We start from the raw sequence: 144,179 nt of genomic DNA, 5'->3' as shown, positions 1-144,179 counted from the left end.
ATACCCAAATTGCCCCTGCATTATCCATTTATGTTTACTTTAAAATTTTATAATGACAAATTTCCATTTTTTTTTGTTTTTTTACCTTTACTCATAGAAACATACAAACAACAAAGTATGATTTCTTGATTTTATTTTTTTGAAGAGGAAAATTTGTATTTTATAATAACAACGACCATATTCTCATTTTATTTACAGCACATACACACATTTCATACAATTGTTATGACAAATACAAAATTACATAAACACTCCATGCATGAGAAATACATAATTACATACACGGGTGATTGAATTTTTCCCCTTTTCAAAAAAGAACAATGAAACAACGTACTTTGGTGTTTTTATGTTTCTATGAATGCATGTAAAAAAAAGTAAAAAAAAATGAAAACAATTATTAAAAGCAATTGCTAAAGATTTAATTAAAATGCATGAATAGAAAATACATATTGTATAATAAATTCTCAAAAACCCGATGTTAATAAAATAACACCAGGTGGACTGGATCACCCTTGTTATTGATAAATCAAGGTTTAAAAAAAATACATTATCGATGATTTAAAATGATAATTGAAAAATCAAAGATTTATAAAATATTTTGAATAAATAAGTTTATAATTTTCAAACTTAATTGATTGTGAGGTTTGTTTAAAAGGTTTGTTAGTCTAACATTTTTTTCTTTTTCATGTTTTCAAAATTAAAGATCTCCATACTTAAGATATAAAAATGTAGGGTTTTGTGACATTTCAAAATTATTTAACAAGTTAACTATTAATATACATGAATCATTCAAAATTTATTATAACAACTTCATGTTTTATTTGAACTCCCAAAACTTCATTGATAGTACTATAGTAGTTTAAGTTCTAACATTTCCATGGATCATTCATACATCTTAAATTGCTAGGATTTTTTTTTTGGCCCATAATAACATATGTGCATAATGATGCTGCAAATTACTACATTTATGCTCACTCAGAGCCTGGTTTCATATTTGATGAAAAAACCACGAGGTTGGGCTTATTTTACATTCGACAGTTAAGCAACAACAATAGGTAATCATAGATTCCTCTTTATATTTATTTCCTAATGTTCTATTAATTCTTTATCCTTATAATAATCAAATCTATGCTGCTGGCAGAAGGTTACTTACTTGGGATAGAGTATTATTTATAAATTCTTATTGTTATTATTATTTAATTTATTATCTTTTGATTCAAAAGTAGGATGATATTATGGGTATATGTTGAAATTATGCTATAGAAAAATTATGCTATAGAAATGATCCTTTAACAAATTGTTACATAAATGGTCCCTGTAACAGATTTTATTACAAAAATGGCCCTTGTGGCAGTAAATAGTTTCAAACTGGTCCATGTGGCAGATAAAACATGACATAAATGGTCCTTGTTGGTAATAAATTTTGTAATCTAGTAAAAAAAACTTTATTATAAACGAAAGTGTATGATTTTCTAAAGTCCATTGCTATAATATCTACATATAGTGATGTAACTAAATCTGAACTATGTACATATGTTTCAACATAGGGGCAATATGGTCTTTTTTGGAATAAATGAAGTGGAGAAGGGTAAAATGGTAAATATTACCAGAAGCAATAGTCTCTAGTTCTTTCTTGCAAAAGAGGGGTAAAATGGGCAAAAAAATCATTTGCTTGATTATTCAGCCTTTCAGATACAACCCTTGCAAGAAAAACAATGTTGAATACATTTATGACATTGAGGAATGTTTTTTTATTGATCCTAGTTTTATTATTCAGGCTTTCTATAACAACTTTGCAGATTCCAATGCAAACATGTTACACGTGCTCATCCACCTGTTATCAATGGATTATTAATAATTTTGAACAAAAAAAGATACTTTTTCTTATTAATAATATGATTAATAATGAAAATATTATAGGAAAGAATATAAACTTGCACCTAACTTCACCTTTTCACCTTTATAATAGGAAAATTTTTAATTTTAGCTCCCATTTGGAGGTCTCACTAAATATGTTTTCGTGAAAAGCATATTCAAATAAGTTGCAAAAAGGATTATCTATTTCAAAACAGATTAACCAGGTGTGCTTTATCTGATTTGGAAACTTATTTCACATTATGATCGTAAAACATAAAAAATCGACAACTGTCATAATTATTTTTATGTCCCTGTTCTTATCCATTATAGATTCTAATTATGAAGCAAATAAATGAGAAGATGAGTACCTGATTGAGTATGCAGTCCACAAAAAAGATCGATGAGTATACTTGGAGAAACAGGAAGCAAACACCAGTGATATTTGCCCAATTTGAGAAGTGCATAATAACCTCTAAATTCTATTCTGTAGGCACCTCAATTCCTTTCTTCCTATGATCATCACACAATTGAAACAACTCAACAAATGTTTTGTTCATCTGTTCAATGTTGAGATGTGCATCAAATCCCTCTGCAAATCCTTCTCCTTTTGTATATTGGCATAATTCATTCATTGCTATTATATGAAGCTGAATCTAAAACCACCAACAATTCAACAATTCAAAACAAACCCTAACATAATTATCAAAGTATAGATAGAGTTCATGATTTGAAAAAGGTGAAACTATAATTCACCCTAAATCTAAAAAGCATAATATTGAATAAAGATTAGTTGTTTCAAAAGTACATTTTGAGGCAAGAACAAACCATCTGCTCTTACATGGTAATAGCACCAAGATTGAAGATATGCTGTATCCTTAGATCCATCCTAATTGCCCTCATTTTATCCCATAAAAAGATGTATAAACCAAGAAATTGATCATCATAAGATTGATCCAACAAGTTTAAAAGATAGTCCATTGTCTTTTGTAGGATTGCCATTGGTCTTATCAGTGTAGCTTCTCTCTCAGCTGTCCTAGTGTACTTGAAACAAGTAAAGAAATATAAAAATTACTTGATACATATTACGATCAAGAAATACAAAATAAAATAGAATTCCAAACATTCCCTTACCTCCATAACCGCAAGGGATTCAGTTGTCTGATTTCTATCTCCATCCAAACGTTCATATTGATCAATATCTCTTTTCCTCTCTCGCTCTGCTCTTTCTTGCTCTATATAAAAAAACAAAAATTAAATTCAAGGCCTCAAGGGACTCAAATGGATTTTACTTTAACAAAAAGATATCTGTACACATATCTGGACAAACTCCATTTATAACAGTATATGATAAATCTTGATCATTAGAATCGGTTTGTATATTGGCATTACTATTACATAAATGCCCTCCTATATCTGAACCTTCCAACATAAAGTTTCTTTTGTCCATACCCATCTGATCAACCTGCTGCCTCTTTTGGTTTTGGTTTTGGTTTTTATTGGTTGACTCAGGTTGACTCAGTTCGTCTCTAAATCAGGCCAATCTTTTCGCTTTAGCTTGCAATTCTATGTAGTAGATAATGTAAGAAATAGAAAAGTTCTTATATACGTGTTTAGCTCAATAAGTTACCTTTCACTGTCATCAACAACAGGATCATTTGATGTTGTAAAAAGGTAATTTGCTCCGTTTTGGAACAGGAATATCAGTTTGGTTGGTTGCAGGTGTTTCAGGTCTATCAAGATCAGTATATTGTGGAGACCAAATATGATTTTCTGGATCAGTGTATGGATTACGCCTTGTAGTTGGTCTTGGAGGAGATACAGAAGGCCTAGAAAGAGAACAAAAAGAATATTATTCATTATTCAATAACCTGAATGATGATAGTAAGTGTAATTGTTATATTGAAAAGAAAAAAAAGTAACTTGCCTCACTACAACAGTTCTTGAGTTCTGCAGGATGTCTTTAAAGGTAGGGATTAAAGGTGGTGATCTTGTTCTTTTCAAATCTTGAACTTGATTTTTGGCAGGAAATTCAGTTCTATAGTTACGTGATGGATGAATAGGTTTTAGTGCAGAACCTTGATGAACTTGGGGTTTTTGAGAAGCAACATTGAACCTTAAGAAGATTAGAGCTATTAGTGACTTCTAAGATACACTTAAAGAGATTACTCATATACATAATGTGAATCAGACAGAAATCTTAAGAAGAAGACTATATCATGTATATGGTGATTTGGAAGGAGGTCGGAAACCAAAGGAGGGTTGTTGTTTTTGGGTACCAGGACCTGAGTTCTTGTCAAATCCCTGAGTCAACATTTTATTAATTTATTCGGAAAGTGTGTCTCCTGTACTGAATCTCTTCACTGTTTGAGTATCAGAATGATGAACATGACCTACACAAATGTATGTCGGTCTCTGTTTAGTAACAAATTTCATATAAATCACAACTCAAAGGTATGTTTGTGAAGGGTGTAATAAGGGTTTTCAATGCCTATCTCAAATGAGAACCTTTTTTTTCATTGAATTGTCGTTTTTCAAGTTTCTTGAGGGTGTTCTGTTTTTCTATAAAACTAACTTGTGTGCATTCCAAATGGACAACCAGGGTTGAGTTGAAGAGAACAAAATTTGCTTAAAGCAAACAATATGATAATTAAACCGTAGATGCGGATAGAGATTATAAATTTAAAACTTATTTTATTCCAGAAATATAGCAGATATACATGGTATAATTGAAAAAATTTTGAAAGTTACATTTGAAAAATGCAGAAAAATAAGGAACACGGTTATATTCAAAATGAAGGGCAATGTTGGAATTTCAGTTAGAAGATTTGAGCGGGAAAAATGAAGGTGGAGGAGCTAACAGAATGCCACGTGGCGTTTTTGTACTTTTTTTATTAGAAGAGAGGATTAACTTGAGTTAATGCAATTTAACTTAAACTGCTTTATGTGGCAATTAGAAAACTTTAATAAGCTCGTACTTCGCACTTGATTTTAGAGTGAATATTGCACTTGCATAAATCCAAAAAGGAATAAGAATCATAGATAATGAATACTAATGCCAAATTTATATATATATATATATATATATATATATATATATATATATAGGATTAAGGATATGGAAACGAATACAAACTCCTATAGTTATGCGTTAAACAAATATCCAATTTAGCCATCTTCAAAACAATTAACAAAAAGTAGATGACCCAAGGATCGATAAATTGCTTAAGAAAATCATACGGACATGTTAAAGAAAAAAGTGACCCTCTTAAACTTAACGATCCGCAGTTCTAATTTGCTAATGTATCTCTTTTGACTACCACAACCAGTTTTGCCACCGCAACGGATGTTTGTCTGCCGCAGTTAAAGACATTGTTCTGAACCGCAACTATCTCTACCGCAGTGAAGACTTCTTGGTTACATCAACTGACTTAGCGTTTTTCCATTACATTGTAAAATGAACCTTGCATGCTCACTTAGAGTCAGTAGTTTATTATTATTTATTCAAGATGTAACCTTATGGAACTCTATAAATAGAGTCTTCGTCTTCATGTATTTTACACACCTCTTTACTACTTCTTCTTATCACATCTCTTAACGAAGTTTCTAAACTTTAACTCTAAAATACAAAGATCATTTTCTCATATCTCATATCTTTATCTTACTTATTTTCTTCAAAGATCCTCTTCACTTTAAACTGATCACAGATACTAACTTGTGTTTGAATGCAAGCCTCGTTATGAATCAGTTTTGTGTTTACTTGACATAACTTGTTGTCATTTACATTTCCTTTACTTTTCAGCACTTTATATTTCCGCAACTAACTATCTAACAACTCTAACTTACTATTATTGAGCTTACATGATCCTTTGAGATTAACTTATTTTGCAACCATTATCTTGTACTAACGTTTGTTCAAATGTTTCTCCCAAAGTTTTTCTCTCAACAATTGGTATCATAGCCAAATTGGTTGCTTTTTAAACAAAACTCTTATTTTGAAAAGCCTTCTATACCACTAAAGCTCATTCTTTAAAAACAAACAATCAAACAAAGGAAATATGGCTCAAGTTTTATCATTGAGCATTTCCAACAGTGTTGGAGGCTCGAACAGAGCACCAATACTTGTTGCAAATGAATACCACCATGTCCCTGTTCTTACTCTTGTTCAAGCGGATGGTGCTCAAGCACGACTGGGTGGAGGTCAAGCTGCAATGAATCGACCAACCGAAGATGATTTTGATAAAATGGAAATTGATAGTATAGCCTTTTATGAAATATCTTGTGGTGTAGCTCCAGACAACTTTGACATCATCATTAACTACAAATCTGCTAAGGAGATTTGGGACATGCTTAAAAATCTCTATTAAGGTTCTGAGCAAGCTCAGGATAAGAAACTCACCACCGCTCACAATGAGTTTAACAACTTTAAAGCTCTTCCTGGTGAAAGTCTTGACGACTCGTTTAAACGATTTAATCTCATCATCACAAAGTTATCAAATGCTGGTACAGTTCGAAGCAATCATGAAACAAATCTACAGTTTTTTAATGGCTTCGGAAAACATTGGTCTACCACAAAGATGATTATGCAAGGAGATAGAAAGATTCATACTTTGTCCTTATTCTAGTTGTATGGAGAACTCCAGGCATGCACAAGCATCAACTGTGTTGAAAGATTGTGTTGATCTCGGTGGTCCGCTTGCCCTGATAACTCAAACCCCACGAATCAAAACCTCACAGTACTCATATCCTACCTAATCATCCTACCCAATTTCATATGACAACCCACCGTAGTCATATGAAGCAGATGTTGAAATGGATGATGAAAAAGAATTCCAAAATGTCATTTCCATGGTTAGTCAACAATTCAATCGACTACCACCAACCTCATTTCGCAAAAATCAGCAGTTTACCAAGCCACCATTCAACCGCAACTTCAATCCGCAATCTAACCACTCACGATGTCCTCAAAACCCTCATATCCACCGCAACCGTAGAACGCACGTCATTCCAAAGAGGCACCGCAGTCCAATAAACCATCATAATCTGGTACCTCAACTGAAGAGAAAAATGACGTCATCATCTGTCACAAATGTCATAAAGAGAATTACTTTGCTAAAAAATTGCAAAGCAAATGTGGTTAAGGATAAGGCATTCTATCTTAGAATGGCCTAAGAAATGGAAGATAAAGAAAAGGAAAGGGAATATGTTGCTCATGTGAAATAGGATCATCAAGTGTGGTCATCCGGAGATGAGGATGAAGACTCTGACAACATCAAAGGAAAAAGGGAAGATAGGCATGCTTGCAGTTGCTGAAGAGGAAGGATCAACAAAGCTGGAAAGAAATTACCACTACATGGTCAAAGATGGCACCCTCAACATCGTCGAACAGGTAAAAATCATGATCCATTCTAATATTTTCAGTATGAATGATTGTGAACCATACTTAGAAAGACTTAATGACACATGTGTTGTCATCCTTTCAAACTACAACAAAGCACTAGATGAAAAGAATATAGCGTCCCAAGAGCAATATCATGTGAGAGGAATATTTGAGGATAAGAGACTTAAGGTTGCTATACTAGAAAAGGATTTGTTGTTAGAAAAGGATGCTAGGATGTTCATTGAAACTCAGTTAGATATTGCTTTAAATCAAAGGGATTTAGCCCAGTAAGAAATTGTACATTTCAATCAATTAATAGAAAAGTTTTTTAATGAATCTGAAGCAATTGAAAACTTAGTTAACAATGGAACTGTGGACAACACCTATAATTAGGGATGGTCTAGTGGGTACTCAACCAATGAGGACTCAACTCCCCGATTCAATTCTGATCGACCATATGTTCCACTAGATCATGAGTTTCATTATCCAGTTAATGATAAAATGTTTCCTGAAGACATAAGATGCCACTTTGGTTGACTTCATGAACTGAGTAACAATGATGTCATCGACGAAATTCTTCCTGAATCCTCAGGTTATCAAAGTGATCAAATACCCATCATAGGCACAATTTGTCTCGATTCTCAGTCCTCTTTGGATGTAGATGAAGAAATTATTATGGAAGGACCAGAAGTAGTTGTAAATTTTCCATCCTTTCCTTCCATAAAATGTCCCAATAATGAACCATCTTTGTCATACTCTGCGGTTATCCAGTCATCAACATCGCAGACCACAGTCAAAAGCACGGTGACCATTCAGTCCATCCTTCACGAATTACCAATTGAAAATTTTGAATATGGTCAATGTTCACAAAGTCCTGAACTCTCTAGTTTAGATGAATTAACTCCTCGTTTTTCAAAAGAGTCAAAGGTTTTCAAGAAACCACAGTTAAGCATTTATGAGTGCGGTTCTCCAAAAACACAAGCAAAATTGTCTTTCAAAGAAGAACTCGGATCCTGAGGTAAAAAGCAGGGGAACCATCTCCTGTTATCACTCACTTATCTATCCAGGGGGAAACATATTCGGTTACCACTCGCTTATCAATCCAGGGGGAACCATCTTCGGTTTAGGGGGAACTCCCATCCTCAGCTTCAGGGGAACTTCCTTCAAATGCTGCTCAAAATCCTATAGTCCAAGATACTTCTGCAGGCTGCTCTCAAGTTGAGGGGGAACTGTCTTATCTAACGAAGAATATTTTGAAGTTGAAGATGTTCCCTCCACCGCATCCGATGATCACCAACAACCTCATCTTCACATCTAGACGAAGGATCACCCACCAGGTCAAATCATTGGAAACCCATCTGCAAGTATACAAACTCGATCCTCTAGTGATTTAACAGACCACTACCACTATGCAGCTTTCATATCCCCAGTCAAGCCTCGAACCATTAAAGAAGCTCTCATGGAACCCGACCTGATCACCACAACGTAAGATGAATTAGCTGACTTCAAGAGAAACAAAGTGTGGAAACTAGGACCGAAGCCAAAAGGCCACATAATCATCGGTACTAGATGGGTATATAAAAAAAAGCTTGATGAGTCTGGTGTGGTAGTAAGAAACAAAGAAAGGCTAAGAGGTACAATCATCTTGAAGGCGTTGACTACGATGAAACATATGTCCCCATAGCCAAAATGGAAGCAATACGCATTTTCTTAGCATATACGGCACACAAGAATCTCAAAGTACATCAAATGGATCTAAAAAGTGCCTTTCTGAACAAAGAACTAAAGGAAGAAGTTTATTTGCAACAAGCTCTAAGCTTCGAGAGTCAAGAATTTCCAAATCATTGCTACAAGCGAGAAAAAGCAGTATACGGTCTTAAAAAGGCTCCAAGGGCATGGTATGAGACTCTTTCTGAGTTTCTTGTCACGTCTGGATACAACAGAGGTGTGATTGATCCCACTTTGTTTAGAAGAGAAAATGGCAATCACTAGATGCTCATCCAAATATATGTAGATGATATCATTTTTGAATCCACATATCAGGGTATGGTGAATGACTTTGCAAAGCTCATGACAAGTAAATTTCAAATGAGCATGAATAGAGAGATTAACTTCTTTTTAGGACTTCAAGTGAAAAATGTCATTCAAGGGATATTCATTCATCAAGAAAAATATATCTCTGAGTTGCTGAAGAAATTCTCAATGGACAATTGTTCCTCAGCCAAGGTCCTGATGGCCTTCGGATACAAGATTTCAGTTGATCCTATCGTAGAATCAGTTGACCACAAAACTTATCGTGGAATGATTGGGTTACAGATATACCTCACCGCAAGTAGACTGGATATTGTCTTTGCAACAGGCTTATGTCCTAGGTAACAATCCGATCTTAAAGTATCTCACTTCACTGCAATCAAGCAAATTCTCATATATTTAAAGGGAAGTAAAGCGTTAGGCCTCTGGTACCCTGCGAGAAATGACTTCAGCCTTCAATTCGTCACCAATGCGGATCATGTCGGATGCAGATTAGATCGAAAAAGTACTTTCGGTGGTTGTCATTTTCTAGGAGGAAGACTAGTCAGCTGGTCTTCAAGGAAGCAGGATTCTGTCTCGTTGTCTACCGCAGAAGATGAGTATGTGGCCGCAACCAGTTGATGTTCCCAAGTTCTATGAATGAAGACTCAACTCATGGATTACGGATACAGAATGTTAAGGGTACCAATTTACTACGATTCAGAGAGTGATATAGTGATTTCTCATAACCATATTCACCACTCGAAGACAAAGCACATTGAATTATGGTACCACTTCATCAATGATCACATCCTTAAAGGTAACATCGAGCTAATTTTTATTCCCACTGACGAGGAAATAGCAGATGTTTTTACCAAGGAACTTGATCCTACAAAACTAAATAGCTTTCTGGAAATGCTAGGAGTGATGAACCCAGACCCACAATTCTTTTTGAGTTGATGGATACCACAGACCACATTTGGTCTCCAAATGTGAAGACAATTGCTCCTTTTCTTTTCAAATAAAATTCTTGAAGCATTCTCTTCACCGTGGTTCTAAAATAATATATTCATCATATACCTTTTCAGTATACTACAATCATATATGATACATATATTCTTCGGGTCCATTATTTCTTTTATTTCTAACTTCTTGTCAAGTGTTCCTTCAGCTTACGACACCGCAGTCATCTGAACTCACCGACAGTTACAATAAATGATTCCACAATCACTTCATCAAAAATTGATACCTTTGTGTGCTATTTAGTGATCTTCATTAAATAAAAATATTCTTTACAACATTCATTTTGTAGCATACAATGTTTCAGTCTCTTTCAAATTCACTTTTCTTAGTCAGACCTATTTTAGGCTAATAAAAAAATAAATCGTTTTTCCATAAAACACAATCTTTTAAGAAATCTCTTTCCCCAACCAGTCATGTCTCATAGTCGTTTATTGTCAAATCAGTTTCAACTTCCTACTTTTTCACAATGGATAAAAACCTTCACCACACGATTAACCGGCATGTGATCATGGACCTGACATGCATTTAATGCTCCGATTTTCTAGGAAATTAATTTCTTTTTCCTTTTCTTTATTTGTGGCTGATAATTGTAAAAACCCAAAGGCTTTTAACTTGAACAGCTGTAAATAAATTAATTACAATAAGATTTCAAATCCGAAGCTATAAAAAACCCCCCAATTCCTCCCAAGATTGCTTTATGTTTTCTGAACCCTTAAAGACGATCTTTATCTTCTTCATCTTCATGCTCAAAGTCTTTCCTGCAAGTTCTAATTCTTTTACTACAATCATGGTGAAATCGGGAATTTCCAAGAAACAATCAAAGGCATCTGGGTATGTTCATCCCACCGGCTCTGAAACCACCATAAAAGACCAATCTCCTTCCATTGCATCAAGCAATTTCAGGGCTATTTTCGAAGATCATCTGTCATACAACGATGCAATCAAACTGATGATGAAGTTCCTCCCAAAGCATCCACTCTATGGTGCATTCAACTCTTTCACTGAAATAGTTCCATTGTCGACTTTGTTTAAGTGTGCTTTTTCTACATTTCATACAAGCCACAACCTTCAAGAAGTGCATCTTAACTTGGTGGATGATTCACTGGTTGTTCTAACAAAGAACAAATTTTTGGAAGCAATCAACCTTAGGGTTCATCCCTCGACGAAATCCTACTCACCAAGCCCTAATTACGTGATTTCAACCCTATACCAGATGGGTTGCCAGAAGAAACTGAAAGGGATCGAAGAATTCAAGAAGAATCAACTCCCTACGGTGTGGCAGTTTGTGTGGGACTTTGTGATCAGAAGTCTTTTTGGCAGGACTGATGGTACTGACAATATAGGTATCAAACCGTTAGAGATTGTGTGGAGCATTTACACCGGTAACGCTGTCAACTATAGTTAAATTCTATGGGATGACTTCTTGCAATACATTCGCAAGGAAGCTCCTCGAGAAGATGCAACCGAGCTCACTTGTGCTCGATTCTAGTCATTATGTATCTCGGATCTACACATTGATGCCAAGCTTGATATGGGCGATGACTCAACTCTCTTTGCTACTCGCGATCTGAAAAGGTACACAGCCTCTAAATATCAAAAAAAAAATTGGACCCCTTAGGAGACTACCTATATATATTTTGGAGTCCATTGGACCACAACTCCTGAGATAGCTGACCACATCTTGGCTACGAGTGGTATTGACCCATACCACTCTTCCCTGCCTAAACCAAGTCAGACTACCGCAACCCTTATCACAACGCAAGTCCCTCCTACCGCAGACCAGATTGTCCAACCCAAACATAAAAGAGTCAAGCAAGCAACGAATTCAAGAAAAGCACGTCGAAACATTGTCAAGAATGGAGGCGAACCTTCCAAGAAACGTAAGTCCAAAACCGCAAAATCCTCTGTTGTGGTTCAATCTACCCCTACCAGAACTCAAGACCCCGCAGTGAATGTTGAAGATGAAACTCATGATGAGTTTTCAACTTTAGGAGACGTGTTCAGACAGATGAAAGTGAAGTTAACCCCAAGTCAAAGCCAAATGCACACCATGACTCATACCACAGTCTCTCAAAAGACTCTGGTAGTCATTGGAGCTACCGCAGGATCACCCATTCATACCCCATCCCACTACTCATATACAATAAGTGTATCTGTTTCATCCCACGATGGAGACACACCCCCAGTCAAATCCTAATTAGATCCTATTAGTTCGTGTCACCCTAAGGTCTCTAGGGCATCATACTTACACTTCTTTGAGCTTGAGGAGTTGAACTCCATCCTTGTTCGAGTCACACAAACAATACAAACACAAGTAGCACCGCAAGGCAATTCTTCCGTCTTTTCCAAAAAAAGTCGAGGCCAAACTTGACTTCAAGTCAAGGAGACCGAGCAAGCTCAGGAAACCCTATTCCACCAACATTACACACAAGTGGTATAAGCGTGGGGAGCACAACTGTGCAAGGAAGCACGAACCCGAGGGACACCTCGATGCAAAATCAAGGAATTGACGATGTTGGTTCTAATGATTCATGGTCTCGGTATCGTCCTAGTACTCAGTCCGGAATTAGAAAAATTGAAACGTTTCAAAGAGCATTTCAAGCAAGAAGGGCACAATAGAAACAACAACAACAACAACAACAACAACAACAACAACAACAACAAAAAGATGAAGCACTTCACACAATTGCAAAATACTGGACAGACTCCTTTAGCAACGTAAAAGTTGTTCATGATATTTTGAAAATTCAAGATTGGATGTCTCAAATGGAAGAAACAATGCAACAAGCTCAAAATCTACAAGGTGGTGTTGGTCCATCAAAGCCTCCCCCAACTGCTGAAAATCATGACTACAACGATGATGGAACCGCAGTTGAAATCAATTCAGGTCCAATGTTTGGACTTGATGATATTGATCTAGATAATATTCAGCAACCTCCCAACTCAGAAGAATTCTTAATGGTGTTTGATGATGAAGAATCCAATGGATCACAACACTCCACTTAAAAACCAAAAGCAAAGAAAAACAAGAACAAGAACAAGAACAAGAACAAGAACAAGAAACTGGCTGTATCAAGGAAGGAATTCCTTACCCTCCAATCAAAAGTTGACCAAATTTTGGCCGCAATCAACACCAGCCAACCACTGAACACAGAGACCCCCACACCATAGTCTCTAGCTGAAAGGGTGGAACGACTTGAAACGAGAGAACGACTGGCCGCAGAACGCATAACTCTAAAAGTTGAAATGGAAATTCAAGCTTTGGATGATAGACGCATTGTTGATCACAAGGAGTTTATGGCAGTTGCTGACAACCTCATCAAAGAGATAACTGCATTAAAAGATGAATTCAAGACTTCTCTTGAAAAACAAGCAGACCATTCCAAATAGTTGGTAGAAGAAGCACACAACGCTTATGAATCTATCATTGTGGTTCTCCAATTAACCATCAACAACTTATGACGTTCTCTCTCTGCCAACCCATATGCTAATGAAATTCTCAAACTCATCAAGGAGATTCATCTACTTCTTTTCAACACTGAAATCCCCAAAAAATCTCCAAGTCTCTAATTTAATCAAGTCTCAGTTCAAAGAAACCTTCTCTAAAATTGATTTCCTCAAACAATGGTTTGAGGAGCAACAAACTGTTTCTTCCTCAAAAGGGGGAAGTGAGTCTCCTCTACATTGTCATCCGCATCTTCATCAAGGCCATTCACATCAATCTCCTCCAAGAATTCCACTTCATCATCCAATTCATTAAAGGATTGTGAGTCCACAAGCAACTCTACAACCTTCACCACAACCATCTCCAAGACAAACTCCTCCAAGACAACCAACTCTAGTGCCTCCCCCAAAACAAACTCCAACATAGTAGGATCCGCAACAATATTCTGAAAAAAACACCCCCGCGGTTCAAAAACTTGGAACCTATCATGTCATTGGATCATACAAGCGACTCCCCGGCCACTCTAAAAAGAAAAGGCGATTAGAGGGCTGCGAAGCTCACTGAGCAGATATGGAAAGAGAATGGTTTTGACACAACCATAGATGAGACCTTAATCAATTCATGGGTAAACCCCATCTGAAGACTTCTCAATGATTATTACAGGCCCATCTTAACCTATGTTGAAACCCCATCTGATGGATATTGAGATATTCCAATATCTCTTAACTCCAAATTCTTTTCCGTCTTCGAGTCTTTTGATCTTAGCCTCTCAGATGATCAAAGACTCCCCCTCGATTTTGAACGTTTAAAATAGTTTCATGATAAGCATGGATCTGCCTTCAAAAATATTTGGTCTAATGACAGACCAGAAGTGGTCAAAAGTTACAAGGTGAGGAAGTTCATGAAAACTGACTTTGTTCAGTATACACTCACCCGGAGAGGATCTGATTACATCTGGATGCAGGCTGACTTTCCTTGCATGAACCCCAAAGAAGCTTTCCTGATTTCAAGGGTGTTCCAAGTCAAAGCCGAAAAGCACCCAAAAATGAGGATTGAGTGTGAAAAGCCAATGATTTCCTCAGAGCTTTGGTTTGTGATTTCGGGAAAATTAAAGTTGAAATACACCCCATTTTGGCCAAGAAGTTTAACTTTCCTGCTCTTGATCCCGCACCAAGCTTCACTGAAGGTTATCAAGAAATTTCAATTGGAGAAACAAACTTTCCAGAGTTAGGAGTGAGTTTCAAGATAACCAACAGTGGTCTCAAATACTTCATTCATGTCACCGCATTGCATAGGCTGACCAAGAAGCAACTGGAAACAACTCTTACTTCGATCCAAAGATCTAAGAATATTACTGAAGAGGTGAAGTTTGAAATCACCTGAAGGATGCGGTGGCTAGGTGAAGTAAGGAAATTTTGGTGGCTCATTATCGTTTTCCTGAAGCTCAACAAATAAAGAAAATTTGAAAAAGTCACTTTTGGGGGAAATTGTTAAAGCAAAAAGTGACCCTATTAAACTTAATGATCCGCAATTCCAATTTGCTACCGTATCTCTTTTGGCTACCTCAATCAGTTTTGCCACCGCAACGGGTGTTTGTCTACCACAGTTGAAGACATTGTTTTGAACTGCAACTATCTCTACCGCAGTGAAGACTTCTTGGTTACATCAACTGACTTAGCGTGTTTGCATCACATTGTTCAATGAACCTTGCATGGTCACTTAGAGTCAGTAGTTTATTATTGTTTATTCAAGATGTAACTTTATGGAACTCTATAAATAGAGTCTCCGTCTTCATGTATTTTAAACACCTCTTTATCACTTCTTCTTAACACATCTCTTAACGATCTTTCTAAACTTTAATTCTGAAATACAAAGATCATTTTCTCATATCTCATATCTCTATCTTACTTATTATCTTCAAAGATCCTCTTCACTTTAAACTGATCATAGATACTAACTTGTGTTTGAATGCAAACCTCGTTATGAATCGGTTTGGTGTATACTTGATATAACTTGTTGTCATTTACATTTCGTTTACTTTTCAACATTTTATATTTACGCAACTAACTATCTAACAACTCTAACTTATTATTGTTGAGCTTATATGATCCTTTGAGATTAACTTATTCCGCAACCATTATCTTGTACTAACGTTTGTTCAAGTGTTTCTCCCAAAGTTTTTCTCTCAACAAGCCAAACATTGTTGAATGATTTGTCCCTCCATGGAAAGAAATCAAATAAAAGAAAATACCATTAATTGACTGTTTGGAGTTGGTGGCACTTGAATTCGAGTGTAGAAGGTCTCACTGGTACTTGTATATATATTTACTCCATCAAACACATCTCTATCTTCAGGTAGATGAGTAAAACCATCGATTTTACAGCCAAACCATTAAGAATCGAGGTTATAGAAGTAAATCATTGATTCAATATATGTGAATCGTAATTCAAGGTTGTTAAACTTTATTCGAACCAAAAGGAACAACCTTCACATGCCAGGAAGCGTTATTGAGAAAAAAGACTTGATCGGATAATGCCTTTCACCGGAGAGGAGAGGTGAAAAAAAGGGAGAAAGGACATCTCTACTTGTTGATGTCAGTGGTAGTAGGCGACAACAACGTCGCCAAAATTGGTAACAGTTCAGAAAAAAAGAAATGTGAGGATATGGTTACTGATGGTGGGAGGCGGAAAGATGAGGATAATAAGAAGATCCAGAGAATATTAGTAGGCGACCGTCCAGTTGTTCCGATAGAATTATGGTTGTTACGACGATGTTGGTTACGACGACGTCAGGTTGTTCTAGAGGCGGTAAAGTAAAAACGATGTTGGTTTATCTTCCAGATGTGAGAGAGAGAGAGAGAGAGAGAGAGAGAATGTAAGTAAAATAAGGATAAACTTATTTCTTTATAAAAATAAAAATAAATAATATTCTCATTCAAAATGAGTGGCTAAAATTGCTCTTAGAACATTTTCATTTGAATATATATATATATATATATATATATATATATATATATATATATATATATATATATATATAGGCGCTTGATTTATCCACGGACTTTTCTAATCCATCCACAGAAAAAAAAAAGTTTATGGATAAATATAGCCTCAATTTAATTTCTAGGTATTTAATTAAGATACAAAAATCTATGTTTAGAAACACTAAAAAACATATGACGGCGTTGTTTCTTTAACTTGCGTTCCTTCCCTTAGCAACGTTATTTCAACCAACGCTTTTTCATTATGTGCTGCGGCTTCACCGACTTCTTCTTCAACCCACCCTCAACCGGTAACTTTAAAATTGATGTCTGATTTAATTTTGTTAAAATATTTACCATGACTATTGATTTTGATTTTGTTTTTCCACGAAGCTCTATGTTCATTCACAGTTTACGTAATTTCATGAAAGTGCATGACACATTAATAATTTAATATTCTCTTTGATTTTTATTTAAGGTCATGTTGCAATATTTAATTGATTATCATGACAAACCATGTTGCATCTTCCTGTGAATAGAATCTAAGAATTTTAATTGAGAAAATTAGGATAATCATATATAGGAATAATTATCAATTGAGTTGAGTTAAAATGTTAAATTGATTCTTTTATATGTTAAAACTATTATGTTAAAATGATAAATAGATTCTTGAATAAACAAATGGGTTATATGTTTGATTCGTAGAGGTAATAGTTGGTTGTGATAAAACTGATTAACAGGTAGGAATGGATTCATCAAGTCCTCTGATGCAAAATGAAGAACTCTATTTAGCTAACTCTAAATTTAAATCATATGATGAATTATTAAAGAGTGTACGAAATTTCTATTACAATATAGGATATGGGGTATCTATTCAAGATTCAAGCAAAGACAAATATGTCACGTTGCAATATGATCGAGGCGGTTCCTATCAAGATGGATTGTGTATTGGAGATAAAAGAAAGAAGGACATTGGATATCGTTTGATTAAATGTCTCTTCCAGATTGCAGGTAAAAAGGGAAATGATGGTGTTTGGGTACTTAAGGCAAAAAACTTGACTCACAATCATGAACCGGCTATAGATGTATCTGGTCATCCATCACTCTGTCGATTATCACTGGAGGATGTACAAAGTTTCAAAAACATGACGCTTTCTGGCATACCCCCAAGGCAAATTCTTTCTTCTTTACGTTAGAAAAATCAAAACCTTCCGGCAGTCTCTCAAACCATATACAACTTGAAGGCAAAATCCGCACAACTTGAATAATTGATCAATGGTTAGTGCCTTATTTGAAGAGTTTGAAAAAGAAAGATTTGTTTATGATTATTTACATAATCCACTAGGGCATATAACCCATTTGTTCATTGCACATCCTTTGTCGATTAAACTTGCCAAAGTCTTCTCAAATATCTTTGTAATGGATTGCACATACAAAATAAACAAATATAGCATGCCTCTCCTTGATATCATTGGGGTTTCATGCTTTAATACCTCTTTTTATTCTGGGTTTGTTTTTCTGGAGAGAGAGAGGATGAAGATAGTTATATTTAGGCATTAAGTGTGTTTAAGAAGACCCTTGAAAATTGTGAACCATCTGTGATTATGTCTGATAGAGAGTTGGCATTAATGAATGCAATAAAGATGGTATTTCCGAACACGACAAACCTTTTGTGTATTTGGCATATTGAAAAGAATGTGTTGGCAAATTGTAATAAACATTTCACAAATACAGAAGAGTTTGACATATTTATGTCGAATTGGAATAATGTAGCATATTCAATAGCAACAACAATTTTTTAACAGACTTGGGGCGAATTTGAGTTGCTTTATCAAAAAAGCAAGTTGCAATTGAGTATATAAAAAATACGTGGTTGCTCTGGAAAGAAAAGTTTGTTAGTGCTTGGACAGAAAATAATTTGCATTTTGGCAATCGTTCATCTTTAAGGACCGAAGGTGCTCATTCCAAGCTTAAATCGTATCTACAAGTATCTACGGGTGGGTTTCAAGGTGTTACAGAAAAGATTTGTCTCGCAATCAGACATGAATTCAATGAGATTAAAGTAAAACTCGCAAATGAGAAAATCAAAGTTCTTCTTAAGTGTGACACACCTGTTTTTAGAGAACTTTTGTATCATCTATCTCATTTTGCATTAAAGGAGATACATATACAATATGAAAAAGTAAAAAAAATGTAATGTTTACAAAGATATATGGTTTTACATTATTGCACGACATTAAGTTTTACATTAACCTTTAATAACTATTTTTGTTTTTTAGGTACAATGGTTCCTTGCACTGGCCATTTTATGGCAACCATGGGTCTTCCTTTTGCTCATAAGATACAACATTTGCTGGGAATGAAACTTTCATTAAATCTAATTCATCCATATTGGAGGATTGATACATTGCGCCTGAATTCAGAAGATGATTCACATAATGATGGCGTTAACAAATTTGATGAGTTGCTTACTGAGTTGTCTTCAAGATACCAAATGTGGCCTTTAAGTAAGAAAGAATTTGTTACTTCTATGATTAATAAACTTTTGACTGAATCTGATACGTTGTTTGAGCCCATGATCCGTCGACCGAAGGGTAGACCTCCAAAATCAAAAAAGAAAAAAAGCATGAGACCCTTCAAGATTTGAGCTTGTGGAATCATCTCAAACACCAAAAACTTTGAGTTCTACTTTTGTTTTTCAAATTAACAATGAAGTATCTGCTAATATTAGCTATATAAATAATGAATACAACTTATTTGATTTAAATGCGCATCAACCCTTTCAAGTGATGATATGACATATGAGTAGTTTGAAATTTTGATATGTATTAATTTGAATATTTGATATGTATTAGTTTGAATAGTGGATTGTTATTTGTTAGGCATTATTTTTATGTTATATTTTTTATATTAAATTGTTCATTGTATAGTAGTTTTATAATTAATATGTTTATAAACTTTTAATTAAAAATTAAGTTAGTGATGTGAGCTGTGAACTCTAAATAAGAAACAAATACAAAGAAGACAAAACTGTACAAATGGTCCCTGTGGTTAGCTCAAAATTGCCACTTTGGTCTAAAAAAGTTTGGACTAGCACTAGAGGTCCAAACTTTTCATTTTGTTGCAAGTTTGGTCCAATTTGATTTGCACTTTTTTGTATTGATGATTTTGCCCTTTATTATTTTTCTTTTATTACAACAATTTAAAAAAAAATAAGCAAAAACCAAAAATAAAATACCCCTATCATGTCTCTCTCTCTCTCCCTCTCTCATGTTCTTCATTTCTGCTTCAAAATACTTATTTCCCTCAAATCTGCCATGTACGATGGCCGACAAATCCACCATCATCGAGACCAACAAGATCTATATGTTTTCCGATGACATATACATTCAGAACATTGCCACTTCTCTGACGACACTGATGATCTGACGAGCATAGAGATGAACAAATCTAACGAGATATTTAGGGTTTGTTGAGGTGGTGGCATCGGTGAAGGATCGGGTTCAGACGACACACTGGTTTGAGAAACGTCATAGGGGTTGAGGTTTTGCTGTTTAGGGTTTGAAAAGCATTGTATGGTAGCTCAAACATGAAGATCTATTTTCGTCGTCGTTTTTTTGGATTTGAACAGATCTAGCGACATATCTGACGACGTTCAGGGTTTCAGCCATCCATTTCTCTCCTTCTCCAGCAAGGTGCCATCTTTTTGCAAAAACCCTAGCGCCGCCACCCTCTAGTTTTTCGAAACCCTAGATTTCCAGATCTATTGTCACCCTCGTTTTTTGCTTCGATCCACAGACGTGAAGATCTGGAAATCCTTGGTTTTTTGCTTCGAACAGCAGATGGATTAAAGATGATGTTGCTCCGACGAGTGTTGTGCATTGAATCAGGTTTATGTGTTGGGTCTTGTTTATCAAATTTCTAGTTTTGTATATCAGATCTTCTTGAACAGATGTATGGATGTATTTGATATCATTTGTGCTTAACCATTTATGGGTTTTTAATGTGCTCTTATATGTTAGATTTCTAATTTTTGTGTGTTTGTTCGTCATCGAGAGAGAGAGAGAGAGAGAGAGAGAGATAGAGAAAGGGGGAGAGAGAGAGAGAGAGAGAGAGAGAGAGAGAGTTATGTATGTGTGTGGTGTTCATTGGAGCTAGGTAAATTTTCCGATGACTGAAGGTTCTGGCAATTAAGGTTACAAAGGAAGCTTCAGTGTCGACGGTGGTGGTGGTTGGTGTTGGTGGTGGCGGTGATGTTGGCCGGTGGTGGTGTTGGTCTTTTGCATTGTAAAAGAGAGAGAGAGAGAGAGAGAGAGAGAGAGAGAGAGAAAGATTGGAGTAATATTTTATTTTTATTTTATTTTAATCATAAAAATATTTAAATAAATAAAATAGAAACTGAAAAAGAAAAGAAGTAAGGGTAAAATTGTCATTATAAAAAAGTTCAAAACAAATTGGACCAAATTTGCAACAAAATGAAAAGTTTGGACCTCTGGTGCTAGTCCAAACTTTTTTGGACCAAAGTGGCAATTTTGAGCTAACCATAGGTGCCATTTGTGCAGTTTTGTCTACAAAGAATAAGAACATGATAGAAAAGGTATAATTGTTACTTTTTAATATTTATAAATTAATCATTCTTAATAAATGAAGGTCTTTTTGCCACATGTCAATCTCTTATGAGTTTTGACACTTGTCATTTTATGAAAATTTTGAAATAAATATTATCCACTTGTCAAATTTTGGTTTGTTTCATTTTTTAAAATTAAAGTCATATACTTATATATGTAAAGTATCCTCCTTAATAAATGAATGTTTTTTTTGCCACATATCAATCTCTTATGAGTTTTGACACTTGTCATTTTATGGAATTTTTGAAATAAATATTATCCACTTGTTAAATTTTGGTTTGTTTCATTTTTTAAAATTAAAGTCATATACTTATATATGTAAAGTATTAAATATCATATATAAAATATTGAATTGCAATTAATATGTTTTTCCTTATTTTAAAGTTGTACAATAAAAAATATTTTTTATTTACACTTTAATGTTTAATCTTTTTTAAATCAATCCGTGTAATACACGGGTTTCACACCTAGTAAATGATGATATAGTTGTTGTTCCTGTTTAGAGTTTCTAAAAATAAGGCTATTATCTCTTAACATCTAATCTAAAATTTAATATAAGGGTAAAATTGTCCGTATATTATTTTTTCCTTAAAAAAAAATCAGTGGATGAATCATCCCCATATATATATATATATATATATATATATATATATATATATATATATATATATATATATATATATATATATATATATATATATATATATATATATATATATATATATATATATATATATATATATGTGTGTGTTACTGTGTTTTGTGTGTGTTTGGACTTTAATAGAATGATGAATATGTCAACGATAACAACAGTCAAAGGTTTTCCAAAATGATCTCAAAATAAACAATTTGCGGATCCACGTATTCCTCTCTTGGCACCGTCAATTGACCGTACATGCTACGTGGGAGGCGCTCTGAGGTTCCGCTGCCTCCATTTATTATCGCATTGCCTAACTTTATCCCGTGCCCATCACGTGAACACTACAATGTATAACATAATATGTATTCTATTATAAGGCTATACATGAACCAAACAAACAAAGTTATATTGGACTGTATTTGTTTTAATTCTTTCTTTGTTTAATTAAATATATATTAAAGTATGCTTTTTTAAAAAGGAATAAATTTGTTTATATATATTTTTTAAAACGGTATACGACTACGAGTGCAAAACAACAAACATGTTTGCAAACAACATTCTACCCTCGTCAACAAAAGTTGAGAGATGTTTATGTGGCATCACACCAGAAAACCAAATTCTACAAATACTCTTTTCTGAATCTCTAGTTTTCCTTCAGATAAACCATAACCCATGATTAAACAATACACTGGATTTGGAAAAGAAAAATATGTTGATCGTTTTTTCTTTTTTCTTTATCTTTTTTTAGGGAAATAGTGGGAACTTAGAGCTTGAAGATAAATTTATTGGTAAGGCTGGGAGTGGTGTCACAGATACCGCACTCCCTCCCCCGCCATATAAACCTCACGTCATTTTTTACCACACAAGTGTGGTTTCTTGTCACACCAAGGGAGCGGTGTCACACTTTTATTTATTTATTTTTTTGTTTTTTTAGCTATTTTAATTAAAACTTCTTTTTTAATAAAAAAACATAATTTTTCATTACTTGAAAATTAAAAACTACATTACATTGAAAATTCAAAAAACATTACATTGCATTAAAAAAAAAAAAAAAAACATGACATTAAAATAATCTTAGAAACTTAAAAAAACACAAATAAAATAACTAAAGCAAACTACATAAAGTCGTTCTCCGAGAACTCGTCTTCGGAGTCATCCGGTGGATCCAAATTAAGGTTAATGTTTTGAACCCCGTAAATGTGTTCCACCAAGTCATTGTGAAGATTGTGAAATATTTTGGTGCAACGTACTCTGCTCTCTTGTTCATATACTCTTCACTACCAATTTCTATTGGTTGTGTCTCTGGTATGATTTCTTCCTTGTCAAACGCACATATCGCTCTTCCTTCGTCTTCAATAATCATGCTATGCAATATGAGACATTATACATGATTTCTTGAAGTTTTTCCTCGCCTAAATTTACTACTGGTTTTTTCAGTATGAACCACCATTTCTTCAGAGCTCCAAAAACACGTTCAACATCCTTCCTAGCTCTTTCTTGAGCTCTCTTGAATTTTTTTCGTCTAGAACCATGTCGACACGTAAATGATTTAACAAACACAACATACTCGGGATAGATTCCATCGACCAGATAATAACCATGCCCCAACCGCATTCATGGACCTCATGAACCGCGTGTGCAGGCCGATGTTGGATCGGTCGGTGATAGTATTTATTAATAATATCCTGGTCTATTCCACGACCCAAGAGCAACATAAGGAGCACTTTTAAGAGATGTTGGATACCCTAAGGAGGGAGAGGCTTTACGCGAAGTTCTCCAAGTGCGAGTTCTGGCTACGCGAGGTGCAGTTTTTGGGGCACCTTGTCAACCAGAACGGTATTCTAGTCAATCCGGACAAAGTGGAGGTCATGATGAGATGGGAGGTTTCGAGGTCTCCATCTGAGATTCGGAGCTTCCTTGGGCTAGTTGGATACTATCGAAGATTTATTCATGATTTCTCCAAGATAGTAGTACCCCTGACCTGAGTGACGAAGAAGACTGTCATTTTCCGCTGGGGGCCTGAGCAGCAGGCAGCGTTTAAGACTTTGAGACAGAAGTTATGTGAGGCGCCGATTTTGACCCTGCCTGAGTGTAACATCCTGTGTATTATATAAATAGATAAGGGTTAATGTGAATATTGATCCTAAAGTAAATAATATTTAGCGGAGTGTTGGTGGTGGGGAGCTAATTGATATAATTTTGGATTTTGAGGGTTAAAAGAGTAATTTTTGGACCTAAATTGAAAGGAATTTATAGAGTCAGGGGCTAAAGGGTAACTTTTGGATTTACATTGAAATAATTTTGTGGGAAGGGACCAAAAGTGATTATCTGGCAACATAGTTTGAATGGACACGGGTTTAACCCCGTATCCTTCTTTTCCTTCCCTTAGTTTTCACGGAACCCTAACCCTACACCTTGTGATATCGGCCGCCACCACCATGGATTGCGTCTTCAGCCGCCGTCTGTGGAAGCCTTCTCGGAGCCGCCAACAACTACTTCACCACCGGAGACGCGACCCTAATGCCAGAGACGTCGTGGCAGCCGACTGATCTACCATGATCGGCTGTTGGAGAGGGGATTGTGGATGTGCGAGTCGTGACAGAATGGGGCTCTTGGTAAGGACCTTCACCGCCCATTTATTCCTTTTTCTCCGTTCTTCAGACGGTTTTGGCATCGGGTGTGTCGGCTGTGGCCGCCGCCGCCCGTTGGCCGCCATATTCGTGTATTCCGGCGATATTAGCTGTTGAATGTTGGTTGGAAATTATGTGTTGAGCATTTTCCAGGCTTTTAAGGTGTTTATTGAGCACGGTTTCGTATTATCTAACCGGAAAATGAAGGGAAAGCCCACCACCACCACCGTGAGGTGGTGGCTGCCACCCGTTATTGTTTTCAGCCACCTTCCGCCACCACCATCCCCCATGAGAGGTGGATGTGGGTGTGTTTAGGGGGTGTATGCTCTAGTGTTTTCCATGTTTTCGGTATTTTGGAGGTTGTATGTGTGTTTATGTAGTCGGAAAACCCACCACCACCACCGTGACCCACCACTACCTGAGGTGGTAGTGGATGGTGCCCGACCTAGTGGAACCCAAATTGGCCCAATTGCTTATTATTGGACTAGGCTGGTTTGTTATTGGACTAGAAAACCCTAATTTTGGGTTTGTTGTTTTGGGCCTATTGGGACCCGCATTTGGACCAGTAGACTGAAGATATAACTCATGACGATTCTATTGTATGATGGCTTACTGGAACAATGGACTTAATGGGTTAAGTGAGAAACACTTAACCTTAATCGTCATTTTATGTGAAAACCCTAAATTTGTTAGGCCTTGTGTTGGGCCTTTCTTTTGGGCTTTGGTGATTGGGCCATTATTGGGCTATCCAAGAGCAATCATGTGAACTAGAATATTTTGATGGGATTTAGGGTAAGTCCCATATGAGGGTTTGGGCCCAATTTGGAAAATTGGGCCATAGTTGAGCCATTATAGGACTTTTTGTGGACCCATTTGGTATTGGGCCTTCGTGGGCCCATTAGGCTTGGATTATTTATGGACCGGATTAGTGGACCATAATTGGACCTAATAATGTGAAGGTTGGTCTTAGATCCTAATGGGGTTATTTGTGGGTTTGGCTTAGTGATAGAAGCTGGAGTGTAGCAGCAACATTTATTGGATCTGTTTGCCATCCGAGGTGAGTCTTCTCACTATACTTACCAGTGTTGTAAATTGTGTGTGATCGGAGGGTCTTATTCTTGTTGATGACCGGAGGGTCATATTTACACTATTGACCGGAGGGTCTTAGTATATTATTGATCGGAGGGTCACTATACATTGTAGACCAGAGGGTCTTAGTACATTATGGACCGGAGAGTCTTGTTTGTTTATAATGTGATATGTATTATCGTGCATACTGTCTTTGTGACTTATGATGTTAAAGTAATATGTGTAAATATTGATCTTATGTGCATATGTTGTGTGTTGAGATATCCTACTTATTGTTGTTATGATATGTATATTGTGATTAAGTGAGTTATCGAGTTGAGGGGCCTGAGGGTCCATTTGAGTTGTGGGACCAGAGGGTCCCACTGAGACACATTGACTGGAGGGGTCTTATTGTGAGTATAGCCATGAGGGGCTAATGGGATGTGGGTGGTATTTTGGGGAACTCATTAAGCTTCGTGCTTACCGTGTTATGGGTTATGTGTTTCAGGTACTTCTCAGGATCATGGGAAGGCGTCAGCTTGATTGTACACACGAGATGGAGTTGTGTTACGAGGATCCTGGATTTGATTCAAATAATTATGAACACGTGTTTTCATTTTATTACTTATGTATTTGGAGTTTGTATAAGTTATAAAAATCACCATTTTAAAACCTATATTTGATTATTTCAAAATTTGACGTTATTAACGTTTTTTATAAAACCGGATTTTATTTTAAAACAATAACTTGTTACATCTTATGTCCACATTATAAATTTTGAAACCAAACTCCATGTTATTTTTATTTTGTCCAAAAATTATTTTATGTAACATCCAAAATTTCAAAACAATTAAAACTTTTCAAAATTACCCATTTTATTAACATTATTGCAAAAAGGTTTTCAACACATTATTAAACAGAGTAATTTCCCAGGTTCATATCATAAAACACCAACGCGTGGAACTGTACGATCACGCCCTTGCCTTGCCACAGACTCTTGAGAACCTGAAACATAAAACCACAACTGTAAGCCCGAAAGCTTAGTGAGATACCCCCAGAATACCAACCACATGTACGCCTTCCGGCCCATAACATATCGCCTTCCGGCCCATAACATATTGCCTTCCGGCCCATAAGCATAAAATGCATATATAACATAACAAATAATCATATAGCAGTTCATAGACAACAATCGATCAACAGATCACATATCATAGCATTACTCTAAACAAGATACCGGTCTAGCCGGTCACTAGCATAACATTACCCTATAAATCAGTCAACATACTAAATGCATACATACGCCTTTCCAGGCCATGACCTTCCGGTCCACATAGCAACGCCTTCCGGCCCATAACATGTAATGCCTTCCGGCCTATATCATAACAATGACAACTACCCGGATTTCCATCCGATAAAGAGGGTCGGCCTTGGTGCCATAAACCCTAGCGATGTAGTGAGGATAACTCACCTCGAATCTGCCGACTGAACAGATAGCTCAAGCTGCTCCGATCACTGATACGATCTCCACCTCTGGACAGTCACCAATGCACTGAACTCAAACAATAACAACAATTACCAAAATACCCCTGGAACCACTGGTAAATCCTTGGTCAAAGACAAGGTCAAAGTCAACCCCTGACTGACCCTACTCGCCGAGTCAACCCTATGACTCGCCGAGTCCCCATACTCAGAACTTCACTTAACCCGCGACTTAACTCGCCGATTCCTTAAGACGCCCTTTCTACACGTCGAGTATCCCCGTTTTACTCGACGAGTTCCTCCTGGAAGAATCGCGGGGCCACCCCGACTCAACTCGCCGAGTCTGAAGAACAACTCGACGAGTCCCAGTAAATCTTCAAGCTACTCGCCGAGTCTGTTCATCGGACTCGGCGAGTCCATGCCATGCAACCGCTCAAACTGCTTTCTAATGGCAGAACTGCTCCGACCATTCATAGGCCTGGCATTCCTAGACTGGTCCATCACGTAAGGTCCTCATTTTGGTGTTCATGATACACCCCATGATTCATAACATACATATTGACCTAAGGCATAAGGATTCCAATCGAAAACCTTCATCAATTCCCGAAATGTACAGGCATGGGACATTTTGGACCTCCAAAGGTCCCAATACAGAGTCACAATCGTTTGGGGACTAGGGTAGCATTCAATCTAATCACAAAAGGGTTCCACAAACCCTAATTCCATAAACACATCAACATAGCAGAGTATACTCGAATTCTTACCTGGATGATGTATTCTCTGTGTCCCCAATCCTCAGAATGTGACTCCCTTGCTGCTCCTTTAGCCAATCCCTTCTCTTCCTTGCACAACCACTCTTCTATAATCAACAACGGCCTATAATCCTTGCTCCAGATGCACACAATCGATTTAGGGTTCTCCTCAGAAGGCTAAAATGAACAATGACGGCCAATGAGTCCTTTCTATACGTCCCAAACCTGAACGGTTAGGGTTTTCGCTAAACAGCGTAGACTCGCCGAGTCCATATCTGGACTCGTCGAGTCCAGTCGCGAACCCACGACCAAGTCTGCGATCCTACTCGGCGAGTCTAGGCTCCAACTCGCCGAGTCCCCTCTTAAAACACCCCAGACACATAATTATTACAATACTTGAAATTCCGGGCTGTTACATTTTAACATGTGAAAAAGTAATTTATCAACCACACATAATAATTGCATAACATAAACAACACAAACATGCATAAAATTATATGTGCATAAACATAACCAGTTAATGACATTTTTTCTAAGCCAACAAAAAAAAATGTCAAGTTCATTCCTAAATGGATATTTTAAGGGACCAAAAATCTTTTTGTAATATTTTTGTAGAAGCTTCGACTTGAGTAAACACCTCTTGTTTGCAAAAGATTGAAAAAACTTCTTTAAAACATTATTTCAACAATTGTCACTAAAAGTCCAACAGCCCTTTGCAAACAGCATTAGTGACACTTTTCAGAAACTATCACTAACTTTCAGCATGTTGTTAAACTCGAAAATTGCTCTTTGATCTTCAAAAAATGGCTCCAACTTCATTTCTTGTTCATTTTTATACAAGTAAATTATTTCTAACAACTAATCTATTACTTACAAAAATAAACCAAGAAACTAATCTATTTAATTTATTACATATCATATGAATAAATAAATTATTACAACCGTTTTTATTATAAAAACACCAAACACAACAACACAACAAACATAATGGTCCTTGGCTAGCTTATGCACATCATACATATCAACATATACATTAAACAACCTTTGTTTTTCTAAGACAACTTTAAATAACAAAAGATGCATGAAAAACTTTTGTCACATAAAATAACAATTAAAAGTCGTCATAAAAAATATGTATGAACTTGTTTTTATACAAAACCAGGTTATCGATATTCTCAGAAAACTAATATTTACAAAAGTCAAAAACTCTAACCAAAAAAGGTGGCTCTTGATACCAATTGTTTGGGTTTTATTCAAAAACTAGTTTCAAAAACATAAGACTTTATCATTTTTTGAATAACATAAACAAGTTAAACCCACCAAGGATCATCTTGCAAAGTTTGGAAAGAAAGCAAACACAACCAATAAAGAAGAACTACAAATAACAACATTTGTAGTTCTTTGGATCCTCTTGGGAAGCTTGGAAGTTGATGAGGAATGATGAACTTTAGAGACACCAACAAGAAGCCAACTTGATGTGGATGCTAGTCGTAACTCTTAATCTCTTAAGCTTGAAGTTCATAAACAAAGTATGAACTTCAAGAGAGTATAAAAGCAAGTAATATCTTCATGAATTAAGAAGAAAATGAGAGAGACTAAAATGCCTAGCATGTTATGGTTTTGTGCATGTGTTAAAAAAAGAGAATGAAATCCTTACTCTCATATATATAGCATACACAATGCTCATGGGTCTTTAACCATTAAGCACCCATGCACCTACTAGCTAGATAGTTCCCCGTGCTTCTCAATACATTACATTAAATAAGTATAAGACCATGCTCTTCTTTTGAATATACTAGTCAAAAGACCACTGCTTCTTTTGTCTCTCAATCTTTGAAAATAAGAAAGGCAAAAGAAGAAAAAAGCTTTTATATTTTATAAACCAAGTTTATAAAATATAAACTTTAACTTCTTGGTAAAAGACAATAATTTATCTAGTCCAAAATGTTGTGCATGACATATTAATTCATACCATATGAATTACATATAATGTTACTTTCTAATTAAAATTATTATTTTAAAGAAATAAATAATTTCTAATTTAATTATAAGAGTTTATTGAATATTTATTAACACCAATTTCTAATAAATAATCAGTTGTATCAAGTTGTTTTTAGTGTGACCCTTTAGTATCATATGTTAATTAGCAATATCACTTTAATATGATTCTTGAGCATACTAGATCTTTAAACTATTTCCTAAATTATGTTATATGTTGAATTTTTGTGTAATTTCCTTTTTTTTGCGATAACTTAGTGAACTGCAAGGCGATTCTTGGGACAATAATTGATAAATGTAAGATCGAAGGCTTAGTGAGTTACCCCCAAAATACCCATACACACATAAGCATACAATAACAAACAACATACTATGGGTCCAATCAACCATCGGGTTGCAATACCCCCATGCCCTCAACCATCGGGTTGGAATGCTAACATAATATGGGTCCATTCAACCATCGGGTTGGAATACCCCATGCCCACAACCATCGGGTTGGAATGCCCATATACTACGAGTCCAATCATCCTTGGGATGGAATACTCTCGGCCCACAACCATCGGCTTGGAATGCCCATAGACTACGAGTCCAATCATCCTTGGGATGGAATACTCTCGCCCCACAACCATCGGGTTGGAATGCCCATATACTATGAGTCCAATCATCCTCGGGATGGAATATTCTCAGCCCACAACCATCGGGTTGGATTGCCCATAACCAATAAAACATGTGCACCTATATTAGATAAACAAATATCAGACTATAGAGAAAAAATGCTAGGGTCCTATCATCCTCTGGATGGAATACCTTCAACTACCAATCAATCATGTACACATATAACAAGTAATCTCCTACCTGCATATAGTTAGTCAGACCAAACTACAAGTCACTAAGCATAAGCATCATATCTACCAGGATATCGATGTAACATAACAGCAACTAATCCGAATAATAATTCAAAGGGTCGGTCTTGGTGCCTTAGACCCGTATGTACAGTGAGGAAAACTCACATTGCAATGTTGATCTGAACTGAAGAATCAAATACCTTAATCACTGTCTCACTAAAAATCTAGAACTATCCAAAAGAACGAATAATAAGTCAATAAATGGGAATATCAATCGTGACCAAAAGCCCCACATATAATAATAGTCCATTTTGCATTTTCTCTAATTTCGGCCAAGGCCCAATATCAAATCCATGAACCAAAAAGTCTACATATACAAGGCTCATCATTGGCCCAATTTTCCAAATTGGGCTCAAATCCCTAATTGGGCCTCATTTAAAGATTCACTAACAAAACTGGCCCAAAATACTCTTATCCACAGAGAGTCCAGCATGGCCCATGTCCGACTGGCACAAAGGTGGCCCAATCCCGAAGCCCAAATCGCAAAAGCCTAACAGGGGGCGTACGATGTGCGTACTCCTCTGGTACCCGGGGGGTTCTCCGTCTCGCGTTGACTAAAAAACAAGAGCATTGACTCGGTACGCAGGGTGTACTTCTCTCTGTGCGGGACGTATGCGAGTCTGTACCAAAACTCTCATAAGTGCTTAATGGCTTAAGAAGTTAAGCCCAAACTTCAAATCCATCGACCAAATGTGCCTAAGACTCATAAAGTCTTGAACTTTAAGACTTTGGACGTCCAAAACGTTCTTAATACATGGTCTTCACCCATTAGCACCTTCCTACTCCATACATGGGACACATTCAGCTATTGGGACATCATTTTTATCACTTAGGACCCTTTCTAGGGTCTGGAAGGACAGCTTAACTTGTCCAAAACGCATCATGCACAATATTGGGGTTTTTGGGACAAGAAAAGTGCCAAGAAGCTAAACAAGAAAAGATCTACTCAAAATAATTGCCAAGGGAGAAGCTTTTTACCTCCTGTAGCTTCTAAAGTATAAGAGAACTTCAAATCTTCAAGCTTTCCTTCCTTCTCCAACTATTTAGTGCAACACGTTCTCCTTCAAGTGCTCAAACCACACACACAAGCTCACACTCACACACAAGTCTAGGGTTTAAGACGTCTCTAGATTATAGAGGTTGAAAGTGATGGGAGAAATAAGCCATAAGGATGTTTATATAGCACCCAAACCCTAAATATTAGGGTTTTCCTTCTGACATTGGTACGCCCAGCGTACACAAGTGTATGCCCAGTGTACTAGGGCGTGCTTAGTACGCGCAGCATACTCCTCCTGGTCCCAAATTTGCAATTTAGCCCTTAGGCTTCTCATGGTTTCACCCTTCCATCCCCAAGGACTATAAACGAAAAATATTTGGATGTTACAACTCTTCCCCACTTGAACTAGGTTTCGTCCTCAAAGCCTGCTGCGACGAACAATTCATGATAATGCTCCCGCAACTCGGAATCCGGCTCCCAAGTCTACTCGGATCCTTTCCGATGTTGCCACTGGTCTCCCTACATAGTTCAAGTGCTCTTCGACCCGAGCATCACCCAGAGGTACAACCGCTTCCTCATCCAATATGCGCCTTTGCAGCTGCCAGACGTGAAAAGTGTCGCGAATCTGACTGAGCTTCTTCGGAAGGTCTAACCTATATGTCACCTTGCCGAACTTGACAATAATCCTGATAATCCAAAGTATCGGAAACCTAACTTTCCCTCTTCCTGAATCGAACCCTTTTGTGTTGACAGGATAATGCGTCCTTTAGATCCCGAAATAACATACATAAACAACCGGCTAACAAGCATGAACTCTTATACCTGGCCCAATCATCCTCGGGCTGGAATACTAGGCATGCCTACGACGGATCCAATCATCCCTAGGATGGAATAACCTCGTATCATGCACATCTTTGGCCCAATCAACCCTCGGGTTGGAAGACCAAACATTTCAGGTCCAATCAATCATAGGGTCCGGTCATCCTCAAGATGGAATCCCCTAGATTGGAATACCACTATATAAACTCGGCTCTAAACCCCTAACTTGAGATCCAAGGACCTATGCTTCCATCTCATCCAAGACCCTTTGATTCATCGCAACAGATTACAACTCACTCGAACCTCAACAATACATACATTCCGAAAGCACTCCAACAGGAGTGATAACCCATTTCTATCTCTAGGTCTACAGCCTCTAACTGGAAGGCTCCGGATAACCTATCGACGTCATTTCCGTCCCATCAATTGACCAACACTCCGACCTGAAGATACTTACCTTCCTGTATTTCCCAAAAGGCCTAATCAATGTTTCTCACAATCACCAATCAAGTACCACAATGTTGCAATCATACCACACACGTTTCCCTTCACAGAGCAGGATGCTACCCAGACAAAATCTTACGAAACTATGGTCACACACGACCCGAGAATTGGATAATGGTCAAACTCTTGACCCAATCGAAGGCTATAACCCAACAGAACCATGCTCATTCTTAGGAAGCCCAAACCTTATCCAAAAGGAAAGTTTTCCCAAGGTAAATCAACACACCACCTCCATCAATAACATAAGATGTCCTCATCAACGATCAAAACAAGATCCTCTACTCGATTGAGACTGAATAGATTCTACTAATACAAGACTAGTTGAAGAAGACTTCAAAGGCTATTCTGAAGGTTGCCAAAACCCGAGTCTAACACAATAAGAATTCCACTTTGCCGTCGGGGTAACATATTCCATGTCTGAGGAAATTTAAACGCACTGCACAGGGGAAATTGGTGACGCGTTCCTAGATTCTCAACTATCGTCCCTTGAATCCTTTGGTGAATTCTCGTTTCTGGAGCGGTTCACCGATTAACGCTTGACCATCCATCTTGGAAACAGAATTTGAACAACAATAGACAAAACCTATAATGACGAACGTTCAACCTGAGAATCCCCAATTCTCCCCAATTAGGACACTAACCACTACCCACTGGCGTCAAACCAATACATGACTTAAGCGTCCCAATCGGGTATTATCAAATTCAACCTTGGACTGAATAACCTCCGCAAAACAACCCTCCCGGTACGGAGCAGCCAAACTTCAAAAGAAACCTGAATACCTCTAAATTTTCGAATTACAACTGCTTACCCTGGTCTGGTGATTCTCTATCCTAACTCCTTATCCTTGAATGCATCTTCAGATCTTAACCACCTACAATCCATTGACAATAAATTCTCCCTAACATCTCCTATGTCCTAACAACTCATGTAGAAAGAAAACGAAACCTCATAATACAATCATAAATAAATAGATAAGAGAAAAGACATACCGGTTGACACATTAGGTACTGTCCTAGCCTCCTCAGCATTGAGCTGGAAGGCGCGTCCCCGAGCCCTCGGGGGCTCTGTTCTACTCTGGCTCCCATCCGTAATCCTCAAGGTAGCCGGCGCTGGGCATGCGCTGGCCTGGCAGCTAGTAGGGGACATTGGGCCTTCATGTGGTCCACCTGCTCGTAATGATAACAAAGTCTGACACTAGCCCCTATAGTATGTTCCCTATAATCATTCACGATGTGACCCTCCTTGCCACACTTGTGGCATCTTGAAGAAGATCGGAAAACTCCATCATACACCTTTTGGCACTTCCCACAAGTGAGACTGCTCTGACTCTCCTGCCTGAACTCAGCGGCCCTAAACTGTTTCGGCGTAGGCTGTGACTGCGTTGTGGCCTATCTCTGCTCCATCAGCTGAAGCTCAATCTCCAACTCGTTCCGCATGGTGGCCTACTATAATTCTAGCAAGGTATCACATCTTTAAATGGACACAAACTATCTGATGTCCGTCTTGAGCATGCTCAGATATCGGTTCGTTTGAGCCTACTCCGAAGCAAACTCAGGGCAAACAATCGCCCTCTTAGTAAACATGCGGTTGATCTCCGTCACTGACTCTGAATCCTGTCGCAAATCCATGAAATCTTACGCCAGTCTCTCCCGATCAACCCACAGGACGTAACGGGTACGGAACATATCCCGAAATCGATCCCAAGTAACCACAGCGTGATGCTCATCCGAATATGATCCAGTCATCAACCTCCACCAATCCTTTGCTCCGGACCTCAACAGGTTCAGAGCACACCTGACCTTCTGGTCAGCAGGGCATGAACATGTGAAGAAGCATCCCTCCACGTCAGACAGCCACCTCATGGCTATGAACGGATCCTGAGACCCATCGAAAGTCGAGGGCTTCGTGTTATCGAAATCCCGGTACTGAAAGCCCCGACTGGCGCCTCCCCCTACCGTAGTTACAGTTGCGGTAGCTGCTGCGGTAGCCATCTCAGCAAGGGTTGCATAGTGCTCGTCGAAATACTCAAACATGGCGGTTTAATTGACCCAAATATCTCCGGCAGCTGTACCCAAAACAGAGTAGCAACCTCATCATGCAGGATCTCCTGAATCCTGGCTTCGAGCTCGTCCGACCTCATCTGACCAACAACCATGGGCATTGTCGGTCCCTCCTGACTGGCATCTCCTGATCCTGATTCAGATCCACTCACAAAGTGTCTCGTAACCACCATACTAAAAATACACCAGGAAACTATCAGATAATCCGCATAACAACCGAGAACCAACTCCCAACCAAAACCCTAGGGATTTCTGACTTCCTTGCTACGTGTATGGGTCATGTGCTTTCAGTACTACAGGCCTATACTACCTTCCACACCTACCCATATTTGTCTCAAGTATCATCACAACGGCCTAACAATATACATAAACATGGTGATCGCTAAATCCTCACTGCTAGAGGAAGTCTAACTATCTCATAACTAGTCTACTAAACTCGCATAACTCAACTATCCATGAAACTTCCACCAACCCTGTAGCACTAGTGTATGCTAGCCATACATAACGTTGGACCCTATACACATTCGCATACGCAGTCCTACCCTAATCCCACAACCAGATAATGAATAGGAAATAAAGCCAAACCAAATATTCTCAGGCTATAAGATTTTAATTATGTACAACCTATGATGCATACAGTGAGGAACTATAGTAATGATGTCAATTTCATATAAGGAAAACCCTAGGCTATCAGGCAGTTCTATCATGCAATCACTGAAGATCCCTAACCTAGTACTAGCATGATGTTCTAACATATCTCAATATCAGATAATTTGTATGGTATTTTGGGGTCTACTTACTGGCTCCGGCTGATCGTACACTTCGGATCCTCTTTTGTATTTTGAAAACCATTTGAAAATTATTTTTGAAAACCTTTCCTTAGTTTGAGATTGGACTCACACGAGTGTTCCTCCAATTCACTCAAACCAAGGCTCTGATACTAACTTGTAACATCCATAAAATTCATGAAAATTTAAAACATTTTAAATATCCAAAATGTCATTAATTATTACAAAGTGTTTTCAAAATAGTTTAATATCAAAATTCCCAGAAATCATAATCATAAATCATGGAAATGTATGGTCACGCCTTCGCCTTCTCGCTGTCATCCGTTGTACCTGAAACAATAATTGATAAATGTAAGCTCGAAGGCTTAATGAGTTACCCCCAAAATACCCTTACACACATAACAATACACATACAAAAACAAACAGCATACTATGGGTCCAATCAACCAACAGGTCGCAATACCCCATGCCCTCAACCATCAGGTTGGAATGCCAACATTGGGTCCAGTCAACCATCGAGTTGGAATACCCCAAGCCCACAACCATCGAGTTGGGATGCCTATATACTACGAGTCTAATCATCCCCGGGATAGAGTACTCTCAGCCCACAACCATCGGGTTGGCATGCCCATTTACTACGAGTCCAATTATCCTTGGGATGGAATACTCTCGACCCACAAGCATCGGGTTGGAATGCCCATATACTACGAGTCCAATCATCCTCAGGATGGAATACTCTCGACCCACAACCATCAGGTTGGAATGCCCATAACCAATCAAACATGTGCACCTATATTAGATAATTAAAATCAGTCTATAGAGACAACATACAAGGGTCCTATCATCCTCGGGATGGAGTACCCTCAACTACCAATTAATCATGTGCACATATAACAGGTAATCTCCTACCTGCATACAGTCAGTCAGACCAACCTACAGGTCACTAAGCATAAGCATCCTATCTACCAGGATATCATTCTAACATATCATAACAGCAACTAATCTGAATAATAATTCAAAGGGTCAGCCTTAGTGCCTTAGACCCTTGGGTATAGTGAGGAAAACTCACCTCGCAATGCCGAACTGAACTGAAGAATCAAATTCCCGAATCATTATCTCACCAAAAATCCTGAACTCTCCAAAATAACGAATAATAAGTCAATAAATGGAATATCAATCGTGACCAAGAGCCCCACATATAATAATAGTCCATTTTGCCTTTTCTCTAATTTGGGCCAAAGCCCAATACCAAATCCATGATCCAAAAGTCCACATATACAAGGCCCATCATTGGCCCAATTTTCCAAATTGGGCCCAACTCCCTAATTGGGCCTCATTTAAAGATTCACTAACAAAACTGGCCCAAAATATTCTTATCCAGAGATTCCAGCAAGGCCCAAGTCCGACTGGCCCAAAGGTAGCCCAATCCCGAAGCCCAAATCGCAAAAACCCAACAAGGGGCGTACAATGTGTGTACTCCTTTGGTACCCGGGGAGTTCTCCATCTCGCTTTGACTGAAAAACGAGAGCATTGACTCAGTACGCGGGGCGTACTTCTCTCTACGCGGGACGTACGCGAGTCTGTACCAAAACTCTCATAAGTGCTTAATGGCTTAAGCACTTAAGCCCAAACTTCAGATCCATCAACCAAATGTGCATAAGACTCATACAGTCTTGAACTTTAAGACTTTGGACGTCCAGAAAGTTCTTAATATATGGTCTTAACCCATTAATACCTTCCTACTCCATCCATGGCACACATTCAGCTATTGGGACATCAATTTTATCACTTAGGAACCTTTATAGGGTCTGGAAGGATAGCTTAACATGTCCAAAACGCATCATGCACAATATTGGGGTTTTTGAGACAAGAAATGTGCCAAGAAGCTAAACAAGACAAGTTCTACTTAAAATAATTGCCAAGGTAGAAGCTTTTTACCTCCTGGAGCTTCTAGAGGACAAGAGAACTTCAGATCTTCAAGCTTGCCTTCCTTCTCCAACTATTTAGTGCAACACCTTCTCCTTCAAGTGCTCAAAACTCACACAATCTCACACTCACACACAAGGCTAGGGTTTGGGAAAACTCTAGAGTGTGGAGGCTGAAAGTGACAGGAGAAATGAGCCATAAAAATGTTTATATAGCACCCAAACCCTAAATATTAGCGTTTTCCTTCTGACATGAGTACGCCCAACGTACACAAGTGTACACCCAACATACTAGGGTGCGCCTAGTACGCTCAGCGTACTCTTATGTATGCGCAGCATACTCCTCCTGATCCCAAATTTGCAAGTTAGCCCTTAGGCTTCTCATGGCTTCACCCTTCCATCCCCAGGGACTATAAATGACAAATCTTGGGATGTTACAATGAGTAGGTATGAAAGGTAGTAGAGGCCTATAGTACCCGAAGAATAGGACTCGCACTTGGATCAAGGAAAATCACAGGGTTACTAAAATCTCTAAGTAGTTGATATTTTTTTTAATTTCCATCATTACCTTTGTTTTGGTAATGACTATGAAGATAAATAATATTCTGACCCTAGTGTTCATATCGAATTGAGTCTGACTAATCTACAAAGTAATTTCGACATAGTGTCCAACTTTAGAGTAAAATAAGGACATTTGAAGTGATCAATAGAAGTATCGTGATCACCATTAAGATTAAGCAGCCTATAACTAGAAGTACTACATGTTAGAATGTCATTACATCACATTAAGACATGAAGGAAAGTATCTTCCATGCTGGAATCTGAGTCAAAGAGACCTGAGTCTAGTCGTTGCATCATTCGGTGAAAATTCATTAGAGACATGACCCATCGTTCTGTTATAGTATTCAAAGTAAAGATCTTAATTTTGCTCAAGAATGAGCAAGAGTCTCTAATGCATATCAAATTTAGAATGGAGAGCGGATGCAAGATTAAGCACCGCCAGCAGTCAATAAGTCTAAGAGTGAAAGACTCAATAGAAAAGACATAACAGTTACGATTATTACTTAGGATGGAAAGATAACGTGCAGAGTCATTATACAAGACATGTTTTGTTGATGATTCCAGGACATAATCATCTTTAGGGAGACATAATTGTAACACCCACAGATTCAGGTTAATCAATTAAGATATAATAAGTGTTAAAAGTAATTTTTATACAAGGTTATTTATGATAGGTTTTGAGCACTATCACATCCCTATGGTGCACATACAACCCTAATGCTTTGGATCTAAGTTTTCTCTAGTTATACATACAATTTTCATTTTTCCAAAGCATGAAGTCTAACTAGCATACAACATTGATATTTGAAACATAAAACCGCGTTAGATGATTACATCTTTGTTGTAGCTTGTAGAACTTGGCCTTACAAGAGCTTAGCACCTCAAATGTGATGCCGCTAATGTGTCACAAACACCATAAACAAATGGAGGATAATGAAAGAGAGGCTAGGAGGCACACAAAACAGCTAGGGTTCTTCTTGGAACTGTTAGAGCCCTTTTTAGTGATGTTAGGGGTTACATTTATAGTGTGCAATTCCTAGGGTTTCCCTTGTAAACCCCAATTCAATTCCTTGGGCCTTTAATGGAATAATCTATATGATAATCCCTTTGGACTAACTCTTCATGGACTCCCACATAAAATTAGTCCATCATAATCAACATGGATCATTAGCCCAAACTATATGTATTACTGATTTACTTAATCGGTCCCTGTTAATTTAATCAGTCTCTTTTGATCACTAAATTAATTCCAAATTCATTCTTGATCAATACCAATTAAATAAGATGATTTCTTAATTACTATATTATTCTTATAATATATTGATAAATCACAAATAACCTCTTTCTCAAATATCCATCCTATCAAATTGCTCCGGTGAAGGCAACCCAAAAGGACCATGCTACTATTGGGTCAAGTACATACCAATTATAGTTATGAGCATAGACACCTAATCCAACAATTTAAGATAAATAAACTTAATCAAAGTTATAGTATATGTGACAAGGACTCCTTACTTATAAAGAATGATAAAATTTGACTCTGTATGAAAAAGTTATGCTTCTTCGAAGTTTCGCGATTAAACAGGCACGGGCGTATCGTAAAAAGTAAATTTTGATAAATTACTTTTTAAAATTAGTGATATAAACGAAAGTCAAAGTTTTCGTTAAACTGAGAGCATAGATATAGAGAACATCCAAATCTGACTTCATGAGAGGAAGTTATACTATAAACGAGAGTATAAGATCTCGTTAATATATGTCTGTCAATATAGAGTACATCGAGAATGGTGTCTGCATGTAGGAGTTATGATTTCCGCGGCGAATTCAACAACATAAGCCTATGAAAAATATAAAATTTTGATCGTGTGAGAATTAGATGTTGGGATCTAAAGGAAAGTTGTAGATATAATCAAGAGATTTTTGGTGATATAAAGAACGTCCAAAATGGAGCTCGTATGAAGAAGTTACGTCATTTTGAAAATATAGAAAATCACGTGCGCGAAGTGTGCAGTGTGCATGATGACGTGGCACCACGAAAGAACGCCACGTGGCATGGTCGAGACATCCCCTTTCTTCCAAGACTATTCAAAGTCACTCTATAAGAAACATACATGTGGCACTACCAACGTGGTGACACGTAGCATTGTTCTAGAAGGAAGATGTGGGTGAAGGAATGGACTTCATGTGGCAGGTGACCAGAGGAGCCACCAAGGCGGAAGGGCGCAGCATGTGTCTGCTATATAGCTGCCGATTTTTGCTCTATTTCTTCACCAATTCACTCTAAACTTATCAAAACCTCTCTAGCCTTCAAACTCAGTTTCTCCCAACTTTTTAGAATATTTTAGTAGAGTTTCTAGAGTTCTAGGTGCCTGAATATTATAAGTATTTGGGTCAAGATTAATGTCCGCAGAGTTTTCTGGTTTTCGCTAAAACCACTATAAGTTAAGCTACACTCTGGTACTTTCAGTTTAACTTATATTTATAGGCATAACTCGTTATTATGAACCTACAAATAAGATATATCACTAATTCCAATTCCGTACACTAATTGATCTACTTACAAGGATGATGTCTAGGCTAGATTTAGTGATGTGTTTAAAGTGGGATTTCCAAACAGTATACTTTGTATACTAAACGGACCAAAACTCGGATATGATCCCACCTGGTTGTTCCTTACTTGATAGATCTTGATGTAGACAATGGGGTTAGTGAGGAATCTAGACTATCATTAGTCACCAGGAGTGTTAGACTAAGACTTAGTAATCGTCATACTAGGTCGCATCAAAGGAAGAGCAAAAGGTATTAGGCGAAGCTCTGCCAAAGTCACCAGTCATTCACGTAACTCAAGTGAGTGCATAGTTACTTCCAAACTTACACATAAATACAAGTATCCTAAATGCTTAAATGCTATGTGCGTTGTCTTGATGTGTTTAATATATATGTACAACATGATATAGTTAATACTTGATTAAACTATCTCTCTCTCTCTCTCTCTCTCTCTCTATATATATATATATATATATATATATATATATATATATATAGTATCATACTTAAAATATGATTGGGTAGTGAAGGGTTGTGTGAACCAATAAATTAGAGGTTAAGATAAGTTAGGGTTGTGCGAAATAATAAGTTGTGACCCGTTGTGCTAACCTGTTGTACTTACCCAAAATTACTATTGTACTGTTATGCCTAGTCATTTAGATAACATTAGTTAGAAAAGTGTCATGCAAAATAATAAGTTGTGACCTACTGTGCTACAACCAAAGTGCCATCATATTGTTGTGTTTCCCAATGTACCAATGTACTATTGTTCCTAGATGTTTTAGGAAAAATAGATTAAGACCACTGCTGATAGATAGATTCTTTAGGAGATCCCTCGATATCACTATTTAAAGGATTAGGAAGTGAGAATAATGGGAATGGGTAATTAGTCTATTTTTTTGCTGGGTTGAAAACCCTCTATAAACACTAGGTTTCCTAACTTGAACCACTCAGCTTCTTTGTATCATAAGTAGTGGTAAAAAGTTATCTAGGTAATGACATATGTATCTGCTTAGAGATTTAGGAGTTTATAGGCTTCTAGTATAAATATTGTAAGGCCTATAATATTTTGTTATGCTTATGTTTCTGTATTGACAATGACATCATGAGTTTTATAAATAAAACACGTTTCTTTGGAAATGCTTCGATAATATTATTATCATGCTTTTGGGACAAATTCCTCATAATTTTTCTTTTTAAAAGAATACTATGATTTTTAATAAACATAAATGAATAGGTCTTTTCTGTCCGTGAAATTGGGGATGTCACATATTACCATTCTAAAAACAACATTGCAGCATAGGCCTTACCATGTTGCGATAGTTGCACATCAGAAACTCCTTAGCTCATTTCATTCCAAATTTGGGATAGTTTTCTTCCAATCTTCTAATTCTCATAACTTCTTCATTTTAAACTCGTTTTCTTTTATCTTTATATCCACGCAAAGATGGGGATGAGTTCTATAACTCCATTTAGTTACTTTAGACTAAATACTCACAGGTCTTAATCTATTTAGTCATAAACAGGTTTCAAAAGCATAAAAATTCCATTTTATCCTCTATGTCCTAAATGCATCATCTCTTGCATTTCATCACCAAAACTCACTTATAAAAGTGACTTAGTCTAATTTGACTCATTTTATCAAGTTACATCTTCTCAATTCATGAAATTTCTCTAAATTACCAAATTGGCCTTTTTGGTCAAACATTTACTCAAAATCAAATATCTTTAAATTTTGGGTTCTTACATGTTTGCAGCAACTCCAAGTCCATTGAAAGCCTAACGCATGTAATGATTCTGTTCCATTTCCAATTAAAACATATATCTTGAGTTCTTGACCCATTTTAACCAGACGTTGATCAATATTGTATGATGGCTCTCTATCTAGCGCATGGAACATATATCTTGACCCACTTTAACCAAATGTTGATCAGTATTGTATGATGGCTCTCTATCTAGCACATGGAGCCTTGGGAAAACCATTGAATGTTTTGTCTCTTGCAATCAAGTGTTGGACCAAAATTTAGTATTATTGTCAGAAACAAAAATATGATAGAACATACCCTTAAAGTCCAAGTGAAATATGTCCATATGTAAGTTCAACAAGCTAATTGTCCACCAAACACCTACACACAAAGACGAGGGCCTCGGTCACCCTATACCACCATTACTACCATAAAATTAAGTTATGACCTTTTCCAAGAAGAACATTTTTCAGTTCTAAATCTCCACCACCAGTTTCTTAGGAGGTACCGAGGTAGTAGTTATAAGCTTTGAGATTGCTGATATCGAGACCGCCTTTCTCTTTACAATTTATGGGATTTTCCCAAACCACCCAAGTGATTTTTTTTCCTTGTGAATTTCCTCCTGAAAATAATTTGTTCTAGATACCCTCCATGATGTCTATGACCTTGCTAGGCTTTAAAAAGCGAGAAAAAATAGGATCATAAGTTTTTTAGGACAAAATTCACATAGAATGAGCCTACCCCCGAATGAAAATTTCAATTTTTCCAAATGGAGAGCCTATTTTGTAAGTTGTTAATCACCAAAAACAAATTTGAAATAAGCGACATGTTTTCATCCATCGGGATTCCAAGATAATTTAAAGGCAAAGCACCTTCTTTAAAATACATCCATCAAGACATACCCATCACCTCCTCATTAGAGACACCAAAACCCACGACTCTTCTCTTTTCATGGTTCACTTTAAGGCTAGAAGCTAATGGAAAGACCTCAAAATTCTTATTAAATTTGAAGCATTTCCCCGAGACCACTCACTAAAAAAGATAGCACCATCTGCGTATTGGAGGATGGAGAGGATTGGACCATTGTTAGGGAGATTAAATCCCTATACAGTCCTATTGAAAGTGCTTATTTAAGAGCAATATTTAGGATTTCGGTAGAAAGGATGAACATGAATGGAGAAAGGGGGTCCCCTTGTCTTAACCCCTTCTCAATAGAGAAATCCTTTGTAGGAGAGCCATTTACAAGTACTGAAATCTTTTTGAAAGAGATACAAGAAAGGATCCAAATTCTCCATTTACCACCACAATCCATTTGTTGCATTGTGTTATCCAAAAAAACCCAATTGGGAGTAGCAAACTCCTTTTCGAAGTTGACTTAAAAAATAAGTGAATTCGCCTTACTACTTTTAGCCCATATGATGATCCCGTTGGCTATTAAGCGCCCGTCTAAAATGTTTCTCCCTTTGAGGAAGGTCGTTTTCTCCATTCTAATTACATTCCCGATGACCTTTTTAAGGCTTTCTTCAAGTAGGTTAGAGATGATCTTCATCATACACCCGATCAAGTTGACAGGCCTACAATCCAAGATAGTTAACGGGTCCTTTGTCTTGGGAACAAGAGTAATGAACGAGGCATTAATCCCAAAATTAATCACAAAGTGTTCTTCAAAGTGTTTCACTGCCATATAAATATCCAACCCAATAGCATCCTAATTTTTTTAATAAATGCAAAAGAAAATCCATTCGGACCTTGGCATTTTGCAATACCGCAACATAACTTCATCAAAGGTAAATGAAACTTCCAACATGTTATTTTGGATGGTCGTAATTTTCAAGAAACGGTCAAGTTTACTAAATTTGGCACTGCTTTTAGTTATCCAAGTGTGTTTCCTACCCCCGTTCATCAAGTCAAGTAACCCCAAAGAGTTTATAAAGTTATTAAAAACAAAGGCACCCTTTCTTTCATCGACATTTTGAACCCCTAACACCCGTACATGTTTAATAGAAAGAAAAAATAAAGTATTTTTATGATAAAAAAACGCGAAAGAAAAACTTTGTATGCTTACGTCTAGACATGTTTATCTTTCTTACAAGAGACAGATGACGACATCCTCAAATGTGTGACTTATATACGTTTTGATAATTTATTATTGAATCTAAAAGAATATATTATCACAATAAGTAAAATCACGTAGTTTAATAAGCTTAATTATAGTTTTTTTATTAAACATATTAAAGAAATATAAAAAATAAACTTTACTTTTACTAATTTATACAACTATTAAATGACTTGTGGTCCAACGATATCAGGTGTTCATGAAAATATGTTTATCAGCTAAATGTTGATGTTCAAGTCTTGTTGAAGGCGATAGAGGTAGTATATAGACAGTGTTGTGTTTACCGTTTTAATAATAATAATAATAATAATAATAAATTATATAACTGGGATGAGTTATACAGTAAAAAATTTCAATGATTAAAAGTTGCATATAAACCGTTGTATATTTTGATTTTATAATGAATTAATTTTGTATCGTTTATCTAAAGAACTATCTTTTTGAAGAAAGTTATAATCCTATTTCTAAATAAAGATTTAATCTTATAAATGTAGAAAAGGGAGAAAAGTAAGTGAATCCCAAAATGGGCGACACCAATATAACGTATGTGATCTAATGTATCTTCCTAAAATGGACCGCAAAGTGGTAACATTCAACTTCTGTCCATTTGCTTGTGAGAAAGACAGCCTTGGCATCTTTATGGTCCAATTTTGAAACATTCAACTTCAAGAAAATGATCATTTTCATAAAGAAAAAACAACCTTTGAACCCAATAAAGTGACAATTTAAAAAGGCACGCTTTTAACATCCAACATATTGAAAAATAGCCCTTTGTTGCCTTAAACAAAAGGGCCTCTTTCCTTTCTTAGTGGGAACGATCACAAATCGATCAAAATAGTTTATGAATTACTCATACGTCGTGTTTTCATATCATATTTCTTTTATGAAGTAGTTTGTTTTCTAGTGTAGCTGGTTTTCATTTAAGTTTTTTGGGTCATACGAGTTCTTTGTTTAAAAGATTTAAAGATTGTAAATTTAAGAGTATTTTAAAATGGGAAACATGAGAACATAAAGTCTAGCATCTAACAACACTCATCTTTGTCAAACATTTCTTTTAGATAGTGGGGTTAGAAACACATATTCAAATCCTCCATCTCTCTCTCCAATAAACACATAAATATTGTCAAAGCATAAATAAAGACCCTTCACCCATAATTTGTCAAACTTCTCCCTTCTCCTCTTCCTTCTTCTTCTATTCTGCTTGTTCATTTTCCACTTGTTCTTCTCCATCTTCAGCCATGTCTGAAGACCAAAGAGATCTCTACTACCATGATCCATTCCATGATGATCAAAGAACTAGCGAGACTCTTTTTTCATTCTTTGGCCCTAATTCCACAGTTAGAGACGATTCGTCACCACCAAATCATCAAAGATTTCATGACTACATGGGGTTATCTCACTTCTTCAATGGATCTACTGGTTATAACACATCTACAACAACGTTTGGTTACTCATCTTCTTCATCACAACAAGTTTTTTCTCTTCATGATGACCAAAACCCCGTGCCTATTCCTGGAAATTTGATTGGTGTGAATGAGATGACTCCTGTAACACCCAACTCTTCTTCGGTTCGTTCTTCATCTACTGATGCTGCTGATGAAGAGCACGAGCTCAATGAAGGTAAGAAGGAGAATCAAACTAAAAGCATACCTGAAGATGTAGAAGACTGCCCTAAGAAAGTGTACGTTTGTATGATTCATCGATCACCATCGAGCATATTAGGGTCCATTTGCTATTAATTAGTTCCTTTTTTACTAGATTTCAAGATTACGTTCTAACTCTCTAAACTATCAATAGGTCTAAGCAAAAGAAGAAAGAAGAAAAGAAGCAAAGAGAACCACGGTTTGCCTTTATGACAAAGAGTGATATTGATCATCTTGAAGACGGATATCGATGGAGGAAATATGGACAGAAAGCTGTAAAGAATAGCCCTTATCCCAGGTACATACATATATACGTATATACATATACATATAATATGTTAATATATATATATATATTCAATGCTTTGATCACAAAAGTCTACTTCGTTTCTTGGATTCTGATTATATCATAATAAAATTGACAAGTAAATCTTGAATGGTTTCATTTATATAATTTAAAAGGAAACCCTATATTCCCTGCAACTACCAATTTTGTATTTAATCTCCAAAGTCATTCGTTCAAGTTTGTTTCACATTCTTGTGTAAGATTTTAAAACGCAAGTGGGAAACTGTACTCTTGTTTCCCATTTTATGTGTGCGCAAAAATGAAAATCGCTTTGATCAAGAATTCATGGATGTGTGCAAAAATGAAATCTTTTTAATCAAGAATTCTTGTAAGAAAAAGTTTTGATCTGTGTTACAGAAGCTACTACCGATGCACAACTCAAAAGTGTACAGTAAAGAAGCGGGTGGAAAGATCGTATCAAGATCCATCCACCGTGATCACTACGTATGAAGGGCAACACAACCACCACTTGCCAGCGACACTGAGAGGAAATGTTGGTGGAATGCTGTACCCACCATCTATGATGGTGGCACAAGGTGCGATGATGGCAGGTTCTGGCGGTGGCTCAAGCTTCCCTAACGAGTTTCTGGCACAGATACCTCACGGTTTCTACAATTCTGGTGGTGGTGGCGGCGGAGGGGGCGGTGGAGGAGGTGGAGGTGGATTATTTAACTACAATCAAACCACCCTAACCCCACTTCAGCAGCTTCAGATTCCTGATTATGGGCTTTTACAAGATATGGTCCCATCTATGACTTTTAAACAAGAACCCTAAATTCAATCAATCATGCATCTCACCCCACCCTCACCCTCACCCCGACCCCTACCTCACGCTATACAACCTCTGACCTTTCCCCTTTGACTTTCACTATTTCATTCATGGATTGGGTGTTGTTTTTGCAGTTGAGAGATCACCCACCATGAATCTTAGATCATGTCTCCTTCTGCACACACAGATATACAACACCTACTTATTTAAATTATGTAATTACACTGCTTGGTCCACGCACCTATATTATTTCTTTGTTGATTATATAAAAACTTTTTCACTCTTCTAGACCTCATACTTTATGTTTAAATTCCAATTTAGTTTTCGTTTTGCTCTAAAAGTGAATTGTCGTTATGATGAATAGTATTCCATTAAAGCATTTAATGTAATCAGTTGTTAAACAACATATTTCAAAGTACATATTCATGTTATGATACATTGATTATTATATTAATTTTTTTTCTTTGGAACAGCGATAATTATGTCGCTATATATAATCATACAATATTTAATTAAATTAATAAGACACATGAAGGTCTATATTACAATTTAATCTTTAATTATACATTAGAAATAATTAATGTGTATACTTATAACTTCATACTAATGTCAGTTATACTATTTTGGTCCTAGTTAACGAAAACAATATAACTAATAGTATTATAGAATTAAAAGAATAAAGTTAATGAGTATGAAAGCATTTTTTTTTTCTTTTTTTGTTCAGAAAAATCATCATGTCATGTTTTAATTAATTGCATTAATGTTGAAATATTTATGAGCAAATGATTGGTTTTGGTGCAGATCATTGACAATGATGCTTAAGAAAGAGAATAAGTACCATATATATATATATATATATATATATATATATATATATATATATATATATATATATATATATATATATATATATATATATATATATATATATATATATATATATATATATATATATATATATATATATATATATGATGGCATCTTTTTTAATGAAACTTATGAACTAACTGAAACAAATATATTCATAGCATGCACGATCGCGATTGCCAAAAGAATCAGGTTAAGCCGATACAGTCTTATATATAAGCTTGGCTAATAAGAAACAAACCAATAATACCAAATCCACGAACCAAGTCAAACTGAAAACGACATAGACCTAAATGGTGTACTTTTGCGGGTGAAAACTTTTGTGGAAGTAATAAGGAATAAACATGTTATAAATATGATAATAAACGGAAGTAATAAAGAACAACTAATAACACAAATATATATACTGGTGATTGGTGAAAACTTTTGCGGGAAAAAAGCCATAAGAACTTGATTGATATTATAAAATTGACTATAAGAAGAAGGGATTACAAAATTGACTATAAGAAGAAGGGACTCGTAGATTCGATTATGGTTGGGTAATATTGTATTAAAAAGGTTGCATTAACAACATATATTCCAATGATGGTATTTGGGTAATATTTTAACAAACTCCACTTTGAGACAAATTTGATCTTTAACAAAAGAACTTTCAAACGCTTGATAAGAAATTAGTTGAAAATATCAGTTGTTGAAATAAGTTGAAAATATATACCACAAGTTGAATAAAAGTTGATAAGATATAAGTTGAAAATATATATCTGTAGTGCCAACACTACAGCCATTAAGTGTTAAACTTAAATGTTAATTAAATACCTTGCACGATATTAAATTTATCAAAATACCTTATGGTGTCAAAAACTCCAAAATATAATACCATATCAAATGCACAAAAATACGTTATGGTATCAAATGCTCCAACATGCCATACAATACCAAATGCCTCAAAGTACCTTAGGATGCCAAATGCTACAAAATATCTTAATGTATCAAATGCTTTAATAAATCTGGAAATCTTCAAATTTATTTTCTTCAACAAATGCATAATAGGATTTCGAGATCTCAATACTGCCAAAACTGAAAGCGTATAAAAGTATGTAGTACCTTCCAAACATTATTGATCATTCATCATTCAAAACAAGATCTATAGTCCATGCAACAAAAGAAAAAAAAAATGACCTAAAACTCCAATACAATTCAATCCACAATGATTGTAGATGATACCAAATATATCTATTCTAAAAAACAAATTAGTTTGTCTCTTGCTTTGAAAACCATCTAGTGCATCATCATAATAAGCTAGAGTCATTAATACCTTCATCTTATCTTGCTATAATGATCTAGTAATAGAAGATCATACTTTATCGAATCTGTGTTGTAAAATTGATTATAACATGTTGCAAGTTTAAAGGGAAATCAATTTATAGGGTAGCAGGTCTATGAAATAAAAATTGATTTGGACTATAGAAAATCCAAGGATGATAATTGATTATGTGTAGGCAAGTTTATGATAATAGAAAAACGGTTAAGAAACCTTTGCAGATCAGGGAAAAAGTTAATTAAGAAAAAAGGGTTTTAGAAATTTGGCTTTCAGTACTACTTGCTATAAATAAGGGTTTTAATCATGTACGTTGCGACTATAGTTTAAGGAATACATTTTTTATTAAAGTACATTGCTATTTACAAAAGAAAACCATTTCTAACTCTCATAAAATGAATGCAAAACTAAAGCTTAACCTTTTACTCGGGAAACACTTGTAAATCATTATCATATGCTTCAAAGAATTCAATTTTAATTTATAAATTTAGCTAAAATTGGTACTTGTTTTGACAATGATTCCTATCTCAAAAGCAATGATAATGAATAAGAGAAGAATACAAAACAAACATTATATTTTGGGCAATTTTATGGTCTATTAATTTTTTTTGGAATAGCAGCGTTAAAATTAATAGCTAGCAACAACTAGAAAAAAGTACATTAGGATATTACATAAGAGGGATTTTCCATCCAATTGACTCAGGTCAATCTAAACTTAGGAAATCTAGCGCTAAGTCGAAGAAAAAAAAAAAAAAGACTAAGATTGAACAAAATCTCAAAGAATCATCTTTACAGGTTTAACTTTCGCAAACAATAATTTATTGCGACAAAACCAAACTGCCCAAAACAAAGTAAGACCAAACGTATCCAAATAAGATTTCACATTATGATACAAGTGAGTGGAGTCAATCCAATTTAACCAATCTGGAATAGAAGAGAAAAACAAAAAATCCAATTTCCACCACGTAGCAAGAAGACTCCATAAGTCCAATGTCATACCACACGAGAAGAAAAGGTGATTGACTATTTCAACATCCGAGTTACAAATCGGACACAAGACATTGGCAATGTCAATGCCTCGTGTTTCTAAGTTACTTCTAGTAGGCACCTTACTTAATTGCAGTCTCCAAAACAAGATATTAACTTTAGAATGGGCAAAATGATTTCATCTAGAAGGTTTAGCAGAGGTATCCAAAATCACAGTATCAATCAAAGATCGCGTTAAAACCACAGTAAACCCCCTAGATACATCAATCAACCACATCCAAGAATCCTGCTTGTCCACAAGAATCACGTGAATAACAGAATCTCTCAGAGCATTATTATGGAGCATCTCCTCACCTCCCTTAGGAGGCCTTTGAAAAGCTGAGAGCCAATCGGACAACCTAAGCATGTTAGAAACCAAGCAAGATTTATCCAAATTAAGAGCAAAAATCCTAGGGAATTGAGCTTTTAAAGGGAGAACACCACAACAAATATCCTCCAAAAACAGAGTGGAAGACCCATTATCAATCTTCCTTTTTCATAAAGACAAAAGATTAATGCCTTTTTGAGCAAGCATTCTAGAGACATTAATAATAACCATCCATGGTGAAAAATTAGAACAACTAGAACTTTGCTTATCACTACCCCCATCAACAACATAATATTTTTGATGACTGGAACTCATAAATCATTAGGTTTAGCTCTGAATCTCCAAATCCATTTGAATAGAAGAGAGCAATTAAGAGAAAAAATGCTCGTAATGCCCAAACCACCTAAATCTCTACTTACCATACACTTTTCCAAGCAGCTCAAGTCATCTTTTTGTCTTCCAAATCACCACCATAAAAAAATTGTTTTGAAGCAACTCCAATTTCCTCTGCAACCGACATTCTATATAAAGACATATAATAAGTAGGTAAATTTCCAAGGACTGCTTTGATCAACGTCAACCTACCTCCACTAGAAAGTGTTCTAGCCTTCCAACTAGATAGTTTTTTTTTTAATTTATTAACAACGCCCTTCAATTTACAATACGGGACATATTACAACCCACCGGAACACCGAGATAAGTAAAAGGGAAACCTGAAGCCCCACACTCCAAAATGGAAGCCATTTTATTAATATCCTCCTCAAACACTCCAATCCCCAACAACTTGCTTTTCTGAACATTTAAACCGGAGGAAAAATAGAAACATTGCAACATGCTAAATAAATTACTAACATTACGAAAAGACCACTCCCCCATAAAGATGACATCATCAGCGTACATCAAGTGTGAGGTCATAAAAGAATTATACCCAATAAAATAAACTCTGAATAAACCAATAAATAAAGCCTTGTGAATGACTGCATGTAAACCTTCCATAACAAGAATAAAAAGGAAATGGGACATAGGATCATATTGATGAAGGCCTCTTCAAATATTGAGCTCATCGGTAGGAGAACCATTAACCAGAATTGAAGCACGAGCATTCAAAAGACATCCTTCAATCCATCTTCTCCATTTATAACCAAACCCTAACTCCATCATAACCAAATCTAAAAAATCACACCTCAAAGAATCATAAGTTTTTTCAAAGTCCACTTTGAAAACTAAAAAAGTTTGATTTTGTTTCCAATACCATTCCATAACTTCATTAAGAACCATAGGGCCATCTAGAATGTTCCTACCCTTAAAAAAAAGTCGATTGCTCAGAATTAATGCAACCACCAATAGCCAAACTGAGAAGATTAGCTAACTGTTTGCCAATAATTTTGTATTGACATCCTGTAAGACTAATAGGTCTAAAGTTAGAAACAAACATCGAGGAAGTAACTTTAGAAATCAAAGCAATAATCGATGAGTTGCACCCCCTAGGTAAATAAGAAGTGGTGAAAAAGTCTTCAACAAAACGAACCACATCATCCTCAATGGTTGACCAGAAAACTTTAAAAATGCAAAAGTAAATCCAACGGGATTCGGAGCACAATCACTCCCAGGCAAGACGTTTAATTTTGTCACAAGAAAATTGTACTTCTAAACTATCAGCTTGACTAGAAGACAGTCGACTATCAAAGTTAGCACCATACCAAACCTGAGGACTCTCCACAAGTGAAAAAACGATGTAGAAAATGATCAAAAAATTCAGCTTTGATCAAGTTTGGGTCATCCAACCAGTTCCCAACTTTCATAACGCCATGAATTGCCATTGGCCTTCGTTTTTTCTTTAGAATACTATGAAAAAAGTTAGTATTTTCATCCCCTTCAACAGCCCATTTAACTTTTGCTTTTTGAGCTAAATTATCAGCTTCAAGATTAAATAAGTTGTCACACCCCAAAACCAAGAACGGCGGAAACGTTCTGGGGCGGAGGACGTCATGTATAGTATCAACAACAATGCAAAGTAGTAAACAAGCAACAACATCATCCATTGCATTAATAAAATAATTATTATACAATTGTATTCTATCAAATTTTGATAAACACTAAAGCATAAATCAAAATGAAAGATAAGTCTTGAATAAGCTTCATCTTCCTTTCTCCTTGCATCGGTACCTGTCTATGATGACCTGAGGATACAAGTAATTTTGAAAGCGAGTATCAGCTATAAAGCTGGTGAGATCATAAGTATTAATGTGTCTTAATTTGTGAAAACTTATAATTTCTAAGACTTGACATTGCTTTGAAAGAAAGCTAGTTTAAGTATGAAAATGTTTGTAACTCAACTGAAAATGTTTGAAAATCCCTAGAAATCCCTATGATTCCTATTAGTAACAAAAAGGAGTCTTCTACCAAGACTTAACTGTTATGTGTGTAGTCTTCTACCAAGACCTAACTGTTCTGAATGTAGTCTTCTACCAAGACCTGACTGTTCTGAATGTAGTCTTCTACCAAGACCTGACTGTTCTGAATGTAGTCTTCTACCAAGACCTAACTGTTCTGAATGTAGTCTTCTACCAAGACCTGACTGTTCTGAATATTACCCTTTTGTATTAGGGTAACTATCATTGTTAACTTTAAGCCATCCGTATATGTACTCTTACCTCTGTTGCTAACAGCTGGGTATAGGAATAGTCAATCCCTTAATTGCGTACCTGTAATGGTACCAACCGTTCGACATCCGTGGATGTACTTTTACCTCTGTAGCTAACAGAGATTCTAGGAATGGTCAATCCCTCAATACGTATCCTTTGGTACTAGGATAATAATCCATTCTATCTCGTCGATTATGTGATTTTATCACAAGGTAAAGGTAAGAACACGGATTTAATAACAGAGTCGATACATATAAAATGTAATAGGACTCCTACTGATATATCTATGCACAAGTACTCCTATAAGTATAATAATGTAAATATTATAGTAGAGTACGGTAAAGTTCTACGTGTGCTAGCTAGAATGTGTGTTCTCCCTATCTAGCAAGTATAGTAATTGTAAACGTTCTAGTATAGATGTATATGTTCTCGTCCTAGTATAATTGTACATGTAATGTATAGTAATGTTCTAGAAAGTATTGACTCATGAATGAACTGACTCATTGTATGATATCGCGTTCTAGTAATGGTTCTAGTATCTTCCTGAACTACCCCTATGGTAGCTTACTAGTATTCTAAGTGGTGCGTATGGACGTGGATGTATACCCTTACTACCCAAGGGCATAGGATGAACTGGAAAGACCCTTTATGACTATATATGTACACATGATATATAACAAATCTTTAAACGACCTTCGGACGAATACCCAATGTCCCACCAGACCACATCTCAAGGCGCGAAAAGGAAATAGGGTGGATAGTCTTCCTAAGTCTTTTAAACATTTCTTATATAACTATACATATAGAGGCATGCAATTTATAATAAAATAAAAGCATAAGTAAGTTTTGTAAAACATTTGAAACAGGAATATTATTTTAAGAGAAGATCGACTTGATGTCAATCCATAAAGCAATTTGAAGGAATAAGTATAATAAAACAGTTTTTAAGTATAAAGAAACCTTTGTTTGAAACACAGTTGTAAATAAGTTTGAAGTATGATAAGCCGAGTAAGAAGTACAGTGTAATAAGTAGTTTAAAGCATATAAAATGTTTATAAAAATCATTTGAAGGAAACTATTTGGTAAAACGGCTAATGAGTAGCCAAATCTTTTGAATGCTGTATATTAATCACATGTGATTGATGTATTAAGTAATATAATCTGACTTACTAATCACATGTGATTGACATAAAAAGTAGCATGATTCTACTTGTATCCCCCCCCCCCATAAAACATTTAAAACAGTTTAAAACATTAGTTAAGGGGTATGAACTCACCTGCAGTATGCGACTGGAAATGAACGGGCTGTTATCGTACGGAAGAATCGGACAAGTGCTTGGTGTCAAGTGATGACTTAGACACACACAATGATCCTAATTACATATGAAGACATATGTATATAAATAACTAGTGATTATAACACTAATTATACAAGTAACAACATTTAAGCGCGAGGACAACACTTTTGGTCAAGTGCTAGGAGGCAAATGGGTTGCAATAAAGGAGTGCAATGCCCCTAATGAGAGTTTAAGGTCAAAAGACCATAATCATTAGAGTTTACGGCCCAGGGGAGTAGGCTCCTGGCCGTAAACTCTCAAACAAGCCATGAAATGGAGTTTAGAAGTACTACAACTTTAGAGGGGAATTGTTTCAAGGCTAGGCAAGAGTTTAAGGCACCATATTGACTCCTAAGGGGAGTTTACGGCCCAAAGACCCTTTTCCCTTGGAGTTTACGGCCGTAAACTCCCTTGGGAGGGTTCTTATTGTCTTTTCAAGTGTCTAACAAGTCTAGGCTTCAATACTTGGATTAAGGGAGGTTTAAGGCACTAAATGGGACCATTTGATGGAGTTTACGGCCATAGAACTCTTTGGGCCGTAAACTCCCTCACACATGAGGTCCTAAGAATTTTAACTAGTCCATATCTCCTCTAAGTACTTGCCCTAAAAGTTTCTTGGCCTATGGAAGTGTTTAGGGTGTCCTTTGACCCCATTTAAGGAGTTTACGGCCCAAGAAATACTCTTGGCCGTAAACTCTCAAACACTTATGCTTTTTATGTGTTTTCTAGGTCTTAAACACATTAAGGTACATGCCAAAAATGAATACTAAGCCTTAGGAAGAGTTTAAAGGCATTTTGGAACCTAAAACTTGGAGTTTACGGCCCAAGGAGTTTCTTGGCCGTAAACTCCCTTATAGAAATGATTTCTAAGGGTTTTGATGGCATAAATCATGAGTGTAAAGCTTCTAGGTGTTTGTTCTAAGGCTAGGGATCACAAGGCACTCATTTGTGCCCTTTACTTGGAGTTTACGGCCCAAGAGGTGGTTCCTTGGCCGTAAACTCCTCAAACTAAGTGATTTTGATTTGTTTCTAGCCTCCAATGATCATACACTAGGTCCTTAGTTAGTTGCCTAACACGGAAATGGGACTATGTGGCCTTTAGGCTTGATTTTGGAGTTTACTCCCCAAGAACGTTCTTGGGCGGTAAACTCCCGGATCTAGTGTTTTGGACATGTAAACAATGTTATAAAGCATATAACAAGTATTAAAACACATTTAGGGAAGTAGACTCACAATCTGGGATGAAAACCCGAAGATCCGTGAGAGAGTATTTGGCTTTTCTCTAAATGGAAATCAAATAATGAACCAATTTGGTTCAGAATTCTATTTATAGTCCAGAGATTTTTGGCAGAAAATATTTCTATTCTCGGAGTGGATTCTAATGACCTAGAGTAATGGAATTACAGTGTTGCACAAAATCCTAATGCACCCACTCTCCTAATAACTCCTTAGGTGTAAAACCCTAAAACTGCCAAACTTACTCCAAAAGTTTGAATTCTCACTGTAACTGCTCTACTTCTATTGGATTGAAATGGTTTGATTTGAATGGAAACTTTCGGGTTGTCACATAAGTCGATTAAATTTTTAACCGACTCTTGACGAATTAACATATCCTCTTTTGTAGCAACACCTTGATCAATTAAAAAATCCAAGGAATCAATAATACTAGTGAAACTATCTTTTTCCTTCTTATGCAAATAACGAATGGAAGAATTCCAATTTCAAATAACTGCCTTAAGATTTTGAAGTTTTTTTTAAGGTGACCATAATGACCAGTGATATGTTGAGTATTCCAAGTGGCGGACAAAAGCTGATGAAAATCCTCCATGTCTAACCAAGAATTACAAAATTGAAAAGGAGTAGGACCAAAATCAACAACTTTTGCTTTTAACAAGATTGGACAATTATCTGGAATATAATTTTTTAACACCCCAGCCAAAATGCCATCAAAATGCTCAACAAGACAATCGGAAACCAAAAATCTATCCGATTTGCTCATTTTTTATGCCTACCTATTAGTCCAAGCAAAAGAGTAGCCACCCAAATTAACACCATTCAAATCCGCATCCAAAATAAACTCATTGAAAAGATCTACATGTCTCTAACTAAAACCAGACCCATATCTATCCGTATCCTCATAAATGTCACACCCTCGAACCGAGTAAAGGGTGGAAACGACCGGGGGCAAATAACGTCATGTTCAGTATCACAACAATTGCATAATAGAGATCAAAGCATTAGAAAAATTGTAATGATAATTTAATATTTATATTGTATTTGAATCATTGTGTAACTCCAAAAGCATACAACAAAATATAAGACGTAACAATACTAAGCTCCATCTTCACCAAAACATGTGTGGGTACCTATCTACTGATTTCCTGAGAATACAAGTGGTTTTGCAAAGAAAGTGTCAACAATTAAGTTGGTGAGTTCATAAGCATTTTGTATGAGAAATAAGTGTCTTTTTTCCTTGAAAATGATTGTATGTTCTTCCAGAAAATCCAATATTTTCTTTTATATGTAATGTAGTTGTAAATGTTCCAAGACCAAAATGTATAAGTATTGTTGTACTTTGTAGTAGTATAGTGTAGTTTTATATCTTTATAAAACTGTTTGAACATATGTTTCCAGAATGTAAACTATATTGTACTAGAAAATAATGTACTGTAATCGTATCTGTGTAAAACCCTTTGTATGTTTCCTGAAATGTAACTGTATTAACTGGGAACTAATGTAATGTAGTTTTAAATAAATAAAACCATTTGAAGACGTGTATGTATTCGTAAACCAAATGTATTGTTAATACCAATTTGTGAATTATTATAACCATACTTAGCGACTGTTGGCCTGTTACGATGTTCTTCGGGTGTTGGAATGTTACGACATTTGTCACCCCAGACATGTCGGTCCAACTGTAGCTAACAGTTTAGGTGCGGGATTGTTAGTCCCGTATAGATCTATACACAATTGTCACACTCTCCCTTCAGGAGACTCTGGTTATAATACAAGACTTTTGTTGGTACTTAGGTAAGTACTTGAAGACGTGTCTCACAAAGCCATATTGACTGTTCACATGTAGTATAATTAAAAACTCCTTTTCATGTAAATGTTTACATAGTTATGAAAAATAATTACTCTTTTAAATAATTATTTTTTGTGCCCCCAATCAGGTAAAATAGTGTGTAAGTTCCATGAACTATACATATTATAGTTTATATAAATGTTTCATTGAAATGTGGATCCTTTGTATATTATTATCAAATTTGAGATGATAATAAGTTGAAATAAAATAATTATATATGTTTGTTTATATAATTATACCATTTTTGCTCGACATGTTACAAAAGGGTTAAAGTTTTACGGTATCAAATTTGTACCCATATGTATATTTATATTTAATAAAAATATAAATGTAACGGTATGTATATTAGCATAATATATCTTGTGTTTTACTTGAATTCCCCCCTAAAACATATAAAAACCATGAAAATTGTAGGGGTATGAACTCACCTCGAGTGTGTGTTCTTCGTTGGGTACGATGTGGTAGTGATGTTCTTCCGATTAGAACACGCGAAATATCTGAAATCCTAATAGTATTTAACACATAGTAATGTGTGTAAAATTAATCGAAATAATAGTAAATGTGTTATAGAATACTAGATTATGTAAGAATTACCTACAAATTCTTAATAACTATTTTGAAGAGTTTGCTTTCTGGGAAATGGTTGAAGATGTTCTTTGGAAGTTTGAAGATACACTAGGAATTTGTCCTGAAGATATGAAGATTTGAAGGAACTTTTATTATATTTGAGAGGAATTGGGGTGTGAGTTTGACATAAATATGAGAAGGCTTCATATTGTCAAAGTCTTGATATTGAAAAGTCCGACTTGATCCAACCCCTGCAACCACAACGCTGCAATGGCTACAGTAGCAGCAGTCTCAGACAAAGCAACATAACGCTCATCAAAGTATGCAACCATGACGGTCTTGTGTAGTACCTGATTCCTTGTATGCATTTAATTCAAGCAATTCTTATATTTTTCTCTAGGACTCAAGGAGTTGGTGGCCCAACTCGTCGAGTAGACTCATGATCCGCGAGAAGTTTAAGTGATCTACTCAACGAGTCGGGAGACCGACTCGGCGAGTAAACGTTGTTTGAGTGAAACCCTAAATTTGAGGGTTTGCACCCTATTTAAACAACTTATCTCTCCCCATCTCAGCCTCCATCGTCCCTTATACTTCCAAAAGACATAAGCTTGAAACCCTAGCCTTGTTTGAGTGTTCTAAGGCTATTTTTGTGTATTTTGGTGAATTGTGAAGCTCGAGAACAGGAAAGGAGCTTGGGAGTTTGTAACAGCCCGAAATCTTAGGTATTGTTAAATTATGTTTTTGGGGTGATTTAAGAGGGGACTCGGCGAGTTGGAGCCTAGACTCGCCGAGTAGGATTGCAGACTTGGTCGCGGGTTCGCGACTGGACTCGACGAGTCCAGATATGGACTCGGCGAGTCTACGCTGTTTAGCGAAAACCCTAACCGTTCAGGTTTGGGACGTACAAAGGAGACTTATTGGCCGTCATTATTCATTTTAGCCTTCTGAGAAGAACCCTAAATCGATTGTGTGCATCTAGAGCAAGGATTATAGGCCATTGTTGATTATAGAAGAGTGGTTGTACAAAGAAGAGAAGGGATTGGCTAAAGGAGCAGCAAGGGAGTCACATTCTGAGGATTGGGGACACAGAGGATACATCATCCAAGTAAGAATTCGAGTATACTCTGCTATGTTGATGTGATTATGGAATTAGGGTTTATGGAACCCTTTTGTGAATAGATTGAATGTTACCCTAGTCCCCATGTCGATTGTAACCCTGTATTGGGACCTTTGGAGGTCCAGAATGTCCCATGTCTGTGCATTTCGGGAATTGATGAAGGTTTTGGATTGGAATCCTTATGCCTTAGGTCAAAATGCAAATTATGAATCATATGGTGTATCATGAGCACTGAAATGAGGACTTTACGTGATGGATCAGCCTAGGAAGGCCAGACCAAGGGATGGTCGAAGCAGTTCTGACCTTAGGATGCAGTTTGAGCGGTTGCATGGCATGGACTCGCCGAGTTCGATGAACAGACTCGGCGAGTAGCTTGAAGATTAACTGGGACTCGTCGAGTTGTTCTTCAGACTCGGCGAGTTGAGTCGGGGTGGCCCCGCGATTCTTCCAGGAGTAACTCGTCAAGTCAAGGAGGATACTCGACGAGTAGATAGGGAATCTCAGAGAGTTGGAGGACGTCTAGACTCGCCGAGTCGACATGGTACTCGCCGAGTCCGGACGAGTTGACCGTTGACCGTTGACCAGAGTTGACCTAAGTCTGACTTCTTAGGGATAGTCACACTTAGAAGATATAAGTGTTAATGAGAGATTTGTGATGTTATAGGGAGGTTGTAGCTCGTCGGATTGTGCACGAGTGATTTCAGGATTTGCTAGCTTTCAGCATTCACGAGGTGAGTCTTCTCACTATACTGTACCCGGAAGGGTTTGACTGTGTGACCGGAAGGTCAGATATGATATGTGATATGTATGCTATATGTGGTAAGCTGCTTGTTATATGTGTTATGTATGTTATGGGCCGGAAGGCGATTATATTATGGGCCGGAAGGCAATATGTTATGGGCCGGAAGGCAATATGTTGTGTGATGGACCGGAAGGTCGGCGTGGGTAGGACCGGAAGGTTTACCCAGCAGGGACGGAAGTCCCCTGAGACACATGGACCGGAAGGTCAGGGCCTGGAAAGGCGTATGTGCGTAAGTTGTATATTGGGGAACTCACTAAGCATTTATGCTTACAGTTGTTATGTATATGTTTCAGGTACTAGCGAGGACCGTGGGAAGGCGCCGGCGTGATCGGTACACACTGGAGAATGTTTTTATGATCTTGGGGTTTAAACAAATTGTATTTGACATGACACTTAAATTATTTATCCCTTGTTTTGAATGAAAATACTTTATTTTTAAAATGAAAAATTTGTTTGAAAAATTGCGTTGTTACAGAGTTCAAGTTCAAGCTAGAAGATCCAGAGATTGTGTTCCATTTTCAGCTCATTTAAGGTAAAAAAACGTCTATCTTGATCTTCCATGTGTTTAATCATCTTTAAGGCTTGGATTTTGGTATATTTAGGGCATTCTAAGCCATTTTCGGGTTGTGGAGTGTAATATGGAGTTATGGCTTCAAATCTTGGTCTTTGGAGGGGTCTCATGGCATAAAGGTGTCAACTCTATGGCCATGAGAGCCCCATGTATCTTGTAGGTCTCATTTTTGGTCCTTTTGAGCTTAAAGACCCATGCATGGACGTAAAGTTCGTGACTTTACGTGTTATATCGACCCTAAGAGGTCAGATCTACCCTTTGGATGAGAGGAGCATAGCAGAAATCGAGTTTGTGGACATGGACCTTAGTGGACTCGGCGAGTTGTTCTTGGTACTCAGCGAGTCGGGTAGTGGTTCCCCAACCTTTGTTGTTTTGGGGGTCTAGTTGAGTCTAGAGAAGGACTCAACAAATTTGGACGAGATTATAGACCTGGAAATCATGGGACTCGATGAGTGTATGAACAAACTCGGTGAGTCCAAGGAAATCTCCCAAACCATGAAGATGGACTCGACGAGTTGTTCATACAACTCGGCGAGTCATAGACTGAACACATTCTTATGAGGGAGATAAACTCGACGAGTTCAAGGGGAACTCGACGAGTCGGTTGAAAATGCTCTTTATGGTATGATTGAAGGATAACTCGTCGAGTTCTTGCTAGACTCGACGAGTAGAGTCGGGAGTTGTATTGAGTTAGAGGAGTATAGACCCGACGAGTTGGTAGACCAACTCGGCGAGTCAAGTCAACTGGATGTTGACCAAAGTTGACTTTGACCGAATTTGAGTTGACCCTGGTTAAGGGTTACAAGTACAAATTGATAACTTAAAAGGGTTATCGTGTAGGGATTAAGGAGTCGAGGAGAGTCGATTTTCACGCCGAGGACAGTTCAAACACTACGCGACATTGAGGTGAGTTACCTTCCAGTAGAAGCGGGTCTAAGGCACCAAGGCCGACCCACTAGTAGTTGTTTATAGTTGAGATGATTGTCTTTGTGATAATTGTCTGGTTTGCTATTACTTGATATGTTCTATGTGTCAGTATGATATGTTCTATGTGATAGTGGTAGTAGGAGGGAAATAGTCCCCCGATCGGTTGTTAGGACCAAAGGGTAGGTCGAACACCCCAGATATGTCTGACAGCATGTTTATGATATGTTATTATGTGATAGTAGTAGGGGTGAAATAGTCCCTGTGACCGGGTGAGATAGACCGGAGGGTAGGCAGGCACTCCAGAATGTCCTGACATGGGTAGTTAACACACCAGAATGGCTTGACACGGGTAGTCAACACCACAGAATGGCTTGACATGGGTAGGTCGGGCACCCCAGAGTTGCCTGGCAGCGTGTATGATTATATGGTATGTGGTATGATGGGAAACTCACTAAGCTTTGTGCTTACAGTTTCGGTTTTGGTTTCAGTTACCTCTTCATCCAAGGGGAAGGAGTCGGCGGCGTAGCAGCGCATCACACACACACATGATTTCCGCAATGAGTTTCTGGGATTGTACTCTGATTTATACTAATGTCCGATGTTTTGATTTTGGAGACATGTTCATGATGGTTTATGGATTGATATGATATTGACAATGTTTTCAGTAAACGAATTTATAAATTACTTAAGTACAAACGAAATTTTTGGACTTGAAATTTGGGATGTTACATCTTGATACACCCAAACATCTTTGGTAACTGAGCTCGGAAACGAGCAACAACCCTAATCCTGTCATCCAATGCAGCTGACTCACCTTGACGGCCAGCTCCTGATCCCGAACCGGACCCAACCTCAACTCGGCGCGTAGTCACCATGCTAAAAATAAACCAGGAGGTGCAGAATATCACCCTTATACATACACACTATATAATGCTTTTGTTGAAAACTAGGCATTTTTTGAAAACTAAGAGATAAAAACCCTTTTTGGAGTTATTTTAGTACTATCCTTTTAGATGTTAATTATTAGCACCCTTATACACACACTATACACTATCAACCGGTGTATATGTGCATGAGCGCATCAGCTATTAAAGGATGCACACCATATGCCAATGGTTGATACTTGATATTCGCAATTGAAAAAAAACGAAAAAGGTATTGGAACATAATGAAAACAGTCTCCATTTTTTCTAGTTTCTACATATCTATAGTTCTTTTCTAGTATATTTCTTTAGGTTAGTTTTTCTTTCAATCGAAGATTGATTGTTGCATATCGCTAAAGATCAACATACTCTTAACATATCGAGCTCAGGGGCGGATTTAGGGGGTCACCGGTAGCACCGGCAACTCCTAACTTTTCTGGCTGTAGTGGAAAATTTTTCAAAATCTTTTAAAATTTTATTTTTTCTACTATCGTGCAATCCCTACTGTGAAATCTTGCATCCGCCCCTGATCGAGCTTCAACTCTAATTTACAGCCAAGTCCAGTCTTCCCCTAGATAGTTTCTCTTAAATTCTTTAGTATCAATAAATCAGTATAAATATGAGATACTCAACTCGACAGATGTTTATGAGGATTTCAAGGTGAAGCAATTAATTTGTAGTCACTTGGTTCATATAACGAAGAAGCCTATGTACGAAGAATTATTAATCCTATTTACCCACCTATCTAATGGAGGTTGGGGTAGGCCCTAGCGAATATGTTTTGGTACTAAAATCTCATACTTTGAGTTTTCCTTAAATTTCGTATCTAATATTCGGATGTGAATGTGATGTATTTATCTTTGGCTTGTGGACCTAAGTAGTTTATATAAACTTTTCTAGTATCATTTATGTACTGAAATAAATAAAGAAACGACCATAAATTTAAGTGATCATTTATTCTTGTTTGAATTTATTTATTTATTTAGAACGGCATAAAATTATATTAAGAAAAAAAAAATACAATCAAAAAAAAATCATGAAATGCAAGCGAAATTGCAATGAACTCTACTACAAGCGACAACAACATTTAAGGAAAACAACGGGGCAAAAGAGTCCATTCTTGGACCAAAACTTGAGGAAGACTAACTTGAGAGAATGAGAGAGGCTCCCTATTAATTCCAATACTTATGCCTATATATTCACCAAAATTCAACAGCACCTTTAATGAACATGAGCAACCTCCGGGGGAAAATAAGTCAAAGATAATAATTCCATCTTGCACCACAAGGAACCAGCAATAACATTACTTACAATATCATTAACCTCAGCTTCCTTTTAATTCCAACAGCCTATTTCTTAAATTAAGTTCGATTTTTGAATTACGTTTGATCATCAGTAAAATTATCACCAAAAGTCACATGGTATTAATCCAGGGACGGACGCAAGATTTCATAGTAGGTTTTGCCAGTGGCACTTTTTTGTTACATAGTGGCACAAGAGTAGAAAAAATAAAATCGAAAAATTTTACATTGTGTCCGAAAAAACCATGGGTTGTCGGTGCCACTATGGGCACCATAGTGGAACTGCCCCTAGGATTATCACCCAATAATGGCGAATGTAGAACTAGAAACTGAGAAACAATATAGTTCCCTCATTGCAATTAGGTAAGTTCTTAATTTTTTATCAATACCAAAAGGAAGGTCTTAAAAAAATTTCTATATAATTTCTAGAAAATATTAAAAACTAGGTAGGTCTTAAGACCCACCTTAAGTGTATGTAGCTACACCCCGAATGAGATGTATATAGCCCCAAAAGATCAACCACAGCTCTAAGTGAAAAAATAGCAATGCTTACCAAAATTAACAATACATTTTCCAATGGCTTAAGAAACAAGCAGCACCCATAACTCGAACTTGTCATCATGCCCCCATAAAACAACCAGAGGTGAAATTGTCAATACGCTATAAAGGAGAGGTTCTCTACAATCAAAGCAACAACAACATCCTCAATCTCAGCAACAACCACAAAACTCACACTGTCTGCTCCCCTCCCTAACCAACAATGTTTCAGGAATTTGTTGAATCCGTCTCTAAAGTTTTTTTGGTGCTTTATCGTCCAATAATTAGTTCATATTGGCAGAAGTTCTTCATCAGCTGATAGCAGGGTGAAGTGGAAGGAATTCTAGAATGAGAGTCTAGGAAGTATAGTATGTGCTTGATAAGGCATATATTCATGGGGTAGGGCATCGGTAGAGATGCAAAATCCTATTAGAGTCTAGGACAATTTGTTGTATATGCTTATTGGGACACATACATATATGTTTAGCGGTCATCGTATATAGTGTTGAAAAGTGACTTAGTTACTTCGGGAAAATTCTTGGGACAAGTATGAATAGGTATGAATGGTAGTATAGGCATATACTACCCAAGCACATGACTCGCACTTGGATGAGGAAAAGTCACAAAGTTACTAAGCCACTGGTAGTTGGGTAGATAGTATGGCTAACACTATAAATTTGTTTTGCATTGTTTCCATCATTACCTATTTTATGGTGATGCCTAGGAGAGTGGCTCTAAGTTTGGACCCAAGTGGCCATGAAGGATTAAGTCTAATTAATGTAGATCTACGTAAGAAAGTGATTGATTCTAAGAACATTTTTCAATGTAGTAACCGACTTTAGTTGTAAGATTTAAGAAGAAGGTGATCAAGGTAATCGATGGAAGGATTCCAACCTTCGTTAGGGACTGAGCAGCCAATGGTTAAAGTTGATGCCTGATGTGATAGGATTGTATGTCGACCTCCCGTCACCTAAGGAAGAAGGATCGATTTGTTAGCAAAGGAAAGATAAGAGAGATGGAAGGTGTCTTCAATACTAGGGTCTGTCTCGTAGGATATGATTGTTCGGTCTGACAATGTTGCTATTATAGATACCGCGTCATAGGATGAGTTAGGAAGGAATGTGTGTGTGTGTGTGTGTGTCCATCTGAAGTTGAGTGTATGACTCAAGAGTTGGGACTGAAGATCCATTGAGGATGAAAGAACATGTGTAGGTTCAAGCACCACCATCAACGAATAGGTTCAAACCTATTGATTCTCGCTCAGGAGGATAGGTATGCAAGTGTCTTCCATAATTTAAACCTTTGACTTATTACAAAATAAGTCCTCTCTTTTAATTTCTAATTAAACCATAATAAATAATAAACTAGTCTTTGTACCTATTTATTTCTTGCTTTTGGCAGTGTTACTAACTTATAGTGTCAGTGGGCATATCTCCAACAACTACAACCTGCATATGCATCTTTCAACTCATTCAACATGATCTATAGGACCGGTTTTTCAAGACAGACTTTGAAAAGGGATTATTATTGTTTTTTTTTATCTTGCATGCAATATTATGTATGATCCTTTATTATAGATGTGATATGTTTTATATATGTTGGTGATTCATATTTCATTCATGATGAGGTTGACCTTCCCTTAATCGTGGTGACATAAATGATCTTTTTTGTAGGTTTGTTTGGTGCCGTTAATCATGAATGTTCCATGGTGAAGTTATTATTATATGAAACTAGTTGATTCCAGGCCACCGTTTAGGATGATAAATAGACTTACTGAGGTGTTCCTTTCCTTATAATGTATGTTAATGAAAAAAAATTATTGAAATTTAAGTTGGGAAGCGTGATTTACATTCTGATTTGTTTAATGTCGACACTTTAGAGGAGCATCAAGTAAATGAGATTTAATGTCTAATAGAAAAGTGAGCATGGATGATTTACATTCTTAAAGAATGTAATTGCGTAGATTAATGATTACAACCAACACAAACACAAAGAACAGATCTAGGTTACATATGTTTACATGTATGGATATAAGGGTTGATGAGAACTAGACTTGGTGTCATGGTCATCTTTTGTAAAACTAGACAACAATGGTGTGGATTTCCTTGTACCTTGTATGAAAAATGAAGATGTATATTTGTTTCAAGATGATCTACATATGTTTGTATGTATGTTTCATGTTTCATGTATGTAAGATCCTGTAAACACACATTAACAACATAATTAAGCAAAAAAAATTTATAGTGTTAAATAATATAAAACACAAAAGTATGTTGCTATTACCGGTTACTGAGGAATCTGAACAACAAGTGAAGCAATTAAGTATAAACATGTGGAAATTGCAGCTCCAGCAAGAAAATTAGAGAGAAGTTGTCGATCATTTTTGGTAGGTATAAAAACTGATTTTAGTGTGTTTGTTAATTCAAAAAGCCTGCAAGATATCTGCATAAAGTGAAAAATAACAGATTTAATATGTTATATGATAAAGATAAAATTTTAAAAAGGTTATTTAGAACAATAATAATTTTGCTCACCAAAACATATACTGCAGTTGTAAGCATATAATTGAGCATAGGATAATTTGGGATGAAAGATAGAAGCCACTTTGGTTGTCCATTGGGAATATCTGATCTGTGTTATTGGGAAATAAAATAAATGAGGGCAAATTTGTAAATTTTCGACTTTAATGGAGTACGAGAAAATAGTAATATGCACCTTAGCCAGATATGGAATTGGGATATATACGTCTCCAATGTAATCTTCCCAAGCCACCTATTAAAATATAGAAATTGTACATTTTAATTTATTTTTTTAAAGTAAATATGCATAAATGATATATTCATAAATTGGAGAATTAAAATAGTGATAGGTAAGGGAAGCTTACGCAAAGAGGGTTAATGAGAAATTCCTAAGATGTTGAGTGAAATTTCGCAGGCAAATGTACACACTGCAAGAAAAAAAATGACTATTTTAACCTTGCATTTAGCCTTAAAATATATGTAAGTAATCAAAGAAGGAATCAATTACACACGTTATAGGTATCCATGATGTGTAGGGATGATATTTGTTGTATGTAACTTTGTCCAATTTGTATATGTATTCATACCACATATATCCAGCCTGAAAAGAAGCTAATATAATTAATATAGCCTTTTATAAGAAAAAAATAAATTAAATTAAAAAAGAGAAGATTTATTCTAACCAAAACAGACACTGAAACAATGGTTGCTTTAACAGAACGTCTCCGCTTACTATCAGACTCCTCAAGTTTTTCCATCCACTTTTCAACCTGAGTTTATATAACTTCAAAGGTTAAATACAAGAAATAGCAACGTACTTTCATTTATTTATTTATTATAGCATTCTATAATAAACAAAGAAATGAAAGTACGTTGCTATTTCTTGCATTTAGGTTAACTTTCAAAATCTTACATTAGGATGAAGATATGCATATATCATTCCAATGATCCATATATATCGATCAAGCCCAGATCTGAAATGCCACTCATGTAATCGAGGGAGATTCGGTTTTGCAGGATCATTATACCCTGTACAAGCAACAAATTACTCTCAAGGACCTCATTTTTAAAACTAAAATCATAACTAAAAAAAAACTTAGTTTTGATGGAGTAAAACTAACCTAATAGGAATGTCAATGGGCTCCAGATGAATTCAAAAATTCCTGGAATCTCCCAAACCAAGATAACCACAAGAAAGCATGAAAAGATCTTTGTAATCATCACTGATTTTATCTCATTATATTTGCTACCAATAGCAAGTGCTCCATACACCATAAGAGTAAAAAGTGTGTGCATTGGACAGATGTAGTAGAGCATATAATCATTGTCAAGTACAATGCAACAAAAGGCCACAAAAAAGTTTAGCCTCCACATCATCTGCAATAGAAAAAACAATAATATTAAGTTTAAGACCTAAATGACGTAAACGCCCCTCCTAATTCTCATCAGTACTAAAAGTTTACCTGAGCAAAGCGTGCGATACTGAAATCTTTGCGGATGTAGTAATATGAGAAGTTTCCAAAACCAGTCATCCAGACATATGCAGCAATAAACACACGAATAGCATTATATATCTCTGTAGCAGCAAAGTAATGATACATCAGAAAGAGAACCTGTCAAAATTACACCAAAGAAAAAAAGGGGTGAGGGAAAATTACAATAATACCCTTAGAAATATTCATGTATGTTGTTACTCATAGATAAACCCTTAGAAAACTGTTGTTTTTATGGAAAATGATATAATATTACTATCAAGAAAGCTGAATTCAGAGTAAAGATATTGAGAAAATTCTTGCCTGCATCCATCCTTTCCATTCCTCTGTCTGATGCCGATTGAGGTATAATATTGATTTTCCAGAGAATGCTGACTTGTCACTATGTTTCTTTAAAGAAGTCATTGCTGAAACTATGATAAGAAGAATGTATAGGAAGAGGAAAAGATCGCGATTGTAGCTCTGTTCAAGAAAAAGGGTATCAACTAAAATACACAAATAAACATAGCCTGGTTTTCAGTTAGTGTAAACAAGGTAAAAAAATTCACCTTGGTAGATTCTGCAATCAAATTGGTGCGATCACATATATAGAAATAGAACAAAATTCCTCCAAATTCTGACCTGCATAATGTTGTATAGATCATAAGCTTATAGATGAAAAAGAAGTATCAATATAAAATCTAACACCAACAAATTCATATGACTTACATTGCTCTCAAGGTTGCTCGATTCTCCAGCAAAAAACAATCCTCCATTGTCAGAAATCTGCAGAAAATAAAGGTACAGTAAGTAATGAGGATAGTAGAAAAACAAAATATGGATATTCATCAAACCGATAGACTTACCTAATTAAGTTAGATTTAATGGCTGTAACAGGCTGTTTCAATGATGATGATGATCTTGTGACACCTCCTTCCAACAAAGCAGCTCGGTCATCTTCCTCCTTTGTGTTGGTCTCCAATTCAACCAAATTGTTGTCTGAGTGACTGTTCACAGAAAACAGGGGTGAGTATTTCAGTGATGAATAATGTATCTTTCCATGTTCAGAAAAGACATGGAATATTGTAATTATGATCTAAAGCTTTGACTCTGTTAATAAGCTTACACTTTAGATGCAGATGATAATTTTTTGTATTCCAACCACTCAGAATATATCCAAGCAACAAAAATAGGAATGATTGCAAGCAAGAAGGAAACCTGCAATAAAACAGTGCCAGATATCATGGGCAATGAATTTGTATCAATGACGCTATGAATGGAGCCAATGGATTGACCTCTTATTTAAAATGATTTCATATACAGAGGTAATGTCAATGGTGAACGGGAAATTTTGAGATCGGGTATTAGAGCAACTATCTTCAATGTTGAGTGAAATGCTTAAAAACTTGCAAACAGAAGTCCAGTATAAGTTCATTCTCTAACAGGATCTAATATTCTAAGAGTTAAAAGTGAACTAAATAACTCATTATTACATAAGTTTTGATCCTACAATGGAATTCATGGAGCATTACTGAACATATCATATCACACATTCACACTTAATGAACTTATTAAAGTCCACACACTGATCTGGTGCTCAAGAACGAAATCAAATCCCAACAACTACACATCGTGATCAATGGAAGAGTTTATCAAACAAGCATTAGCAGTTTTTATGTTTACCTGGCCAGGTGTTAAAGGTCCAGAAACAACCATTTTGGCGGGAGAGATTAGGAAGTGAAGAGATCAGTAAGAAACAAGAATTCAAATCAGATCACGATGCATGATCCAATTAGTTCATCGACCAACGCACACTAGTATAAATCTGTACAAGTGTCGGTAGGGGTAATGGTAATGGTAATGGTGCATATGTAAGAGACAGAAGATAATGAAACCCTAACTAATCGCAGCGAAGAAGGAGAGATCTGAAGCAACAATAATTTAGTAAATGGATTTGTTGGGATTTGGGTTGATTGTTGAAGTCGTCGTTTGCTTCAAGAAATGAACATGACGACACCGTCGGGGGAGGTGTCTCCGTCGGTGTACGGAATCCGAGTCAAATACTACATTTTTTATGACCCGCCAATCGTGCCTCAGTCTGTCAGTCACGTATTTCCGGTTTATTGAACTCAATTTAATTTGTTCGTTTAAACGGTGACGTGTTTTTTATTTAAACCCTTTCCAAAAAATCAATTATTTTAAGAGAAATTAAATATCTTCTTACCTTTTGTTTCTATCAAAGGATCAGGTGTCTTTCGTAAACCATTTTAAACAGGAAGTAAATGTGGATGGCTCTCTAAAATGGATTTGGTCACTTGAGTCGTCTGGGGTATACATTGTCTCATCGCTAAGGGTACATATCGACAATCTGGTTCTCCCCCATAGTAGTGACGATGCATGGGTATGGAATCCTCTGGTTCCGGGTAAACTAAATGTTCTAGCTTGGCGAGTTGGTCTTGGAAAACTTCCATGTATGGAGAATCTCTCCAGAATTGGCGTAAACTCTTCAAACTTGTGTAGAATGTGTAATGAAGCTCCAGAGTCGGAAGACCATATCTTTGTGGGATGCCCGGTATCAATAGAAGTCTGACTGCAATTGTGCAATTGGTGGCGGTTGCTGGAACATTCCCCCAGCTCTTGTAGAGAGCTGCTAACTGTAAAAATCGGCTTGGCGGGCATCAAAGACTGAAGGTGTTTCACGAAGCTATAATGCTATACTTCTTGTGGGTCATTTGGAGATACAGAAACGAGAAGGTTCATGCTGAATCTCCGAGATCCAAATCGGTGTTGTCATATGAAGTACAAGTCCTCTCCCATTTATGGCTCAATGCTCGGAAGCGGTCAGGGCAAAATTTAAGGTGGACAAATTGTGCAGTGACCCAGTCCTCGAATGTTATTGTAGGCAGTAATCTTTTTTGTTCTCTTGTATTGTCGTTTTTTGTTTTGTTCTCTTTTGTATTCAAACTTCTAGCCCCTGGCTAGTTTCTTTTTTTAATAGATGCCTGCCGTTCCACAAAAAAAAAAAAAAAAAAAAATCCTCCTACCTATTTAAATGATGATATATGTCATATTACTATCGTAAAATATCATTAAATTTCATTAAATGTTATATATTCACCATTTTATTGGATAGGAGGATATGTAGGAACAAAAAGTAGGAAGATATTTAATTTCTCTTATTTTAAATTCTTTTTTGACATATGTGTTTTACTTTTATCCGACTTTCCTTCTTAAATTTTATGATTTTAAGATATTACAAAGCGAAAAATGGTTCCCTTCACATTAGATCGATTATGAGGCAAAATTGTTCGTGATCATGAGGTTCCTCGGTAAGATTTTACCCCGATATGATATTGTTTTTAGTTTTATTCTATAGTTGAATATTTCGTTTTCTATAAACATTGGAAAATTTTCATAAATCTAATGCATAGTCTAAAGTTGTATTTGGTAACCTTGGTATTTACTATATGTCTTTTTTCAAGGCTCATGAGATTGTGTAAAGGTTAGTTGAATCCTTGACCTGGGATGTTGAGGAAAAGGAACGTAAAATCTCGTGGGTTAAGTAGGAGTTGGTGTTAAATTCCACAGATAAAGATGGGCTAGGGATTGACAGCTTGAAGGCTTTTAGTGCCCTTCATCTTATGGTGAAAGGTTGTGGGTTGTGGTTGTCCATGTTAAGTATGTGAGATAAGTTACATGTAGATGCGGTTTTGCCCTTTTTTTGCGAAAAATCAATTGGGAATGTGAATAGTACTCGTTTTTGGCAGAAAGTCTTATTCGGCAATGTGAGTTTAATGGTTCTGTTTCCTAGGCTTTATTCCCAGGAGACTCAAAAATATTGTCTTGTTGCTAATAGGTGACACAATGGTGAGTGGTTTTGGGCTTGGAATATGGATATATCACGGGTGGTGCTTATGCTGATCAACTTGCGTAATTGACTTGGTTATTAACTCATGTGGTGTTCTCGGTCAGGAGTGATAGGTGGGAGTGGGAGTTAGAGATAGATGGTGAGTTTACAGTTAGTAGTACCAGGTGTTATATAGACAAGTATACCTAGGGGTGGAATTGGTACGGTACCAAGTTTTTTTCCTCCAAACCGTGTACCGTACCAATTATAATCAGCACAAAGTTTTACCTATCAATACCGTACCAATGATACTTGGTACCAACTTAGTTGGTTACCAAAAAATTTGGTTGGTACATATTGGTATTGGTATATACCAAAATATTTAAATAATATATATACTTGAAGAGTTTAAGACTATAATCTATATAAGACTTCACTTTATAATCATCACTGAATGGTTAGAAAGTTTTCCAAATATGAACGTGAGTTGAAGTTGTGGTCGTTGCTTGTTTTAGTAAATCCTTTTAGTGTCATGTACCTTTCTTAACCTTGTGTTAGAATTTCTTTTACTATAATGTTTCGTCCAAAAAAGAATCAATATCAATTGAATTATATTAGTAACTCCGATTATTACTTTTTAGTTGTTACTCCTAACTAAAACTTGAAAATGTAAGGATTGATATATATATATATATGTATATATATATATATATATATATATATATATATATATATATATATATTGGTTGGTATGGTACAACCGTGGTATTCAAAATTTTGTACCGTTACCGTACCAAGACTACTTAATTGGCATGGTATTACCGGGCAAACATATTAGCTACCAAACATGTTGGCTACCGATTTTATTGGTTCGGTTGGTAACATATTGGTTGGTTCTCCGTGGTACATTTTTGTCAGCCGTAAGTATACCCTACGTTTAGACTCTATTAATACTAGACGGTGTCGTTTACTCTCGGTAACGGTTAACGTTCTTCTTTGGCGTGTGCTTTTGGATAGGTTACCTACTAAGAACAACTTGGATGCCAAAAATATCGATTTGCCCTCGATGATGTGTGCTTTGTGTATTTCGGATATTGAGGATGTGAATGATGTGTTTGTTTTTTGTGATGTGGAAAATCAGATATGAATTAAGGTGATTAGATGGTTGGATCTCCATTTCCCCATTTTTCTCTAATATGTTGGAGTTATTGTCTTTGGTTGATTCGACTAGGGTTAATGTTGATAAGAGGAAGGTGTTGGAAGTTATTGTGTTGACCTCATTTGGTTCATATGGAGATACAGATACGAAAATAATGTGGTGTTCAGTTTGCCACTTATGCTTAGGAGTGTCCTTTTTTAAAACATTGTTATTACTTATTTTCAATGGTTTGATGGTAGTTATACTAGAAATACTGTTATTTGGTCATTGTAGCTTCAAAATTCAATGATCTAAGGCTCTTTGTATTCTTTTTTTCTCTTGCTTCTTGCTAGATGGTTCTATTTTATTATATTAAGGTGTTCAAAAAAAGAGCTATTGCATGAATAAGTACGCAATTTTGTATTAGGATATTACATTTTTTTACCTTTATCTAATTACTATAATTATGTTTATTTCTAGTACGAAATTCAGTTTGTAATTGATTGTTCATTGCTTCTTTTTGTAAGCAGTGTATTTAATACAATTTTTTTATGTGGGTTCTAACAATTGTTTCATGTTGTTTATCATTTTTGGGTATTTCTTCATGTTGATCTTGTAGATGTCAATATCTAATATTAATTATAAATAACTATTATTAATATTAATAAATAACTAATTTAATAATCCTCCTTAATAAATGAAGATTTTTTTTGTCACATGTCAATCTCTTATGAGTTTTAACACTTGTCATTTTGTAGTATTTTTGAATAAATGTTTTTTTCATTTGTCATTTTCTCATTTTTTTTTTTATCTTTCTTAATTAACACATCATATTTACACCTTAATTAATAATTGTCTTAATTGAAAATAACAATTAAATTACAATATTACAACTCATATAGTATTTAATATATTTCTTTTTAAATTCAAATTTTAAATTTTAAATTTCAAATTTCAAATTTCAAATTTTTTTTGTTTAAACCTTTATATTTAAATTTTTTTTATTTTATCCGACCCGTATAACATACGGGTCTCACAACTAGTTAAATATAAGTCAACTAGCCAAATGTTATACAAAGAAAATGTTGGGCAAATAGGAAATGCAGAGTAATAACAAAAAACTCATATATTTGTTAGATCGTTTAATCGTTGTTCTTCAAATTTATTTTCACTTTATTTATGAGAATCAAATTATTATTTACAGGATAAGTTTACAACAAGTCAACATGAACACCAAAATTCTAAGATACAAAAAGGGAAGTACTAGGTTGGTATTTTGGGTTGTTAGAAATCTTAGCATTGTCAAAATGTGGAGTATAATGTGTATTTATATATACAAAATACATAAAATGGATATAGATGACGAAGTTGGTGGTTCTCGAAAGTTGTTTGTAGTTACGTGACAATTATAATCGTTTCAAGAGAATTCTATATCTAAAATTTTCTTTAAGGCATCAGAAATTAAAAGTTAAAACTATAGCATATTTTTCCCAAGTCAGATTTATATAAAAATGGGTTCCCCCGCTCCAGCTCCCTGCTTTTGTAAGGATATGGGAGGGGACCCGTCCTTTGGATGATATGCTAAAACAGTGAACTACAAAGCATATTTTCTCGGGTCAAGTCCTAGTTAAAACCCCCAAGACTTTAACATTGAAAATATACATGGTAAGCCATTAGGTAATTTGTTCCAAGTCAATTATATACATGGTAGGCCATAGGTAATTTGTTCCAAGTCAATTATTTATTAAATATTAATCCGTCACTTATGGAGATGCTTTTCCACTGCATTTCTAGTCTAAAATAATGTTGACCTACAAAGTTTCCCTTGATCTTGCAAGGTGTCGTGACCCCTTTGATCCTCGTTATTCGTCATGCGCAGATCAAACTTGTTTTATACAAATGTGCACTTCACACCCGCAACTTTTATTAAATCATAGTTAGATCACTTTTTATACTTGTATAAATTCCATATACATCAAAACATTCAAGTTATACTACATATATGATAGCTTTGGCATATATGATGGCTTATTAGCTTTGGCTATATAATAGTAATATTTATTATTATTATTATTATTATTATTATTATTATTATTATACCCAACATCGACTTATGATGTCTAAATAAATAAAAGTAAAAAAAATAAAAATAAAAAATAATAATCGACGAATCTTTTTATATTAGTCCACTGTTTGATTGAAACAAATTTTGGATCATGTAGTTGCCTTGGTCAAACACTCGAACAATAAGGAAGGCGGAAACTTCGGTGGTTAATTGTGATGTGATCGTTAATCCTTTTGTGTTAACTAAATTCATTGACAAGTAAAACCACCATGTTTTAGGTATTCTATTGCTTTCTTAATTCGTTGATCCATCTACCAAGAGCATTAATTAAATTGTCATAATCAAATATTAAGTTTGATATAACTAATTAAACTATTTTCATTTTGTTACTTGTTTGGGGTCCATTTTAATTGGTTTATTAATCTATCAATAGCATTAAAAAGGAAGGTTTATGTTGAAAGCTACATTACTTAATTATGCTTAAATACTGTTTTTTTATGAGAACTTTCAACTCTTAGGGGGTGTTTGGATTAAATTTTTAGCTTATTGCTTATAGCTTATTAGCGGTGGGAATAAGCAATAAGCAATAAGCATGGGGAGGGATGCTTATTAAAATTAGCTTATTTAGCCTAATAAGCTGGATTTTATCTAAACACTTAAATTAGCTTATTGTGAGAATAAGCAATAAGCATCTCTTTTTTTCCTATCCAAACACCCCTTTAATCAATTAACTAAGTTTTTTTTATATGCTACTAGAATCATGAAATACACATTAACAATAGAAATATGATATAGAGCCTAATGGAAACAATCCGGTCAATTACAACAACAAAAAATACTTTGGCATATATATATATATATATATATATATATATATATATATATATATATATATATATATATATATATATATATATATATATATATATATATATATATATATATGACAATGCTACAATTAAATAGAATTTTCAAAGTACAATATTATAATAAGAAAAAATAATAATAATAATAGATTGTCCTGATAACAAGTCAATAGAAGTAAATTGTTATATTTATTTGATTTGACAATAATCTTTAAAATCCATCTTTGTTACAGTTTTAGGTTTAGATAGTTATCATGATTGAGATTTCTCTTGTGTTGCAATCATACTATTCTTATACTCCTCCCAGTTAATACCTAACATCATATTTCTATTTTTTTTTTAGATAAAATGATATTAAAATAAAAAAAGAAAAAGACAAACATGGAAAATTGGATAAAAAAGGAACAAATTTGTAAAAATTCAAAACTTGTTCGAAAAAACCACATTTCTCTCTCTACTAACTCATTCTTTTTCCATAATCTTTTAAAACAAACAAATAAATTAGGATACTAGATGTTTATCTTTTATCTTCCATCAACGATCAAACAGATAATACATGTTTGTAACATGAGAGGAAAAAAGAGGTAATGCAAATAGATAAGCGATTAGTGTTTTAACACACTATGCAAAGTTTTTCCTCTTCACCTATTCAGTCATTACATCCAAATTTAGTCAAAAAAGAAACAATCATGTATATCATATTAAATGTTTAACACATTGAGCCCATTAAGTCAAAAAAAAACAACCCCTTAAGTCAAATTCCCAATAATAAACCATTCACTAAAAACCAAGATAACTCCACATACTTTGATCCATTTAATGTTTCTACAATTAACACCCAAATCTTTCTAACATCCAAAAGACTCTAACCTAAATCACTAGTTAGATGAACACAAAAGAATGTTTCACTCCATCAAAATCTCATTCATTACTCCTCCAATCCCATACAACATCATAAGGCACATCCTTCAACTCCCCACCTTCCGGAAGCTCACAAACCCTCTTAAAAACAGCAATTTGTGATGCAAAACCAGGTTCAACCCCTTCAACTCCACCAACACCACTAAATTCAACACTATAATTGTGTTTTTTGGCAATTTCGGATGCCCAAACTTGAAATTGATCTCGTGTCCACTCAAACTTGTGATCAAAGTTGCGAAATTTGCAAGGTTTTGTTGGGTTTTTGTTTTCTTCTTCTTCTTGACTTTGGGGAGTTGACTTTTGAAGTATTACATTGTATTCGTAATTTGGAGTGGAGACAATGAGAAGTTTTGGTAGAAAAGAACTCAAAACAATGTGACCGAATAAAGTTGCTTGATCTTCCGACATGTGCTCAATCACCTACAAGATAAATCAAGAATGTCTAAAATACCCTTTTCAAAAGTAATTTTTTAAATGATCAAATTAAAACTTTTGTAACATTGAGGATTTCGTTTACCTCTAGGCATGTTCCAATATCACATCCATATAATCGAGAATCAAAAGTTGTAATGGAACCATCTAGAAGCAAAGCAGATTTAATACAGCTACTTTTGATTGGAACACTTGAATTGTTGCTTAGTTTTGAATGAAGAGTCTGTAAAACAAAATACAAAATAATTACCCGAATAACAAAAGGGTAAAAACGGAATATCTCACCTTTGCTGCACGAGCTAGGGCTTTTACTGATATGTCAACACCAATAATTCGTTCAAGAGATGTTGGATAATCCAATAATGAGTCCAGTAAGCTTCCGGACCCACAACCAAAGTCAACCTACCAAAAAAAAAACAATATATGATCTTCAAAAAATGTCCCTAAACTTGAACATTGAAGAAGAAGTATAAAGATTTGTGAATGTACCAAAAAAGTGGCAGAAGAATCTTTAATTTGTTGAACTGCATATTGAACACGTTGTTTTGATAAAGAAGGATTGAATAAAGCCTTTTCCATTCGGTCTTCTAAGGGTTCGGTAACCCGTAGCAAAGTTGTGGTGTATTCCAGGCTGCAGTTACCTATTTATTAAAATTTGAAAGATTAGAAATAGAAACATAAGTTTTTGGAAGGAATGGAATCGGTCAAAGGAATTGGAATCTGGCGGAATTGAATTCTGTCCACCGTTTGGTTATCATTGAGAAATGGAATGGGATTCATGAGGGGGAAGCACGAATCTAGAGTTAAAAGGGTATTTTAGTAATTTTAAGAAATGCCCGGAATTGAATTACATGGGTTTTAGGATGGAATGTTGAAATCAATCAGTCAAAAGGATTTTGTGAATTTAACCGGAGTTGAATACGTTGCTCATCCGCAACCAAACAAATGTGGGACTTGAATAGATTTGACTTTTCCAATTCCAACCAAACATGGTACTGGAATGGAATTGAATTCCATGGGTTTTAGGGCGGAGTCTTGAAACCCATTGGTCAAAAGATTCTGTGAACTACAATGGAATTAAATTTCCTAATGAATTTAAACCAAACATATACAGGAATGGAATTGAATTCTGATTCCGACCAAATCCCACGAAATACTCATTTGCAATGAAACACATGACTGGAATGGGATTGAATTCCATGGGTTTTAGGACGGAATGTTGAAACCCATCTGTCGAAGTATTTTTGTGAATTTCAACGGAATTACATTCCATAATCATTTGCAACCGAACAAACAAAGGACCGGAACGGAACGGAATTGAATTCCAATTCCGTACTCACCTGATGATAGTAAAACCGAAATCCGTTCGGAATCACCATTGGCTGCAAAGATCAACTCTCGAGGGGGCAACTCGGTTCTAAAATAACCCGATTGTCCCACACTCATTCCACCCACAACCGCTTCAAGATCCGGAATCACCGCCTCACTTCCCAACTCAAATTCAAATTCTTCATTTTTCTCAATTATTTCCCTCTCTTCTCCACCAACCAACCACACACAGTAACCCACACATACTAAACACCCATTCGACGGAGTAATCTCCGATTCCACCCCTTCAATCCGATACTCAAACATCTTATCCTGATTCCCACCATCAAATCCCAACATTTTTTCATAATTACCCTTAATTTGTGCCAATAAATCCTTCGAGATATTTTCGGGGTAAAAGACGAGATCGCCCTTGTTCCCATTTATCGTATTTCCATCTGTATTTAAGAAATCATTCAACCATGAGAGGACTTTTAAAGAGGAATGTTGGATAGCATCGGTTTGTTTCTTGTATGATTCTTGAGGGAAACAATGGAATATCAGATTCCGATCTTTTGAGAATACTTTTACTTCGGATTTGAAGGATTCTTCGGATCCCGGGGTGGTTTTGGCGGTTGTTGTACTGGAAAAGACGGGCTCCGGTAAGTGGTGCTGGCGGCAGAAGGTGGAGAGGATGTCCCTTGGAAACATTCCCCGCCAGTTACTTCGTGTCCCGAATTTTAAGGGCAATTCAGCTGCAAAAATGGCTTCACGTGACAACTTATATATGCCCCTGGGTACCTTGTTCAAAAGTAACCTGACAAAACAATATGAGCAAAAAAAAACATTATAGAGATTTACAGAGTAATTTACAAAAGTGGTCCCTGCACTTTCTGATTTTTCCTGTGTTTAGTCCAAAACTGAAACCTTTTTCGATTTTGGTCAATATTTTAAGGTTTCATATTGATTTTGGCACCTAGGACTTTCTGCTTTTGGTCTTTATTGCATGGTTTCATGTCGATTTGATCCTCATTTCAAGGTTTCGGGTATCAAGTTTGCTATGAAACAGTGAAATAATGATTAAAAGTGAAACTTTGGATTAAACATGGTAAAAACCTATAAATATGAGCAACTGAGAAAAGGGATAAAAGTAAAAACCTATAATATGTGCGAGAAGACACATCTTCATGGAAAAGATCATAAGACTTCCACAAGTATCCAATAGTAGCCAAGATTGCATCCCCATATATATCTTGACCACATAAGTAACTTGCTCTTGTATTTAAGTATATTTCATCCAAATGACCTTCTTTTACCTCATTTCCAGATATCACATCCAATTGGTGTGATTTTGGAGCACAAAAGTACAATCTTGTTTCTGATGAAGCTTTTCCAATGCCCCTGAATTCAAAAAAAGTCAATGTACTATAAAAATATTTTCAACATTACCCTGGTTTTGATATAGATTTAGGGTTATATGTGCATTTATGCAACAAAGTGGTTTTTCAGAAGAAATTTGTAGAAAGAATGACTCAATAGAGAAAGTTAGGAAAAGCAGGCTTCCTCCATTAAGTTATAACTGTTTTACAAACTTTCCCTTTTCTCAAATATTTTTTAAACATCATTTATCCACACAACACCAAATAAAACAGACCATACCTCGAGAGCAAAACCCTAGAAGCATCTGCAACTCCAAGTTGTTGAGCAATGGCATCCATGTAATACTTATTTGAAGAAACATCAAGAGTCAATGAGTCAACACTCTTATCAACCATATAAGGAACACGAATAACCTTGACATGAGTTCCTTTCTCACAAGACACTTCCACCAATTGCAAAACTTCTGGAGGGTATGGAGTTACTCTTTTTAGAGACAAAAGCTCTTTAGAACAGAATACAGTATCAGATAATCTTGCAGAAGCTTCCATTATAATTGAGGTTACATCCAATGGTTTTAACTCAACCTCAGGTTTTATGCTCTTACAAAGATTAGAAATCTTTGAATCATAGAAGGGCATAATGGAAACAGGGACAAAACCGTTGAAGTCACCCTCTCTATGCAAAGATGCCCGAAAATGACCACTCAGTGGATGACAGATGGCATAAAACTGTTGGTCAACCGAAAAAGCATACAAATAAATAGTATTATAAAGGTGAATAGTGTATAGAAAAGAACTTCAAGATTTGAATCCACACAGGACATGACATGACATGACAAACAGACTCGCTCTTGATCTATCATTTGTGCAAAAGACATAAATACCCTCCTCATCCGCATTACGTTCCATAAGGATGCATTTGTTACATGGTAATAGATAGAAAGAGATAGGAATGAGGGTGAGGGTATTCTCGTCTTTTGCACAGATAAGGAATAGGGGTTAAAAGTCAGGTACCTCATTTGAGAATAAGTAAGACAGCCGAGATACCAATTGATCTGATGGATTTTCTACTGGAGGGTCACTTAACTGCAAAAAAAGAAATATAATTTTATATCAGTCGATATAAATTAAAGAAAAAGAGTGTCCATTTGGAAAATATTCAATGCCTACTTGAGATATTAAAACACATGATTCCTGAGGACAGAATTGTCTATTTCTTCTTGAAACACATAAAAGATGTCATTTTCACAATAAACTTCATGAAAAACACAGTGTACTTTCACCATTTTACCGATTTAGTACTTTAACTATAATATTATCACTAAAATAAAGAAACAAAAAATACAATGTACCTTCTCTAGTGCCTTTTCTGCAGCATTTTGCATAGCATCCTTCTTTCTCTTAAAGACTTCTGAAACAACAGATAAATCAGGAAGTTGCAAGCAGCAACGGTATAGGCAAGGGCCTTTCTGTGTAATAACAAGCCCTGGACATCCATTTGATGAAAATTCTTGAATTTCCTCTATATTGTAATGTGCTTTATCCCCAAATCTTTGGTGTATAATGGCCTTAGGATTCACATTCACAACTTCCTTCTTTGCTTCCATTTTATATTCCTTCAATACCAACTATTCTGATTAGTATGTGTCTGCAAACAAAGCCTCTCATGTATCAAAAACAGACATATAAGTCATTTAATGATTTTATTAGTTTAACAGGTAAGAAATACACACCAAAACCCAAGTCTAATCATGCTTTTGTTTTTACTTATCTTGTCCATATTAAGTCGAAATGAACAAAAAGGTAATTTCTCATGTCTCCTTGTTTTTCTCTTTCAAAGTCATAAAATCTAAGTTTCTGCAAAAGGGGGAGAAACAACCCTGTTTCCTAGACAATCAAAAAGTAAAATAAACCAAGTTGCTGTTATTGATCACATCCGATTGTACATGATTTTTGGAGGAAACACAACAATCTTCAAGAATTATAAGAAAGAGTTCAAGAAAAAGGAAGACATTAACCAAAAGTAAGTAAGATCAAATGGGGAATGAAGTTACACGCCATTGAGATGATAGAGTGATACGAGAAAGTGAAATCAAATGTATGAAGTCAGGAAACGCGCGAATAGCAGCGATAATATCTCCTTGATTAAGCGATTGGACATTAGAACCAAGTACACATAAAAACAGTAAGGGAATCACCCTATCTTGTTCATTATGAGTTGCATTCACAAAAAAACGAACGGGATTCCTAACCAACAGATATCGTAACATAAAACATTTAAGAAATAGGGAAAATCAACGGTAAGTAACAAGTAAGTTGTCGTTCAGTGATCAGAGATTCCTGAAAAGGATAAAAACAACTTTACCTTCACATTTGCTATGCAAAGAAATGGTGGTAGAAATGAAAAGGCATGAAGGGTTTAGTGTTTACGACAATTTTGCAACGAACAGGAAGGAGATGAAGACAATTTGTACAAAAAGTCGATGTTTTTACAAGTGGGGTATGGTTCAACTTCCCCTAAAGAATCGTGTTCTTGGGGTTTTAGAGAGGGTTGATAGAAAAAAGCTGATGCACTAGGAATTTCCTTTTACTTGTAGATTGACCAAGAAGCCCTTCGAACCTTTTCCTTCTTCATTTTCGAACAAAAAAAATTAAAATTAAAATTAAAAAAATCGGTAGTTGACTTGAAGTCTAATTTGTATCATGAACATTTATACCCGTATTATTCAGCGATAATGTCATAAAAACAATTAAGTTTTTAAGGTTTTGTGGGTTTTGCTCAAAGTTGAAATTTATGTCCGTTTTTACCCAAACATTTTCGAAAAATGTTCGGTTTTACACTTTTACCGGTGATAAGAGGTTTTCCAGGTTACCATTATATTAAATTACCAAAAAAAACCCTTAAGTTTACCATTTTTTTACGTTTTTACCCTTAAGTTTATAACTTTTTTTTACACTTTTACCCTAAATATATTTTTTTCATAATATACATCTTTATATGATTTTTTTGCTTGAATACGTATAATATGAAAAAAAAAATACATACGGTAAAAATGAAAAAAAATTATAAACATAAGGGTAAAAACGTAAAAATAACTGTAAGTTTAAGGGTTTTTTGCGAAGTTAATATAATGGTAACCTGTTATCACCGGTAAAAGGGTAAAACCGAACATTTTTTGGAAAATGTTAGGGTAAAAACGGACATAAAATTCAACTTTGGACAAAATCGACAAAACCCTGAAAACTTGAAGGTTTTTATGACATTAGCCCTATTATTCATACCCATATTTTTGTTCGAAAAATGGGTTTCCCTATTTTTTTTAAAATGGGGTTTTTTTATTTTTTAACATAAATTTAGAAACATATAGATTATTAATATGAAAAGTTATGTATTTGTGCTCTCGTATGTAATATCTTTGTTTTGATATATCATACGTCTAAAACAAATTTGTTATAAATAAAAAAATTAATATTTAAAATGATATAGTTGGAAAAGTTGAATAAGAGGTTTAATGTTTAAAAGGAAGTGGATGCATAAGTAAAAAGATTTTTTATTATGTGTTTGGCAAAACTAGCCGGTAGTTGAAGATTATAGTTTTTGTTTGTTATATGAGTATGTTTAGAAGACATCTTTTAGAATTTAGTACGGTCATTACGCGTTTGTAGTGATGCATTTTGGGCTTACTAATGCACTGGCAGCGTTCATGGACCTCGTGAACAGGGTTTGTTGGCCGATGCTGGATCGGTCGGTGATTGTCTTCATTGATGATATATTGGTCTATTCTAAGACCAAGGAAGAGCATGAGGATCACCTATGGAAGGTTCTGGAGACTTTGAGGAGGGAGAGGCTTTATGAAAAATTCCCCAAATGTGAGTTTTGGTTGTGCGAGGTGTAGTTCTTGGGACATCTCTTCAATCAGAAGGGTATATTGGTCGACCTAACCAATAACGAGGTCGTATTGCAGTAGGAGGTTTCGAGGTCTTCATCCGAGATTCAGAGTTTCATTGGTTTAGCAGTGTATTATCAGAGGTTCATTGAGAATTTCTCCAGGATCGTAGTTTCATTGCCAAGTTGACGAAGAAGACAATTACCTTCTGTTGGGGGCCAGAGCAGCAGGTAGCTTTTGAGACCCTAAAGCAGAGATTATGCAAGGCTTTGATCTTGACTTTGCCTGAGGGGGTTGATGACTTCATGGTTTATTGTGATGCTTCAATTACCGGATTATGAAGGAGAAATGGAAACGGGAGAGGATCAGGGGAGAGATCGACAGGTTTGTCACCGATAGTTGGGGATTGTTGACCCAGTGTGGTCGGGTTTGGGTTCCAGCTTCTGGTGGGATCAGACAGATAGTGTTAGAGGAGGCTCATAAGTCTCGCTTTTCTATACACTAGGGAGCCACCAAGATCTGTAGGATGGTCAAGGCCAAGAGGGATATAGCCTGGTATGTCGAGAGGTGCTTGATCTGTAGGATGGTCAAGGCCAACCCTCAGAGGCCACATGGCAAGCTGCAACCTTTGGAGGTTCCCATGTCGAAGTGGGAATAGGTCACCATGAATTTTATCACCAAGTTGCCAAAGATTGTCAATGTTTTTGATACTATATGGGTCATCGTGGATCGTTTGACCAAGAATGCCCACTTTTTGGCCATCCGGGAGAGCTTTTTCGGCCAAAACGTTGGCCGATGTGTATGTGTGGGAGATCGTTGCTCGTCATGGGGTTCCAGTGTCCATTGTTTCATATTGAGATGTTTGGTTCACTTCTCGTTTCTGACAGAAGTTCCACGAGGAACTGGGCACAAGGCTACATTTCAGCACTGCTTATCACCCGCAGACTGATGGCTAGAGTGAGTGGACCATCCAGAAACTCAAGGATATGTTGTGGGCTTATGTCATAGATTTTAGTGGGAGTTGGGATTCCTACCTACCTCCTGGGGAGTTTTCTTACAACAGCAGCCATCACTCTAGCATTGGTGACCCACCTTTTGAGCTCTTGTATGGTCAGAGATGTCGTACCCTGGTATATTAGGGAGAGGTTGGTCACAGGGTTATGGCAGGACCGAAGCTTATGCAGCAGATCAGGCAAAGACTGTAGACAGCTCAGAGTTGGCAAAATATTTATTCCGACCAGCGTCGATCAGAGTTGAAATTCCAGGCCAACGATATGGTATTACTGAAGGTCTCGCCCTAGAAGGGTGTGATACGCTTCAGGAAGAGGGGGAAATTGCATCCTAGTTATATTGGACCTTTCCTTGTGACCGCTATGGTAGGCAGGGTGGCCTACCGGTTGGACTTGTCGAGTGACCTCGGTCAGATCCACAACACTTTCCATGTATCTCAGTTGCAGAAGTGTGTGTTGGACAATGAGATAGTAGTCCCCTTGGATGATATTCAGGTTGATGAGTGCCTGAATTATATTGAGAGGTTGGTGGCAATATTAGAGAGAAAAATAAATGTCTTGCACAACAAGGAGATACCTTTAGTAAAGGTTAAGTGGCAACATTGGAGAGGCTCTAAGTGGACCTCAGAGTCGGAGGCTGAGACACAAGAGCATTATCCTGAGATATTCGCCGCAACCGACTTCGAGGACGAATTCTAGTTCAAGTGGGGGAGAATTGTAACTTCCCAATGATGAGGTACTTCTAATTTTGACCCTATGTTTGAATAATATTGCATCTTGTCCCTTGGGATTGAAAAGGAATAGCAAAATGGCCCATAGTGGCAATATGGTGATTTTCCCAAGTGTAGTACGTTGAGCATACGTTGTATAAACTAGGCGTACTAAGGCGTGCCCTAGTATGCTAGACGTACACCTCGTATTCAGGGCGTACGTGAGGATTATGCAAGCACTAATTTTTAGGGTTTGGTCCATATTTAAACCTCATTATAGCCTCATATCTCATTTCTTCTTCAGTCACCCTCTGTGACAAATGACCCCAAGCAAACCTTAAGTGAAAGAGTGTATTTTGGAGCCCTTTGGAGTGTTTAGAAGTGTTCTCGAAGAAGAAGAGAGTGGTGAAAAGAGCTTGGATTATGGGAAACATCTTGGATATGGGATTTCCTTCTTGTTAGCAACCTTCAGGAGGTATAAAGTTTGCATCTTGATCACTCCATCTTGTATATCTATATTTTTCTTCCTTTAAGACGCTTATTGGTCCCAAAATGGTGATTCTTGAGCATGGCATGTTCTTGACCCAATAAGTCGTCCTTTCAGACATTGGGATGGGTCTTAAGTCATAAAAATGTGGTCTTGATGGTTAGTTTTGCTCCATGCATGCTATAGAAGGTCTTAATGCATTAAGATGTTGAGTTTTTGTGTGTTTAAGCACTTAATGGACATGCAAAGTCATAAAGTTGGAAAATTTATGACTCCTGAGAACATTTTAGCCTTTGATCTGTAACTTGAAGCATTAAGTCGAAGAAATAAGGGTTGAATGAGTTAAGAAGTTAGTAGTTGCATATGTTGGGCGTACTGCAGGGTACGTTGTGCGTACATAGATACGGTCCCAATGCCTCAGACGCTTGTACGCCCCGCATATGAGGCCGGAGCCAACTCGACCGAGTTGACTCGAATGTGTTGACTCGTTGACTTTGAATTTGACTTTTACCAAGGTTGACCAGGTTTGACTTAAGGGTATTTTGGGTATATTGAGAAATAGTGGAGTCTTGGTGTCTATCTGTTGAATAGGCGACCTGTAGAGTCGGTATTTGGAATAGTTTACCGTTCAACATTTCATCAGACTGTAAGGTGAGTATTCCTCATTGTACTGGTGGGTCGAAGGCACCAAGGTCGGCCCATTGGATTGAATGCCTTGTTACATGATTATATGTTATGATGCTGTACAGATTTGTTAGATCGGTATCCTAGTATATAGGATGTTAGCATACGGTAGTAATATGTAGATTTGTCTGTTGTATGTAGACTGGTTATATGTTTATCTTTTAGGTATATGTCAACATGTTATGGTTGGTTGGGTTGAGGCGGTCCTGTTTTGTGCTAAAGGCCAGGATATTCAGGGTGGTCCGGATAAACTGTAGCCCTACGAGGCGATCCACTCAAGCTGATGGCATGTCGAGCAGTCTAGATAGGTTGTATGTAACACCCCGAATTCATAAGACCAAGGAAGGAAAGGAAAACCCCCAAGTCAAGAGGTCTACTTGTCGAGTCCAGGGAGGAACTCGACGAGTAGCAGCGATTTCCCTGTCGCAGATTAAGTGGCCGACTCGGCGAGTCGGGGGACTAACTCGGTGAGTCTGGCCTGGGTTGGGAAACCCTAATTTCAGGACTTGGTGCCCTATTTAATCATCTTATTCTCATTTCCTCAGCCTCCTGGATGCTCTCTCAAGACCATAACGAAACCCTAGTGCCTTCCATGAGTTTGTGAGCCATTGGCATTTTTCAATGTTATGAAGCTTGAAGAAGAAGGTGAAGCCTTGGGGATATAAGAATATATTAATATATCTAGAAACCTCTTGCATTCTCCTCTATTTTTTGGTAAGAAAGCTTCCACCTTGATCATTATGCATGTAGATCTCTTCTTTGTCACTTTTGGGGGTTTTTGGTCCAAGAACCCTAGCATGAGAGGAATAGATGTCCCAAGGGCTTGTGTTTTCAGATCTAGCACCACTAAGGGTTGTTATGGCATAAAGGTGCAAGCTTTATGCCATAGGAATCCCCATGCAAGCATATGAAGTGTTCTTTTGGCCTTTTTAGCTCAAAAGGCCATGAATGGAGGAAAAGGCAGTAGCTTTGCATGGTTATGAGGTGGTTGAGTCCAGATCTATGTTTTGGATGCTTTGAGACCCTCAAAAATCATCTGAGTAGATTGGGACGTAGAGGGACTCGGCGAGTCAAACCGTTTTCTTGCCCCAAAACCCTTCTGTTAAAGGGTATGAGTTGAGTTGGTAAGGGACTCAGCCAATTTGGGTCCATAGTGAACATGAAGATCATCATACTCGACGAGTTCAAGGAGGAACTCGGTGAGTCTAAGGCAATCTCCTTAATTTATGAAGGTTGACTCAGCGAGTTTAAAGAGGAACTCAGCGAATCAGATGAAGGAGGGTCTCGATGTGTTAAAAGTGCACTCGACAAGTTCACGGAGAACTCGACGAGTAGGATCGAAGTCCATAGTTTTGTGTGAACTGTGGGACTCGACGAGTTGGTGGGTTAACTCGGTGAGTTGGTTCAGCTCGGAGCGTTGACTTTGACCTGGTTTGAATTTTGAGGGTATTGTGGTCTAAGTGTTGTTTTGGGTATTGATAGTTCGGGGAGTCGAAGGATCAGCAGTTCAAGAATTGCCAGATAGCAGTCAGAAGTGTTCATCTAGTCTTCAACAGTGTAAGGTGAGTCTCCTCACTGTGTGCATGGGTCTACGGCCACAATGCCGGCCCATTATGATTATGTTTATGTTTATGCTTATGTATAGAAGGAAGACCCGAGGGTTAGCCTTAGGCATTTATTGTTATATGTTCCAAGTTACGACGTGATGTCGGGCGAGGCCCGAGGAATGTTAGGATGCTAGAGGTCTTTGTGATTCTTGCATGTGTCGGTACGATAGGTTCCGGACCGAGGGTCCGATGTCGGGGTAAGCCCGAGGTATGTTAGATAATAGTATGTCTCCGGATCGGGGGTCTGATGTTGGGCCTGTTGGGTTTTGAGCAATCTAACACTTCCTAAGTGTGCATGCAACCCTAATAAACCTTGGATCTATGTTTGTCTAAATACATGCAAAATAATAATTTTCCAAGGTTCATAACCTATCTAACATGGCATGGGGTACTTTTAAACATAAAAGAATTAGATGAGATTACATACCTTTTGATGATGAGTTCAATTCCTAAGGAGTTTGAGGGCCAAGCACCAATAGTGTGAATGCCTCAAATGGAATCACAAATCACCACAAACTCTTGGAAAACTTTGAGAGAGTGTTTACACACATAGAAATCGGTCACACACAAACACACATACTCTAGTAACACTAGTCACATTAGTGGCCATTTCATGCAACATAAGCATGCTTATATAGTGTACATGATTAGGGTGAAACCCTAATAACCCATGACTTTTCCTTTCCCAAGGATCCATGGGTTAAAATCTCCATGGATCATCCATGGACTTCCATATAAGCCTAGCCCATTAACAAATGAGTGTTAGCCCACACCATATAAAAAAAATAACCCACAATTTAATTAGTCTTCCTTTTAATCTCTAAATTAATTCATAATTAATTTAAGACTAAGACTAATTAAATAACATAACTTCATATTAATATATTATAACTTATAATATATTAATAAACATATGTGTATAACTCTCATAAAATTATCCATAAATAGTTTGGATGAAATGCAACCCAAATGGACCATGTCGGGTCGGGTCAAGTATATACCAAATAAGTTATGGACTTAGACACCTTATCCAACAGACTCCCACTTGGATAAGTCTAATAACTATATTTGCGTATGTTACTTCAGGAACCAACCAGCAATCGTAGCTCTCGAAAACTCTGTTGAACTATGAAGCGCCATTTTATAGATAAATGATCATATAATCCTCTGTTCTCATGATATCATCCGGACAAATACATGGAACAACGTCGTACTTATTGTCCAGCAGTTTGTTTCCCGATTTTCGATTTGTTTGACAAAGAACTTAATCGAACACATCAATCTAGTTCTGACCGGTTGGTACATAGGTCACAACAAAATCATCGAGGGGCCCAGATATCGCTTCTATTTCTAGAAGAAACAGATAAACTTCGACTCATATGCTTGTTCTACTACTTGTTGAATTGTACACAAAGGCACGTTTTATAACATCAAGTTACTGATGCGTTTACATGCAATCAATGCACAACCAACTCATAGGTAACAACTCATATCTCTAGGTTTGAAGATTTATATAATATTACCGTCTCACGATCACTCGAGATAAATTCCATGAAGTGATACAAGTGAGTGTGGGTTTATTCCAATACTCATAACTTATGAGCACTCATGAATGTTGTAGCAACCATTGCTATGACAAAACCCATTTAGCCATCTACAAACTCGATTCATGACAGTCTTGATTCATACCTACTTCCAACATATGAACGACTGTGGAGTGTTTAAATAACTTAGTCATTCGGAAAGAATAACCTAGCTATTTTGGAAGTCAAAACATGCAAAGTGAAACACAATAATAATCGAATCCAATATGGTCTCAGAACCCTTTTGAATATAAATAGAACCACCTTTTATTTATCACCATATTGATTACACATTATTCATTGTATAATGTTTCAAACAATCAACTTAAGACTTGAATAAAAACAACAGTCGTCCCATGCTCCTAGTATGTACACTTTGTTTTTCTAAACAATAGTTATGCCATACTCCAAGTATGCATACTATGTTTGTCTATGATCCTTACATTGTAATGTAGATCAATTGAACATGATTCCAATGATACTCATTTCACAATCCCAAATCCTTATTGTAAATGTGAGAATCCCTGATTCCTATCATTTACCAAAAAAATCTGTTAGATTTTAAACTTTTATGGAATGTTCCTCTTGTAATGATTATTCACAAAGTCACCAGAGTATTCCAAAGAAGGTCAACTTCTATGGAACGGAAGTCTCATATTCAAAGTACATTGCTTTGAACATCCTTCTTGCATTAAGGTTTTCTAATCTTACATAGATTGAATAACTTCCACCTATGGAGACATTTCCATAGTCCCATTTTGACTATCACTTCCGAACAAGAGTTACTTCTTTTCAGAATATGTCAATATGGTCCTTTCCGACAACTTACATCATACTTCCAACTGTCCCTGAGCAACCAATCTTTGGCGAACCTCAGATTTGTCCTCGACAATTGCTTAATCACTTTAGTCATATCCAGTTCTAGACTTTTCCCTTCTCAATGCCTTAAGCATTTTGGAAAATTTAGAAAAGATGAATATTATAGCACATGCAATCGATCCTATATCCGAAGCATATGGGACACGATTCATGATGTTTGACATAAAGACATGATGCTAGACAAGTCTTTTGCTACAATATTTTTTATTTGCCATGTTTTCAAAATTTAACTATGAAGAGGGATGCCGTAATCATAATCAAATTTTGAAAATGCAATATATATAGAATTTCTTCAAGTTGAACCATTCCAACATAAAATTCATATATATACTCTTGACTAAAGATGATTAAAATCTCAATCTAAGCTTTAGAATTGAAATGAAGTATAATTTCCTCTCCCTTAATTATAGCAAAACAACTTTTCAACCCCTGAAACTTCACGAATTGAAACTTTTGTTTTCTATAATTAACATTGCTAACTTGCAACACTAAACGTAATAATCATGCTCCCACTAACATGATGATTATCAGCATAACACTTATGCTCCCACTAGCTCTGACATATTTCTAGAAATTTGTTGGACTTCTGAAATTTAGATTCATACACCCTTTCTTAGATAGCTCACATGTGTGTCTAAACAATTTTTAGAACTATGAAAAGGGATGTCGTAATCATAGTCTCAATTGCTTAGGCATTTGCCATTTCTCACAAGTCCATGTTAGTGTGCCGGTTAACCACACGCGCTCCACTAACAACTTTTGAAAATGCAAATAACACAATTGATATCTACATAAAATCTACTTAGTGAAAGCGTTCCCTCACCATCATTTTCATGAATCGGAGAGAAACCTTATGACACTTAGATTTTATAGTGTATGAGTGAATTTGTCAAAACCATAACCACAACATAAGGTTAGTGACAAATTCAGCCTTACATGGATTAAACTTGCTCAGTCTTAGTTTCTTGTCACCTTGGTAGTACAAGGCCCACCAATGCTTCCAAGTTGAACTCTGATAACTCACATGCAAATTCAACTTATTTGAAGTAGGTACAGAAATAAGAGTTATGTCAACACGATAGGTTGCAAACCTTAAGTTGTGTGCTAGTGATAAATTACAGGTTTTACTCTTGATTAACTCTTGAAACTCTTTCAGGATCTTTAAGGCTCCCACTGTCCCCTTGACATATAAGTTTCCCCAGTCAAGAACCATTCCTTGACAAAACAAATATTCAAGGGATAGTGCGGATTCTTATCAAGACTAACACTTCACACAATTGGTCTTAGTTGGTGTTTGTCTCATCCAAGACATCACAACTTACCAATATCAAATGTACAAGAGTAGAAAACATTTTACTCTTACATTTGACTAGTGTTAATAAATCTTCCTTTATGTCACTCAAAGTTACAATCTTGGAGTATGACTCTAAGAATTGTTTTGGAACGAAGTATGACTCATCTTCTCGATCTTAACCAATCCAACAATTCATGACCTCTCTTCTTAGCCATAACAATGCACTAAGACGTCCTTAGAGTATGAATTTGTGATATGGTTTCATAATCATTAAGATGATCATGAAATACGATACTAAAGTACTCTCCCATCCTTTCAGATTTGAGAAACTTTTATCTTTCTGCCTAATTTGATTCTTCTCATTTGTTTTGTCATATATTGTAACCTTTCCAATGTTACAAAATTATACTTAACCTTATAAGTATAATCATATTTACTAATCTTTAGTAAATCATGACAAATCAATCTTTGTGGTGGACCTTGACCAGCGCACACCCAGTGTACCTAATTCCTTAGTCCTTCAATTGACTCACATATACATGTGATCAAAGAATTAGTCTTAATTTTCAAAGATGAAAATTCTCATTCATCATACAATACAACTTGTATGATTCCAAGTTTCTGTCCAATTGAAACTTGGGTGATGAAAAACTTTCTTCATTTGGTAAATTCAGACACTACCACAAATGAAAGAATCAAATCCATTTTCCAATATTGCTATTATTGGAAACATATAAGCAACAATTTTCCACAGATGCCATTGTAAGGATATTTTTAAAATAAATAAACTTAAAACCCTTTTTTTTCTTTTATTTTAAAACTTTGCGGAAAAACTTATCCTTACAATCCACATGAAAACCTTGTTGTTATCTATTCATAAGCAATATATTATAACTCTTAAGCAACAGCTCAAAATTCTGATTGTCGAACCATGCGATCGAAAACCCACCTTTGCAATCAGAATCAACATATACTTACTTTAAGCTTCCTATATTTTCTTTGATTCTTAAAACATCAGCATGTAACCCATTCACATTATGTAATAAGAATCTCCAAATAGGAACTTAATAGAGTTAGAGAGTGGACTTTACCCGAGTAGAGTCAAACCTCTTGACTTGATCAACCTTATGACCTTTCAGGTGAATAGGGCAGCTTCGCAACCAATGCCCCTTCCTTTGGCAACAAAACACATGGACCCTTTGGTAATGGCACATGAGACTATCTCAGACTTAGCCTTTCTCTTTACCATTTGGTCAACCGAGTTGACTATGGCCGATCCCTTTCCATTGGGAAGAGAAATGCTCTTCTAGATATCCAATGCTACCATTGTCAATGTCCATTTAAGACTTGGGAAGTTGTTCTTTCAATCAAATTTGCTTTACTGGTGTTCCAAATCATTGCTGATTCCACAACACCAAGCAAATAGATAACATCATTAAGGGTCATGTCATAGTCTGTCTCATAGTAGTCCCAAAGAGACTCACTATGTTACTAAGAAAGTGATTGAACATCCAACTTTCACGAGACTTTGACACCCAACTCTCCCAGCTTGTCAATATGTGACTTTATCTCCAAGATGTGAGCACACATAGACTATGCTTGCCAATAGGGATTGAGTGACTTTAAACTTTTCAAGAACTTGTGGGTGAAGGAGAATAATTGGAGGAGGTGGAGGAAGTGAAGCATGATGTTGAGGGACACCATCTTCAAGAGATTTGGGAAGATCATAGTTGTCTGAACCAGACATCTATAATGGGAGAAAATCAAGTTAGTTGATTCAAAGTCCTTAATATAACACCCAATATGAAATATTAAGGCTAGGACCCAACACAATATTTTATAATTTGGAAGAGGGATGCCGTAATCCAAGCTATAAAATATTTGAAGGTAGGCGAATGACGATTCACCAATTTCCACCATGAAAAACGAAATAATTTATTCGGTTTTAATTGGATTTGAAATTTCTAGATCTTTTGAGATTCATTGAACTTTTCAATGGCATGTTTCAATCTCGAGTGTGCCCTCTCAAATTTTGTGACTGGGATGCCGAGGATCACAAAACAAGGTGTGAATAACCATACCAATTCACTTGGTACCCTTAATATTATCACCTAATCAATGTGCCGGTTAACCACACACGCTCCATTGATCTATGACAAACATTAAGTCACCCTTCATGATCCTTACTAGTCCAAGTTAGTGTGCCGGTTAACCACACACGCTCCACCAACGACTTGGTAAGGTACAAAGTGTGAATTCCATGGGCTAACACCAAATTCACATTTTTCCTAAAGTAACTAAGATTGGGAATTAAATAAAAAATATTTAGTTACTTTATAATAATCATTATACTTTTAATGAGAATTTAAAGTCAATGTCCTACCCGTTCGGCTAACGACCCTCCACCAGTCAAGCAAGCGGTGGGTGAGAGTGGACACCCATTAAGTCGCCATTTTATAGGCAACAACCTTATACCCACCTTATAAACCGGCTTCGTGAATGAGGCCTACTAACGGTAAAACGACTTGTTCTTATACATATATATAATAATTAACCATTAATGTTATAAATAGTATAAGTGTTGAATTTTAACTTTTAAAACTCTAAGTGTTGGAATTAAAGTTTATTAAAGTGTGTGAAACTTTACAAATTCCAAAACTTGAGGGCAAGTTTTGAAACTATTCAAAACTAATTAATTCCATGATTTATGTGTTTAAAGTAGTTTTAATCCAAAAACTCTTCAAGTTCCAAAACTTGAGGACAAGTTATGGAAGACTTTAAACTAATAAAAGAATTACTTTTCTTTATTTTTATAACTTATGGAATTAATTAAGGTTACACTTTATTTATATATTTATTAATGAAGTGACTCTTGAACCTCCATAACTTAAGGACAAGACTCTTCATCTTTTGTAACCATCCAAGACTTTTCATTTCATAACTTATGAATTAAAGGTTCATAAAAATGAAGACTCTTCATTTTCATGTAACTTATGTGTTTTAAGTGTGTGTTAAATAAAAGTGACCTTTGGATATCCATAACTTGAGGACAAATTATGGTCTCCATTAAAACACATAAATGATCAAGAATTAATTCTAAACAATTCAGCAAATAATTCCTATCATCTTCTAAATTCATAAGAACATGAACATGATCATCAAAATTTCAAGAATTATATGAACACATAAAATCATGGAATTTTGATTATAACTTTGAAATTGGTCCACCATCATCATTACCACATCAAAAACAGGTTTTATGAGTCCAAAACAGTTTAAGGTAATGATTCTAGACCAATTCCAGCACCAAAACTCGAAGATATGCTGTCTGGGGGTCCAACTCGTCTAGTGCATGAACCAACTCACCGAGTTGGATGAGTTTTGCCTTGGACTCGTCGAGTCCCTTCATGGACTCGGCGAGTCAGCTGTGCAGACAGCATAAAATCTTCGATTTTTAGCAATTTGCATCAAGTATTCAAACAAGCAAGCCTAGGCTCTGATACCACTGTTGGGTTTTGAGCAATCTAACACTTCCTAAGTGTGCATGCAACCCTAATAAACCTTGGATCTATGTTTGTCTAAATACATGAAAAATAATAATTTTCCAAGGTTCATAACCTATCTAACATGGCATGTGTCACACCCCCGAACCAGACGGCGGAAACGTCCGGGGGCTGTAGTGACTCAATTGAATACCATAACATTGAATATATATGAAACAAAACAACATTCGTCACCATTCATCAACATAATACAACCAGTAGTGTTTACATGTCATACATTGTTTGAGATATTACATTTCCAAAAATTAATATTGTTTGGTTCATTCAAAAATAAACTGCAACCGTCACTGAGCATGATTTCCCTTGATTCACTGGTTTCCTGAGAATACAAGTATTTTGAAAAACGTCAACATATGAAATGTTGGTGAGTTCATAAGTAGTGTTTGAAATCGAATGTTTATATTGTTTGAAAAACCACCAGAAAATCCGATATTTTCTGAAAAGAGAAGCTTTCAAAAACGTTTGTGAAGATCCATAGGTATGCTTGTTTGTTTCTATACTTGCAAAATAAGTTGTTCATTTAAGATGTATGCGTTTAAAATCTGTATGTGATAAAAACCCTAGGGAAACCCGATGTTCCCCTAGTTCTTTTGAAATCCATTGAGTTGCGTTGAAACCATTACAAAATAGTAGTATCGGTCCCAAGCGACGTTGGAAGGTTCTCGAGCATTGATTATTTACTACAAACCCGCATTACACAAATGCCCGGTTTATAGATATACCAACGATTCCCGAAGGCGTCGTCAGTACTAATCACGTTATCCAATCGCCCGGACTATGAGTGGTCCCACATCCGAAGAGAATGAGGTCACGAAGACCCCGGTAACTCTATTAACCGGCTGGGAAAAATGTGTGCGAGGGGTCCCCGACCCGCCTCGTAAAATGTGTAGACTCTTCTAGCAATACCATGGCCCTTGGGGTCCAATGATACAAGCCATTGAAAGTCACCCTACGTTGTGCCAAGTTGGTAAAACTCAACACTTCGTAGAAAAAAAAATGTCTTCGGGCCTTAAGATCAGGTCATTGGGCTAGCTAGGCCCAACAAACAAGATTTTACACTTTTGGGGCCCGAAGATGGTGCGTAGACGTCTGTGCACACTCGCATGTATGTGTATTACCAATCGTTATTTGTATGTATCAAAGAGTTAGTAGTTGTAGATTTCCATTGGCTCGAGACCGAGCCAATTCGTTTAGCAACGACTTTTGGTATTGTAATGAGTTGTATTTCGTTGATAGTTGAGGTGTCATTATTTGATCACATTGTACATAATGAATCAGCCTTGAAATATTTCTGTTTTCAGCCCCTCATTATTTGTAAAATTTACATTTTCAACCCTTTTATTTAAATATTTCCCGGTTTGGTCCTTGAACTATTTTTCTTGACATTTTAACACCAAAAATTATTGAAATTAATATTTTCCAGCATATTTTTCAAAGAAAACAGTTTAAGTCCCTGAAAATGCAGTTTTTCTCGGTTTTAGCCCATCTTTTCGCAATTTTGACAATTTTGGCCCAAAATGGAAAATTTTTGCAACTTTGGTCCTTTTTAAATTTAAAAAGCATTTTAAACCTTTGAAAAGGATTTGGAACACTTATAGTCCACTGTTTTACAGAAAGTTACAGTTTTGGCCCTCCAAAACAGAAAAATTCGCATATTGGGCCTTATTGGGCCGAAATTTGCATTTTTAGCCCAATAGGCTTGAAATTTATGTTTTAAATCCACTAATTGAATAGAATTCCAGAAATAGCTTTATTGAAACTGTTTTGACACATTTCAACCATCAGAATCTGTAAAATGTCATTTTGGGCCCTTAATTTTGTATTTTTCACATTTTTGGCCCAAAATATGTGTTTTTAGCTTAAAGAAAATTGTTGCTAACCACTTGGCTATTTATCTAGTACCACTTATTATGTAGGAACATATTTGAAGCTAATATCATAAAACATGAGTTATATCTCGGTTTTGAGGGGTTTAATGGCTAGATCCAACATTAAAACACATATAAGCATACATATAAGCATGGAAAGCATACAAGGCATACAAATACATATAGATCTACACTTTCACTTGTATTCCCCCCCACAAAAACTCTTTAAAACAGAAAATAGGGGTATGAATCTCACCTTGGGGTGTTGGTTCGGTTTTTGCAATGAAAATGGAAGGAAAAATGAAGTGTTTTTGGCCTTGGCTCCCTTTGGTGAAGATCTTGAGTTTGAGATGGTTTGAGGATGCTAGATCACGATTTTTGTATAGATTAGGGGAGGATTTTGATAACAAAAGAATTTAAACCATAGATCTATGCATAATCTTACCTTAGGAGATGATTTACTTGCAAAAATCCCTTTGGAAAGCCTCTAAATTTCGAGATCTTTGGAGAGGGGAAGGAGAGAGCTTCTTGAGAGAATTTTTGAGAGAATTTTGTGAGATGTGTGTGTGTGTTGGTTATCCTCGGCCGAAACAAGAAGGGAGAGGGAGAGAGAGAAGGAAGAAAAGACTTTGAGGTGATGCTTGCATGGATGAATGTGATTTTTGCATGGAGAACCCATGGGTAAAAATGAGGTGGCACTTAAAAGTCAACCTCTCCTTGTGTTTGGGCCTTGGGCCGAGAATATGAAGGGAAGGAGGAAAAATTTGGGCTTTTGCCCCTAAGCCCAACATTAGAGGTAGTTTAGGGTATTTATTGGACTTATAAAATAAAATTGTGATTTTTGTGCTTTATTAAGCTAGGTTAGGTTTAATTATGGATCAAAACTTGTGTTTTATTTCCTTCTAGGTTCTACCTAGCCCAAAATATTGAAATAAACGAGTGTGGGTCTAATTAGAGCCCAATTAGGGTCCTAAACCCATGATAGTCAAATTGGAAGGTCATTGGTCCGTTTGGATCCAATAAGGAAGTCTTAGTCCAAAATGGACTTAACAAAAACTTCTAGGGTCTCCAATTGTTTGATGACTACTTATAGTACTTGTATCTTGTATTTGGTTAAAGTTTTTGATTCACATTAACTTGAATGTGTAGATTACATAGCTTAAAATTTACAGTTGTGACAGCATGGGGTACTTTTAAACATAAAAGAATTAGATGAGATTACATACCTTTTGATGATGAGTTCAATTCCTAAGGAGTTTGAGGGCCAAGCACCAATAGTGTGAATGCCTCAAATGGAATCACAAATCACCACAAACTCTTGGAAAACTTTGAGAGAGTGTTTACACACATAGAAATCGGTCACACACAAACACACATACTCTAGTAACACTAGTCACACTAGTGGCCATTTCATGCAACATAAGCATGCTTATATAGTGTACATGATTAGGGTGAAACCCTAATAACCCATGACTTTTCCTTTCCCAAGGATCCATGGGTTAAAAGCTCCATGGATCATCCATGGACTTCCATATAAGCCTAGCCCATTAACAAATGAGTGTTAACCCACACCATATAAAAAAAATAGCCCACAATTTAATTAGTCTTCCTTTTAATCTCTAAATTAATTCATAATTAATTTAAGACTAAGACTAATTAAATAACATAACTTCATATTACTATATTATAACTTATAATATATTAATAAACATATGTGTATAACTCTCATAAAATTATCCATAAATAGTTTGGATGAAATGCAACCCAAATGGACCATGCCAGGTCGGGTCAAGTATATACCAAATAAGTTATGGACTTAGACACCTTATCCAACAGGGCCAATCCCGAGGAAAATTCTTATGTTGTATGTTAGATTATACTTGTGTCTCTGTGATACTTATATGTGCCCAGTAAGGAGGTGAATGTGGGAGAGGTCTCGTATCTCATCACTAGCTGAGTATGGATGGGGTTCCATATCTCAATATTAGCATAGTAGGGGCGAGGCCCATGATAGGAAGGATGTGAGTGTGGGCGGGGGGTTGTATCTCACTACTAGTAGGAGTATGGACGGGGTTCCATTACTTTAGTAGCAGATCAGGGGCGGGGCCTAAGTTAGGCGATGCCGTAGACCAGGGTAAAGTTAGAGTATGTTTATGTATGTTCTAGTATGTTATTCGATTGTATATATGCATGTAGCGGGCGAGGCCTAAGGGAGACATATTTGTATACCGGGCGGGGCTCGATGCCAGGTGAGACCTGATGCTAGGCGGGGCCCGATGCGGGGTGAGGCCCGATGTAGTGGGCGGGGGCCCAGTATGTGGTTATGTGTTCGTGGTTATGCGTATATGGTATGTGGTAGGTCTAGAAACTCACTAAGCTTCGTGTTTACAGTTTTCAGTTTTAGTTTTAGGTACTTCCGGTAGCGGATGGAAGAGCTCGGAATGATCGTATTGCACACACCAAGAAGTTTAGTCTGGAATGTTTACTCTGATAAAATAAGCAAGTGTTTTGAAAAGATACTCTGATTTATTATATAACCCTTTTAGTATGATTGAAATGATTTAATATTTATGGTTTAGTAATGTTTTAAAAATAAATTTTTTGTCATGATTTTTGGGATGTTACATTGTAGGCCCTGCGAGGCAGTCCAGTCATGCCGATGGCTTGGGAGCGGTCCAGATAGGTTGTAGGCCATGTGGAGCGGTCCAGTCAGGCTGAAGGCTCATTTATGCATGTTGCTGTTTGTTATGTTTATGTGGTGTTACTTTGGGGTAACACACTAAGTTTTGTCTTGCGTTTTTAGTTTATTGTTTTGAGTACTACTGATGATCGCGGAAAGGCGAAGGCGTGACCGTACACATCCTCCTACTTCATGTCCTTATGATTTTGGGATACTCTGATATTGATAAACACTTTGGAAACAATTATTTGTAAATATTTTGTGATTATGGGTTTTTTTAAAAGTTTAACATTGTTGTGATTTTTGAGTCGTTACAAATACATACATTGATAACAACCTGCTCTACACCCCTGCCTTGACCAAATCTTGAAACAAGGTCTCGCATACCCGAACTGCAAATCCTTATGCACCATTCATCCAACACCATAAACACGAACAGATCAATGATCCTCCAAGAATAATACTCAATTCTCCCCCACTTAGGGTTCAAATTACCACCCACTGGTGTTGCAACCAAACCATATCTCAATCTGGCTCAACAAGGTACAAACCATCCCTTACTCTTGGAAAGCAAAGGCTTGATCGTGCATATCTTCATGTTTTATGACATTGGATCTTGGGATACTCTGATTTATATTAATACTTTTGAAACAATGGTTTTATTGTAGACACTTTATGGTTAATGGGTTGTTTTTAAAAAAAATGTTAAAATTTATTGTGATTCTTGGGATGATACAATTTTATGTGGGGTGACATATACCTGAGGGTGAAATTGACCCATTCGGTTGAAAAACACCAATTGAGTTGAAATAGACTCGAGGGTGAAATAGACATGGGGTGAAATAGACCCGTAAGGTTGAAAAAACCGATTGAGGTGAAATAGACTCGGGGGTGAAAAAGACCCGTATAGGTACAAGCTGGTACATATGTATGACATGGAGTATTTTTGGGAACTCACTAAGTTTTGTGCTTATAGTTTATGTCTATGGTTTCAGATACTTCCGATTCCAAGGGGAAGAGCTCAACATGATTGTACCATATCCTCTAGTTTCTGCATGATTTGATCGATTTTGTACTCTGATGGTTGTATGACATATTTTATACTATGATTGGTTTTCAAACCGAATGAATGGTTATTTTGATCGATTTAAAAAGAAAATTTTTACTTAGAATTTTTGGGACATTACATAATAGCTTTAAGCTTAATACTTTAAAGTTTAAACAAATATTTGTACAAAAGAAATAGACTTGTTGCAATGTATTTAACTCTCATGAAAGAACATATTGAATTCTTTTATTTTATAGAATGGAGTTTAGTTTTCTTGTTTTGGCAACCAAACACGCTTTCGATACTCAGCGAGCGCCCATAGGGGAAAAGTGTTCCTATATTCTGCATAATGTAACATGCAATTCTTCATGTACACTCCCGTTATTTCCTACAAAAATTTAACTCATTTTAGTCTTAAGTTATATTAAATAGAACAAAATAACAAGAGTATATTTAACCCATCTGCTAGTGTGTGACAATAATGTACCTGTTGAGGAAAATCTCCGTCATCCATTTGCCCATTTATAAGTAATTTTGCTGCCTTGTGTAATGGTGTCTGATCCCTTTCAGCCTTTCCAACAAAATAAGTTTTATTAATTTTCATTTTTTAAATAGATATGATCTTTACTTTTGTTTTGATTTTCACATATGAAGATTATCGGTTAAATAAAATAATAAAAAGATTTCAAACCTGTCCACCACATAAAAGACCGAGCAATGCCCATGAAGTTTGCACCAAATTTGTTCGGTTCCCCTCCAAAGGTATAAATTTCTGATTTGATCCAAGAAGATCACATTAATTAATATTTTTTTTGGGAATACTATTCACTAATTTGTTTTTTTATCAAACTAAATTGACACATGTAAGTAAAAATATTTATATTAATTTGTATTTGATACTAAAAATACTGAATCACTTGCCTCTTGTGGGCATGACTCAAAGTTCTCTCCCCAACCACCTTCTGAGTTCTGTGTTGAGAGGAAAAAATTGACAGCTTTTCGAACTGCTTCACTATTTTCATATGTTTTCCCACAAGATACTAATCCTTGAAGCACAAAATATGTGCCATAGAGATAACATATACCCCAATAACCATACCATGAACCATTTTCTTGTTGCCTGTTTTCCAAAAAGTGTATGCCTTTTTCAATAGCAACTTCGATTTCTTTCTCACGATGCCCTGGATGTAGATCTTTGAACGTTTGTAGAGCCTGAATTATGGAGCCTGTACATTCAACATGCCTACAACCACCAAAAAGAATGGATACAATCCATCATATGTATAAAACCATAATCTTAACCCATAAGTTAGCATGGAAAATATAGCTTACTCTCTTTCCACCACTATGTCCGCAAAAAGTTCTGAAGGGTTTAATTTCTGAAAAAAAAAATTGAGTTTAGGTTTATCATTGGCCCATATTAAATTAAGCAGGAAAATCATACCTCTAAATATGGTTTTGGGACTGGTGCCTCCCAAATTGCAAAACCACCACTTTGTGGACTCTGGTTAAGTACATGCATAACATAAATTACTCATTGAAGATAAAGTTTATTACTAATATGGTTAGTTACCACATTAAACCCTTAAACTAAGAACATCTACAATGGAGAGTTTAATGGGAGAACTAAATAAGATGACAAACCTTGTTGCCATTTAATAAATGAAACCCTACCATTATGGGATTCGGTCCAATGGGGGAAAAGGAAACCTTTCTAACTCCTTAATAAATATTTAAATGTATTCCATTGAATTTATAGAGTTCAATGCATTGTAGGAAAATTTTATAGAGTTGAATTGAATATAAAATGACGACGTTCAACACATTGTGAATGCTCTAATGTATGATTAGAAGCAATAAAAAAAGTAAAAGATAACATGAAGAGAATGTGTACTTGTAGGTAAAGAAGGACATTCACAGCATCATATAATTGCTCCACTTCAGCCTTTTCTCCGACAATTTCTTGTGGCATTTGCGACAACGCCATTAAACACTTCATAAGAAATCATGTAGGATTTGAGTCCGAAAGATAGATTTATGTTTACAAGATTGAAAACTTAAAGAAGTATATAAATAATTAAAGAGAGTGATGATTTCACCTTCAAAGCTTCAGCGGTGCAATCTGAGACGACCCAACCTTGATCTTGATCGGAGAAAGTCCATGCCCCTTTTGTAAATTGGCGACACATATTTGCGAAATCTCCTTTTGGGTTCTCTTTTATCTATAAATTCGTTTCGCCATAGAAAAAAGATTTGAACTTTCTGATTAGAATTGGCTTGTATTATAAGAGATTTACTAAATAAGAATAAAGGCAATTAACCTGTGATTCTTTCAAGTAAAAGTGAGCTTTTTTTAGTGAATCTCCATACTCGTCAACCATATCACTTGAGAGAATTGCTTGAGTCACAAGAGTGCAATCCCATAACTGGCTACCAAAACTTTGCATCTTCATACCATCCTCCGCCATCCACAAGTAATCCGGCAGTCTAGCAAGGTGTCGTTTGAAGTCAATTCCATTTGGATCCAGGGCAAAGAAACACATCATCTGTAAAGCCTGTAACAAAACCAACAAGTTAGAAGCATTTCATTATTAGTTGTTTTGAGCAAATCTATGTTAAGTGATCTTGCCTTTTCCACGCAACCCATGGTTATGTAACGTCCTTCCTCAGCGTTATATTGCATTAGCTCCAAAACTCTTTGGAGACCCTTCTCTCTTAACTTCTTAAAGGGCCATTTTGTGATAAGTGGCTCGCTAAAATAATGAAGACCATCCCATAAGAGATCTTGGATGTAGGTGTGGGGGTAGTACAGATCCTCCTATACATAATTGTATGGCTTAAGTTTTCTTTGATATAAACCCTCACATAAATCTTCTAATACAATCAAATAGTTTTTGAATCAATGTTATAAGCGGTGTATCAATAATTTGTTAATCATTAGAAATATTTAAGAAACTATTATTACTATTTCTAACACCTTTGGTCGAATAAATAGTTTATATAATCCACAAAAAAAATGTTTTGCCCATATGAACGAGGCAAATTCTAGGTATTGTAACTGTTTAAGACAAACCTTGCAACAATTATGTCGTTGTTTGTTCCAATTAATCTGGTGGTAAGGAATGACATGAATCTCTTCTCTCAATGATATAACAAGGTCTGTAATAGGCCCATGAAAGCTTCTACCATACAAGTATGACATTGGCATGTATGTGGTTCTGCAGTAACACCACATTTTTGCTACAAATACATCAATTCCCACAAAAGTGTTACATTAGTCTCTAAGAGATATTTGTTTCTTTACATGAACCCTATATATGACCTCTAGAAGTTGAATTGGATTCTATACCAGGATGATAAGGCAAAAAGGAAGGGAAAAGCCAGAATTCTGGAGGAAGAGGGTTGCAGCCTGCCCATTCATACACTCCAAGCGCCTACAAAACCATGTCATTTCTTATGTTACTGGCTAAATTATATACTTTAGTTACATAATTTTTAATATAGACAAGGGTTAAAATACAAGAAGTCATAAAATATTTTTATTTCTTTGTATATATTATATATTATGACATCCTACTTATATCTATTTCTATTATAAATATTTTTTTTTACACTTTAAGACGTATTATAAATAAATTTTTTACTCTTTAAGACATAATATTATGACAAACAATTGCTTTCTTTCTATTAATTTACCATCAAATAACTATTATAATGCAAAAAAAAAAAAAAAACATGTTCATATAAATTATTAAATTTATTCTCCTACGTAACAAATATTTATACTTGTAAGTTTATAATAGTTAATAGTTCGTATTAGTAATTAGTTATTGATAATTAATGAATTGCAATATCATTTGAAAATTAAAAACTTAGAATAACATGTGACCAAGAAGAAACAAAAAAAAACATCAACATGACAAATTAATTAAAAATGTGTGGGACCCTTTTCAATAGCTCTTTTAATCTAGGTGTCAAGACATTTTCATTTGAAAACTGTGGTGTGGATTCTTTTAGTTTTATATTTTTGTAATATCAATTTTAATACAACAAATGAACCCAAGGAAAGGTTCTTTCACAAAACATGTGGACTAGCAATACCAAATGTTATCCAACACATATTTTATTAAGTAAAAAAAAGATGAAAATATACATACCGAGAGATACACCTTGCCCCACGAAGGAATCGAAGTAGCGCCACCGTGATCAAGTATCCATTTACGGCCTTTAGCAAGCGCACCATCACCATTGTCATTGGGTGATGAAGTTTCTCCAAGAAGTCTTAGACCCACATAGTTCAAGACACTCCCTATCATTGTACTTCTGCCTGATATATAGAATCCCCATCCTCCATCTTCATTCTACACATTTATAACTTATTAATAAAAAATTATATTTCCATTATTTATTACTTATCTCCAAAATCATTAGATATATTATATCGTATTAAATTCAAAACATGACACACATCCATCAAATTCAAGAACACATTTTTTTTTTTATTTTGTTATAGAAAATATAGAAAATAATTAGATGGCTAAATTGATAAAAAAAAAAAGATAAAAAAATATATATCATCTTGTAAAGTGTAGACATACTTGATGGATGTACATATAACGGATCATCTCCTTCTTGTGTTCTTCTGTTAGGATTGTATCCAATGTACCACTTATGTATAGGGCAATTATCTGCAAGTTCACATTGAACATCAAATTCGAAAAAATCCATATATAATGATATTCAACTATTTATGAAAACTATTATTTCATAAAATATAAAATTGTATGGAACTAAAGTAATTACCAGGGGAGGAGTGAAGAAGAGTGGACCCGCATTTTCAGCCGGCCAATGACCATCCCAAGCTTGAATTGCACGGTTTAATCGAACTGCTTTTTTAACTGCGGTTGTTACCGCTTCAAAGTTCACATCCTCCTCCTCTCCAAGTCTCACTGGAGGTTCGCTCAGAAGATCGATCCCGCTTTCCTTAATAAGCTACGAACATTCATCCCAATAAATTTTAGCTTATCTTTCTAATATATATCAGTTTCAATTAAAAATACTTTGAGCATCTTGAATGGAAGGTTTTCTGAAATGTCACATATTAAAAATCAAACCTAAAAGTTGTTTTTTACTATTGAAAAAAAAATTAACTGATATATTAATTAGTTTGATTTGATGAGTCAACTAAACTGAAAGATGTTTACAATCTTTTAAATTGTTTTACTAATAATGAAATAAAAAATATATTTTAATATAGTATTTTTAATCATACTTTTAAACTAATTTTCTATTCAATTAAAAAATGCATAAGAGCAATAAAACAATTTAAAAGATTGTAAACATCTTTTAGTTGACTCGTTTTAGTACTTTTATGTTATTATTTTGGTAAAATTTTATATATACAACTCTATGTTATTATTCAACAATCTATGTTATTATTCAACAATGAATATATGAATAATTATACATTAATATTCACATTATAATTTATTATATTAATCTACATATACAAAATTCATAGCCAAATAATAAGATAAAAATAGGGTTCTCATTGTTTTCATTTTAATCAATACGGGTGCATAAAGTGATAATAAACTCAATTCATTCTACTAATAAAGTTATGTAAGTTTGGTGTATAAACAAGTGGTAACATTGAAAATTTCAGCTTATTCTTTAATTAACTTGTAAGAAATAATGTCTAATTCGATTCATCATGCATACAAATTTAATTAGTAATATTGATGAACCTGATTTCGCATGAGCAGATCTGCACAACAACTGATGTCAAGTTTCTTCTTATTAATCAAAAATTGTTCTCGAAACCTTTCAACTTGTTCACGTTCTTCCTGCGTGCCTGCATCAGGGTCGAACTCCCAAGTTTGTCTCCCCACAAAGTTATTGGTGCTATATAAATATTCATCACCATTTCCATCACCGATGTTGAATTTCCCATTCTTTTCACCTATTTTGAGCTTCCACATCTTCTATTTTTGTACAAACATATATAAATGGTATCTACAACGATATCAAAAGTAAGTATATATAAGTCCCTTTTCAAATATGTACATAAGATAGGCTTTTTTACTTCATATGAAAGGGTATTTACTTTTCCAATCTTAATAGTTACATAAATATTTGTTTTTGAGGTGCTTAAAACAATGTTCTTTTTAATCTACCCACGTAGTCATTTAGGTATACATGACATAAGTTAGAAACAATTTTTTTTAAAAAGAAATAGAAATTTAAATTTGTTATGGTAATAAAAATTTGGATGGAAAATTTTAAGTTATGTTTTGTTTGAGGATTACAACTAAGTAGGTCAAAATTGGAATTTGAGATTTTATTTTGTAGTGTTTTTTTGGAAAGAAGGATCCCTAACGTTGGAGTCCAGGCCAACTTATGTGTGTCTCAACTAATCCCTTATGTTAACATAAGACAATGTAGTATGTCTTCGAGTCACAACAAATGAACATGCATGGCTGCAAAGAAAATGACATCTATGATTCGGATATGGGTTGAGGGGTTATCCACCACCTCTTCCACATGCAATACGAAAATGGCACAACCCATGTGGGTATGTTGTAATGGATTTAATAGTCAAATAGAAAAACTTCAATTGAATTAAATTTATTCATATGAGATATTAGCAAAAATTAAACAATATGAAGGAGTTTGTTAAAAAAATAATCTTTTTTTTTATATAAAATGATCATTTTGTCTAGGTTGAGTTACTATTGGTTGTTCAAATATATATAATGTTATTCTCATTTGCATTAAGAAAAACTTTAAACATTTGAAAATGTTATTTTAAAATGTTTATTATTATTTTTGTCAATTAAATATCACATTTTAAGCATTTGTATCGTATATACACATTCGCTACGTTTCTTATATATTTGTTCGATTCAATACACACAAAACACTTTCTCAAAATTTCAGAGTTGTTAATCGGATTTTGGATTTTTTAAATTCTAGAATTTTTTACGAAATTGTTCGGAGTCTGAAATGCCCTTTTTGTATAAAAAAACATTCTTTTTGTAAATGTCATGGCATTTCTAAAATGATAATAATGTAACATATTTTTTTTATAACATTCTTAAGAGACATAATACATTGATGTTATAAGTGTAACATGCATAACCTTCATATATATCTGAAACTTGAAGAAAGAATTTACCAAAAAAACATTAAGAAATGATAAAATTACAAAGATAGAATTGGGCTTTCTGATTTTTACTATGTTAAATTCAAAAACCTATAAAATGACTATTTTACCTATAAAAATTGAAACTGGAGAAGGAATTTCAACATACCAACAAACACAAAACAAACAATGACATAATTAGTTTCGTACAAGGGTTAAACCCGTCGAAATAAATAAATAAAAAAAAACTTACCCATAATAATTGTTTTTGAAAAAAAATTACAGGGACCTTTTCTATAAGTTACAAAACTAAAGGGACTAAATTTGCCAAAATGTGAAATCTTTGTTGTAGGGACTAAATCTATCAAAATATATAACCTTTGTTGCAAGGACTAAATCTGTCAAAAATATAAAACCTTTGTTGTAAATACTAAATATGTCAAAATGCAAAAGTTTTATAGCAAACCTCTGACAAAGGAAAACTCTACTGTTGCTAAGGGCTGTGTGCTTTAATAGTGAATTTTATGTTTACATGTTTCAATGTTTCTTTGATTTTTTTCTCGTTTGTTGGTTTTATTTTATGTATATATAATGTTTCGAGAAGAGTAGAGGACCAAAAGTGCCAACTCCACAAACTCATGTGTTCACATTTGGTAAATGATAGGGACCAAAAGTGGCATACTCTTGAAACCTCTTTGGCTAAATTTTAAATCATAAAAATGTTAATGTGTGAGTAATGATCCGAGGAATTTGTGGCTAAATTATGATCATCAAAAAGTTAATGTTCCTAAGAGTCGGGATAAATAGACATTTTCTGTAAACTAAATAATTATAAGGAGTAAATCTGTCAAAATATAAAACCTTTATTACATTGAGTAAACTACGGGGACTAAATCTACCAAAATATAAAACTTTTTTTTTGCAACGACTAAATCTATTAAAATGTAAAACTTTTGTTGCAAAGTAAATGCTAAAATATAAAATATTTTGATAGGTACTAATTTAATAAAAGAGAGGGACCAAAAGTGATAACTTTGTAAATTTTGGTGGCAAAAGTTTTAAGTAAAGAAAAAGTAATATATATATATATATATATATATATATATATATATATATATATATATATATATATATGATTTGTAATGCTCGTTATGATTTTGTGAGACCGTGAGACCAAATCTAAAAATAATTTTAAAATGCAAAATAAATGGAAAAATCCAAAAATTCTTTTTTAAATATTATTTTCGGAACTTGAATTTACTAAAAAAATAAAAATAAATAAAAAAAGATCTCGTTTTTTTTGAAAAATACGTGAAATATTCTAATAGAATATTACACTGTACATATTCTAAAAAATAATTTTAAAATACAAAATAAATGGAAAAATCTAAAAATTCTTTTTTTAAATATTATTTTTGGAACTTGAATTAACTAAAAAAAAGTTCCGTTTTTTTTAGAAATACGTGAAATATTCTAATAGAACATTACACTGTACTATTCTAAAAAATAATTTTAAAATGCAAAATAAATGGAAAAATCCAAAAATTCTTTTTATAAATATTATTTTCGGAACTTGAATTAACTAAAAAAAATAAAAAAAATAAAAAAATGCGTCTCACGGTCTCACAAAATTAGGTCGTCTGACATGAACCTAACCATATATATATATATATATATTCAAAATAGTTTTTATTAATCGTATAATATTTCTGACTGGAAATTTTTGATTTATTTATCTCTTAGTGATTATCTTAAGATATTTACAATTTGATAGATATATTTTTTTTAACATTATTGTATGACATTGACAAATATTGATTTGATATGTTCTTTTAACTTTATTATACCAACGAAAATTTTAATTATTTCATTATTATCCAATAATCTTTATTGGAGAAATTTCAAACAATGAGAATTTGAATACTTAACGTGGTGTATTATATTATATGTTACTAGTTGTGAAACCCGTATATTATACGGGTTAATTAAAACATAATGTTAAATAGAAGCGATTAAATGAGAAGTTTATTTGAATTTAAAATATGAAAGAAGTGAAAATTATGAAAAAAAAAACATACAAAAAATAAATTAATTAAAATTATGTGTTTAATTGTTAGACCCGTGTACTAAACGAGTTATTATAATAAAATGTTAAATACAAAGGTTTAAAGTGTAAATTTATTTGAAATTTAAATTGAAATTTCAAATTTCAAATTTGAAATTAATAGTTATTATAATAGATGTAATTTATGGAAACTAAATTAATGATATAATGGAAATGAATAATGAAGTAATTGACAATTGGAAAATAAATATATTTCAAAATTATGACAAAATAACATGTGACAAATTAAATAAGAGAATGACAAGTGGCAATAACATTTTCATTTATTAGGATAGATTAATCAGAAAATATTGATCTAAACTCTAAAGGGCACTAAATGCAATTATAATTTAAAATTTGAAATATAATATTTATTTGTATTATTTAAAGGTTATATTTTGCATCACAATTAGCTTATAAAGTAATTTATTTATTGAGCTTTTATAGATTGTTATATTTGTTAAATTAAAAAGTAGTTTTGAAGTTATATTATTAAAAAACAAGCTAGTAAAATTAACATTTCAATCCGTTGTTTTAATTAATTATCTCATATGTACAATTTATTAATTATATTTTTTTTCTTGATTATATGTATTTTTATATATTTCAACTAACTTATTAGCTAATTTATATACTAACAACTATCCATTCAACTATTATCTTATTTTTTTTACTATCAACTGATTTTTTTTAATTACCAACTATTTTTTCACGACATAATAGTCTAAATATTATAGTTTATAATATATTTTAATCAAGATTCATTTTAGAAAATATATTTATGTATTTATATATAAAATGAACATTATATTTGAGATTTCGATTAGCTCTGGCATGAAAGATGTATTAAAATTTTGAAAAAAAGCCGGGATTTCCAAAAATGATAATAGAGCTAAAGTATATTATTGTGTGCATTATATATATATTTTTCATAAATAAAGTATTAGATTGGATTGCTAGTATACTTGCTCTTTGTCTAGAGTGTGTTGGGGATGTAACTTTTTATTTTTTTTCTTTTTTCGGAGTTTTTATTTTAAATTTAAAGAAAAAACTCAAAATTAAAATGAAATAGTTTCATTTGGCAATAAGATTTTTTAGATTTTACTTTAGAGAAAAATTAATAGTCCAAAAAACAGTTAAATTAATTTTTATAGCTTTTAGTTTTTATTTAATTTACACGTTTAAAAGTTACCAACAATTTTGTCAAATACTTCTAAACAAATAAAAATTTATCGCTAGTTAGCAACTTCAAACCTTTTAACTAATACGCACCGAATAACTAAACCTTAAATTCATTTTAATAAGCTACTATGGTAAAAATTTATGGCCAAAGTTGATTTAATACTTAGATTCAATACTATTGGTACAAACTTATGGCCAAAGTTGATGTCATAGATATCTACTAATTAATAGATACAAATATAAATATGGCTTAAAAACTTTCTTTAACAAACGTGTAGTTCAAAAAATAAAATCGAAAACTTGTAATTGTGCCTATCTTTGAAAATAATTGGTTATATTTAGATCAAAAATAGAAGGCCTCATAAAAAAATTAAGAGAAAAGGTAGAAAAACTTAGATAGAAAGATTAGTAGGTCGAAAAGATAGAAAGATAATAAATTTTCCAAAATTTAATATGCCACGTTATATATGACAGTTAATTGAACAAAAATCGAATGTACAGGTTAGACAAGTTTCATGTTACCGATTAGTAACTGTTTGGTTTGAGATTTCGGTTAAATCAAAAGTAGAATACATAAATTTAAAAATAATAAATGAAGTAGTTTTAGAAATAAATAATACCTGAGAATGTATTGGAGGGAACAAGAGTGGGTTGAGTATATATGAGAAAAGGTGAAAAACACACCGATAGAAGTGAGTGAGTGAATGTTGAGATGTTTATAGAGGTGTGAAGATTTGTCGTTTTGTTGAAAATCATAAAAAACATTAATCACATTTATTCCCGAATAACACGTTTCTCCCACTTGTGAATGTACCACAACTATCGCAATTTCCATACCTAAATAAAACCAATATATTAATTCATGCAAGAAGATAACATTTATTGTTTCAATGTTGGAGGTATTAAGTTCATTCATTGTATACGGTAGTTTTCATAATATGTTTCGATTAAAACATAAGAAAAATATCAGTATAACTAAGAAAAATGACACTTGAGTGTTCAACTATTTTTTTTTCTAAATTTATGTGATTTAGATTAAATAACCATGAAATCGGTTATTATCTATTTGCTGGTAATAAATTCTATTTTTTTTTACCTATGTAACTGATTTTTTTATTAAAAATAAAAAAATCACAATAATTAATCAAAACTCTTCTATTTAAACCAAGGTTTTATAATAACAACGAAGGTAAATGAGAGCAGTGATGTCTCCAAAAAGATAATGTGGCCGCTTCTAGAAATGATCTTCTGCATACATATGGGAACGAACATGTATACGTGGAGAAAAACCATGAAAAGTAGTTACCAAATAACCATATAAAAAATTATAAAAAAATTGCAGTTACAAAAAAAAATTGAATGGCCTATCTCAAGCAGTTAATGGGATTGTCCGAAGATATTAACTTGCATATTCAAGCCGTTTCTAGAAAGATCGAGTGACTACGTTAAACAACTATAGATATTCTATGAAAGATAGTGATATATCTCTTACTAATAGTACATCATATATTACATTTTCAAGAAATATAAATTACAAAAAGGAATTTAATTTTTAATGGTTTCATATTAATTGTAATATTTGTGATATTGGATTCAATATATTGCTATCAGTAGATATAAATTTGTCTTATTTGGTAAACAAAGATGGTCTCGAAGGATCTAATGAGACGAGTTCATGTGTCCCATCTCTCTTCCTCTCCCTTTTTGTATAAAGGAAATTTCATTTTGCTACATCAAGCCCTTTCATTTTTTGTGGATCCTCTATTTTGGCAACAAATAAGTGCCTCAAATAGTGCGGGTTTAAGGGTTATTTATTTCGACTTAGTTCACGTTTGATAGTTTCTGTCTGAGAAAGTGCTGTCTGGAAAAGAAACCATATTGTTTGATTGTACATCTGATTGACTGTGCTGAATAATGTAAAAAAGTAATAATTCAATAAAAAAATAAATTTAAAAAAATTAATAGTCCGATAAAGAAAGAAAGAGGCGGGGTTTGGTGTATAATTGTCTTTCCAACCCATTCAGCCAGAAAGATATGATTTTGGGGCTTTCTGGGAAAGACATATCTTACCGGGAAAGACCCCTTCTTTTGTGCAAATCAAACAGTTTTTCCGGTCCATTCATCCAGAAAAATCTGTTTGAATTTGGAAAAATGCGTATCAAACGGGACCTTAATGTTTGATAATATATATCTACAATTGATGGGGTATGGATAAGGGTCCCATAAGGTAAAATTGAGATACAGAAACCAATTGTGGTGGTACTCCAATATATATACACTCCATCGGTTGCGTTAATTTAGATATAGAGCAAAATTTCGTTCGTTTTGTTGGAATGTTTGGTGTGCGTCGCCATTTGGCATTATGTAATCTTTGTCTAATTTTGTAGTCTTGTTTTGTATATTCTTGTTGAGCTAGTTTCTCCCTAGATATAAAAATATAATAAAACAAAAGTATGGAGAGCATTACGAGTCTGCATGTATTGGCTTATTTGCTTAGTATTTATAGCCTTATAGGGGATAACATGCGACTACGTTACGAGGATCATGCAAACTTCTGCGTACGCCTTTCATCTCTTCTTTTTGTTAAGATGTAAACATAATTTTGGAGAAGTTACATATTGGCAACAGTCTTGAGACCGAGGCTCCTATAGCCTTTCCTTGATTAGTCGTCCTTGTTATGATTTTATATGAAAAAAAACGTTCAAGGTTCCAGATGTGAACAAGTTAACAATCAGATACATTAAACATGTTAATTCATAGAAACTAACATGGTCAAACAATAAACCAAAAAATATTTTTAAAGAATAATGAATATGTAAATTATCAATCATAATGAAATACTAACCACATAAAAACAGAGAATCTCATGTGTTTCTACTCTCCATATGATAGCGTATCGTCCACACGATAAGATGAGAACTTTATCCAACCAAGAATCTAAACTAGTGATTATAAAGCATCATAAGGAAATAATAGTGTAAATTCACTAAAATCTTTCGCGTTCGACCCTTTCATTGAATGTGCCTTTCAATCCTCCCAACAAAACCCCTACGAGATTTTTAAAAGTGTTATAGTGATTATAATGTGTTACCAACATGCGATAATTAAAACTCTCGAATCAATGCACCTAATAAACTAATCATTAAAAATACTATTTTCTAAATTTATGAAAATTTCTTCGCATGAAATTGGAAGCCATATGAGTTATTGAGTATGACTTTAAACGAACCGAATGATGGTTGAACAAACGAACAAACACAAACGGATAGATGAATAAGTTTTTTTTTTTTGTTTATGTTTGTTCGTATAAGGTTTTGTGTAAAACACCTTGATTGATTCATATTATTGATATGAGTATATATACATGGAGATCCGTGAGACACAAGGTAATCATTGGTGGATAATGGAGTGGAAACAGGTTTGGCATCAAGCATTTTAGCACGATCAAGTATGTCACGAGCATATTTTGCTTTAGTAAGAAACAAGCCTTTGTCATCTTCCATGTAAGAAACTTCAAGACCCAAAAAATAACTCAGTTGTCCAAGATCTTTAATTGCAAATTTCGTATGTAGTTTAGCAATGAAGTGACGAATAAGAGAGGAATCACTGCCAGTAAGAATGATGTCATCAACATAAACTAGAAGATACAAGACCTGTGAGTTTTGTTTAAAAATAAACAGAGAAGTATCCGCACGACTGCAAGTAAACCCAAGAGTGACTAAAAAAGAGCTCAAGCGTTGAAACCACGCACGTGGAGCCTGTTTTAACCCATAAAGTGCCTTCTTGAGACGACACACGTGATTTGGAAACCGAGAATCAACAAAGCCCGAGGTTGATCCATAAAAACTTTGTCATTAAGAACACTATTTAAGAATGCGTTGTTGACATCTAACTGATGAAGAGGCCATTTATGCTTGATGGCTAAGGATAGAACAATACAAATTGTGGTAGCCTTCACGACAGGACTGAAAGTGTACATGTAATCAATACCGGGAAGTTGAGTGCAACCTTGGGCAACAAGACGAGCCTTAAGGCGTTGTATGGAGCCACCAGAATGATATTTAGTGTGATACACCCATTTTGAGCCAACTACATTAGCTTGAGAAGGACGTGGGACTAAATCCCATGTGTTATTAGATCGCAAAGCAGTCATCTCTGCTTCCTTGGCAAATAACCATTGAGGATTTTTGGCAGCCGATTTAAAACCACATGGTTCCTTAGACACAAAGAGAGCCTTAATTAAAGGAGTGCGCTGAACACATGAGAGATTTAGAATATGTCGAGGTTTAAAAATCCCATTTCGGCCACGGGTGAGCATAGGATGTTAAGGCGGCACCGGTGGAGGTGGTGGCAATTGAGGCGGAGCAAGTGGTTGATCGTGGATGGGCTACGGAGGATCATCCATAGGCGGCTGGTCATCGATGAGAGGATCGTGTATAGGCTGTGGTTCGGGTACTGGCTGTGAATCGGCAGAGGAGTGAGAACCCGAACATATGGGACAAAATGATGATTACGTATGAGATGGAGCAGGCGTGTGATCAGGGGGCGATAAGAGCACTAATGGCGTGTGTAGAGGAGACACATCTTCAAATTGTGAAAGCACCAATGAGTTTTGATCAGTAGATGATGGAGTGCCACTAAATGGAAAATTAGTTTCATCAAAAACTGCATGACGAGTAGTATATATGCGATTAATGGTAGGATCCAAGCATCTATATCCCTTGTATAGTGAGGCATAACCAATGAAGATACATGGTGTGCTGCGAGGATAAAGTTATGCGATGCATAGTCACGCAAATATGGAAACACTTAACATCTGAAAGGCTGGAGAGAAGCATAATCAGGTACCTTCTTAAATAATAGATGATATGGAGAACGGTTATCCAATAGCTTAGTTGGAAGACGATTGATGATAAAAACTGCATCGACCCAAAATTGAGCAGGAGCACTAGCATTGAATAACATAGAAAGACCGGTTTCAGTGACATGACGGTGCTTGCGTTCGGCACGACCATTTTGTTGCGGACAAGAGATTTGATGATGTGTTCCATTCGTCATGAGCAAAGTGCATACACGACTGTTAAGAAATTCAGTGCAGCCATCACTTTGAAATTTTTTTATCTTGCACGAAAATTGTGTTTGAACAAAAGCAAGAAAAGCTTGAAATACCTCAAAAAAAATCAGATTTTCGTTTTAATGGGTAGAACCATGAGAATCTGGAGAACTCATTAATAAAAATACAATAATATCTATAACCATCAGTAGAAGAAACTGGTGTCGGACCCCATAAATCACAATGAACTAAATCAAGCACATGTAAAGATCTTTTAACATTAACATTAAAAGACAAATGCTTGCTCTTAGAAAGTTGACAAGACGAACAAATCCCAGGTTTAGGTAACAGTGAGGAAAAAGATAAATGAGCTAATTTACTTAAAATAGAGATAGTATAAAAAGCAGCATGGCCTAATCTAGAGTGCCAAAGTTCATATGAAGCTCGTAATTTTGAAGATCTTAAATCAGCAAGAAAAACTTTGTGACCATGTTTGAGTACGTACAACCCATTCTCACATTTCCCTTTGCTATTATTTCCTTGGTGACGCGGTTCTTAATAGCAAAAAAGGGGTTAGAAAATAAAATGTCCACTGGAGAATCCATGGTTAACTTACTAATAGAGAGAAGATGTTTTGTAATGTTGGGAACAACCAGAACATCCGATAATTTAAGAGCTCTTGACAAAGATAATGAACCAATATGAGAAATAAGAGAGACATTACCATTACCAAAGAGAACTTGATCACTGCCTGCGTAAGAAGAAGATGAGTCAAGATTGGAGGTGGATGGCGTCATATAGGCAGTAGCACCGGTATCCACATACCAATTGGGAGCATTGGTGGTAACATGACATTGATTTTGAAAGGCTTGAGAGAGATTTGCTTGAGGGTTGTAACCTGGTCGGGAAAAAGACGCGAGATCTGGACAAGAGTTCGCATAATGACCATTGTTTCGGCATAATTGATAGTGGGGAGGTCGTCTACCACTTCGACCACGACCACTGGAGAAGTTGCGGCCACGGCCTCGATTGCCATTTGAGCCTCCTCGTGCAGTTGGGGAACCTGTAGACTGTTGTCGATTTGCATTAAAAGCTGCTGGAGGTGGATTAGATTCTTGAATGGCAGCGAGAAAGAGTTCGTGGCCTTCTGTTTGTGAAACAAGACTAAGAAAAGATAGATTTGGTATGATTGCCCGTTGTGTGGTAGAAAACGTCTCAAAAGAAGACCCGAGACCACATAGACCAGTGAGTCTTGTCTAAATTATCAACCGGATGACCGATTGCAGAAAGCTGATCACATATAGAACGAAATTTTAAGCTAAATTCAGAAACAGATGAGGTACCCTTTTTTAATTGTCGAAGAGTATCTTGAAGGGTTTGTCTTCGTTCTTGAGAATCCTGGCGATAAGCACGCTCAAGGTTGAGCCAAATATCACAAGCTGTGGCGAGATTCAAGGTCTCAGCCATGGCAATTTCTAAGAGAGAAGATTGGAGGATGAGAAACGCTGTAACATCCCGAAATCCAGGTAAAGCTATTAAACCCTTCCATTTTGTCAAGTTGTCAAAAGTGGTCCCTTGAGAGAGTTCTTGTAGCAAATGAGTACGATGGGTGTACTGGGGAGTACGTTGCGCGTACTCATGCGCTTAATTTGGACGCGGACTCGCCTGGGTACGCTGGGCATACCCAGGGTTACGCTGGGCGTAATGCGTCCAGATGCAAACCCTAAATGTTTGGCTTGTGCACTATTTAAAAGATGCTAAGGCTCATTTCTCAGCCTCCATATCAGAGAGTGAAACCCTAAGAGAGAGCCTTCCATCGTCCATATCTTGAGTGTGTGTGTGTTTTGGAGCTAAAAGTGTTTTGGTGTGTTAGTGAAGAAGAAGGAGAAGAGCTTGTGGAGGCCAGGGCTTGAAGTGCAAGGTTGGATCTAAGATCTTCAGAGAAAGGAGCTTCATCTAGGGTATAAAGTTCAAAACTTTCCTCTTTATTTGGTTTGATGTTGCATGGACCATTTCTAGGGTTAAAAGTCCCAAAGGGGGAGACTTTATGAGTGTAATGTGCTCCATGGACCTAGATCTGTCCCATTTCACTAGTATTTGCGTTATAGATCCATAAAGTCTCCATCTTGGTCGTTGATATGAGGTCATGCTTGAGTTATGAGCTCTCTAGAGTTGGGAAATGGAATATTATGGGTGATAGTGACTTGTCCAGCCATGCAAAGGCTTAAAGTCACAAACTTTATGGATTAAGAGGCTTAGAAGTGGTCAGATCTAGAAGTTGGACGTGGGTCTTAACTGTTTAAGACCCCAAAAGCTTAGAGTCTGAAATTGGAAGTTACGTGGGGCGTAATCTCAGTACGCGCGGCGTAAGGGGTCGCGCACCCCGTTTTTGTGAAGACACCAGGTATGCCCAACATACATGTTTGGTACACGCAGCGTAACCCGGAGAGTTGACTTTTGTTGACTTTTAGGGTTTGGTCAACTTTAGGGTCTTGGAGCCATGAGAGGGATAAAATGGTCTTTTACCCTTCTAAGAGTACTAAGAGAGGGAATAGTCTAGCCTTGAGAGATGTATTGATTTAGAGTGTTTATTTCATATGATTAGGCGGAGGCTAGATCATATTTTACAGAGTTCGAGATTACCGAGTTACCCGAGGTGAGTCTTCTCACTATACTTTACCTAGAGTGGTAATTAGAGTTATGTGATAGAGTATTTGTATGTTTTTGAATGATGAGATTCTATGTGATTTATGCTATGTATATTACAAAGTTTACAGAGTTTGGACCGTAAGGTCCACAGAGTTAGGGCCAGAGGGCCCATCAGAGTTATGGGACCGGAAGGTCCCACTGAGACACATTGACCAGAGGGTCAAACAGAGTTATAGTTGTAACATCAGTCAAAATAGGTCAATAGACAATCACATGTGATTATACCAATTATATAATTTTGTAAACTAGTAATGTGATAAACGTACTATTTAGTTCATGATAAATTCTAATACAAATACAAACTTTCTTTATAATACAACTCAAAGTATATGTCCATACAATTCCAAAGATATAGAGAACGTCTGAATCTGACTTCGCATAAGGAAGTTGTGATAAACCGAACACTATATATATCTATAATAAAAGGAATTTAAAATAGACTTAGAATTAGCCATTGGAGTCTAAAAGAGAGTTGTAGTACTTGTAAATACCTAAGCGTGGATATAAAGAACGTCAAAAACGGAGTTCGTATGCGAAAGTTACGACCTTCCGAAGATTTGGCTATCAGAAACCCTAATCTGACTGAACTGACAACGTAAACAAGAGTTTATTCACGACGTGAGGTGTCATTTTGCCACATATCGGAATATAGAAGGCGTGTGACGAGGCTATGAAGGGATAAGATCCAAACTCACAACGTGAACAAGGATAACTCACGATGTGAGGAGTCACATGGCCACTCTCCGAAGCTAGGAACGCAAATGGCAAGTCTACAGGATGAGCATGCAAGACTCACGACGTGAGTTTTATAAAACTCACGATGTGAGAGTCCGAAATCCTTACTATAAATAGCAGGTCCGACCTCAACTATTCCTTACACCATTTCCCTTTCTCCTCTCTCCCTTGCTTAATCCCGAGCCCCGACGACCTCGTATCGCTGACTGTTTCTGCTTAGATTACATAAAATCACGCTACTAGGGTGAGTTCCACGGCCCGACTTTCTAATATTTTCGGGGGAAAACACATGCTATATATTGTATATACGTTACTATTAGGTCTATATGATGGTTTATTTGTATCAATATAGATAGCTATATTAATCGAGATATAGTTGTTCTAAATATAATATTTTAAATATATACAACTATTGTCAACTTGTTAGCATGCTATTGTTATAGAAATATATTAATGTAGATCTTGAGTTATACTTAAGATTCTATATATGTTGTGTACGATATAGTTTCGAAGTCATATTCGGAAGCTCTATATGTTAAAAAGTATGTACGTTGTTATTGTTGGTTTTATGTCAATATAAAACTTGTTATGTTATATATTGTTGTTGTTATTGGTTTTATGTCAAGATAAAACCTGGTTTTACTTCAAGTTATAGCTATTATACCGCCTAAATGTTATGAAGTTAGGAGTAATGTTTAAAAGCAAAGTCTAGTAACTTAGGATTTTAGACACGAAAATGCTTTTGTTGTTAGGGCTATAGGAAGTCGTCGAAGTCTACATGAGTAATTGTATTCATCAACTAAGATTGGGGATCTTAGCGGAAATCCTCTGAACTGTAACCGTTAATCCTGTGTGAGCGAGGAAGTTATGTATAATTAGTATACAGGTTGACAACCCCACTTGTGATTGTTAATTACAGTCAACCGTAAACAAGTGACGAACTATCCTTTTACTTGCTATTGTTCCGGCATCGATGAAGCGTACGGTGTTGTTTCTCATGGATATCATGAGTGTATTGTTTCTCATGGAAATCATGAGTGTGTTTTATCTGATGTATTGTTTCGTAGCAACGGTTACAAGCTCATGGTAGCAATTTGTTAGAAATATTATACTTTGTCGTATACAAGTATTAATGTTATGTGTAAGTTTCCCCTACTTATACTCTAGGTTCAAAGAACGTTTAGGTATAACACTTATTTGATAAGTAGAATATTATACCTGATATATGTACTAAATGTTGAAGAGTCAAAATGATACTTTCAAAACTATACTTTTGAACTTGGAAAATGTGTTATTTTTATATAAAGTCAAAACCTGTGGATTCACCAACTTTATGTTGACGTATTTTAAGATGTATGTGTTTTCAGGATCTTGAAAAGCTAGCATGTATTCGAACAGGAGAAGTTTTACTATTATCTTTCTGTTCATTAAGAAATATGCCATAGTCGGATATTATGTAATAGGTTCTAGAAAAACAGTTATGTAACTTTCAATTATCAATAAAGGTATGTATTTTCTTTAAATACTGTTCAATGTATGTTATATAATTGAGATACGAATTAAGAATGACGTTACACCACCCGGTGTTTCCGCCGACGGCCGAGGTGTGACAATAGCCTCGAGAGGCTAATATGTGTTTGCATGTGGTATTTTGGGGAACTCACTAAGCATTTATGCTTATAATGTTATGTTATGTGTTTCAGGTACAAGTGAGGATCGCGGGAAGGCGCCGGCTTGATCAGTACACACTTGAGGAGCTTTTACATATTTGATCCTGTGATGTGATGTTATGAATTGATTATGTGATACATTGATATTTTTATAACAATTATGAATGAAAGTGTGTTTTTAAATGTGAAAAATTATTTGAAAATTTTGGGTGTTACAAGTTGGTATCAGAGCCTTGGTTTGAGGGATTCGGGTGCACCTTCGGGCGTATTCGAACTCAAACTGAGGATTTGAGAGATTTTCAAAATAAAAAATTCACAAAATTTTCTCAAGAGTAAAAGGTTTTTGAAAGAGCAGAGCAGAGCAGTGTGTACGATCAGCCAACGCCCGAACGATGATTTCCCAAAATACCCGTACATTATGAGTTATGCGATATGTTATGATATGATATGCATGCTAGAGTAGGCTAGGTATTCTTATTAGGGCTAGAGTGGCCTGATTTGTAATGCCTTAGCCTAGGCATTTTGCTGCTAGGAGATGCTTGAGAGTGAATAGATGGCAGCGAGGAGCCTATGAGAGATCTGCTAGAGGGTAGACTGTGTATAGAGAGAGTGGAGTACTTGGGACTTGGGATCCTAGGAGGAGGACTTGGGATGAATACTGATGTAACATACACGTTTTGAAATCGTGTTTTAAGTAAATAATATTACAAAATATTAAGTGAATTTGAATGTTGAGTTCTAACAGATAGTTTTTACTAGAAATAAAGTAAAACTATGTTTAGAATCAATTAAAAGTCAAATAATGAAATATAGCGAAAATATAAAATTTGGAATAAGTAAAATTTTATTATTGAAAGCTGTAGAAAATCTCATTAGAAACATTTAGGCGAAAACCTCGTCGAAATCCGAGTTATAACGAAGAAGTTATGACCAAACGAAGACCCGTGATAAATCCGGAAAATACTTTGTCGCGTAAAAATTTAGTTTTCGATAAACTAATTTTTAGCTTTAGTAATGTAAATGAAAGTTGTAGAACTCGTGAAAATAATCAACTTTCATATAAAGAACGCCAAAATCTGACTTCGTATAAGGAAATTATGATTTTTCGAAGTTTCAGCTTAGCAGTAGACAGCTAAAAACTCGAATTTTAGATCGAGTGGTTTTTAGCCGACACAACCTAAACGAGAATTGAAGGTCTCGTCATTTGTAATACAACGATAAAAAGTCTGACGAAAACGGACGTCAGATTAAGAAGTTATGAATTTTTAACGGATTTTCCTGTCCCGGTCTGTTAAAAATAATAATATTAAAATTAAAGTCAAAATTAGCCGACGAAGTCTAAACGAAAGTTGTAGAGCATAATTTTAGCTATGCATGCATATAAAGAACGTCAAAAACGGAGCTCGTATGTGAAAGTTATGGATTTCAGAAGTTTTTGCACAAAAACCGAGAAATCTCGCATACATGGACTTCGGCCACGTCACCCTCGCTTAAAACACGCCACGTATCCGAAATTTGGTGAGTCACCGAAGCCAGCTGGCGAGACGTGTCGCCTGCCCACGCATCCGAAGTCCGGTCCACTAAGAATCCGACGCGTGCCCTTTATCACGTGTCCGAGCCTCGCAGGGGTGCCACGTCCGAAGTCTCGGACTAGACCTTGGTCCAATCAGAGGCCGACACCGAGCCCCTCGCATGCGCAAACCACGTGCGAGCCACCTGCGCACCCTCGCCCTGCTGATGTCGCGTGTCCTCGCTGCTGACTCCCCTTTCCTTAGTCTACTTCGGACCTCCCTATAAATACAAGGGTCTGCGAGACCTCTCGGGTAATTTTGGAAAATTGCCACTTTCACCCCCCTTTTTGATATTTTTACTATTCCGACTTCCCCCGAAGCCCCGGTACTGATTCCAAAGCCCGAAACACCCCTCGAGACTCCCGAGAAGCCCGAAAAATTTATCTTTTCGGTTTCGAAGCTCTACCTTCGCAGAGCCCGGTTCTCAAGAAAACTCCCGGTTTTCAACGACGAAAGTCATATTTAGAGCCGAAGTACTGCCCAAATTAATATTTTAGCCCCCGGTTATTTCACGGTGAGTTTAATATATAGGAACAATTGTATGTTATGTGTTATATGTGCTACGTGCCTTTGGGTGTTATTATTCCAGGTTATTTTTATTTGTTATTTTTAATAGCAAAGAAATACATTTGACCATGTGATCAGTGAAAGGACTTAGATTCACGTTGGTACTGGTATGTAGCCTCTGGCCATGTAGAACATGTCTCCGTAAGAGAATGAATTCTATTCTATGGTATTGGCAGAAGGTTAGACAGGGATTTAAGCCTGAAATCTACCAAAATGTTAATCCGAAGTTGTATATCTTCTGCGCCGTTTGGGCCAAAGCTTTATTGATGTATATCAAGCATGGAAATTGTTATGTCTCATTGATTGTATATCTTTGAATCAAATCAATGATTGATATGGAATGTTTGTCACATGATTCACATATACCCTTGTTGTTCCTTGTTCCTCTTTGCTTCTGACATATTAAAGTATATATGGCATAACGTTATATTGTATCTATTATTGAACTCACTAAGCGTCACCGCTTACCCTCTCAATGTTTAATAAATTGCAGGAGATAAGCATCCAGTATAGTTATATATTGGTAGAAGATTTTTGAATAGTTTGAAACTATTGTATCGATAGAAGCTTATGAATAGTTTGAAACTATTGTATTTTGCACTCCCATATGTATAAAACTATAGAATCCTGGGAAGTTATGTAATATATAACACTTTAAAATAGTCGGTTTGGGTCCAGTAGTTTGTAATCTCTTTATCAATGTAAAATATTGTTTTTATGAATATGCAAGTAGCAAGTTTTGGAGTAACTATATTGTCGAGTATGAAATTTTGGGTCTTTCATAAATATGAAAGTTAGGGTCTTTCAACTGATGCGGTGTGGACGGTAGTATTAAACCCGTACTACTGAAGACACCGGAGCAGTGCGCAGCCCAAGTAATAATCCTTAGGGTACCAGGGAACGAGTAGGGTCAAGTTATCGAGTGTGTATATGTCGGAGCGAGTCTTTGATATGTTTTATGTTGTATTCCATAGACATCATGGTTGGGACACGCCACAGATCGGGGACCAGCGGGGTGAACGATGAGGAGCTCCGCCAGATGATTCATGAGGAGGTGGTTGCGGCCATCCGTGCAGAGATTCCAGAGATGTTTAGGTCTATCAAGACCACTCTGATTGAGACCTTCGATGAGAGATACGCGGAAGTTACTGAGGCTGCAACTACCGCAGCTGTTGCTGCTGCCAGACCACAGGGTGCGATTCGTTGCTGCTCCGGGAGTTCAGCAACACGAAGCCACCAGACTTTGATGGGACGCAGGATCCGATTGCTGCGATGAGATGGGTTTCTGATATTGAGGGATACTTCTATACGTGTTCATGTCCAGAGCATCTGAGGGTCCAGTTCGCGCTGAACCAGCTTCGCTTGGGAGCGAAGGACGGGTGGAAGTTTGTGACGACGCAATTTTCGTCTGTTGAGCTTGCCGCAGTGACCTGGGAGAGGTTCACCGCTATGTTTCGTGATGAGTACGTTCCCCTGGTGGAGAGGGAGCATTTGGCCCAGGAGTTTCTGACCCTCAAGCAGGGTACTGAGTCTGTTACTGTGATCACCAATATGTTGCCATGAGAGGGCGATGTTCTGCCCTGAGCATGTGTCTACCGAGTAGGCATGTATGAGTCGGTATTTGAGTATTTTGAGGAGGGACATATGAGAGTTCGTGGCGAACTCTTCGTACCAAACATTTTCCGAGCTTCAGGAAAATGCTCGGAAGAGGGAGATAGAGCTGGAGACTCAGGTTAGGGAAGAGGCAGAGTCTCAAGGGAGGGATCGGCGACCGGTTCAGTCCCAGCTGGCAGCTAAGCGGGCCAAGCCCGCCGATTCGAGATCAGGGAACCAGAAGGGCCGTACTTGTGGCAAGTGCGGCAAGGGTCATGAGGGAGTGTGTAGAGTAGGGTCTTGCTACAAGTGTGGTAAGGAGGGGCATATGGCTAAGGATTGCCCCAAGGGATTTGCAGTCTGTTTCCACTGCAACCAGACCGGACACTAGAAGGCCGAGTGTCCGCAGCTGCAGGGATCTGCCCCTGCTGCTGTTCGAGCTACAGAGAGCCGGCCGGTGAAGGCCGAGGCACTGAAGGCACGAGGGAGAGCTTTTCAGTTGACCGCGAAGGAGGTCCGCGCAGCGCCCGATGTTGTGGCTGGTATGTATTCTTTTACGTATTTACTATGATGTTTATTATATGGTGTTTATATTATGTTATGCATAGGTACTTTCCTTTGTGTGTTCTGTTCCTGCTTTGGTGTTATTTGACTCGGGTGCGAGTCGGTCTTTTGTATCGTTAGCCTTTAGTCAGCACATCAGTATCCGCCGAGAGGCGTTGATTCGACCTTTACGAGTTTCCATAGCTAACGAGAGATCAGTGTATGCCACGGATGTGATTTGAGGATGTGTATTCGAGATATTCGGCGTTGAGTTTCTGATTGATTTGGTCCCGATTGCTATGGGAGATGTCTGTGTCATTGTGGGCATGGACTGGTTGAGTAGATTTGGAGCGGTTATTGACTGCGAGCGACAGTTGGTGACCATACGAGACCCTAGTGGGGGAGTTCTTACGGTTTATGGCGAGGGTACCCGTTATGGGTCAGCATTTTGTTCAGCCACAAGAGCGAGGCAGAGTCTACAGTAGGGCTGTAGTGGATTTATGGCTTATGTGGTGGATACGAGAGTAGGTGCAGAGAGACCGAGGTCGGTCAATGAGGTCCCGATAGTGCGTGAGTTCCCAGATGTTTTCCCCGAGGAGTTGTCGGGTGTGCCTCCCGAGAGGCAGGTGGAGTTCCTGTAACACCCCAAAGTTTGGAAAGCCAATAAAAGAAAGAAAACCCCAATTTTTAGGGGAGACTCGGCGAGTCCATGGAAGGACTCGGCGAGTCCGAGCGGGATCCGGGTTGAGGTATAAGCGACCGACTCGGCGAGTCTGGTCTGAGCAAGGAAAACCCTAAATCCGGGATTTGGAGCTTATTTAAACGTCTCATTCTCTCCCCTAGGGTTCCTTTACTGCCTCTCTAGCACATATCACTAAACCCTAGCCACCATAATCGTTTGGAGCAAGATCTACCCTTAGTGAAGCTTTTGGAGCTTGAGAGAGAAGTTAGTCTTTGTGGAGCAAGAAGGGGGCCTTGGATCCAGAATTGGTGGAAAATTTCTGAGCATTTAAAGGTAATAAATCGTTACCTTCCCTCTTTTGTTTAATAGATCAACCTTGGCTATGTGATTTGGGGATTTTATGCCATGCTTAAGAACCATTTCGAGTTAGAAGCCTAGATCTGAAGTTGCTACTTCAGATCTGAGTGTATCCTGGCCCAGAAAGTCATAAAGCATCTGTTCTTGGGTTGATAGTGAAGCCTCTTTGTCTTAAACCATAGTTTGGATTGTTTTAAGCCTAGATCTCTTGATCTACACGTAAAGTTTGCCACTTTACGTGGGGGATAGGCCTTAGAAGTATGGATCTATGAGTGGGAAGCCCTGTTTGGCTCGAAAAGCCACTACATGGATTAAGGACTGAATAGACTCGGCGAGTCCTTCGAGTGGACTCGGCGAGTAGCTTGAAGATGAGGAAGAATTCGACGAGTGGGATGAACAGCTCGTCGAGTCGGATGAAGTTAGGCATGAACTCGGCGAGTTGGAAGAACAACTCAGCGAGTTGGTTGGTGATTGCCTTGGGCTTGGCGAGTCTATTCTTGGACTCGGCGAGTCAGGTCGCGAAACCCCCAAACCCTTCGAGTTGAAACTCGAATCAGTGAGTCGCATGGAGACTCAGCGAGTTGGACAGGTCTGGACTCGGGAATAGTTGACCCGGCGAGTCATGGGCTGACTCGGCGAGTCGAGTCGTGAATAGAAAGACCCTGAGCATATGAACTCGGCGAGTTATTAGGTGGACTCGGCGAGTAGGGTTGACCTGAAAGGTTGACTTTGACCAAGATTTTGACCTTGACCAGAGATGACCTAGTTGACCTTTGGAGGTTAGTTGGACTAAGTATTATATTGGCATTAGTAGCTCGAGGAGCTAGTGGAGCAGCAGTTCGGAGTCAGAGGTCGGGTAGCAGTCAAGAGGATTAGCGGCATCAGTTCAGCAGTCTCAAGTGAGTCTCCTTCCAATAGGAACGGGTCTAAGGCCACAATGCCGACCCGTTTAGCTAGTAGTAGTTTCCAGATTTGATCTGATGCAGTAGTTAGCATGTTTGATGCCTTCGTGGCTCAGACAGGATTTATGTGTTATGTGATTCGGGCTACGGCCTGATGTAGTATATGTGTGTTCATGCTAGTGGATATGTTTATGCTATGTTCAGTCAGCTTCGGACTTCGGTCCGATGTAGGGGGCAAGGCCCCAGTTAGCCCGGACTTCAGTCCAATGCAATGGGCAAGGCCCAGTATGTGCTTTATATGTTATTGTGTGGTATGTGGTAGATTTGGGGGAGCTCACTAAGCTTCGTGCTTACAGTTTTTCAGTTTTGGTTTCAGGTACTCAGTTTTCAAAGGAGGAGCTCGGGAAGATTGCAGTGCACACACCATAGGCAGTTAACCTGGGAAAGTTTGACTCTAATAATGAAAATATGTTTTGAATTAATACTCGAAAATTATGTTATGACTTATGATACAGTTTTTTTAAATATAATTTAGTAATGTTTTTAAAGAAATTTTTAGTTGTGATTTTTGGGTCGTTACACTTACGTATCGATTTGGTTCCGGGCGCAGCGCCTGTCGCCAAGGCGCCCTATCGCCTTGCACCTCCAGAGATGCAGGAGTTATCCTCGCAGCTTCAGGAGCTGCTGTGGAAGGGGTTTATACGGCCGAGTAGCTCGCCGTGGGGAGCGCCGATCCTTTTTGTCAAGAAAAATGATGGTTCACACCGAATATGCATTGATTACCGGGAGTTGAACAAGCTGACGATCAAGAATCGTTACCCCGTACTGAGGATTGACGATTTGTTCGATCAGTTACAGGGAGTGTCTTGGTTCTCCAAGATTGATTTGAGGTCTGGATATCATCAGATGAGGGTGCGTGATGAGGATATCCAGAAGACAACATTCAAAACTCGTTATGGGCATTACGAGTTCGTGGTGATGCCTTTTGGGCTCACCAATGCACCGACGACATTCATGGACCTCATGAACAGGGTGTGCAGACCGGTGTTGGATCGTTCGGTAATCATGTTCACTGATGATATATTGGTGTATTCGAGATCTAGAGAGCAGCATGAGGAGCATTTGAGGGAGATCCTCAGAGTTTTGAGATCGGAGAGGCTTTACGCCAAATTCTCCAAGTGCGATTTCTGGTTACGAGAGGTTCAGTTTCTAGGACACCTCGTCAACCAGAACGGGATATTGGTCGATCCGGCCAAGATCGAGGCAGTGATGAGTTGGGAGGTGCCGAGATCCCCCTCGGAGATTAGGGGTTTTCTGGGGCTGGCCGACTATTATCGGAGATTTATCAAAGATTTCTCCAAGATTGCGATTCCTCTCACCAAGTTGACCCGGAAGGGCATAGCATTCAATTGGGGTCCAGAGCAGCAGACCTCGTTTGAGACACTTCGCCAGAAATTGAGCGAAGCCCCAGTGTTGGCCCTTCCGGAGGGAATGGAGGACTTTATGGTATATTGTGACGCGTCGATATCGGGACTGGGTGCGGTGCTGATGCAGAGAGGGCATGTGATAGTATACGCTTTTAGGAAGCTGAAGCCTCATGAGACGAGGTATCCCACCCACGATCTGGAGTTGGGGGCAGTAGTGTTCACCCTCAAGATCTGGCATCACTATTTGTATGGGGTTCGGTCAAGGTTCTAAATAACGTAAGGCGTGACTTGGCGGCAATGTCAAGCCTCAAGCTTTTCCGAGCCTTGGCGAGTCACGACGTTTGTAAGGCGTAATTTAAGGCAGCAATTTTCTATATAATTAATATTTTTATATGTATTTTCAACTATTATTCATTTTTATACACATATATGAGTTAAGGCGGCGTTTTGGCAAAGCTTGGCGGCAGGTGCAAGCCTTGGAGTCGTGGCGCGCCATAGCGGAGCCATGGCGAGCTTTTTAGAACCTTGGGTTCGGTGTACTATATACACGGACCACAAGAGCTTGAAGTATTTGATGAATCAGCCCAATCTGAATATGCGCCAGAGGAGATGGTTGGACGTGGTAAAGGATTATGAGTGTGAGATCTTGTACCACCCGGGAAAGGCTAACGTGGTAGCCGATGCCATGAGTCGTAGGATAGAGGGTGCCCCATTACGATATGTTTGTTTGAGGTTGACAGTGATGACCCCGGTGTTGGACACCATTCGGGAGACCCAGGTAGAGGCCATGAGACCGGAAAACCGCAAGCGAGAGTGGGTGATCAGACAGTTATCTGAGTTCATTGCTGATAGTCGGGGGCTTATGACCTTCCAGGGCCGGATTTGGGTGCCATTTGAGGGCGGGGCACATGCTATTTTGATGGCGGAGGCACACAGGTCGAGGTTTTCGATCCATCCCGGGGCCACTAAGATGTATTTGGACCTGAAAAGAGACTATTGGTGGCCTTGTATGAAGAGGGACGTGGCGTTGTTTGTAGAGAGATACTTGACCTGTCACAGGGTTAAGGCCGAGCACCAGTGTCCACATGGCAAGTTGCAGACACTTGAGGTTCCCCAGTGGAAGTGGGAATAGATTTCCATGGATTTTATCACCAAATTGCTAAGGACTGTGAGAGGCGTCGATGCAATCTTTATGGACATTCATACCTCATGCATGTCCTAATCCAAAACTTCCATAAGCACTTTAAGGACCCTAATAAATCGTAAAAATGTAAACTTTATGGACATTCATACCTCATGCATGTCCTTTCCCATATTTAGGTCAAAAGAACCTAAACTTTTAGCAGAGTGTCGAAATCACCACCCTTTCTTAGATCTATGAGAAATAATGTTCTTGGGACATAGAGAAACCATAAAGTTGCAAACTTTATCTCTTTTACCCACATAAACCACCTCAAAGGGACCATAACATGCCATAAAACATAGATATAAGAAGAAAGACATGAAAAGATGGAAAATTAATTACTTACAAAGGGTCCAGATGATGCACACAAGAGAAAGGGAGGTTTTCATGCTAAATCAAGGCACTATCTATTCTTCTTCTTCCTTTAAAACCACCAAGAAATTGCACAATGAGCACAAAAGCTTCCAAAAGGATTAGGTTTTGCAAAAGGAGTCGGTTGAGGGTGATAGATGCTAAAGGTAGAGGAAACCCTAGCTTTAACTTCCTTTAAATAAGGCTTAAAGTTAGGAAATTATGGTTTTGACCCAAAATGGTCGCCACAGCGTGGCCACTTAGGGCCACAACATGGCACCCAATTAAAACATGTGGTCACCAATCAAATTTCCACGTTGTGACGATGCCATCCCCATGTCGTGGCCACCCAGAGTTTCATATATAAATAAAGTGCATACCTCGAGATCCGGATGTTATTGTTGAATTATATTAAAACTCCTAATTATATTATTATTTAACCAACATTATAAGTTGTCAATGTTAAAATATAGACAAAACTGGAAAAATTGTCGTCGTGGTTTGTCATTTTCTTTGGCTAATGTCCAAATATTAAAAAACTAGCGAATTTGGTCTTTGTTTACTAGTTTCATCTTGAAATTTGTCCATTTCAAAATTGCAAAGTCTCTTTTAGACTTATGGTTTAATATTTATATTTGTAAATATTTAATAATTTAAGATGCAAAATAAACCCCCATCCCCTCCTTTTCTCTCAATTTTGGAAAAAATAAACGGTTATTGACACTAACCCCGATAAAGTATGACTTTCATGTTTAAATGGCCATTGAACTAATTTTTTTTTTTTACATTTTAGACCATTTAAATAAGAAATTATTTTTTGAATAGGGAATTGTCCACATTTACCACTGCATAAATACGACCAGGATAAGGGTTTAGTCGGCTCAATAATTACTAACATGGAAAGGGTTTGAAGAGATCAACCAACATACATCCTTCCTTTTTAAACTTTAAAAATTGTGCATTTGCCACACCCTTTTCAAGTTCATCTCGTCATATATATTTTGATGGCATGCATACAAATGAGTCATGCTTTGTCCAGGTCCATGTAAACCAAAGCTATGTTCCCTTTCCAAAAAAAACCAAAGCTACAAGAATCGTGGAGTCCCGAAAATCTACCACAAAATTTTTTCAACCGTAGAAAGTCTATGGTAAGAGTCGATTACAAAGTTGGTGTCAGTTTGTTGATTATATGTACGTTTGTTATTTGTTCAACTCAACATTATACCCTATTTGAGAAAATCCTAATTTTGTGAAAACCTAATAGTAAAGAACCCACTCTTTGCTGATTTTAGATGTAAAGGTTTTTTTTTCCTTTATGATGGTTTGAGTTGTAAAGATTAAAATGGTTTTTAAGCTGTTGTTAAAATCATAATGTTTGAATTGTAAAATTATTATGGTTTCATTTAAATTTGTTATTGACCAACTCATGTTCTTATGTGTTTTCTTCCGAGCCTTATATGTATTTTCATAAGCATAAGAATAGATTATAATAGTTTTATGGTTTGATGTTAACTAATGTTGTTACTGTTTTACATGATTATTGCATTTTCAATTGGTTAACCTAGCAGTGAACCAACATTATAGAGAAAACTTCTTGAATTTTAAACAAATGATTAATAGTGTTCAGTTCGCCAAGGTTGAAAAGAATCCGGGAATAACTAAACGGAAGTTGGCAAAACACAAATTTAATGCTCTAATTTATAAAACAAAGTAATCCCAAAATTTTCACTTTTAATTTATAAAATAATTTGGTGTATATTTATGTCAAAAAGTTAGATACAAGAAGTTATCAAAAGGACCGTATAATAAAATAATACAATGATCCAAGTCGGGCATTACCATCTCTCATATCTCAGCTACAAACTTTATGCTCTTATTAGCTACTTGATCTTGAAAGACCCAACAACAAATAAAAGAGTAAGCTATGAGAGCTTAATGAGTAACTCTATTAGTAATACATGTAATAATCATATTATAGATTATATTAATAATTTAATATAATTCAATTAAAATCTTTAAATTTGTTTCAAACAACTCGGTATATACTCATACTAAGTATTACCATGTAGGTTCATCAATCGGTGAGTATACAATACTCAAAATTTTATTTCAGCTAACAGTCTCAATAATGATTCTACAGTGAGTCAACTATCATTTTTAAGTTATTGGATATCATCATTCATCAATTTATACTACTCAACTATAATATTACAATCACATATGTTACCATTTCATCTAACTACATACAATAATGGATTTATAACTAATCAAATTGCCATTTTAGTTATCATCGACTATATCTACCTCAAATCGAGTTGACCTTTTCTTACTAGGTAAACTTGCTATTCGTGATTGATATTTTTTTAGGGTTTTTTATGCAAAGCAACGACACAAAGATCTTTACCTGTTTTGTTAACTCTAAAATCTTTAAACCCATATCAGATTGTATCTCTACTGAACGTAATGCAATACCATTACAATTTAGAACAATGTTTATACAAACAATTAGATGAAAACCCGAATTTGATTGCCTCTATATGCTAAACCTGATGCAAGCCCATATTAACGCGTAGAAGAACATGTTAAGGTTGAAGTGGGTGAGCAAAGTTGTGACCTGGAAGTGGCGTTGACGGTGGATGAGCAACGTCGTCATGCTGAGGTTTATGAGGGAGATAAGTTTCTAGGTGGAGGACTTGTAACTCTTGGCTTGGTGGGGAGAGAGAGAGAGAGAGAGAGAGAGAGAGAGAGAGAGAGAGAGAGTGGGATTTATTTATTTTTATTTAATAAAAATGGTAAAATAATTAAAAGTAAGTTAAAAGGATAAAATAGACATTTCAAATTTGCAGGGACTAAATCCATAGGAAAAGTAGGAAAAACGACTAAATTTGTAACTTTTTCAAGGTTTGGGTCTTATCTAAAGAAAACGACAAATCAGAGGGACCATTTTTTGCAATTTTGCCTAAAACATATGTTGAAAGTTGTTGTTTAAGGGAAAGTTTATATTCTTGAGGGTGCAAGTGGTAAATTTGATGAAAGTTGTACATGTTTATATATTATATTTTATATTTTATTTCTTTAGAAGCTTTAGATAATGATAAAAAGATGGATATTGTCAAATTTATGTATGAAGGTCGGGTGAAATTTCAAAGTACATAATTACTTTCGTATTTTTTGTTCTTAATGTGAAATTTGATGGCCACTTGTGAAATACTCCATTCTTAATGGTTAAATTATGATTATGTTGGACCATGAAGTCAAGTCCAAAATTTATCGTCAAGCATAGTTTTGTACGAACCTGGCTAAGCTTATGTTTATTTTGTTTATTTACAACCAAAGGCCACACTCAATATGAGAACTCATACGGTCATACCTAATTAATATACATCTACGTGACTCACTTAAGAAACAAAATAAACATAAGCTTAGCTATGTTTATTTTGTTTATTCTACCTCGTGCATACTACAATTCACATGTTACTGATGTAAACTCAATGGGCATGTGATAAGTATGGGCCTTACTCATTTAGTAACTAGCTTTTGAAACAATTCTGGTAAAATAAGAAATGTACCACTTCAATGGGCATGTGATAAGTATGGGCATGTGATGTAAATTTAATGGGCATGCATGCATGTGATAAGAAATGTAACTCTTCAATTGAGAGCGTGGACACCAATGACCATGCTACTAAGAAGCAAAGGTATCCATGAATAACCCATGGAGTAGAATTTTTTTTTTAGAGATTTATATTATGTTTTTTGATAGACATTCTTAAAAATTTTAGATGGAGATCCTTATTATTGTTATATAAAATGATAAACATCATCATAATACTTGAATTAAATCAAATCAATATACAATTATTAGATAGACTTTAAGTAGTTTTTAAATTAAAGAAAATCAAGTGTATAACAAACAAAAATAAATTATAGATACCAAAATATATATTGAGTTTTATTATAAGAAAATTTATTAATACAAAAGATGACTAAAAAATAAAAGAAAATAATAAGAAACCCTAAAAATAACAACCCAAACCGAACCCATAACTAAACTTTTTCAACATGTTAATTTTATCATTTCAATTAAGTTGGACATCCTTGAATTTGAATCTTGGATTCGTCACCGATAAACAAGTCATGTGTGACCTCACCATGTGTCTTATAAATTGATGAAGCTTGTTGTTTTGCTTCCTTTTTCCCCTTTTGTTGGTTATCATGCATGAAATCAATAGCATCATCTTAATTCGCATGAAACAAACACCCACTTGAATTATCTAAATGTGAGGTATGTTTCATATATATCAGCTAGTATGTATCAAAAGATCACCAAACACCATCTTTGTGCATCACATTACACCATCCTTATGCACAAGACATCAATCTTTGTTTGGCTGCCTGTAACACACCGCCAAACGTAGCTAGCTGGCATGCAATAATGACCCAATCGTCAACGGGAACTCACAGGGAAGTATGAAACATACATGAAACTCTTTCTATTTGTTAATTTGTTGGGTGTCGCCGGTCACCAAAGATGACCACTAAACTTAATTTCTAGTACTTGTCTCTCGTACTTCTCTTTGTCTCTCTTTCTCGTATTCGTGTCACCATTGTAGGATCACCACAAAACAATTTTTTCCTAGACAATGAATAGAGATATAAAAAAACCCTCAACCTCATTGATTCTCTTTCTCTCAAAACCCTTATAGACTGATCCCAAAGAACTCATATCCATCCTAAAGCATACCATAGCGTATATGGGACGATTTCTAAAAAAGATGTGTATTTTATATTTCTATACAAGAACCAGGAGAGTCGTATATCGTTAAGCTGTGAGGTATGGTCCCGTAATGGTATGCATAAGGGTGATGTGGCATTGCCACATCCTAGTAAGGTTATGGTGAACACCACCCCTATGTGTAGTGAGGTGGTGTTTAGTTTTTTAGAAGCTCGTATATCCTCTTCTAACCCCTTATGTTTCTGAACACACATATATTTAGGTTTGTAGACTGTTTGTTTTTTCCTTGACGTTTGCCCGACCTATGTGGGCGCGCATATACTTTGGCTCGTAGACTTTTTTCTTGATGTTTGCTCGTCCTCTTATCTTTGCAGATGTAAAACACGCATATTTTCCTAACTCCTAAAAAAGAGTCATGTTTTTAATTTTGTGCTCATTTTCCCTCGCCTGTCGCTGCAGGTTTTCCCTCTCATCGACTTCGTCGGACCAACAACGAAGACCAACATCGCTCCGACGACCGGCCAAGCTTCGCTATCAACGCACGCCAACCATTAGGCGTTGTATACCTCGCTAGAATATCGCTTCAAAATAGGTAGGGTTTGCTAACTTTTTTATTTTCTCTAATATGAAATTATTGCTTATTTTTGTTGAAAAACTCTCTATAATTATTGCTGAAAATTATTGTTGAATCTTGCTGAAAATACTCTTTCTTGATGAAATTTTTTGTTGAATGTTGCTAAAAAGTCACTATTTTCCTGATGAATCTTGCTGAAACCTGAAAATATTTTTGATTTTTTTTTGCTAAAATCTCTTGTTGAATATTGTTGAAAAACACTATTTCTTGATGAATCTTGTTGAAAATGTGAAAAATTGCTTAAATCAAGCTTTTTTGGACTTAAACATTTTTTTGTTGAAATTGTGTGCTGAAAACCTGAAATCGGATAATTATGTGTTAAATTTTGTTGAAAATCAAGAGTTTATGCGAGAATGAACTTTTTATGCTATAATCGGTCATTTTTAATGTTGGAATGAGTGTTTTTCTTGCTGAATTGTGATTATTACTTGCTGAAATATTGCTAAAATCATATTCATATATGATTATAATTCATTATACTTGCTCTATATTATTGAATTTGGTTACAGTTGTTGAAATGAGAGAGAAACGTCAATGGTCTAATGAGCATAAAAATGATTATTAGACACATGTATTGAAGAAGTGAAAAGGGTTAGTAGAAAATGGTTAAGCTTACATAAGGAATTATGGGTTAAGTTAGGGACTCTACTTAATGAAAAGTTTGGCATGGAGTTGTCACAAAATTAAATGAAAATTGCTTATGATAGCCTAAAAGCCAAATACATAGGATGGGTGTATTCAAGAAACAAAACCTTAAACATCTAAAATTCTCAAAAAAAAAACTCATTTTCCTTAACGAACAAAGAATGAGAAAAATTTAGGAAGGTATCCTTATATAATATCTACAATTCTCAAATAAACTCATTTTCCCTAACGAACGAAGAACGGGAAGAATCTAGGAAGGTATGCTTAGATATAATTTTTAATCTCTTATGTCTTATTATTGTAAATATTCTTATATTACTTTATTAATTTTGGTTTAGGGGCATCCGAAAGTTGCATCCTTGAAAACACACTCGTTGCCTTATCCCAAACTTTGTGCATATATGTTTGACGAAAACAGTGTCAGTGGGATGGACATCTACCTAAACAAAATCTATCGTTGGATTAATGCCTATTCTTCATGTCAAGACACTTCAAATTACGAACACCCCTTATAATGACATTGAAGATCAAGAAGATACATTCCATCAGACTTGGGATCCAAATCCTGAACCAACTTATGATCATTCTGTTGATCCACCTACTAGTTCTTCAACTGATCTACACCCCAATACTTTTTCCTCATGATAAACATGATAAAACCAATAAACGTCTATAAGTGTTAATAACTTGGTACTAGATATGCACAAATCTCTACAACATTTGGTGAAAGGAAAATATGGGCCAACAATAATGAATGTCATGAGAAGGTAAAGTATAACATCCTAAAATATAAGACTAGGTTCTTAAGTTAATAAAAAAATATATAAAAATTATTTTTAAAGTTAAATCATTAAGGAATAATCATAACATAAGTTGATATGAACTTTAGAAAGTTATATATGGAAATAATGACATTTTTTAAAAGTTAAAGGGCCAAAATTGTCGAATTGGCAAAGTGAGTTGACCAAAAGGTTGACTCAATTAATGGAAAGAGTTACAAAAGTTATATATTGGATGAAGGAGGACTTCTTATGTCAAAAGTTAAGTTAAAAACACAAAATAAGAGTTATCGTGGAAGTTGGCAAAAATGGGTAAACTTGGGGGACCAAATGGTAAACTTTTGGAAAATAAGATGCACTCTCGTCTCCCTCATTCATCGTGTATTGCAAGGAGAAGGGTTTACCATGGTCATTTCTCTTCATTTGTGCATCGAAGAATTGATTCAATTCAAGATTTGAGCATTCAAGCAAACGAAAGAGGAATTAGAAGCTTGCTATGTATAATCTTTTTTCTTCTATCTCTAAAATTCGAATTAAGGGATTGGGAAAACCCCAATGTCGAAATTAGCTCCATCTAATGGTTAGGGTTTGGGTTTATAACCTCCTTTGAGTTGTTTTGATGATCCCAATCTCAATCCAATCATCTCATTGATGGATTTGAGGATTTGGGTGAAAACCCTCATGAACCATAAAAATCCAAATTGGGGATTTCTTGTTTATATATTAATTGGAATGGATTCTATGACCTAGATGATGTTTGATGACAATGAATCCAGTTGTAACACATCCATGATGGTAGAATCATGTATAATCTTGGATTGAAACGGATTTGGGGACAACATGAGGAAATCAATGAATTCCATTGTAATTGAAGCAATTTACGAGTAAAGGAAGTTCATAGTCATGAATGGATACTTTTTGAATGATTTAAATTCAAAAAATTAAATGGACATTTACAATGAGATTAAATGTGGTTTCATGTACTTGAAAACCTTCATATGAGCATTTGATATTTGCATATTATTCATATATTTTGTGCTTTATCTTAAACTTTTTAGCTACAATTTGCTTTTTTAAGGACAAAAGGTGCTTAATATGTTTAAAATTTGTTTTGTAGCAGCAAATACTTGCTTGGGATTTAATGGAAGCAAAATGCAGAGCTGGAAGCAGGAAAAATCGGACCAAGTTAACGAAAGTCAAAAGTTCCATGGATTCTAAAGCCCACAACATGGAGATCTTAGCCATGCCGTGGTGACGAGAAGATTCGCGATCAGAGAAGCCGCCTTGGGGAATACGCGTGATTAAATATTGCCACACCGTGTATTTGCCACAACGTGGGAGCCAGTTTTTTGAAACTATATATATTGCGGTTCTACTAGCTTATGCTTCAAGTTATTCTCGACTTTTGAAGACCAGAGACGTGCTAGGCTGATAGAGATCTAAATTCATTTGAAGCTTAGTTTTAAAGAGATCTTAAGGAAATAATACTTCTGAACCTTTGTTTACTTTGTTTTTATCATGATTTTCAAAGTGAACTTAATTTTTGATTATTTGTTTCCAGTAGTTATAGGCTAAAAACCATAACTTCTGTTTAGAGTAGAGGATCTTTATGACTATGTGTTGATTGATTGGATCTTATATTGTTGTTATTTGCTTATTTGTTAGGATAGTTTATTAAAGACACTTTTGCGTTAATGATAACAAATTTTCTGTTTATTGCTGAGTTTTACTGAAATTAGATGATCACTTTGTTTTGGTAAGCTTGTATTTTATGAATTTGTGATCATCAAAGTTATAAGACTAGTGTTTTGATCATAAACTTAGGGTCAAATAGAAAAGTCGGTAAATCAATGTGAAAGCTAATATATGATGATCATTATGTATTGAAGTGATGTTATTATCCATTAATATCAATCATTAGTTCAAGTCTAGCATAATTCGAACTTAATAATAGTGTACTTGTTTGTATGTCCACCTGATCAATGAATGGATGAACTAGTTTATTCAAGGGTTAGTCTATTGATCATAAATTCCAATCATCTTAGGAATTGGTAAGCATCAACAAGTTAATCCACTTCATTTTCCAATAAATTAACCATAGGAGTAAAGTGAATCGTATCTAAACGAAAGTCTCTTTAGAATCGTGCTTTAAAACTTAATTTGGATATCTTTTTGTTAGTTAATTTGTTTTTGAGATAACTGCTTTTAAGTAATCTAGACTTGCAAAACCAAAGGAAAAACCCCTTATTACTTTCTTTGTAAATTAGTTAACTTTCAGTAGAGAATTAGCTATTTGTCATTCCCGTTTCCCTTGTGTTTGACACCCTACTTTCTTACTATAATATTGTTCGATTAGGTACATTGTCGATCACATTTAGCTAGCTTAGATTTTTTAGTTTATAAATTAAAAACTAGTATTTAAATTACGTATGAAGTTTTTGGCGCCGTTGCCGGGGAACGATTTCATTAATTAGTTAAATTTGTTTTGTTATTTGTTATCGATCCTTTGTATGAAAATTATTACATGCAAAGTTAATTTGCAAAACCAAAGGAAAAACCCTCATTACTTGCTTTTAAATTAGTTAACTTTTAGTAGAGAATTAGCTATTAATCATTCCCGTTTCCCTTGTGTTTGACACGCTACTTTCTTACTATAATATTGTTCGATTAGGTACATTGTCGATCACATTTAGCTAGCTTATATTTTTTTAGTTTATAAATTAAAAACTAGTATATAAATTACATATGAAGTTTTTGGCGTCGCTGTCGGGGAATGGTTTCATTAATTCGTTAAACTTGTTTTGCTATTTGTTATCGATCCTTTGTATGGAATTTATTACATGCAAAGTTAATTTACTGTTTTGATTTAAGTTTTTTGATTTTCAGTTCACCATGCCGTGGACCACACTGGCCACGTTCTGGCTACTATGCAAACAGTTTTTAGTTTATTTATTTTTATTCGTTTTACGCGTTTATTTTATGTTTTGTTTTAGTAATATATGACCCGAGGATCAAGATTTCCAATCGTGCCACCACTTGAAGACCCCAAATCTGCTTTCCACATAAAGAAAGACAAAAAGATCGGTGAATCGAGTAGGACATTTCAAACCAACAATTTTGAAAGCTTTGAAAAGACTCCTGACAAGAAACGAATTGGGTACGAGCTAGAAACAGAAACCGAAGACAATTCAGAAGACGAAATCAAAAGAGTGGTAGAAGAGATTGCAGATATATCAAACGAATTACTATCGAGGAGTTCAAGAAAAGGATGAGTAATGACAACAAGTCGGGTCTTGTTCCACCAAAAATCTCAGCCGCGACAAACTTTTAGCTCAAAGGACGCATTCTCATGATGCTCAAAGATATTTCATTTTCCGAGAAAGACCATGAAGATGCTTTTAGGCACATCGATGAAGTGTTGGTTATTGTAAACTACTTCAATGTTCCAAATGTGTCGTGAGACCGTGTTACTTAGAATACTACCAGTGATATTTACAGGAGAGGCTAAAATCTGACTTAGGTCACTTGCACCCGGAACAATACAAACCTGGATAAATCTTCGCGATGCTTTCATTAAGGAATTTATTCTGCCTTCAAGGGAACCAGCTATAATCAAAGATTTGATTGAAGAATTCACAAAACATTCTCGCGAATATCATAACCCACGAGAAGATGTTACAACAGGTAAAGGAAGTTTGGATGGAGGCAATGAGAACTTAGCGGCTGTGATGATAAAACTCGATAACATGGACAGAAGGATCACCAAACTGGGCTAATCATTTCATTCTATTCAAGTGGGGTGTGTTAATTGTAGCGGACCTCATTTGACCAAGGACTACAACTTAGACGAGAATGAAAATCGGAAGGCAAAAGCTTGCTATTTGAGCGGTGATAGATATGATGAGGATTGGAGGCGACCCAAGAAGGAGTGGTTGCCATATGATGAGTATAAAAAAGCAAATGAAGAGAAATATAGGCAACAAGGTCATGGTTTTTATCAAATGGAGCTACCGGCTCCAGAAAAGAAAAACGATTTTGAAGCAATGCTTTCCCGATTTGAAGCTGCATCTGAAAAAAGACATGATGATACTGATATGTAATATCGTGATTTTTCATCCATTTTAAAAAAAAAAACATCATTTAATGGAAAAATGCGACAAAATTCTCTTCATTATTTTATTTAAAAAACTCACATTAATATCAAACAACCACTTTCAAAAGTTCCAAATTCATCAAACCAAAATCAAGTCTTTAAAACCAAAATAGATAAAAACTCAACGACAAGTAAAAGTGGTGTCATTTTTGGTAATAACTAATGTAACTACCCCAGAAGATCCCCAATCCTCATCAAGGCCTCATATCATGCTACCTGTTCCAATGCAAGGCAAATAACAAGAAAACAAACATGTGTCGGCATAAGCTAAGTGAATCAATCATAATACAGTGTCATGGAACACACATATCCTAAATGGGTCAAGAAACATCATAGTACATGCAACATAACTCATATAGCATGAAATGACTTCATATACATCACATAATCAACACGATTCTGCTCAATTATTATTTTTCTTCTTTTGGAGCTTTTACATTTAGTTACTCTTCTTTATTTATCTTTGTACCTAATTCTAATCCATTCATCACTATAATATTATGGAATAATATTAATCTTTTTTTTTTCATCTTTAATAATTACCCTCCACTAGTCACCTTTGTAATTATTTTAATAATACTCACGTATTTGGAATCACCATGTTCGAGGCATTTGACGAGTGTGTTCGGAAAAATTACACGAAATAGTTTTTTGTTGAGATTCGACATGTGGTTCAAGGAGATGGAACGTGTTACCACCCAAGTGGTGACACTTATCAAAATTTTGTAGGTGTCATGTGTCATAAGGAGAGAGGATAGAACCTCCCCTCCTTCTCCTACAAAAAAAAGCCTTCACCTCCTTCTTCCTCACCTTTCTCTACTCTCGCCTCCTTCTATCTACATTTTCCGGCCAACGGCCACCGCCCATCTCTGCCGTTGTACACCACCGAAGATCACCTATGTTTCCACCTTCTGTCCTGATGAACCATTGACCTGAACAGAAGCTGCCTTTGACAAACCAACCTCTCACTGGCGCCTTACACCGCCGTGAACCACCGACGACAAACGAAACTCCGACGAAGATATGGAAATAATTCGGGGACCTTTGGCAGCTGAAAACGTTACATTTTTCGACTCGTCTCGACTCTTTTGCTCAAAACGTTTGTCGGGAAAAAAGTCAGAAATCACGATGCATATCCCGATCTTGACAACGGTAACTCAACATGATTCAAATGTAAGTTCTACGATCTATTTTAAGTTTTTAATGTATTCTAGAGGGAATACATGAATAAGTCATTATTATTTT

General features: G+C 35.9%; 6 protein-coding genes across 8 annotated transcripts; 2 read left to right on the top strand and 4 right to left on the bottom strand.

Moving 5' to 3' along the window:
• Positions 1-2,002: 2,002 nt before the first annotated feature.
• Positions 2,003-3,497, bottom strand: LOC122195171 (SAC3 family protein B-like). The gene is made up of 4 exons (XM_042896730.1): positions 3,485-3,497; positions 2,989-3,089; positions 2,696-2,898; positions 2,003-2,510 (listed from the first exon to the last, which is right to left on the bottom strand). Exons 1-4 carry the CDS (start codon positions 3,495-3,497, stop codon positions 2,495-2,497), a joined length of 333 nt encoding a protein of 110 aa, XP_042752664.1. The 3' UTR covers positions 2,003-2,494.
• Positions 3,498-17,439: 13,942 nt separating this feature from the next.
• LOC111908059 (uncharacterized) lies at positions 17,440-19,340 on the top strand. Its single transcript, XM_023903871.1, has 2 exons — positions 17,440-17,884; positions 18,973-19,340. Exons 1-2 carry the CDS (start codon positions 17,440-17,442, stop codon positions 19,338-19,340), a joined length of 813 nt encoding a protein of 270 aa, XP_023759639.1.
• Positions 19,341-45,757: 26,417 nt separating this feature from the next.
• LOC111908067 (WRKY transcription factor 71) lies at positions 45,758-47,912 on the top strand. Its single transcript, XM_023903906.3, has 3 exons — positions 45,758-46,540; positions 46,657-46,800; positions 47,206-47,912. The coding sequence occupies exons 1-3, from the start codon at positions 46,098-46,100 to the stop codon at positions 47,621-47,623; spliced, it is 1,005 nt and encodes a 334-aa protein (XP_023759674.1). The 5' UTR covers positions 45,758-46,097; the 3' UTR covers positions 47,624-47,912.
• Positions 47,913-66,850: 18,938 nt separating this feature from the next.
• LOC111908066 (protein REDUCED WALL ACETYLATION 4) lies at positions 66,851-71,071 on the bottom strand. The gene is made up of 16 exons (XM_023903905.3): positions 70,643-71,071; positions 70,086-70,177; positions 69,826-69,966; positions 69,689-69,745; positions 69,529-69,601; positions 69,284-69,442; positions 68,951-69,100; positions 68,609-68,864; positions 68,401-68,516; positions 68,171-68,257; positions 68,000-68,088; positions 67,853-67,915; positions 67,684-67,740; positions 67,503-67,599; positions 67,252-67,410; positions 66,851-67,166 (listed from the first exon to the last, which is right to left on the bottom strand). The coding sequence occupies exons 1-15, from the start codon at positions 70,673-70,675 to the stop codon at positions 67,255-67,257; spliced, it is 1,626 nt and encodes a 541-aa protein (XP_023759673.1). The 5' UTR covers positions 70,676-71,071; the 3' UTR covers positions 66,851-67,166; positions 67,252-67,254.
• A 6,553-nt stretch (positions 71,072-77,624) lies between these two features.
• Positions 77,625-83,477, bottom strand: LOC111908065 (small RNA 2'-O-methyltransferase). Of its 3 annotated transcripts, XM_023903904.2 has the most exons (11): positions 83,281-83,477; positions 82,649-82,802; positions 82,268-82,563; positions 81,930-82,001; positions 81,196-81,644; positions 80,695-80,937; positions 79,569-80,353; positions 78,718-78,869; positions 78,514-78,630; positions 78,314-78,451; positions 77,625-78,216 (listed from the first exon to the last, which is right to left on the bottom strand). In XM_023903904.2, exons 3-11 carry the CDS (start codon positions 82,520-82,522, stop codon positions 77,797-77,799), a joined length of 2,631 nt encoding a protein of 876 aa, XP_023759672.1. In that variant the 5' UTR covers positions 82,523-82,563; positions 82,649-82,802; positions 83,281-83,477; the 3' UTR covers positions 77,625-77,796. The 3 variants fall into 3 exon arrangements, with proteins under 3 accessions (XP_023759672.1, XP_023759670.1, XP_023759671.1); XM_023903902.2 differs by lacking the exon at positions 82,649-82,802; XM_023903903.2 differs by lacking the exon at positions 82,649-82,802 and having other exon boundaries at positions 82,268-82,531.
• An 18,799-nt stretch (positions 83,478-102,276) lies between these two features.
• On the bottom strand, positions 102,277-113,335 carry LOC111908064 (dammarenediol II synthase). The gene is made up of 17 exons (XM_023903900.2): positions 113,266-113,335; positions 107,963-108,230; positions 107,019-107,207; positions 106,814-106,903; positions 106,373-106,576; positions 105,565-105,649; positions 105,289-105,455; positions 104,845-105,033; positions 104,537-104,770; positions 104,315-104,437; positions 104,110-104,208; positions 103,660-103,719; positions 103,548-103,594; positions 103,137-103,458; positions 102,907-102,987; positions 102,703-102,786; positions 102,277-102,603 (listed from the first exon to the last, which is right to left on the bottom strand). The coding sequence occupies exons 2-17, from the start codon at positions 108,194-108,196 to the stop codon at positions 102,481-102,483; spliced, it is 2,331 nt and encodes a 776-aa protein (XP_023759668.1). The 5' UTR covers positions 108,197-108,230; positions 113,266-113,335; the 3' UTR covers positions 102,277-102,480.
• Positions 113,336-144,179: the final 30,844 nt, after the last annotated feature.

This window comes from Lactuca sativa, chromosome 7, assembly GCF_002870075.4.
Source record: "Lactuca sativa cultivar Salinas chromosome 7, Lsat_Salinas_v11, whole genome shotgun sequence".
Taxonomy (NCBI): domain Eukaryota; kingdom Viridiplantae; phylum Streptophyta; class Magnoliopsida; order Asterales; family Asteraceae; genus Lactuca; species Lactuca sativa.
This window is presented reverse-complemented; position numbering and strand designations above follow the sequence as displayed.

What these genes read in the sequence shown, in the direction of transcription:
- LOC122195171 (XM_042896730.1), bottom strand. An exon ending in AATCCCTTGCGGTTATGGAG is followed by an intron (nt 2,899 to 2,988) that starts GTAAGGGAATGT and finishes ACTTGTTTCAAG; the next exon opens with TACACTAGGACAGCTGAGAG.
- LOC111908059 (XM_023903871.1), top strand. Translation starts at nt 17,440, where the DNA reads ATGGATTCATCAAGTCCTCTGATGCAAAATGAAGAACTCTATTTAGCT. An exon ending in GCAAATTCTTTCTTCTTTAC is followed by an intron (nt 17,885 to 18,972) that starts GTTAGAAAAATC and finishes TTTGTTTTTTAG; the next exon opens with GTACAATGGTTCCTTGCACT.
- LOC111908067 (XM_023903906.3), top strand. Translation starts at nt 46,098, where the DNA reads ATGTCTGAAGACCAAAGAGATCTCTACTACCATGATCCATTCCATGAT. An exon ending in GAAGACTGCCCTAAGAAAGT is followed by an intron (nt 46,541 to 46,656) that starts GTACGTTTGTAT and finishes AACTATCAATAG; the next exon opens with GTCTAAGCAAAAGAAGAAAG. An exon ending in AAGAATAGCCCTTATCCCAG is followed by an intron (nt 46,801 to 47,205) that starts GTACATACATAT and finishes TCTGTGTTACAG; the next exon opens with AAGCTACTACCGATGCACAA.
- LOC111908066 (XM_023903905.3), bottom strand. Translation starts at nt 70,675, where the DNA reads ATGGTTGTTTCTGGACCTTTAACACCTGGCCAG. An exon ending in ACATCATGGATACCTATAAC is followed by an intron (nt 67,916 to 67,999) that starts GTGTGTAATTGA and finishes TTTTTCTTGCAG; the next exon opens with TGTGTACATTTGCCTGCGAA. An exon ending in TTCTCATTAACCCTCTTTGC is followed by an intron (nt 67,741 to 67,852) that starts GTAAGCTTCCCT and finishes ATATTTTAATAG; the next exon opens with GTGGCTTGGGAAGATTACAT.
- LOC111908065 (XM_023903904.2), bottom strand. Translation starts at nt 82,522, where the DNA reads ATGGAAGCAAAGAAGGAAGTTGTGAATGTGAATCCTAAGGCCATTATA. An exon ending in CAGAAAAGGCACTAGAGAAG is followed by an intron (nt 82,002 to 82,267) that starts GTACATTGTATT and finishes CTTTTTTTGCAG; the next exon opens with TTAAGTGACCCTCCAGTAGA. An exon ending in ATATTGGAACATGCCTAGAG is followed by an intron (nt 78,217 to 78,313) that starts GTAAACGAAATC and finishes TTTATCTTGTAG; the next exon opens with GTGATTGAGCACATGTCGGA.
- LOC111908064 (XM_023903900.2), bottom strand. Translation starts at nt 108,196, where the DNA reads ATGTGGAAGCTCAAAATAGGTGAAAAGAATGGGAAATTCAACATCGGT. An exon ending in ATCTGCTCATGCGAAATCAG is followed by an intron (nt 107,208 to 107,962) that starts GTTCATCAATAT and finishes GAATGTTCGTAG; the next exon opens with CTTATTAAGGAAAGCGGGAT. An exon ending in ACGGAGATTTTCCTCAACAG is followed by an intron (nt 102,604 to 102,702) that starts GTACATTATTGT and finishes AAATTTTTGTAG; the next exon opens with GAAATAACGGGAGTGTACAT.